The sequence below is a fragment of the Neodiprion virginianus genome, chromosome 3 (assembly GCF_021901495.1).
Source record: "Neodiprion virginianus isolate iyNeoVirg1 chromosome 3, iyNeoVirg1.1, whole genome shotgun sequence".
NCBI lineage: Eukaryota > Metazoa > Arthropoda > Insecta > Hymenoptera > Diprionidae > Neodiprion > Neodiprion virginianus.
The window spans coordinates 19,617,828-19,724,373 of record NC_060879.1 but is presented as its reverse complement, the minus strand read 5'-3'; the positions used below and the strand labels follow the sequence as shown (position 1 = coordinate 19,724,373).

The following is a 106,546-nucleotide window of genomic DNA, read 5'->3' as shown; positions in this document are numbered from 1 at the left end:
TTTTTTTCTCTTCTTCCTAATATACAAATTTTTCACATTTATTTCCTTACTTTTGTTACCTTCTTCAAAGGAAAAGCTTTCAAATTCCTTCGAAATTTTATACGATGTGTATAAAATTTTGGTTGGTGTTTTTTTTTTTTTTTTTTTTTTTTTCTGCTTACACGCCACAAATTTAAACGTATCTCTGGAAGAGATTTTCTGTAATCGGATCTGACGATGAGAAAAAAATCTCGCTTTTTACGAATGATCGTCTCGGCATTTTAGGCGATTTCTCAGATTCCGAAAAGGTGAACTTACAAGAAGTGTATCGGACTTTCAGACCACGTATTCTGCTGATATATCTAGAGGTATTTCTTTGGCTCAAGATAACCAATAGGAGCTTCTGATACGTAGCTCCACTCATTGGGCTTTCCTTCGCTCGATTTACAATATATCAGCTTGCCGGAAGTTCGGAGTTAATACTTACTATGCCTCTGAAATAATAATATATCCGTTTGCTGTTGAATATACGAGAACCTATCATCGCAACTTCAAAAGAGGGCAATGAAAATAAATATTTCAGGCAAAAATATACAACAGGCATTGTACATTAGGGCATTCCACTCATTCAAGTACTATTGTAATCAATCTTAATTGGAGCGTAAAACGGCCTAATGATTGTATCTACACATCAGAAACTCTATATTTTGGGACAACGGAACATCCCTGGCATTTTCAGTAGAATCCGTGATTCGGAGGTCTGATACTCTCCTTCTTAGTTCTCTCAAGTACAGTTCAATAGAATCAATCTGTACTGATTTTATATGAACGAATCAATTATCAATAAAACTCATCATATAGCTTCTTCCACGATCAAAAATCTGTTTAGCAACTCGCCCTGATAATGATATGAATTTTTCGAACGACAAGGGGACGGAAAAATCTCGAGTGAAAAGATTGGAATCACGATAAAGAGAAATTTTAGAGAAGACTCAAGAAAGTTTTGGGAAGATTCACGAATATTTACAAACTTTCTTTCAAAACCTATATCTGTAATTTTTTCTGTATAATTTAAATCCGCACAGTTTTCTTTCAAGATGTTTTTTCAATTTATAAAGGCAAATAGATTATTAGTTAGAGTGTTGCGGGGCTTAGCTCGCCACTCCTTTATGCTTTACACACATTTTGACACGAGAAAGCGACTGATTAGTCTGGTAATTATGCGGATCTCAAGAGATTATTACATTGCACATAGACTGACTTGAACGATTCTCGTTATATAGCTGCAAGCTGCCTTGAACGGAGCTTTACGTCTACTCGACAGCTCCAACCGCTCGTCGTAGTCTGACTGAAATGGGATTATACTACTTTGACATCTCTCTTACCGCGGTCTGGCTTAGCCGGTATTCACCACTTTGGCTGTTGAGTTCTGACTGATGATGAGCACACCGGCAAGTACGACTTGAGTGGATCTCTAGCCTGTTGGAGCAGGCTGATCTCCGACTGAGCTTTACTACTGAAGCTGGCGTGGCAATAATGGGTGAGTTTTACAAGCGCCTCCTTAGCTATAGTACTATGATTTTTCTCCATCAATTACACAACGCTATTCTGAAAAAAAACTACCACGATGTCACTAAACCTGCAACACTTCGTGTAATTTGTAAATAGTTTCTTTGTTTATTATTTGCATTCTTTTTAATCGCGGAAACGTATTCAATAGTTGTGAGTCATTCCCTATGACATAAACTTATTCCGTCTGCAACCACGAGCATTTTACCCGTCCAATTCGCTACATGATCGAATACGATGGTAAATCAATAAAAACAAGTCTGAAAAATGAACATTTACAAATTTGGATTTCATTTTCAAAGAAAACATTCATCGACGCAAAACGCACAGCCGAAAATTAGCATATCAGGAAGACAATTACAACTGTGATACGCCCCTTTCTCGACGTTGAAAGGTGAAATACGCAATATTTTCTTCGCTTCGGAAAACAAGTTGTTCCATGGTGGGAACGAAAGCGTATATTAATTTAATGCAAAACTCGTAACGCGCCCAACGATATAATTATTACCACATCCTGGTGCCTGAGGTAATATGTAATAAAACAAAAATAGCAAGGCGTTTGCTTTTTACGAATGTGTATTGTGTATGTAATGTTATTGCACATTATATCATTCGTAAAATAAATCAGAATGCGCAAGGGCCGTGTGTGTTTGGTGATAAGTTGTACGTCTTTTCCTTCATCCGTTGTGGTTTCCACTTTAATTAATTGTCCATATTTCCTCTTTCGGTTTCTTGGCAAAGAGCCTATGCGAAGTAAAATTTTTTCAAACAACATGTCCGACGACCTCAGAAAACAGTTTCCTTTGTCCTGACCGTCTGTACATCAGATTCGGGCTAATTGTGAAATTGGGGACGCCGGAAGCTTTCAAAATCACCCTCATTTCCTCCCGTGTTCGACTAACAGCGTCAACGTGCACATTCAAAGAAAACACAATTGATGGCACATCCAAAAATCTAGGATTAGCTTGTAGAATAATAGGGGGCTGTGCGATTAATCGTTTGATCGAAATGTTGGGTAATCGTTTTATCGGTTAATCGATCAGTTGGGAAATCAACACAATTATACGAAAGTCATCTACGATTATACTCCATTATTCGCACAGCTGTAGTACAGAGTTAAATAAATTGTAATACCCGTTTCTCAAATTTATTTTTCAAAAGATATTTCCTGTCCCATACAAAGTAGAATTCAATGTTTTTAATAAGCTTTACGAATGTTTATGGGAATGAATCTCTTTCGAGGGTTCTACTGGAAAGCAGACAGCGGCACAGACAACGAAATTCTTGGGCAGCTGCCGCGCCGTCAGCGCTCTTTGAAGTTTGCTCCTTTTTCTGGGAGCCCGAGTATTCTCAGTTTTCCAATATTATGCTATCTACCTCAGGAGTCTCACGAGTCGCAACCATGCCCATGTTGAAGATTAAGGTGCAGCAAACTTACTTTACCCCATTAAACCCTAAACGTGGAAAATACATCGCGTACACAGACACGAGTAAATTGCCAAAGACGACCTTACCGATAGAGTGTTTTGCGAATAGGGCGAAGACGTGAAAAACATTCAGTTTGAAATATTCAAGTGTTGGGACGAAACAAATGTGACCTCAGAGTTCAGTTTGCAGATACGATCTTTCCCAGCATTAGCTAGTTAACCGGGTCTTCTCTGTAGCGGATAAGATAACTGCAAGAATACAGTTTATCGTCAGTTATGTTTTCTTCTTCGCGAGAAGCTCAGAAGCTGAGATTTTACAAAAATCAATGGCGAGTGAATCTTCCTTACCAACTAAAGTTACCCACATCGCAGTTTATGGTTTAATCAGTTAGCGGATAAAATGACGTGTTGAGACTGGATTCGAGTAAAAACAAGCAACGTGTTTCGATGAATTGTGATATGACGGTATGGACGGTATGTAACGACTGAAACGCTTTAGTCAGGCATTTTTTTATTTAAGGGGGTATTCTAGTGTAGAAATTTGAAAAAATCGATTTTTTTTTTTTATATTCTCAAAGCTTAACCTTTCAAGAATGTGTCCTTAAAAGGACAAGTCAAAATTTCAATTATTTTCAGAGATATAGCTATTTTAGTGACACGTCTTCAATACTGGCTCGGCTGGAACGAATTTTACTCGAAATTTTAAACGCGTTTTTCTCAAAACTACATTTTTTAAAACGGTTGACATGATTTCTCAAGTTCTATTGAACCGATTTACTTGAAATTTGGTGAGAATTTTCTCAATACATGTCTCTATCGCACGAACTATTATTATAACGAAATAATAATTTTTACTATTTTTAAAAAATTCAGAAACGTCCAAAAAAGTCAAAAAAAACGTATTATTTTTTCGGACAGCCGTAATTTGGCAAAAAAAAATTTTTTTTCGACTTTTTTTTGTTAGTACGATAGCTGCATTTATGTAGATTAATAATCTTTTTTTTTTTTTCTGATTTTGAAAATGCTTGCAATCGTGACAACATTGGCGCGCCATTTTTTTTGTACCCCCCACTTCAACAACTCATAGCACTTTCAATTTTGTATTTTTTGACTTGTTTTTTTTTTTTTTTTGTAATCGTGAAATAATAATAAACGCCTGATAAAAAAATGGATGGTAAAAATATTTTTTGTTTTTTGTTTATAGCACTTCAAAAAACACCTCAAATTCATGCCTCTACACTAGAATACCCCCTTAAAATGGATATTTGACACCTTTGTCCCAGGTCACGATTTTTCAAATGAATGAGATACAAATTCAAAAGCAAATACTTTGTATTTACTGAAAGAAAGAAATGGTCTGCGCATCAAACTCTCGGCGAGCAGAATATCCCCTGATACATAAGAATGGAAATACCTATTTACATACATACAGCTCGATAAGATCGCTCTTCGTGACGCGTGCAGCTTCTGGTATTTTTTAATTATAGCATAATAAGGTTTGTGGTTACAGTGACAAGACCGCAGTGCGCATGCAAACGACTTGTTTGCGAGTGACGCTAATCTGCTAATGTGCTTGATGCGTCCGGCTTCCTCCGGACACGCTTTAGAATAAATTTCCTTTTACGGCATAGAAAAAAGAAAAACCGAACATCCTTGACACGGTGAATTTCCCGAATTTGCGTAAGCCGCGACGGTTAGTAGGATTATATAGAAACGTGAATACGCTGAATTGGTGCGAATTTTTTCACACAATTTATTGACCGTAATTAATTGAGAAATAATATAAGGTAACTTAATTTATAATACATAGAAAGCATAATATGTGTTAATAATACTACAATTAAGGAGTCTCACTAGCCAGGAAATGGAAACTATTCGCAAACACCGCACAAGACTGCTGCAAATTTTGTACAGGTCTTATTAAATTACGATTTATTACGATTATCTGTTTACAGTCTTTGTTCAACCTTCAGCTTTACAACGGGCTAATTTATTGTTGTTAATGGGATTTAGCGTTACGTTGCCCATAACAGCATACGCATAAGAAGCTGAATTAAAAATACCATATATTAAAAACGACGTACAAGAACATATTGATATTGCGAATTGTTCCCTAAAGTTACACGAACTTATCAGCAATGAGTTCTGACACGTGAAACTTCTTAAACAATGCAAAAGTACATGGAAAAATTTCCGGAACCGATCTGCATGCGGAAATATTTGCTGATTGCTCAAGATTCGTTGAATCTTCGTATCCTGTACGAAGGAATGCAGTGGAATTACGGCAGCAACGCTGATAAGGCTATTCTAAGCTGGATCGACTGCATTTCATAACAGCTCTATCGATTTGGCTAAATACTTGGATGTTCTCCGTTCACGCCAAGATAAATGGACAATCTAAATATTAACTTGAAGCGTCAATTATTTCTCTAGTTATCAAAAATTTATTGGTAAAACAAATCGAAATTCAAGCTGCAATGTGTCCAAAAATAATATATCAATAAAGTGGGGATTTTTCTTTGAAAGTATGCATCTACACAGTATACGCAACGAAATTCAAATTTCCAGGTATATGCAAGCACATGTCAAACGTACTCATATAAATAAAAAGAATGTTTTCAAGTGGAAGAATAATTTGCCGAGATGAAATTAGTGGCCTTTCAAAAAATGAACATTGTACCCCTTCTTTCGCCAGAATATCAAATATTACACTGATCTCGTGTCATTTAAGAGAAACCAGGAATCTTTACTCGATTAACACTTCCCGAAATACTGGGATTCGTTAGTTCACCACTTTATTCTTTTTTTCCAATCAATCGAACAATTAAATACCCGCAATTGAAAATGCTTATCTTGACAAAACCAAAAAACATCGATGCTAAATAAGATCGATGAAATCACCCTGACAAGCAGATGATTCGGCTAGAAATCGCTTATAATTATCGTAGCTTACGTGTAGAATATCAATTCTGGTATCTGTCCGTCCTCAACGGATGTACCGTTGTTATTACCAGCCGCGTAGCTGAATTGGAACCTTACTTTACCGTCGCCATTGCCACAGTCTACATCCACTTTTCGAAGCCCCTTACAACCGTAATGAGAATCTGGCCCCTGAAAATTTATTTCCTTAATATAATGGCCCCAACAGTCTGAGGAGAAAATTTAGCAATAGAATTTTGGTACAGTAACTGACCGGTCGCCAATCTTCTCGAAAAAAAAAATCCTTATTATCTGGGTCTTAATTTTCTCTATCACAAAGTTAAAATCAATGATTGATTGAAACTGCGTTTATTCTGACAAAGATTTGGATCTGCCAAAAAATGAACGTCTAGGTAGCAGCTGTAACAAAAGTACTTCACACGAAGATCCACTCAAAATAATGAAATTCTGAAAAAATACAATTCCTAGATAATAATAGTCAAACCTTAAACATCGCAGAGGCTGTATAAATAGTGTTGGGCAAAATTTCCGCCGGCTCTTTGAACATGAGCCTATAGGTGTACCTCGACCCGTCGCAACTGAAGCTGGTATGATTTGTCGCGATAACTTTGGTTGAAGCTGTGTGTATCAGTTCAATCTTAACATCGTATTCTGCAGGCCCGTGAATACTTCCGTAGACTCCATAACCGACTAGGAATATTCGCCTATCAACGCTGAATCTGAGAAAAAAACGTGCCATTTTCAGGTTTGTCACAAATTATCACTACTTTCACACGGTTACAGTAGAATTTTTCCGTGATTTACATACAATATAATGATAAAATGAAGAGAAGAAATGTGTGTATACATATACATACTTATATTACATTCGTACTCGACTGCAAAAGAATTATTTATATCAGTGAGTCAGAGCTCGCACGACGCCGGACTTTATTCTTACGCATCAGAACAGGATACGAATAAGTTTTGTGGAACTGAGGCGACATTCTTTGACGAGTTGGTAAATATTTCACTTTCACAGATTAAAAGTTCCGCTACTCTTCCCTGATTACTGGGTATGAAAAAATTCGTTGCAACATTGCAGTAGTGTCGATAATTTTGATAATTTAACACAGCGGAGATTTCAAAATACCAAATAAGAATCGATAATAGCACCTGACTCTGTCGCTGGTCCCACTGTATCCCCATCTTTTCTCAGTTTGTTGAAATCTGCATACCGTCTGCTCCTTTCCCATCATGCAGCAACGAGGCATGGCCTCAAATCCAACCGAAGGTTTGGGATTAACAGTAAAGTATAAAAATACCGAAACTACCTGTGGAACATGATATTGCATGGGTAAGGAATAATGAATAAAAGTATCTATCATTAATTATGTTAAGCACAGTATGTTCCTCACCTCTCGATCGGTGAGAAGACCGGACTGTGCAGGACCACCGGCAAACTCCTCCACTGACATCAAAGGAAATCGAACTAATGACAGCGCTCTGCCCAAAACAGAGCGTTGATTCTCTGGTGTGATTGGAAGCTGCTGCCGAGCACACTCTGCCTCTGACCACCTGCAAACGACACAGATGTTAGATATTAAGCCAAGATTTCTTTTAGGGCAGATGAACTAACCCCAGAAATTCGATTGTTCTACTATAATGTTGGAATAGTGTAAAATAAGAGCACACTCAACTATATGTAAATTAATTTTCATAAGTTGCCATGTTTTATCCTGTTTTTTTACACAGTATGTGGATATGCATTGAACATAAGGATTGATAGTAGTGAAAATTGAAATAATAGTTTTGGTCACATATTTGAAAAGTCATTTCTTTGAATATGTACACTAAAAACAAGTGTACAAAGGATGAAAAATTCTTTGTTCCATATAATGTAGAACTCAGAAACCACAATCTCAACTTTTAAACTATGTAGTTCTCACACTTAACTGTGAGCTGTTTTTAAAGTGTTAGGGTTCTTACTCAAGATAAAGCGAATTTATCAAAGTTTCTGATATAATTTTTTGATAACTATTCACAGCATTGCCAGCTGATTGAATACAACTTTTACAGTACACAGAAATGATACTCACCTAACAACGGCATGAAAAATCTTGGATTCCCTGATGCGAAGGGTGTCTCTTTCTAGCACAACCATGAGTGTATCAATATCGACATCAGTGAATCCATCCGCATTGAAAGCATCTGTGGTAAACTTGTCGATAGTGTCGAGGCATACTGCAGCAAGCTGAGGTTCGTCGAATAACCGAGCCTGCGTGAGTAAAAGGAAGGCATTATCACTGGTTAGATTATTCCTGAGAAAATCAACACAGTGTTTCTCTAGCGGTGAGACGGCGTATTTCTTAGCAGTGTAGAGGGTCGTCATAACAGTCTCCGGATCAATTTGTATTTCATCAGTGTATAGGAAGAGCAGAACAGCCAAAAATGCAGCTGGTTCAATATCTGGTACTTCTATCTCAGATGCAGAAGTGGCCAAGGTACCGTTGAACATTGCATCGAAGACGGCACTGCCTGCAGCTAATACCAGCTTGTGTGCAGGAATTCGTTGCTGCTGAGCCCCCCGGCCAACCAGGAAAGACACATCCGATAATATCTCATTGTTAAACAAGAAAGAAAATCGCTCGCGCATTGTGGTTTTTGTTCCCTGCCAGTTGTAAGTAGTCACAGGAGGTCGATGAAGAGAAGCTGATTCCAATACAACACTGCCTTGTGGTCGAGCTTCAAGGTGGAATGAATTCACAGAATTGCTGGGTGGTCTGCTGCAGAAATGACAAATCAAAAACAAAACAAACAGTTCATAACGATTCTCAGACACTCGGCCACGTCAAGCGACAACACTTTTCACATTTGGAATTCCTTGCAATCGATGCAGGACCCTCGTCGTTAAGCGTTGAAGGTGAAAATTGGCCAACGATCAGATGCGAATAGCGATACCGAGTAGAAAAGAACGGGGGAGACGTACCTTCGTCGAGGAACTGACCTGTCAGAGGGACCGGCGGAGGTCGAAGGCTCTGAGCACCTGACCTGAGGGATTGAGACTGAAGTAGACGGCTGGTCCTCTTCGCAAACAATCCTCGCGAGGGCCCGGCGCGTCCGCGAGTAGGCGATGCCTCCGGACGATTGCATGTTCTGAGGCGACTCAACCGCCGGCTCTGCCCCACCATCGGCGGATTGTTGTTCCTCGGCCTCTTCGCTGTCCGAGCGGATGTTAAGCCTCGTCATGGCGTTCGATGTCTCCTCGGGCGAGCTTTCCGACGACATTTTGCACCAGTTTGATCTCCGCGGGCGCAAATCAGCCGGTCAATCGATCAGTCACTGACCTTGATCGATTGATTTAATGATGATTAGCAAGGCCGTGGACCGTCCGTAGCATTTTCGGAGAACACCCGTCTACTGCCAGGTTTTGGATCTTTGGTGTCGAGCTCCGTTTCATCAGATTCAGGCCGCACTAATCATTTCGATTAGAATATTCTACGCGTAATTTATTCACGAATAACAACGCCGGTTCGAACTCTAACCTCGGACGGAATTGATGAATAGATTCAAAATTTCGCTCTAATGCACCTAGCTCATGTGACAGCGAACACCGAGTTTTGTTAGTCCAGTTTTGTCACCATACGTCACTGACAACACTATTGACAACAGTCAGACACGCGCGTTGAAATACCGCGAACCACGAAATTAAAGTGAACAAAGATATTCGACCCGCACTGACTGCGCAAACTCTGGAGTCTAGATAGTGATCTTACCCATGTCACTCCCTTTGACCAGATGACTTCCGGTTTGACACATTCCTTTAGGAATGTACAGGCGTGTAGGTCGAAATCGTACCAGGTTAATGAAAATTATACAAACTGTTCTCACTTTTATTTTAAACACCTGTGTAGAATTTGAAAGCGATTATCTCAACTATTCCGAGGCTACAGTATTTCTAATTTTTTGTGGTTTCACATTGAATCTTGCGGGAAACTATCAGCCTCAAAAGTAAAATCAGGAAGAATTAATAGTAAAATAACTCTGGCATGGTTCAGACAATAACTTTCCAGTTTTACACAAGTGTTTAAAACAGAAGTCAGAACTGTTTGTATAATTTTCATTGATCTGACACTCGTCGATGTCATCATTCCCTGGAGGGGCAGTAGGTAGTAACTACACGGGACTCGCGGAACTTATCATATCGCTCGTTGACTGAAGAACATAAAGACTGATGCCCCTAGATGAATTTTTGTGACAATTTTTCGGCGGGCAGGTGGGCCCAGGTGGACCTGGGAGCGTAAGAGGGTTCTGCTCTATCGACTCTACCTCACGAGCTCGCACTTACATTCGTAGCAGCCGAAGTAGTGAGAGTATGAAAGATTGAGATTGAGTCGGTACGAAGTGAGTAGGTAAGACTACTTGTCTAGTGCGACTTGGAAATGACGATCAACTCGATCATCCCCGTGAGATGATGCATACTATAAATTTTATAATTTTCCAGGAGACAAACTAGATTATCTATGATGATCGGCTATAACATGAAAATAGGAGAATTTTCATTTTTAAATGAGATACTATTCAATACGCGCTCGATATATTCAGTAACATTATTATTCATAGTTATTCCCACAACTTTTCATTTGCTCTCTCGATCTTCAATTTTCGTCGGCATAGAATCGAAACGCTGTTTTAACTAGTCGCCAGTGAAGTATCTGCGTTGGGTGGAGGAGCAGAATTTTTTTTCGAAAAGTATTTGGATGGTAAAAATTTCAGAGTAACTGTAATACATCACGGATGCGCTAATTTTGAACGAGATGAAATGGATGCTTCGTATATGAAACAGTATTTAACGCTGCGTAGTGATTTAAAGACCTAGAAAGGTGATAGGGAGAGGAAGAACGACGCTTCTTAACACTTCGAGTGTATTTTAACACACATTTGAAAGATACGAGCGAAATTTTTCATCATCCAACTGTCGCAGAACGGCAGCGTTATTAGCCGACCCGTTCACTGAAGAATATATCTTCAGTTAACGGCTGACCATCGAAGGGCCTGGCCGCTTGAGTCTGGAATCGGCAGGAGAGATGAAGTGTGTATTTCTTGTATGAAATGTGAAAGCTAAAATCATTATACATCATATCATATCATCATACCTTATACATCATACATCATACATCGTACATCATACATCATCATACATAGTATCAAAGTTCGAAACCATAGTTTGGATGTCGGGTGTTCAGAAAGTGACGTCACCAATTCAAAATCAGCTAGCCGAATTCCTCAGTCGGGAAACAACCGCGCAGTAGAGTGGACGGATGAGAGTCGCGCTCCGCAAATTTCGAGTACCGGGTTCTCAACCTCCCGCATCCCGCGCTTCGGGTCCGCTACGTATTTCGAGTACCGGGTTCTCAACCTCCCGGATCCCGCGCTTCGGGTTCGCTACGCGGTGAAACTCGACTTCCAGGATAAGCGCTCCGTGGTTCCTGGTTCATGTTTACAATAAATTATTCCAATTCGTTTTTCGCGCAAGCCGAAATTCAGTAGCTGTCAGTACGCTAATAAAATTTCTCGACTTCCAGGATAAGCGCTCCGTGGTTCCTGGTTCATGTTTACAATAAATGATTTCAATTCGTTTTTCGCGCAACCCCAAATTCAGTAGCTGTCAGTCCGCTAATAAAATTTCTCGACTTCCAGGATAAGCGCTCCGTGGTTCCTGGTTCATGTTTACAATAAATTATTTCAATTCGTTTTTCGCGCAAGCCCATATTCAGTAGCTGTCAGTCCGCTAATAAAATTTCTCGACTTCCAGGATAAGCGCTCCGTGGTTCCTGGTTCATGTTTACAATAAATTATTTCAATTCGTTTTTCGCGCAACCCCAAATTCAGTAGCTGTCAGTCCGCTAATAAAATTTCTCGACTTCCAGGATAAGCGCTCCGTGGTTCCTGGTTCATGTTTACAATAAATTATTTCAATTCGTTTTTCGCGCAAGCCGAAATTCAGTAGCTGTCAGTACGCTAATAAAATTTCTCGACTTCCAGGATAAGCGCTCCGTGGTTCCTGGTTCATGTTTACAATGAATTATTTCAATTCGTTTTTCGCGCAAGCCGAAATTCAGTAGCTGTCAGTACGCTAATAAAATTTCTCGACTTCCAGGATAAGCGCTCCGTGGTTCCTGGTTCATGTTTACAATAAATTATTTGAATTCGTTTTTCGCGCAAGCCCATATTCAGTAGCTGTCAGTCCGCTAATGAAATTTCTCGACTTCCAGGATAAGCGCTCCGTGGTTCCTGGTTCATGTTTACAATAAATTATTTCAATTCGTTTTTCGCGCAACCCCAAATTCAGTAGCTGTCAGTCCGCTAATAAAATTTCTCGACTTCCAGGATAAGCGCTCCGTGGTTCCTGGTTCATGTTTACAATAAATTATTTCAATTCGTTTTTCGCGCAAGCCCATATTCAGTAGCTGTCAGTACGCTAATAAAATTTCTCGACTTCCAGGATAAGCGCTCCGTGGTTCCTGGTTCATGTTTACAATAAATTATTTCAATTCGTTTTTCGCGCAAGCCGAAATTCAGTAGCTGTCAGTACGCTAATAAAATTTCTCGACTTCCAGGATAAGCGCTCCGTGGTTCCTGGTTCATGTTTACAATGAATTATTTCAATTCGTTTTTCGCGCAAGCCGAAATTCAGTAGCTGTCAGTACGCTAATAAAATTTCTCGACTTCCAGGATAAGCGCTCCGTGGTTCCTGGTTCATGTTTACAATAAATTATTTGAATTCGTTTTTCGCGCAAGCCCATATTCAGTAGCTGTCAGTCCGCTAATGAAATTTCTCGACTTCCAGGATAAGCGCTCCGTGGTTCCTGGTTCATGTTTACAATAAATTATTTCAATTCGTTTTTTGCGCAAGCCCATATTCAGTAGCTGTCAGTCCGCAAACGAAATTTCTATAACTTTATAATCTTCTCATAATCTTTTTGGTAAAATATGTCGATAAAAAAATTATATCAAACCTTACACATTATTTTTGATTTGTTCTCACGCTGAAAATATTTATTAGTATTAGAGGTATAACTCGAGGTGGTTGGCGGTTTTCGTTGGAGGTAGTAAGGGGTGGTTGCGGGTAATCTCGGTGATTCAGGAGGAGGGGGACGAGGATTTTTGCTCGGTGAGTAAAACACTTTTATAATATTTCATGGCAATTGTAATTATATTTTATTTGAAATATTACAAACTTGTCACGTTTACAATAAATTATTTCAATTCATTTTTCGTGCAAGCACATATTCAGTAGCTATGAATAATCTTATACAATTTATTATATTATTAATTAATTATTTAATCAATTACTCAATTACATTAATCCTTACACAATATTTTCGATGTGTTCTTATACTGAAAATATTTATTACTATTCAAGGTATAACCTGAGGTGGTTGAAGGTGGTCGGAAGTGGACGAGAAGGAGGACGAGGAGGACGAGGATTTGTGCTGGGTGAGTAAAACACTTTTATAATATTTCATGGCAATTGTAATTATATTTCATCTGAAATATTACAAACTTGTCACGTTTACAATAAATTATTTCAATTCATTTTTCGTGCAAGCACATATTCAGTAGCTATGAATAATCTTATACAATTTATTATATTATTAATTAATTAATTAATATTCTTATAATATTCAATGGCAATTGTAATTATATTTCATCTGAAATATTACAAACTTGTCACGTTTACAATAAATTATTTCAATTCATTTTTCGTGCAAGCACATATTCAGTAGCTATGAATAATCTTATACAATTTATTATATTATTAATTAATTAATTATTATTCTTATAATATTTAATGGCAATTGTAATTATATTTCATCTGAAATATTACAAACTTGTCACGTTTACTATAAATTATTTCAATTCATTTTTCGTGCAAGCACATATTCAGTAGCTATGAATAATCTTATACAATTTATTATATTATTAATTAATTATTTAATCAATTACTCAATTACATTAATCCTTACACGATATTTTCGATGTGTTCTTATACTGAAAATATTTATTACTATTCAAGGTATAACCTGAGGTGGTTGAAGGTGGTCGGTGGTGGACGAGGAGGAAGACGAGGAGGACGAGGATTTGTGCTGGGTGAGTAAAACACTTTTATAATATTTGATGGCAATTGTAATTATATTTCATCTGAAATATTACAAACTTGTCACGTTTACAATAAATTATTTCAATTCATTTTTCGTGCAAGCACATATTCAGTAGCTATGAATAATCTTATACAATTTATTATATTATTAATTAATTAATTATTATTCTTATAATATTTGATGGCAATTGTAATTATATTTCATCTGAAATATTACAAACTTGTCACGTTTACAATAAATTATTTCAATTCATTTTTCGTGCAAGCACATATTCAGTAGCTATGAATAATCTTGTACAATTTATTATATTATTAATTAATTATTTAATCAATTACTCAATTATATTAATCCTTACACGATATTTTCGATGTGTTCTTATACTGAAAATATTTATTACTATTCAAGGTATAACCTGAGGTGGTTGAAGGTGGTCGGTGGTGGACGAGGAGGAAGACGAGGAGGACGAGGATTTGTGCTGGGTGAGTAAAACACTTTTATAATATTTGATGGCAATTGTAATTATATTTCATCTGAAATATTACAAACTTGTCACGTTTACAATAAATTATTTCAATTCATATTTCGTGCAAGCACATATTCAGTAGCTATGAATAATCTTGTACAATTTATTATATCATTAATTAATTAATTAATATTCTTATAATATTTGATGGCAATTGTAATTATATTTCGTCTGAAATATTACAAACTTGTCACGTTTACAATAAATTATTTCAATTCATATTTCGTGCAAGCACATATTCAGTAACTATGAATAATCTTGTACAATTTATTACATTATTAATTAATTGATTAATTACATTAATCCTTACACAATATTTTTGATGTGTTCCTATACTAAAAATATTCATTACTATTCCAGGTATTACCCGAGGTGGTCGGAGGTTGACGAGGAGGAGGACGAGCTGGACGAGGAGGAGGACCAGGTGGACGAGGAGGAGGCGGGGTGGGTGGTGGGAGAGGACTTCTCCTCTCCTCAGAGGAGGGGAGGGGGAGGGGCAGGGAAGGGGGTGGGGTGGGCGGTGGGGGGGAGGTGGCCGGGGGGGGGGGGGCGAGGAGGGGAGGGGCGGGGAGGGGCGGGGGGGAGGGAGGGAGGGAGGGCGGGTGGGCGGGAGGGAGGGCGGGAGGGAGGGAGAGAGTGGAGGACGGATGTCGATGCGAGCCCGTTAGAGTTCACAGAGCAGTACACCCCCCCCTCCCGCGCCCTCCCGCCCTCCCGCCCTCCCTCCCGCCGCCCTCTGCCCCTCCCGGCCCCTCCCCTCCCCTTCCCGTCCCTTCCCCCCGCCCACCTCACCCCCTTCCCTGCCCCTCCCCCTCCCCTCCTCTGAGGAGAGGAGAAGTCCTCTCCCACGACCCACCCCGCCTCCTCCTCGTCCACCTGGTCCTCCTCCTCGTCCAGCTCGTCCTCCTCCTCGTCTACCTCCGACCACCTCGGGTAATACCTGGAATAGTAATGAATATTTTTAGTATAGGAACACATCAAAAATATTGTGTAAGGATTAATGTAATTAATCAATTAATTAATAATGTAATAAATTGTACAAGATTATTCATAGCTACTGAATATGTGCTTGCACGAAAAATGAATTGAAATAATTTATTGTAAACGTGACAAGTTTGTAATATTTCAGATGAAATATAATTACAATTGCCATTAAATATTATAAGAATATTAATTAATTAATTAATAATATAATAAATTGTATAAGATTATTCATAGCTACTGAATGTGCTTGCACGAAAAATGAATTGCAATAATTTATTGTAAACGTGACAAGTTTGTAATATTTCAGATGAAATATAATTACAATTGCCATCAAATATTATAAGAATAATAATTAATTAATTAATAATATAATAAATTGTATAAGATTATTCATAGCTACTGAATATGTGCTTGCACGAAAAATGAATTGAAATAATTTATTGTAAACGTGACAAGTTTGTAATATTTCAGATGAAATATAATTACAATTGCCATCAAATATTATAAAAGTGTTTTACTCACCCAGCACAAATCCTCGTCCTCCTCGTCCTCCTTCTCATCCACCTCCGACCACCTTCAACCACCTCAGGTTATACCTTGAATAGTAATAAATATTTTCAGTATAAGAACACATCGAAAATATTGTGTAAGGATTAATGTAATTGAGTAATTGATTAAATAATTAATTAATAATATAATAAATTGTATAAGATTATTCATAGCTACTGAATATGTGCTTGCACGAAAAATGAATTGAAATAATTTATTGTAAACGTGACAAGTTTGTAATATTTCAGATAAAATATAATTACAATTGCCATGAAATATTATAAAAGTGTTTTACTCACCGAGCACAAATCCTCGTCCCCCTCCTCCTGAATCACTGAGATTACCCGCAACCACCCCTAACTACCTCCAACGAAAACCGCCAACCACCTCGAGTTATACCTCGAATACTAATAAATATTTTCAGCGTGAGAACAAATCAAAAATAATGTGTAAGGTTTGATATAATTTTTTTATCGACATATTTTACCAAAAAGATTATGAGAAGATTATAAAGTTATAGAAATTTCATTAGCGGACTGACAGCTACCGAATATGGGCTTGCGCGAAAAACGAATTCAAATAATTTATTGTAAACATGAACCAGGAACCACGGAGCGCTTATCCTGGAAGTCGAGAAATTTCATTAGCGGACTGACAGCTACTGAGGATGGGCTTGCGCAAAAAACGAATTGAAATAATTTATTGTAAACATGAACCAGGAACCACGGAGCGCTTATCCTGGAAGTCGAGAAATTTTATTAGCGTACTGACAGCTACTGAATTTCGGCTTGCGCGAAAAACGAATTGAAATAATTCATTGTAAACATGAACCAGGAACCACGGAGCGCTTATCCTGGAAGTCGAGAAATTTTATTAGCGTACTGACAGCTACTGAATTTCGGCTTGCGCGAAAAACGAATTGAAATAATTTATTGTAAACATGAACCAGGAACCACGGAGCGCTTATCCTGGAAGTCGAGAAATTTTATTAGCGGACTGACAGCTACTGAGTATGGGCTTGCGCAAAAAACGAATTGAAATAATTTATTGTAAACATGAACCAGGAACCACGGAGCGCTTATCCTGGAAGTCGAGAAATTTTATTAGCGGACTGACAGCTACTGAGGATGGGCTTGCGCAAAAAACGAATTGAAATAATTTATTGTAAACATGAACCAGGAACCACGGAGCGCTTATCCTGGAAGTCGAGAAATTTTATTAGCGGACTGACAGCTACTGAGGATGGGCTTGCGCAAAAAACGAATTGAAATAATTTATTGTAAACATGAACCAGGAACCACGGAGCGCTTATCCTGGAAGTCGAGAAATTTTATTAGCGTACTGACAGCTACTGAATTTCGGCTTGCGCGAAAAACGAATTGAAATAATTCATTGTAAACATGAACCAGGAACCACGGAGCGCTTATCCTGGAAGTCGAGAAATTTTATTAGCGGACTGACAGCTACTGAGGATGGGCTTGCGCAAAAAACGAATTGAAATAATTTATTGTAAACATGAACCAGGAACCACGGAGCGCTTATCCTGGAAGTCGAGAAATTTCATTAGCGGACTGACAGCTACTGAGGATGGGCTTGCGCAAAAAACGAATTGAAATAATTTATTGTAAACATGAACCAGGAACCACGGAGCGCTTATCCTGGAAGTCGAGAAATTTTATTAGCGTACTGACAGCTACTGAATTTCGGCTTGCGCGAAAAACGAATTGAAATAATTCATTGTAAACATGAACCAGGAACCACGGAGCGCTTATCCTGGAAGTCGAGAAATTTTATTAGCGTACTGACAGCTACTGAATTTCGGCTTGCGCGAAAAACGAATTGAAATAATTTATTGTAAACATGAACCAGGAACCACGGAGCGCTTATCCTGGAAGTCGAGAAATTTTATTAGCGGACTGACAGCTACTGAGTATGGGCTTGCGCAAAAAACGAATTGAAATAATTTATTGTAAACATGAACCAGGAACCACGGAGCGCTTATCCTGGAAGTCGAGAAATTTTATTAGCGGACTGACAGCTACTGAGGATGGGCTTGCGCAAAAAACGAATTGAAATAATTTATTGTAAACATGAACCAGGAACCACGGAGCGCTTATCCTGGAAGTCGAGAAATTTTATTAGCGGACTGACAGCTACTGAGGATGGGCTTGCGCAAAAAACGAATTGAAATAATTTATTGTAAACATGAACCAGGAACCACGGAGCGCTTATCCTGGAAGTCGAGAAATTTTATTAGCGTACTGACAGCTACTGAATTTCGGCTTGCGCGAAAAACGAATTGAAATAATTCATTGTAAACATGAACCAGGAACCACGGAGCGCTTATCCTGGAAGTCGAGAAATTTTATTAGCGTACTGACAGCTACTGAATTTCGGCTTGCGCGAAAAACGAATTGAAATAATTTATTGTAAACATGAACCAGGAACCACGGAGCGCTTATCCTGGAAGTCGAGAAATTTTATTAGCGTACTGACAGCTACTGAATTTCGGCTTGCGCGAAAAACGAATTGAAATAATTCATTGTAAACATGAACCAGGAACCACGGAGCGCTTATCCTGGAAGTCGAGAAATTTTATTAGCGTACTGACAGCTACTGAATTTCGGCTTGCGCGAAAAACGAATTGAAATAATTTATTGTAAACATGAACCAGGAACCACGGAGCGCTTATCCTGGAAGTCGAGAAATTTTGTTAGCGTACCGACAGCAACTGAATTTCGGCTTGCGCGAAAAACGAATTGAAATAATTTATTGTAAACATGAACCAGGAACCACGGAGCGCTTATCCTGGAAGTCGAGAAATTTTATTAGCGTACTGACAGCTACTGAATTTCGGCTTGCGCGAAAAACGAATTGAAATAATTTATTGTAAACATGAACCAGGAACCACGGAGCGCTTATCCTGGAAGTCGAGAAATTTTATTAGCGTACTGACAGCTACTGAATTTCGGCTTGCGCGAAAAACGAATTGAAATAATTCATTGTAAACATGAACCAGGAACCACGGAGCGCTTATCCTGGAAGTCGAGAAATTTTATTAGCGTACTGACAGCTACTGAATTTCGGCTTGCGCGAAAAACGAATTGAAATAATTTATTGTAAACATGAACCAGGAACCACGGAGCGCTTATCCTGGAAGTCGAGAAATTTTGTTAGCGTACCGACAGCAACTGAATTTCGGCTTGCGCGAAAAACGAATTGAAATAATTTATTGTAAACATGAACCAGGAACCACGGAGCGCTTATCCTGGAAGTCGAGAAATTTTATTAGCGTACTGACAGCTACTGAATTTCGGCTTGCGCGAAAAACGAATTGAAATAATTTATTGTAAACATGAACGAGGAGCCACGGAGCGCTTATCCTGGAAGTCGAGAAATTTTATTAGCGGACTGACAGCTACTGAATTTCGGCTTGCGCGAAAAACGAATTGAAATAATTTATTGTAAACATGAACGAGGAGCCATGGAGCGCTTATCCTGGAAGTCGAGTTTCACCGCGTAGCGGACCCGAAGCGCGGGATCCGGGAGGTTGAGAACCCGTTACTCGAAATACGTAGCGGACTCGAAGCGCGAGATCCGGGAGGTTGAGAACCCGGTACTTGAAATTTGCGGAGCGCGACTCTCATCCGTCCGCTCTACTGCGCGGTTGTTTCCCGACTGAGGAATTCGGCTAGCTGATTTTGAATTGGTGACGTCACTTTCTGAACATCCGACATCCAAACTTTGGTTTCGACCTTTAATACTATGTAAGATGATGTATGATGTATGATGTATGATGTACGATGATACATGATGTATAATGATTGCAGATCTCACATTACATACAAGGAATACGAACTTCATCTTTGCTGTCGATTCCAGACTCAAGCGACCAGGCCCTTCGATAGTCAGATGTTGACTAAAGATATATTCTTCAGTTAACGGGTCAACTGATAAGGCTGCCGTTCTGCAACAGTTGGATGATAAAAAATTTTGCTCGTTCTTCTCAAATGTGTGTTAAAATGTACTAGAAGTTTAAGAAGCTTCGTTCCTTCTCTCTGTATCACCTCTTCAGGTCTTCAAACCACTACACTGCGTTAAATACTGTCTCATATACGGAGCATCCATTTCATCTTGATCAAAATTAGCGCATCCGTGATGTATTACAGTTACTCTGAATTCTCTTTCATTGGAAAAGTTTTCAAAAAACAATTCCGATTCTTTACCTAATGTAGATACTTCACTGGCGACTAGCTAAAACAGCGTTTCGATTCTATGCCGACGAAAATTGAAGATCGAGAGAGCAAATGAAAAGTTGTGGGAATAACTATGAATAATAATGTTACTGAATATATCGAGCGCGTATTGAATAGTATCTCATTTAAAAATGAAAATTCTCCTATTTTCATATTTTAGCCGATTATTGTAGATAATCTTGTTTTTCTCCGGGAAAATTATAAAATTTATAGAATGCATCACGTAATAATCGTAAATGAAGAAAATTGAGTGACAGTACCGTCAGCAATCTTTTATCTCATTTGCGCTGCCGAGTTCATGGACAGCTCTGTCTCTGTCCTAGGGAATTTTCAGTACTGGCAGTCAATTTACGAACACGGCCCAACTGAAGAAAATATGGACGAGATCATCTTTCATCTTACGGCTATCAACGCTATTTGTTTTACCTCGTATCAGCGCGTGCAATTACTTCAACTTTCAATATTTCAAATTGAATTTCTGATTTGTTGAGAAAATCTCATATCTTTGGAGTACATCGCAGAGGGTCAAATTTAACATACTAATCGGCTGGTACTTTAAAACCACTGCCCAGTACACACGACTAAAGATCCAGCTGTAACATGGATTTTGAAAATTCTAAGTTGAACTTATACTGAAATAACTTCGAAATAGATTAATGCGAATTGATAGGTGTATTGACGCAGTCGTACGTCATTGCAGGGTATTAACATCATTGTAAAACACAGATTATGCTTCGAAGCTGATATGTTTAAAGTACGAAACATTTTGAATGAACGTATGAACAAATTACTAAACAGCCGAAACTCTGTAGAAACAATAAAGTAAAATTTATAACAATGAATTGCTTTTAAAATATACAGGGAATTCGATAAGGTTTATTTGACGTACATGCGGTATGTCGAGAGATAAACAGTTTTGTCCTTTCACCGCATAGAACGATATCGTAATCACGTACGTAACCACATTGCATATGCTTATTTATAACTAATTTCTGAGTTAAGAAAAATTGCAAGAGTTAATTTCAATACTTTCAACCTTGATACATACACTCCAGCCAACAGTTCCAATGATTAACATGGATTTCTAGAATCCTCCTACCGGCTCTCTGATTGCCAAATCTGGAGGTGTCGTGAAAGCGGACGATCTTCGAAAAGGCTCGTTGAGGTTTGCAATTTCCGATCGAGCTTTAAGCGTTCCGTTATCAAGTTGCGATTTGTAATAGGACTGGACTGTTGCACCGCCGTAGAGGGGATACTTGGTGTGTTTCTGAACCAAGAAAATCGCATGAAAAATTATATTTACTATAATCATTATCAATATACCTGCATTACGTATAGGTACTGATCTATTAAATTTGTGAATTTTCCGTCTTCTAATAAGCACCAAAAATTTTGTTATATTTTATAAGATTTTTCAGAATCTCTTCAGATTTCAGAAAAAGGGTTTTTTTTCGAGATTTTACATCATAACTCAGATTCGCTGGGTCGAAAAATTCTGAAAAAATTACCGAATGAGTTTTTTGTCATGTACTTTCATACGAAAAATTATTAAAAAAATCTGAGACCTCGCCGTAGAATCTTGATCGTTTTGGTATGGAATGCCTCATATGTATAGATCAGTGTGTAATAAGTATAACTCCAGAAGAATTAGATTGAAGCTGGTAAGGAATAGTTAAACGAAATATAATTGTTTTGCAGCTTCAAAATAACTTCGATGCAGTTCACCTGCAAAATACCGAATTTCTTGATACTGTGTCGGTTTACTGAATTTCAGATAATCCTAAATTGAAATTTGCGATATAACAGTTTTACAATTTTCTTAAAAACGCATTTTTATACAATACCCTTACCAACTTCAATCTCATACTTGGGATTTTTCTGGCAATCCCGATTACCTACCCTGTTGTCGTACTCGATTCTATCCATAAAGGGAGTGAATTTTGAGTCGCAGAAACTCTCCACGTATTCAGAGGGACTGACAGGCTCAGGCGGCGGCTCGGCGATCATAGCATCGATCGCTTCTCCAAAAACTCGATTACTGATAAAATTTTTCACCAGTTCGCGTCTTCGGCCTATATAAAGATTTGTGAGATTACGAAAAAATCAGAAAACATATCGATTCTAAAATTATATTATGCGACGTCAAATTAACGTAGATCTATTGCTTAAATAATTTTCTCCGGAGTAACCCACCGAAAATGTCCTGAATTTGACTTGAAAATTCATGCCGTCTTTATGACGTCAAGAGAACATGAACATACCACAACGCAGGACATCGTTTTGACGCTGGTTGATAATATGCCTCAATTTGATCAACGTGTTCTTTTGATGCTTTTTGTACAATATTATTGCAGTCAAAACAATATCAAGAGAAAGGCAAATTATTCAACTAATTGGCATCATTTTTACCTCAGCAATGTTAGTTATACGAATAGTTTACGTTGATTTAAATGACATGCGTGTTCGCTTTTCCGTTGCTAATTCTATTTAAGGGGTGCCCTAGTTGATCTCGAAGTTGACGTATATATATCTAAATATCGAAGTCCACGTATTTAAAAAAAAGAGCTTAATAGCCTCATTCTATACGCAATTCTGAACAAAAACACTCCAACACATTTTCATTTGCGCAAAAATAAAGAAATAGCATGCATTCTACGAATTTACAATTGCGATTTCGTAGAATCCATGCTACTTCTTTATTTCTGCGTCGGATGAAAATGCATCGAAGTGTTTTTGTTTGAAATTGTGTATGGAATGGTTCTGTTAAGCCCCGTTTCGCGTTTGATATACGTGGACTTCGATATTTGAAAATATATATGACAACGTCGAAATCGACCTTAAACTGTCTTGAACTGTCTTACGAATGGAAAATAGCAACTTGAAGTGTTACCCAATGTTCGCGAAAGGTTGGGCAACGGGGCCTGATACGAATCATTCGTCACAGTCTGCCAGCGGTGCTGATCCTCGCAGCGACTTTCCGGTCGCATCTCAGCAACGCCATCCTGCTTTGAGGAACAAGTTTCATCGCATTCTTCCATTGTCCTCGATCCCTCCATCGCACATGCCGTCAAAGTCCGACGAGATACATTTGAGAGAAAAACACCGCGAATCTGTACCGAAGAAACACTAACATGACTAACAAAGCATTGTCTCCATAGCGACGCTCGACGCAATTCCACGCGACTTTTTAATTGAAAGTGTAGGAAGAAGCATATTCGATTGGGCAGCATTTAAAAAATGACAAATTCAACGTTTTTATGTATGCTTTATTTTTGAAACTTGCGGAAAGACATAATGGACACCACTCAAATATGTCGTTTCAGCTTCCTCGTTTCCAAAAGTTGGCTTATATTTCTCACGATCTTCGGATTATAAACACTGTTTAGGCACTGCTAGACAATTCAAAATATGTACTTCAATGCTCTAATCCAATCTTAAATAATTCTAGAAATGCTATTCCAATTTTTTATTTTTTAAATATGTTAGTCGTGTTATAAATTATATTTATATTTATAATATAAATTATAAAGCAGAGTTATTCACCTTCACTTGTAGACTAGTTATAGCCGAACTAAGAATCTAGAACTAAGCAGATATGACATTCAATGTGCTTATTTTCGTCAAATTTTCTAGTCTATGCCGAATTTCCACAAAATCTTGGATTTCTCAATCAAATTGACGTCAATGTTTAGCAAAAGTCATTTCACAATATATAACTACAAAAGTCTAATTGCCGACACAAATATTCCCAAATCTTAAAAATGAACAATAGTTATCAAACATGTTCGTAAGACTCTGCGTTGTTTCCATCATACACAATTTTATTTAACACATGTAAGAATTACAATCAGCACTAAAATATCATTATGTGAATCTCTCTGGAATCTACTTTGGGTTTTAAACTTAAGTCCACAATGAGATTTCAGCACGGTCCTGATAATCTTTATCTGAAGCAAAAGCGTAATACTCAAGACAGTCAGGCTCTATCAGTTTACTGCTCTTGGCCGTCTTGTAAATAGGCTCTCCATAGTACGTTCCAGTCTCCCAATTCTTAACGTTCTTCATAAGTTCCGTTTCAGAGTCACGATTCCGTCTCAGCTGCTTCAAATATCTGGAAAGTCGGAACACCGCAATCAAGATAAAAGTTTTGAAATAAGAACTTGTTCAAACCAAGTCGATTAAACTGTCATACTCTCGATCCCGTTCAGCAAGCAGTAGAGGGAACATGACCATTCTGGCGCTTCTCATTTCAACTTCATGTTTTTTTATGACTTTATAGCCCTTGAAGTAAATGTAGAATGAGACTGACGTGACAGCGAAATATCCAAGTATCATCGACCGACCTAAGGACATAAATTAGAACAACTAATCATCTGCAGGTTAAATCGAACGTCCAGTTACATAACATAACCAAGTATCGTAACAGCTGAGAAACTGTGACTCGTGACTTGAATTGATGCAAGTCGAGTGATACTGTACCGCTGAAAATGGACCGCAATTTAGTCCTTTCGGTCACAATTGGACCGTATCCGCCCTTCGGCGGCAAATCTTGCGGGGTCGTTTTGGCTGCGGTCGCCATGTCGCACTAGCAGTGGCACTCAACACGCTCAACACCAACACCGTTCTTGGACCACGGCGTACTATATAATGATAGCGAGGAAACCGGGACAAGCGTGTCGTTCCAAAATCGTGGCCTTGTTACAATTAGTGCTGCCCTCTGCAGTGATCTATCAGTGACGATGATTAAAGGCAGCAGCGATTGAGCAGACAGTATTACATACATTTCATTATACATCTTGAGTTTTCGTTATCAGAAATTCATCATCAACACAGAACCTCGATGAAATTTTTTTTTTGGTTTTTTCTTTTCAAATTCCCTTTTCGCATCGTTGCTGTCTTGCCATTCTCAATTCCCTTGAAATATGTCAAACAGCGTGTTTTCCCCGCCTCAAAAGTTCCTCTGACGTTTAAAATACCACCGACAAATTGATTGACCGGAGATTTTCATCGTTGAGGCGGATATTTTTCTCCTTTGATAGCGGCTAGCAGCTTGCTACAATGGAGAACAAAACTGGCAACAACTTTATCAGCTATGTCGGTTTCGAACAACACGAAATGCAGGTAGGCCTCTATAATTTTCATGTTTATCCCGAAAATAAGTACCGCGTTTCATATGTCAATTGGTAATTAGATGGTGCAGAATGACTATGTAAATACTTGAACTTAACCTAGAAGTACCACTAGATGTGATATTTTGCTCTGAAATTTGATCATCAAGTAATACTGTGTAAACATCCTAAACTCCTTCACGTTTTACTGTTGGTTTCAGCTGCTCGGTACAAGCCATCGGGATTCTTTGTCTGAAAATAGCATGAAGCTACTCGCTGGTGAACTTCTCATTGCAAAGGCACAAAATGTATTGATGTTTGCCCCTGTTGGCGATCTGACCCAAGGAATATCCGGAATATTGTCGGTAACAAATTTCAAGCTCAGTTTCGTCACCACTGACGATACCAATAGTGAGGTAAAAATATTCAAATTTATTTTATTCATTCAAAACTGCTAAATTATTTGCAGATGTTGCACAGACGTGGATTCTTATGGCGTTATTTTAAAGGCTGGCATTAATACAAGATATTGTCAGAATAGTTTAATGTGTACTCATGTTTTTCATGATTCATGTTTGATAAAAAGCCTCTGAATGTTAGGAATGATCAACAAATACATAAAATAATTAGCTTACAAGTTGTGATCATTTTATATCAATTAGTTGCTTAGATTTCCGTTTCAGCAGCTTTCTCGTTAGTCAGTCATAATGTCTAGTTTGGTCAAGAATGACATTGAAAGACATTCTGTATAAAATCTGTAACTAATTGTAAATTGCATGCACAGTTGAACCAATATCTTTAATTAAGTACTTCTCAGTGTAGTTTTCATGAAGCAGATGGTTTATAATATGCCATCTGTTTAAATATCTGAACAACTGACCAGATAGCTGACAAGTCTTCTTCTTCTGAGGTTAGTTTTATTAATAGTGTCAATAATGTTCTTTTCAGGATGTAACTTATCAGCAAAATAATCTATGCGGATATACAGACACATGTTTGTCAAATATACACGACATTTATATAATCATAGGTGACAAAAAGAGACGACTCTATACAGGAAGTACGATACCTTCCAAAGTAGAAGGAATCTTCATCGTCTGCAAGGTGATTTATCTCTGGTCCTTAACTTTGTCTGTGTTTGTGTGTTATATACTATGCATACACGTGTATTCTTGCTGTGTGATGAAACGTAGTAACTAATATGAGATTTCAGAATATGAGGACGTGGTCATTTTCATTTAAGTTTTCACCAGTCGGTTGCGGTAAAAATTTACTGACCACTCTACTGCATCACGCTTTCCCTAGTAGGCATCAACTTCTGTTTGCATATGATTACAAGTCAGTATAATAAGTAATGACCCATCCTATTATTACTATTACTATTACAATTACATGTAATACATAGTTGTAAAATGCCCTTTATTATGTTGCTATTGTTGTCATTGAGACAGTGTATTTTTCTATCTATAGCATTAGCTATTATTTGCGATAAAGCTGAAATTTCTGCGCTTTCAGAGAGCCTTACTACAATAGCATGGAGAGAGGGGTTCATCTATTTCGAGATCGTGCTGACTGGGAAAACGAACTCCAACGTACTACTCGAATCAGGGGAAATACAAACAAGGCATGGAGAGTGTCTACGGCAAACGTAGAATTTGAATTTTCTCTTAGGTGCGTATCCATGTCCTCAATCAAAAACCTACCAATGTCAGTCTCGACAGTTTTGAAAAAAAGTCAATGAATATCTGAAACAATACCTAATGCACTGTTCTTTATGTACCCCAAAAAATAATCAACTCGTTATCATTTACAGTTTACCGCAATATATTATAGTACCAGCATCTGTCACGGATAGTCAGCTAACCAGAGCAGCTGGACACTTTCAAGGTAGTCGGCCACCCGTTTGGTCATGGTCGAGTGAACGTGGAGCTGCATTGGTCAGAATGTCTGAACTGTTGCCCACCATTACAGAGCGAACACAGGAGAATATTATGCTAGAAAATATTCGTAAAAGTCATCCTCAAAAGCTTGAACCAATAGTTATTGAATTGAAGAAAGATGTAACTGTTAAATCCCTTGCTACTGGATATGCGAAATTCATCAGTCTCTGTTCACCAGGTATTCCACGCTCTAGTCTGTAACATTTTCACAATACTGTTGCATGAAAATTCAACTTATTATGTACCATTCCTCACAATCCTTTGTATTTGTTACAGAAAACATTCGGCAATTCTGGATGCAGGATAATAATTTTTATTCGTTACTTGAAGGGACCAAGTGGCTAAGATCAGTTTCGTACTGCCTTGAGAAATCCGTTGAAGCCAGTGACTGTTTGAGCGCGGGTACTTCAGTAATTTTGCAAGGTACGAGTTTCCGTACAAGACAATTTACTTGCACCAAAATTTGACATTTTTTTCAATGCACGGTGTCGATTGTTTTCAGAAGGGGAAAGCAGAGATCTGTGTTGCGTTATATCAAGTTTAATCCAATTATTACTTGATCCCTATTATCGAACCATAACAGGATTTGAGTCCCTTCTTCAAAAAGAATGGGTCGCCGCTGGGCATCCGTTTTGTGATCGACTCGGCCACATTATGAAATCAAGTTCAGAAAGGGTATGTTTCATTTGTATAATGTCATTTTGAAATAATTGCAAATCTAGCATCTTCATAACTCTTAGATTTCTTCAATTTTCAACAGTCCCCGCTACTTCTCCTCTATCTTGACTGTGTTTGGCAACTTTGCCGGCAATTCCCTGCTGAATTTGAATTCACGGAAACATATCTAACAACCCTATGGGACTCAGCACACATCTCAATATTTGACACGTTCATATTCAATTGTGAAAAAGATCGATACGACGCGGCTATGGTGAGTTTTCGTCGAGATTATTAAATATAAAACAGCTTCTTCTAGAGCTTCAGTGATATAAATTTCTAACTTCTTACCATACAGGATCCTGCTAGTCCTCTTATTCTACGGAGTGTATGGGATTGGCGAGAGCAGTTCAACGATTCAGATATATTGCTATTCTACAATCCTCTGTACAGTATGTCGTTATCTTCAACGGGAAAGACGTACATAAAGCCTGTGTTCAATATTCCCTGCCTAGAACTTTGGGCTCAATGTTACTTCAGGTGGATACCACCGCTTGAGATACGCAACGGAGGTAGAAATCACATTGAACTATACTCGCGTCTTATACAAAATGACATAAGTCATTTGAAAGTGAACGCAAACGGTAGTTGCGGTTCTCCTGTTGATAAAGTCACAACGTATTTGGTACAGATGAACATAGACAGCTTTTATCCATTTACCAATAAGAAATCTGGCAATGTTATCAGCACGCCTATTATGAACAACTCAACGCTACCTACCGAAAGCCTGCTGGATGTACAGTCCTTGTTGACAGCGCCCGATTAATGTTGTATAAAAAATTTCTTTGTTAGATTTTGTATTTAGTTTAATCCTTACAATATTTACCATCGCGCGCTACTTATATCATGTAATGTCTTGTTTTTCCATGAATCTTTCCGGTTTTTGGAGGGTTGAATTGTGTATATTGATTGACTTTCTCGATAGCGGTGAAATTGATTGAAGTATTCACGCGTTCAAATCCAACATCTTGTATCATCTAACGCAAACAATTCTCGAATTCCCACGATTACGATTAGTCACAGTGAAAATTTGAAGTTCTTCCAATCCCACGGTAACTCAGTTTTCGCTAAAAGACGGAACATCGCCATAAACAAAACTTAACAAGCCCCGATTTAGTCGCGTAACAGGCAGCATTTTTTTCAATCTTATTTACCTATTATACATATACATATGTCAAAGTTAAGATAAATCTTATTATTATTTCTAATTTATTTTTTATTTATAATACAAAGAGCTTACTATTAGTTATTGTATATTATATATATATAACGAGATGTACGATATTAAGTTTCTCTAAAACTAGGATTTTTTTTTGATAATAGAAAATATATCGTTCAAAGTGTATACAAACTAACACAGATAGACACACAAACTCACTGAAGACAACATAAAACGTATTTAACGTGTGTACAATATTGTTATAGTGGGTAAGGTCGTTTAAATACGGCTGTTACCCTAAATTTGACTCTGATTCAGAGGTGCGTAATGCGCATACCAAAGAATTCAATAAAATTCACAACATCAACGTATATACATTCGATTATTTTATTTACTGTGAGCCTGGTATAAAACTTTTGGTTTACATTCGTGTTCGAAATTATGTAATTTCAACTATGTAAAATCTAACAGTATAAAAGTAATCGTAAAAATATTAAAAGTAAGAATTACACGTCTGGTAGGAAACGAAAAGAAAAACCATCTCTACCTTCAAAAAGGTGGTTAATATACACGTAGTAGGTACAACTTCACGTTCCAGCAATTTAACTGTTCTTCTGGTTAAGTTTAACAATGACGCTCTTGACCTCTGTGTAAGCCTGCAGGCCGTATTCTCCCATTTCTCGTCCATGTCCGGAATTTTTGAAACCACCAAACGGTGTTTGTGTCACTAATGCGTTGTACGTGTTTACCCTGTTTGACAAAATATTAGCAAAATGTGATTCTGTTACGGAAAAAAGCAAAACTTTTAACTTGAAAAGTAGCCGTGTTCATCGCAATCAAGAGACTGTAGAGTCTCACCAAGCAAGGAGAAGCCCGCCAACGGTTTACGGTTTTAGCCTTATTTTATTTTCTTCCATAATAATAATAATACTCTGAGGATTGAAAGATGATTAATATGAAATTACCAAACAGTTCCAGCTTTAAGTGCCTGGATCATGTAGTTGGCCTTGTCAATGTCCTTAGTGAATACTGCTGCTGCTAATCCATAATCCGAATTGTTGGCACGTTCGATTAGATCATCCAAGCTACTGAACTTCAATATTTGCTGAACTGGTCCAAAGATCTGAAAGCATGGCCATGGTGTTGGTATTAATGTCTATAATTTTCTCGTACACAGATGTACATGTTACCAAGTATTTGAAAAACTGACTTCCTCCTTGGCGATGGTCATGTCGTCTTTGACGTCCGCAAATACAGTTGGCGCAATGAAACATCCTTTGTCGCCAATTCGTTCTCCTCCAGTAACAAGTTTCGCCCCTTCTTTCTTTCCGGATTCTATCAGACCTATAATTTTGTTCATTTGCTCTTCGTCCACCTGTGTAATACGGTACGATTAGCTGTACGTTGGTTTAAATCACAAAACGAAATAATCGTGGCTCAACGTTATGGTACCTGAGGGCCCTGTTCGGTTTTCGCATCGAACGGGTTTCCGATCGTTCTCCTCTTGGCGCGGGCTGCACTTTTTTCGACAAATTCGTCATAAATTGCATCCTCAACGTAAGTTCTGGATCCGGCACAGCAGCACTGGCCCTAAAACAAATGATGAAAGTGTTTTCGGACGATTGTCTCACGAATTCGGACCGTCATTCTGCTGAAACCCGATTTTCATTCCTACCGCGTTGAAAAAGAGTCCAAAGTGACCCAATTCAACGGCATGATCGAAGTCTGCATCCTTGAAGATGATGTTCGGGGACTTTCCTCCCAATTCCAAGGTGGTCCTCTTCAGATTTCCCACGCCGGATCCTTGCTGAATCAGTCGCCCCACTTCCGTGGATCCGGTGAAGGCAATTTTGTCGACATCCTTATTGGCGACGAGAGCTGCTCCCGCTTTACCGTATCCGGGAACGACGTTAATTACACCTTCAGGAAAACCAGCTTCCTTTGTAAGCTGGGCGATGTACAAAGCCGTCAGAGATGTTTGCTCCGCCGGCTTTAATACGATTACGTTTCCTGAAGTGTACAATAATATTATGTTATACTTTAGCCGTACAAAACGTCGAAAAACAATCGTACTTTTCATTTTACGCCCAGTAATCGGAGTAAAAAACAAGTAAACAGACGATGAAAATACATGAATTACCGGTGGCCAGCGCCGGTGCTAACTTCCAGGCCATCATGAGGATAGGAAAGTTCCAGGGAATAATTTGGCCGCAAACACCTACTGGCTCGTGTCTCGTGTAAGTGAAGTAATTTCCATCCGAGGGAATAACTTTTCCATGATTCTTGTCAGCCCAGCCAGCGTAATAACGAAGAACATCGATGCTGCCCTTAAGATCCATCGTGTACGAAGCGGTGTATGGTTTTCCGTTATCCAGCGTCTCCAAGGACTGTAATCATTGTCATTAGACGTGCATTACGATTATATTGCTGCGTGTTTGTCGGACACTGGTACCTGCTAGTCAACAAATGATTGGCTAATAAGGAGGGCGGATTAATATTGCAGATTACCGCGAGGTATTTGCGATCCCGTTCCAGAAGATCGGCTAAGCGGTGAAGAAGAACGCCCCGTTGAGACGCGTCCATCGTTCTCCAAGGCGAACCAATTTTGAAAGCCTTCTTAGCTGCCTGAACGGCAATGTCAATGTCCGCAGCATCACCCTCCTGAATTTCCGTGATAGTTTCTCCCGTCGCAGGGTTTATTGTCGGGAAAGTTTTCCCTGACTTGGAACGGTGCCATTCGTTGTTGATGAAAATCTACGGATGAGAAATATGTTGTTTTAAACGGTTTTTAATTTATAAAGTTAAAGCTAATCGGTTCTTTCTGATCAAAATATTTTGGATTCGAATCGATTGAAATGAGCTGATTCTTTTCAGTTCTTTTTTAATCCGATTATTAAAAATGAAAGCCTCAATTTATCATTAAAATAATTGTTAGGCTGAATTCGTAGATCTATAGGCTTTTGTGGAAGCTAAAATTCTAACTAAATTGTTTTTAGCATCGCTTCCTTCGGCGTGGTAAAGAGTAAGGTATAAGGTAAATCTACAATTAGAGTTGAGAGAAACAAATAATAAGAAATAAATGATATAAATACGATGTATTTATTTGGGTGATAAAAATAAAATTCCAGAATATTTGCTTTGCGGTTATAAACTATCAAGATTATGGAAATACGATTATTAGTATATAAGATATATTTAGTACGAGTGTTAAGGAGTATTTCTAATTTTGATGCCAAAAAAACACGTCTGTTTTCGTTCTGTTTAGAACATGGTGATTAGGATGGCAAAATTAGACTTTTACACACGGTTAGTACACAGGTAGTGTGATCGATTGCAGTTTTTTTTTTTTTTTTTTTGAGATAACAAAACATTCTTAAACAGCGGGGTGATTATTATTTAAACTAAGGGCTGCTTAGCGAACTTCTAGCACCTGTTTTGGTTTTGCCTGCACGCGACCTGCATCTGTGCATCGATTTGGTGGCACTTTGCACTTTATTCATCCGGTCCAATAGCCAGTTCCATTACATGCATCTTTAATAGGACGCTTTTGAAAATTTCATTGAATCTCCGTTGCAATTTCACTTATTACAACGATATGTTATTGTTTGTTTGTTGGAACAAAGCTCGAAATGATCGAATTGAGTCTTTCATTGATACCTTGTGTAATAAATGTTAATGGCAAGCCCTCCAATAATACATTATCTTAATTCTTGGAATAGATTTCCCTGAATAGGTTTAGTAGCATCGACTATAACATGAGGAAGACGCTTTTTGTTATGCTTATATCGATTTCGTGCGCCATTCACACGAAAAGTCTGCTTTGCTTTAGTGGGGTGAACAGCTGCAAACTACGACTACCTACCTGAGTGGACCCAAATTTATTATAATGTACCCATCAGTAAAATACGGAGAAGGTTAACGCATGCCGCGAGGCGTGCTGACCTTTTCCACTGGATTCGTCATGATTCGCTCAATTTAAAAATTTTTCTATTATCTTTGCCGTAAGTGAATATCTCAAGAATGAAAGAAGCATATGATAAATTTTTCGTAATTTTAAAAGTATGCCTGTACCTTTATAACGTAAATAAGGGTATGTGTATACAATCTTTAATGTGCTCTAAGCCTTTTGCAGACGAGCGAATAAGAAAATTCGCGAAGTATAAGTACCAGAGAAAAAAAAAGCGCTGGTACAAGCTTTGTAAATGACACGCGAATGTAAGACGCACGAATAAAACAGAGTATATTAAGACGTGTGGGTTTAGAAATGTTGTTTGAGTGCATACAGAGCTCTTTCAATATCGAGAAGACGTATTGTAAAACCTAATAGAGAGCCACCCTACAAAAAAAATCCGACAGGATTTTGTGTCCGACATTTGTAGCGGATCTGTGTCGAATCCGACAGAGATCTGTCGGATTTTTTATGTAACGGAGGTTCATTGGGACGCGGAAATAGAAACCGGACCTGTTCCGAAATAAAATTTTGATCATCAAGCCGCTAATCGAGTTCATTTACGACAGAGCCGAATAGGATCCGTTCACATTTTCTATCCTTGTCTCTCACCTGAAGGATAACTTCGGATTTTGTGTCGGATCTGTGTCGAATCCGATAGAAGTCTGATAAATTATTGTTTCGTGTTTTAAGCTGTAAACATGTGGTGTAATGAAGTCTCAATTTATTCTCCACCAATATCTCTCTTGTACGAACATGCATCAATTAATCCAATCTAGGCTCAAGAATTTCGATAAATCATAATGACGCAATAACCCGGTGTAAGAGATAAATTAATCTCGACCCGATACTGCGTTTCACGAGAGTATTACAGCCACAATTCGCCGGTTATTGTGATATCAGTTGATAAAAGCGGGCTTAAGCGATTAAATTTCTGACTATTTAACATTTTTTAATCAAGTTATGCAATGTAACGGGTCATTATGGATTGTGTAATATGTACAGTTGACCATATTGGCAAAGATTAAAAATATCAAATTGGTTGGAGGCGCCCGAAAGACTGCGTCAAGGACATGTGCTCACATATGTGTCTCACATGTACGTACGCATGAACGAGTCACGTGTGTCACACGTTGTTGGTGAAGTCACACGGTGTTTATCACGTTGAAGTAGTCTTTGATTGTCTTTGATGCACGATTTGATATAATATTACACATAGCCACGTAGGTATGTTAGCTCGATAATGGCAAATGACTATCTTAACCCGTGAATTGTTCTATGATCCAAGATGCATGTCGGTACTTACCCCGCTGTACAAGATGCTGGGATTAACTTCCGGTGCCGGAATAGCCGATGATGAAAAGGCACGAGCGGCTTTGATTCGGTTCAGTAAACGAAGCATGATTTAGTTGCAGTGCGGAATTTTATATCGAACCAAACGTCTTCTTCCTCGCAAACTCGCCTCACAACCGCCGGCCGACAAGTGAGCCGCTTCTGCTTAGGCAGAAGATGTTTATACCTCACTACTACCCGTTTATACACGGTGTTGTATGCTATCGTTCCGGGCCAAACAGCGCCGGTTAGATTATCTCAGTCGTCTCGTGCGGCCCTGCGTGAATGTGAAAATTTATAATAATATGTCTTCCTCGTAGTTTGTAATCTTATGCGATAGCAAAATTGTCATGGAATGACTGCAACGCGATACGACATGCAGAGCTCCAATGTGTCAAACTGCGATATATGATATCGATTATTATTTACCCTATATGTCAGCTTGAATATTTTTTAGAGAGTGAAATCTCATTTTGGCTGTAAGTTACGTGCGGGCAAGCAATGCGTGTATATGTGTGTATGTGTTGTATTACACACTTTTGAATATAAAGCGATAACGCCCATGCCGAGAGGATTACGCAGGGATGAGTTACAATCGGCGTTGGGCACAACTTGGGTGTGCGACACGTGAGTGTGAAATGTCCGTGATTACACTGTAAATAGCTCTGTTCGAATTGATTGTAACCCGACTTCTGCAACGAGCAGAAAGATAAACAGAGAAAACAGAGAGAGAGAAATCCATTCAAGCCAAAAAATAACTCTTTAAGTAGAATTGTTTGAAATTCAGATGCTTGTTTACATTGTTGACTGAATTCAGGCGTTTAATTGGGAACCGAAAATCCTTCGTCCATGTTAAACCATTTTACTTCACATTGGGACGTCGCCACAGGCGTTGATTGGAGAATATACTTCAGTGAATGGCCACGAGCGAGCTTCTGCCACGAATTCTGCGACTGCGTGATATTTGCTACTTTTTAACTGCGGAGGCGACTGATCGACCGACTCGACAAACTCGAGATGAGTCTCATGTGACGCTTCACATAGGTATATGCTTTGTACAATCTATGCGTGATTTTCGGAACCAGTGATCTCGAAAACCTGTGGACACCAAGTTTCAAAAAAATTCATTTCTCGGTTCAAGTTTAATAGATTTTTGACCGCAAGACTCGATTTTCTCCGACTGTGCGCCGACTCATAGTTCTTCCATAATAAACGAAAGACATTGAGATCGTTGAAAATAAACAATTACACAAATACATTTTGTAATGCCCAGAATAAGTTCAACTCTCAAGAAATTCACGAGCTGCAATAAAAGTATTAAAATTTTACTACGACTCAAATTTACAATAAAAGCTGTTATTTACAATATGATACCGTCATGTTTGTTTTTAGGAAATTTGTCGGTATGCACCGAAAATAGAGTATTTTCAATGCTCCGTGAATACACTTGACCATATCGAGATGCATTCCATAGATACTTATCATGCTGCATAATTATACCTATAGTTTTGCAATGTCTACCACAGTTTGTATGTTGACACTTGACTTTTTGAAAATTGTTGACAGTCTGTTTGTATAACGTGATAATGATCATAACCTTGGTGGAATTTTATTTACAGTATTTTTTTTTACCGGAGGTCTTTGTCAGTCTCAGTTCTGCAGCAAAGTTTCAAGACAGTGGTATAGGTAAAATAATGGAAGCAAATTCATATTTCATTGCTTCCTTAAATATCACAATGTATCCCAATTCCAGTTTTCATGAAAAATTCAGATATGCTATAACGAGCATCAATTTTGCGTCTACTTTGTTCAAAATTAATTCCAAAATTTGAATTGCGATGAAAGCCAGTCAATAAAGAGACATATAACATAACATTTGCATTGAACATTTTATGTTTCCTTCACATTTAGCCTGTTTGTGACTTACAAATTAATTTCTCACTATGTAATTATTTTGAAAGAATTTCATTGCTTCGCTAACGATCAATCGCGTCACCTCGTTGATACAAGTGTACATAAGCCTGAAACAACATGAAATATATACGTGTTAATTATGAATATCAGCTGAGCGTATAGCAGGTGTATAAGCGCACAATTTGGCCACGCTACTCCATCCGAGCATTTCGTCAACGACGCACAATCCTGCTTTCGTTAACACGAACATCAGCCCTTCAGCGTCGTTAGAATCCATTTGACCGGGGTCGTGAATAACGCGGACTTCGAATTTCATGAGACCAAGATCCTGCGCAGTGAAGTTGCCGCTTTTGAATTTACCGAAAAGGGACATGACGATATTTATCCGAGTACAGCACGCGTCTCGTTTGTTGTCCGTCAACGTCACGTTGTCATTATTTTTTCTACATTTCGTGTTACGGTTCCTTGCAGACTTCAATTTTGTAGATTGTAAAGTTATTAATCCATGATTTTACGGCCAGTCTTTTGATATTTAATCGAGTTTTCGTTCAAGTGAGTGTAAAAGACATTTCTTAGTAAATTGAAAAAGTATGAAATGCGCGGCCGGAATCGCGGAGCGCGCGACGCGAGCGCGAATGCAGCGACGATGCGCAGCAGGAGTTGCGCTGTAACTCGGCCATCTTGCAATTGCACGTTGCTTGGCGCTGCGGACTGCGGAGAGAGAGGGCTGGCAAATGTCGTCGTATTTTCATATAATGGGATCTCGCGCGAGAATCGGTTCGAAGTTTGTTGTTGAGAAATGATAGATCAGCTGAAATCCATGAAAAGATGAGTTGACACGCAATATGAAGAAGTCATTCAACCCTGTGGCGGATGCCAGAAACGACTGCCTCGATCAGACGAGGCGTCTTTACAGGTAACATATTTTTACAAAATCTCTTAATACTCTCCGATTATGAAAGCAAAAGTATTTCGTCTCTATAATGATAATAATAATACGAGCTGACCTCTCGAGTACTGATAATGCAACTTGATGTGAATCGATGCGCTGAAGTCGTCGAGTGGTTCTCAACCTAACCTCAAAAAGACAAAAAATTAATTATTTGTGGAACATGAGATTTCCAAGAATCCCCGTATGACTTGAATGCCCCAGTTTGGCTCCCGTTTCATAAGTGATATGATTGTATAATTAACAGAGGGGTAACTGATATTGCCCAGAGGCTCGACGAGCAGAGGAGCCGATCTTTGTCAGTCATTGATATCTTTACACCATCAGGAGAAACCCTCAGAGCCAAACTGAGAGATTACTGCGAGAGATTGATATTCAAAGACACCATTGGCCATGCTCGCAAGATAGAGGAACTCTTGTGGCGACGGGGCTTCTACGACGTCGTTGTCGCTGTTAAAAAACTGCGAAAGGTACTGCACGCTCATTATTTGCACCCTAAACAGACCTGATTGTTCTTAATTGTAATTTCTTCACCATTTTCAGGCTAACTCTTGGAATGAGACTGAAAAAGCATATATATTTACTCACCTAGCAGTGGGCGTGGGATTTTACCATCACTTGATCCTGAGGCTCCAGCTGGAATGCAATCTAGATTTGATGGGCGTTATAGACTTTGCTTCTCCTCAGAACAAAGAAGCATTATCCAATGTAAGTTTCCAAGTTACGAGATATTAGTTACATCAATTAAAATATAATCATCTGATTAATATCCGTAAAAATATTTATCTCATTACAGCGAAAACAAAAGTCATTGCAAAGTAAAATGCACACAGAGGAAGTAAGGCGGTGTGCCATACGATTCATTCATCGTAGTTTAATATGTTTGGGAGATCTATCAAGGTATAAACTAGACCTAGATCCATGTTGGGACCCAAAAATAGCGACTAGATATTACAAGATGGCTATTCTGATAGATCCAAATATTGGGATGCCCCATAATCAACTGGGAACTATGTCTGGAAACAAAAATTTTGGACTTGATGCTGTTTATTATTATATGAGATGGTAAGTTGTTATTGAATAGAGATATACATATTTGTAGCAAATTATGCGTCGAAAAGTCTGCATCGATAAAAATTCATGAGCCTGTGTTCAGAGGTGAAAAAGCCATGATTTGAAATTCGCAGTATTCATAAACCGTACTTTATTGATTCAAGTTTTCTTACACACAGCATGTTATGCTCGGAATCATTTGAGGGCGCAGAAGGTAATCTGAAAAGAATGATTGCAACCCATTCTTTCACGGGCAAGGAAGAAGATCAACTACATCGCTGTATTGCGCAACTCCTGTCGTTGTTACAACTTTGGAATTCCATCTCTCCAAACTCTGACAGCATAAATCAAGTTAGCCAAGTACGTATTGCAGTATAAACGCCCAGCAGCGGGGCTGAAATTTGTAACATCATTTGTATAAAGTTGCACTGCTTAGTGATAGCGAGACTATTGGAAGATGTATGCACTAAGTGCAGAATCCCTAGTTTTCAACCATTATAAATCCTATAAAACTAGGAAAAATGCAGTCACCAGACATGTTTTTGTAAGTCGAATTCGCCATATAATAGCGTTTTCAACTTGTTGCACCGAGTGCACATAGAGTGCATTTTTTCTAGTATTATGCCTTTGCTACTGTTTAAAACCTAGGAAAATTGCACCGAGCGCATACTGGATGCAGCCAGTTTAAAACTCCGTAAGCAATATATCAATTCTTTGCAGGAATTACTTGCCGAATTTGAAAATTGTCTCACACTTGAAACAACTGAATCAGACAGCAAGAAGGAAGAAGAAAGTAGCATTCAATTGTACCTACAAAGTTTTGCCGAGGATGAACCTTACCATCTAACTGACGAAATGATGTTCAAAATCATGGTTATCTGTTTTATGACAATAATGAAACTCCAGAGTAAAGATTCGCCCGAAGTTCGCGGTGTAATTGCATTCACTTTGGCTATTTTATCCCAATTGCTACAAACTACTATTGAGAGGTTACAAGAGTCAGTGATCAACATCTCTCTGCTGAACAGCGAAGAATATGTGACAAGTAATCCCCAATTTGTAAGAGAAAATGGAAATGACGAATTGAAGACTGATGATGTTCAAGAGACAAACGGAATTAATATTGAAAATAAGCAGAGTTTACTAAACTGTGATAACAACTTTCTCGATATTAATGATAATCGCAAACACTTGGACAATATCGAAGAGACTTTTATCGATGTTGATGATCTATTGAATGGAGTCAAAAAGTCGAAAGACAAATCGAAGAGTTTATTGACCAAGCTTAGGCGTCCGCGAAGGCGCAAAAATAGTTCTGACTCTGATGCGAGTGACGCCGATGGTGCAACGATCAGATCTTCCAGCGATGAATTGAACTCTGATATTTCCGAAACTGAGGAGGATGCTTTGAGTGAGGAAATTATTTTGTCAGATGACGGTGTATCTGAAGATTTGAGTGACACCGAAGTTCCTCAAGTAACAAACAAGGAACAAGATTCTATTGTTGAAGATAAAACGAATGCTATAGGTGAGAAAAACCCAACTTTGACAGAGATTAAAGAAAGTATAAATACTCTGAACGCCAACATATCATCGAACAGTGTTAACGAGACAGTTTTAAAAGACGACAGAGATTCCACCACAAATTCTGGAAGCGCATTAACTGTAATAACGAACGTTGATTCAAACAGTGCTTATGATGAAAGTAATGGCTCAAGTAATACCATTGCCTATGTAGCTCAGTTGAAGAAGCAGAGTCTGGGTACTGCTGAAATAATGAATGTTCTGATGGGCGAAGGGATTTTGACATCAATCAAAATTTGCTTCGACTGGTTGATTGGTAACCCTGACATCGTGCAGTCATGCGCCAAAAGTTCAAGTACACTACTAAAAAGGATATCGACGTTATTGAATTTGATCAATATAAATGCGGATGCTTTGTTCAAAAATCCAGAGAACATCACATTATTCCAAAATCTCAATAGCCAAAACTTGAGGAAATCTGTTGAAGTAGTACCGCTTCCCGAAGATATTGAGCTAAAAGGCCTTAAAGTTTTTGATAACACGCAGAAGACTCTTAACTGGGAAATCCTAAAGAAATTTAGAATGAACAAAAGAGAAGAAACGCTACTAAGAATAATGAAATTAATCAAATTTGGTCATTTTCTATCTACTATAGAGGAGTCTGGCATATCATATGATGAAACTACACGACTCTTCGTTACCTCACATGTCGATAATTCCACAGCATCGAACATAGATAGCAGAAAAGAGAAGAAGGAATCTGAGGCAGATCATCCCCAGGGAAAACTAATGCGGCACATGGGGAGACTGTGGCTGAAAGCAGAAGTTAGAGCATTGGAAACCCGTTTACGGTCCAGATTAATGTCGCCATATCTTGTGCCTGACCATGAGGCTCTCTCGAAGCACATGCCAGCTCTGAAGCGTCTTGTTTATGCAAAGAGATTCATTGTGGTCATACCTTCCGTGGGTAAGAATATAACAAACAATTATCTAATCCACAATATATCAACAATGCTACTTTAACTATATCTTAAAAATTGTCATGAAGATTCAAAACTTTCGTTTGTTAATTTTCAGTTGTTTCTGCGTTGGATGAGGTCAAGCGTACGAGCAGTAGAGCTAGGGAAGCAACTAGGTGGCTAGAAGCTCAATTGCGACGTGGTTCGAGATTTTTACGCGCTCAAAGACCGCACGAACGACTTCCAATTCCCCTAGTCAAAGGGCCCAGAACAAAGGATAAGGAGGCATGGCTCTATTTTCAAATAATTGAATGCTGTCACTACCTGACAAACCAGACGAAAGTTAGTCTTACGAGTGAAGGAGAAGCCCCTGTAGTTACGTTACTAACTGGATGCAGCGCAGATGAACAAAAAACTGCAAATTTCAGTCCAGTTGGACTTGCCAAAAGTGCAGGTAAGCATTTCAATTTCTGATTCGTGATTGGTGGACATTATCAAATTCACTGAACTTAGCGAATTGAATCGAGCAATATTATCTTATTATTGAAACTGGAATAATATTTTGTTTGCAGGAGTGAACCTTGAGCATATAGAATCGTTTCACACAAAATGGAAGGCGTCCAGTAAGAGTCACGGTTGAAGGCGAATGGCCGATGAGAGAACAGTGTCTGTAATTCTCGTATATCACAACGACAGCCGTGGGATTCATCCGCCAGTAATAGAACCGCGCATCAAAGGGCGAACGTATCGGCGAGTGCTAGTGGGGTTGGAAACCCGCATCGAATATCACCCACTATATTTCCTTACATTTGAAATAATGCGGATAACTTAATCATTTCGCATTGTATATTTCTAAATTCAAAAACAACCATGATATATTATTTTTCTCTTAATTAATCGCATTTTCCTAAGTTACATTATAGAAATTATATTTTCTATGTCCGTATTTCCGAATAAAAATAAATTCATATTAGTAATACCTCATGATTACATTTTGTAGAATATGAAACGGTCATCTGCATCGCAAGTTTAAATATAAGAAATCCACACTCGTTACCATATTTGGAAGCATTAAAAAGGCTACTTCCTATAGGTTTTTCATTTGTTGCTCAACTGTTAACGCTAAAAATTGTTATTTTTCATCATTTTAGTGGCCATTACTTATAAGCGTGTGAAATCAGACAACGTACTGAAAAAGTATAACAGATATTTACATGTTATTGTATATGTATTAAGACGAATGAGTAGTCTCTGATATCAAATAATTGAATAAAATCACATTATGTATCTGGCTCAGCGTTGAAATTTATGATGATCCTTCATTCAAGTTTTACGAAATAAGAAAATTTTTGCGTACCGGTTTAACTTTTAAAAAAAAATCACAAAATTGAAAGTAAAAACATTCGATTTGTAAGTCAGTTGATAGAAGATGGTTTATTTTTTTCAGATTTGTATCTGGCTCAGCTGGGAAGAATGGTGAGAATGGTGAACTGAACGCCTCCGGAGAAACACGGAGTATGTAATTGCATGAAGGGCGTTGGATCTAGGGAGTTTTTGGAACACTTGAAAGAATGTACCAGATCAACGAGTGAAGCGCCCGTCGAAGGCTGCGGCAGAGTTCCAACCCGGTCCTTTTCCCTACGTGCGAAAATCGAAAGCATCCCAAAGTAACGAGTCATCTACCACTCAAAGATGGCAGAAAGCCAGGAGAGTCAGAAGAAAATTACAATTAATATTAAAACGCCAAAGGAGAAACAGAGCGTGGAAATAGAAGAAAATGCATCAATCAAAGACGTAAGTGTTGGTCACGTGCAGCGTAGCTTGCGAACCTCGCGACCGTTGTCCGACTAGTTTACTCGCACGATGATTTTGCTTCGCTAATTCATAATATATATTCCCGAACGATGGTGATATGCAGTTCAAAGATGCGGTTTCCAAGAAATTCAATGCCCAGCCCGATCAGATCTGCCTTATATTTGCTGGGAAAATCATGAAGGACCACGAGACACTTGCCACACACAACGTCAAGGATGGTTTGACCGTCCACTTGGTCATCAAGGCTCCCCGGGCACCCGCCACCCAGACGGAAGCTCCGCCACCCCGGCCCCCCGGTAAGCAACTCGCGTGCGTCGCTGTCAATCATGAGTAGAGATCAACTCAGGGTGTGGAATCCATTAAGGTCCATATACCTAATTTATCCTCATCATTCATTCCTGGTTGACAGACTTGTCACCCACGGTGCATGTGTCCCCATAAACTGCTAGTAATCTTGTGCCATGAGTTATCAACCACAGACGTGTAGCTGTCAGCTGTTATCGCAGAATTTCCTTTCCACACCCACGGAGTTGGCGTTGTGTGCAAATCAACATGCAAAACAATCCAGTTTAAATCATCTTTTGACCTATTTTCAGCTAAATTAAGCTTTCTTATCTAAAAGAGATTGCCATAATGCAAATATTCACCAAATATTCAAATATGTTTCCTGAACAGCTGATGAAACACCAGCACCAGTTTTCTAATTTGAGATCTTCTCATTTCTTCCACTATAATTTCTAATTCATCTTCCTTTTCGTTCCTTTCTCTGTTTCTATTTTTTTTGTTCTCATAGTCCTCTCACGTACCATAAGCTTGTGCCAGTGTAATTTTTTTTAGTGATGGTGTTTCTGCTTTCCAGCCGACGTTAACGCCAGTCCCTTTGGCCTAGGAGGTCTGGGGGGACTTCCTGGCCTTGAAAGCCTTGGATTGGGCTCGGGCAATTTTATGGAATTGCAACAACGCATGCAGCGTGAATTGTTGTCTAGTCCTGATATGATGCGGCAGGTGCTTGACAATCCGTTGGTGCAAAGCTTGATGAACGATCCTGAAAACATGCGAAACTTGGTCACATCTAATCCTCAAATGCAGGAATTAATGCAGCGCAACCCGGAGATAAGCCACATGCTCAATAACCCAGAACTTTTAAGGTAAGTTGCTTACATGGTTTTATAAATTGCCATCATTGGCAAGAGGTAAATGATGCTCTCAGCTCCTTTTCGATCCCACTCTGGTTCAATTGTGATGCACAATAAATTTTCTTGTATTATATGTATTTTGTTCCATACTTTAAAGTCAATGAGTTTATGTGATACCAATAATTTCCGAATGTAATCTTTTCTAATCAAGTGGTATTTTGACACTTTTCGGTATCGAAAATCAGTGAAGATGTATATGAATCATGTTGTGACTTTGCAGCTAATCACTTAAACAAGATCTTAGTTTTCTTTCATTTTTCCAAGATATTTTGCCATCTACCAGTTTTGTACTCATATCATATTTCTCAGACAAACCATGGAATTGGCGCGAAATCCGTCAATGCTACAAGAGCTGATGCGCTCTCACGATCGAGCACTCTCCAACCTGGAAAGTATCCCTGGTGGTTACAGCGCATTACGACGAATGTATAGAGACATTCAGGAGCCCATGCTCGCTGCCGCAGCCAATGAACGCAATCCATTTGCGGCTCTAGTCGAATCCAGTCAACCCATTGATGCAGCAAATCCTCAGCAGGGGCAGGAGAATCGTGACCCCTTGCCAAACCCTTGGAGTCAGGGTCAAACGGCACCAGTGGGTCAAGAACAGGGACAGGGCCCAGGGCAGGGGACCAATCCAAATCCCATGAGAGAAGGCATTTTGGGTTCACCTGGAATGCAGAGTTTGACTGCACAGATGATGGAGAATCCGCAGTTGATGCAGAACATGTTGAATGCACCATACACTCGTGCCATGCTCGAGGCAATGAGTGCAGATCCCGCCATGGCCTCCAGAATGATATCGGCGAATCCACTGTTTCGAAGGAATCCTCAAATGCAGGAGCAGATGCGAGCTATGATGCCAGCCTTTTTGCGACAGATGCAAAACCCCCACATTCAGAGTGTTGTTGGTAATCCAGAAGCCCTTGCTGCTATTCGACAAATACAACAGGGCATGGAACAACTTCGTACTGTCGCCCCTGAACTTGTAGACAAGTGAGTGTCTTGTCCATACAGGGTTGCTGTAAGCCTAACATGTTGCTAAATTTGAAATTGTCAAAAGATTGAATTCTCAGAACTATAACTTATGACAACCCTGAGTTATCAATATTTTTCCAAATTTCCATTTAAAGACGTGCAATGTATTGTTTATTGTCCGCATAGCATGGGTCTAAGTGTTCCACCGGTACCCACCACTCCTACGTCTGGTACCACAGAACAAACCCCGACTACAGGTCCGCAAACAGACGCTGATCAACAGGGCGCAGCATTTTCCCAATTCATGGCTCGTATGGTAATTGTGAACACATTTTCTTTACTCAGTATACAAAATCTATACGGTCCGTTATGTATAATCTTGCAAATCAACCATGCATACGCACTTATACAAACATATCAAGTGTTTTCTTCGCCTTGCAAAAGCATTGATTTTATTCAGTTAGGTTACACAGTATGGAAATGAAATCGACTCGTTCCCAATGGCGTATGGATACATTATAGATGTAGTCAATTAAGCCCTAACAACCAACTGTGGTATAATTCAAATAGGTATCATCAATGGCGCTAAATCAAGGTGCGGATGGAGTTGCTGGAGGTCAGCAGCTTCCCCCTCCTGAAGAACGATATAGAGCACAGCTCGAGCAACTTACTGCAATGGGTTTTGTAAACAGGGACGCCAACCTTCAAGGTAATTAACTCGACAGAATACGTACTTATAGTTTCAAATCAGATTTGACCATGTGTAACTTGGAAGATTGAGAAAAAGAGTAGATAATTCGGGTATCATTGCAGCGCTTTTGAATGTAGTTTAAATATTAATTATTTGATTTCAGCGCTAATCGCAACATTTGGAGACATAAACGCAGCTGTTGAGAGACTACTGGCAAACGGACAACTGTCCATGAGCTAACCACCAATCTGTAACCTGAACATTTCCATTATGATACCTAGTTTACCTTCTTTACACCTGTTTGATCGCAGGCAGACACCCGGCAATTTCGACAAGAAAAATTATGAACCCTCAGTCCTGACTCTTAGCAGGATAATACACGCTCTAATGACTCATTTGATGTGCATTTTTATTATTTTAATGTCGGATCGGTGCCCGTTCGATGTGGTTTACCAAATATGTGGCCATTTGAAACAAGTTCCGCGCGACGACGACATTAGGTTTGGATCGATTCTTGTCGTCTTATTTTCTCGTTCGTGTATTATTTGATGTGCTATAAAAGCTATATAATTGTAACAATATATTTTTTCAGTGCAAAATTATTTACAATGATTTAGAAATATTATATTATATATTATTACATTATTATAATAATATGAGCTGTTCGATTTGTCTAATTGTAGCATACGAAAGGCATTAGGCATTGTGTTTTCTCAATTACAAATTCATAGATTTGTAGCAAAGTCATTGTTGGATGAAGATATAAAGGACCTATGTAATAGGCCTGAAAATAGACAACACGTGTTCGCATTGAAAAAGCCATTTACAAATTATTCCGCATTGTATGAAAAGTGGATGCATTCAAGTGAAACCTAATTATCAGCTAGTTTTTAAGTTGAAAAGGTGAAAGTTGTAAATTATCATTATCAAACGGAAAAAAAAAACCAAAAAGACGAAAAATATGATCATTTTACCTCCCATGATTGACATATTACTACCGAATGAATATGCGTACACATTTATCGTATAGGTGTTTATTAGTCTGGCTCACTCAAGTGAGACATTCTGTAAAAGCTATTATATATGAAATAAAAATGTGGTTGATTAATAATAATAATAATGATGATAACAGTGATCATATAATATTGATAGTAATAATAGGATCGATAAATTATTTAATCTCAACTATCTATTCCAATTTTCCCTCCTCAACTCTGCAATAAAGAGGGATAGCCTTTCATTATCAATGAAAGTGCAGACTGAACGAATTGATCAAGTCAACATTTTATAGATTTCGAATTGAAACATTGCAAATAACTGATTTTCTCCGGACGAATGTTTTCAATCCGAAATTGTTGAAATTTTGAATTGATAAATTTGTTTTATTTTATTGATATAAAACTGCTAATTATATCCTTGTGAAATACCAAAGCTAACGAATATTTGTTTCCTCATCCGTGTGTGCATTATTGATACAGAATTATTCAAGATGGTTATTCCGTTTTTTTTTTATAGTTCAAACTGCTGTTTATTTTCACCTCATTTTGATATTTATTGTGCATTATTAGCATGGGTTTGATACGAATAGTACTTTTCAAGTCTCGTATAAAAATTTAGCAAAAACATTTAGTCTCTGGAATTAGATTCTACGGGATTTCCGTTACAGGATTTAGTTTTACTTGACCGTTACGCTCTTACATAATCTAGATTCTCAATGGAATTAACGGGATGAAACTTTTTCGCAGTGAAGCTCGAACGCAGCTGAGAATTTGGAAGCTGGATTTGAGAACATTCGATAATTGATAACATAAACAGAATTTTTGCAGTCCCATTGAAAATTCTAGAAGAAATTTTTTTTCAAAGTTTGTGATATGACGGCTGCATTTCTAACCACAAGTCACAAAAGCTTAATTTTTATTGGATTCGTTACAACTAGTATTTTATGCTCGTCGATTATGCAAGGCTGATTCTTTCTACATACTGTAACATGTACGTTCGTAAAGGAACACGCCAGTGCCGAAGCATGTTCCCATGTTCAAAATGACTGTGGTATTTTTTTTCGAATGACTTTTTGATCGATGACTGCAAATCCATCGGAAAATTACTACTCTTGCGATCATTGCGGTAATGTGAATACTGTAGCAGCACAGTCTATCTCATCTCATCATAGCATCGGTCACTACATTGTGATAAATGATATAAGATCAGAAATGACGGTGTCTTGTTTTTCTTTGACGTACAAAAAGTAAAGTCATTGATTTTGATTGATATATAAAAACTAAATTAGCATCTAAAAACATTTGATTTGCTATTGATTACTAGTGTTCCAGTGTCTAATGCAATAATCTCAACAGAATGATATTAAGAATTGCCAATTACTCAAAACCCTGGCGAAGGGTACGACTAACCAGAATGGACAAACCGTACTACGAATCATTGAAAAATTCATTACTTCATTCTAAATTATTTTCATTAATTTCAACCAAGATCGAAGAATGGTCACATTAATCGCTTCGCTTCGGCGTGAAGTTTGTCAATTTTTTTGTGTCGCACTTCAAATGAACAGTGATCTAACGCTACTCTGAAATGCCATCGATAATTGACGCCTGAACGAAGCGAGGGATTTCGACAGAATAAAGATAGAATCGATGGAAGCCTGAATGAAACTGTGATAACGTGTGTTATATTTCCCTACAGAGGTCTATCCTTGGCTGTGAATACAGGCGGCGATAAATTACGAGCAACAAAACACAGCCGACCGACGGCTGCCCTTCCCTTCTCGTTTTGACGTACAATCAAGTCACCGATCTACAGAGATCGGTGAATCAAGTCAATGGAAATACCGATCGAGTAACGACGGTAGCGGTGCGCCAGGGGCGAAACCGTTGAAGATCGCTGATCGCGCGGCGACCGTTGGAGGATCGAAAAAGGACCAATGAGAGGTCGGGCGGTGCCGCAGCGCCTCCAGTCGTTCCTCGCGAGTGCCGCGTTACCGCAGTTGCCGCCAGTCGGGCAGTTGTAGTTGATCTTCGTTGCGTCTGCGTACCTGACTCGGTGTCCCCGTGGCTTGAAATCGGTTTTAGAATCGTGTTTAAATCTCGACGATAATCCGCCGACCGATGCGACGGACAGCGTCGCGTTAAGATTCCGGAATCAGGACCGTTTAGCGGCGAGGAGCGAGCTGACAGGGCAGGGAGAAAAGACGCGGTTAACCAGCGTCGGTGTTGACTACTATCGGGAGAATATCCGAGTTCCGTTGGGTCGCATCTCATCTCCGAGTTTAACACACGCGCGTCGAATTGCACTTTAATAATGTGCGAGGGTGAGGTTTTGACCAAGGGAATATACGTCGACGGTTGTGACACGCCGAGCTGGAGGATTCTTCCGTGTTGACGCGGCATCGCGTCGGTGTTGCGAGGGATAATATATTAACCCACGGGCAAAACAATACCCGCCGGAGCTCGAAACTGACCACCACCACTGTCTCTGCCGCCCACTCGAGATCGGAACCTCTGGAAACCAACGGAATGTAGCACGAGGTTAGTCAACGAATGCCTGCAGTTCGTTCTCTCACTTCCCCAATTTTCACTCACACAATCGCTCCACGCACACACACGCACACGCTAAAGGGAACGAAAATAACTCCCCGCAATTATCCTCGATAGTCGTCGCAGGTCGACACACGCGAGATGTTGTGTACGCCTAATTTGCATACGCATATTTACGCTCGTGGCTAGCTCCTAGCCACAGATCGAGCGCCAAGGCGCGCCGACGATTCTCTTCTGTTTCACGTCCGTTTGCCTGCAGTACCAGTTATGCTCTCACGGCGGACGCGTTCCTCAAGTCTCGAGAGCGGCGGACCGGCCAGCGAGAAGACCCGAGTCGTGACCCGAGACGGAGATTGATTCGTTCCTCGTTCACGTGTCCCGTGCCGCATGCACGCTCGTTAAATTCCACGTTTCTATAATCGGAGACGACCCTGCGGCCCGAAACATCCCTTTGCGGCCACGCGAAAAGCCTCGCTGAGAACTGAGAAGCTGTGCGCGAAAGGAGTCAGCGCGGCGGCTGCGAGGCTCGCTGGCTGTGTCCTTGACCCGCTACGGCATCCCGCTTCTGTATGTCAAACAACGAATTCCGACCAGGCCGAAGCTCGCGACGGTTGGTGGTGCAACGATTCGGTTTTCACGAAACATTATTGCACGGAACGTTAAGATTGACCGAAATTATGCTAGAACGTACCTGTATCAACGTGTCGAGGAGTGAATTAAACTTGGTAATCTATCATAAAACACGAGATAGTTGACTCGACGCTGTATGCTCTTGTCATCGATGTCTGATTTATAATCAGAACTCGGAACGGGGAACCAAAACTTGGGTTCTCGAAACTTTGGATTCTTCCTCAAAGTCATTTTGAAGTTGAAAAATATGCAATGATTTTCTCCCGATGCTTATTGTTAGTTACGTTAACGTTGTAACAAATTTTATACCACGTGAATGCGGGGAATTCCTTTCACGACGATGACAGTGTCGAGGGGATGATGATGATGAATGATTATTTGAATAGGGGATAAATCGAGAAATATCACAGTTTTCAGACTGTTTTCTCGACTAATTTCGTGAAAAAAGAAAGCTTTATATGGAGTTATAATTTTTATTATAATAATCATTAGAAAATTTATATGATTTATTTACCACCCCCGTTTCGTTTCTTGGTCAACGACGGTTAACCGATATCCGTTTATTTACGTTTTGAATTTCTCGCAAAAGCAGACGATTCTGATTTGTCACGTTTCACGTTATGAGTTATCAAAACGATTACCGAAATATCGTTGCACGCGGTGTTAAATAAAATCAGGCGGCGAAAGAGAGAAAAAATAATTACATACGCGCGCGTATAACTGTGACGAAGCCGACGGTTTCCCCGCATCTCGTTTACGACGTAACGCGTGTGTGTGTATATATATATATTATATATACATATATGTATGTAGTTATATAGGCATATACATGATATATAGCTATGTGTGTACACACGTGCGTGTTGTGTATATATAACTAGGCAGCTGAAAGACCAGTTTAAAAAAAGAATCTTATACCCACGGGCAACTCTGATCGTCTACATACGCATAACGTATTATATACACGTCGAATTATATTCTACGACCGGACTCGCGGTTCTCTGTCGTAGTAAAATAGTAGCTGGTATAGATACAATGTGGGTAGATGGGTGTACACTCCACACGAGAGCAATAGGCGTAGCATTCCAACGTACGAATTTGGGATTATGTGTACCTACAATAGAAATGGGCATTGAAACACTCTCTCTTTTTCTCTCCTTTTCATTCCGAATTCAAGCGACGCGTCATTCTTCTAAAAAAATTTTACCCTCCCCAACTCCATTTCATACCAAGCAATTGTACTCTGATAAAAAAAAAAAAAGTGTAAAAATCTATAAATATTTAGTATCACATCGATATCGTAATTATATGTTATCGGTTTTAATTACTATTCGAACAGAGGGCTCTTTCTTTAGTTGAAATCAATTTATCCACCGAGGAAATATTCACTTCATTAATACTTGTTTTATAAGTATCATAATAACAGCGACTCTTCTTATTGCCAGCACGTGCAAATACAAATGGCGAGAGGCGGTAACTGAAACAGCTGTTTTACAGCCTGACCCGGTTCTACGATAGATACGTACAATAGTGCAAACACTATGAACAGTACACACCAAGAATATGTACTGTGCAACATCCGTCACGAGACGGAGATGTTGTTAAAAGGTGAAAAGCGCAGCGTTGCCAGACCGTCGTCGTCGTCGTCCGTATGGTGTGAAGTGCTAAAATCCACACCGGTGAAATATGATTGCAGTCATTGGCACTGTTCGCGCCCGAATCGTAAAATCATAAAAACTGTTAATTTGGATGATGTTTTCGCGAATTGAAAGGAAGAAAAATAAATCATATGTAAACTTCAACTTTTGGCGGGAAAATATCGCTCATTACAGTTTCTTCGGTTTTCATACGAGAAACTGGTCGAATGTCACTTTGAAGGAAGAAAAAAAAATGTCGAAAAACTTTGTATGTATATGACATATATCAGGGTGTTTCAGGGGGAAAGAAATTTGCGATTTTTGATCATGGCAGACACTAAAAAGTTTGTCTAGGTTGAAAGAAAGATTCTGTTGAAAGATGAGCGTTTTACGTTATGTGAGAGATTGCGCTCGGTTGATTTTTGACTTTTTTACATTTTTCCGAATTGATGAACAATTTCGGATAAATATACTTTTCCATTGCTTACATCAATCATAATGTCAATTTACATCACAAACATGACCTACGCTTGTAACGTTAAATATCCAGTTGATGTTTGAGAAGCGTATCTGACGAATTTTTTTAAACTGTCAATTCAATCTCATAAAATAGTTATAATTTAATACATGAACTTTTAACTCAGGGGAATAAAATTCTCGGTTGATATATTGTTGTGTTACGGATATCGTGATCTATGGATTGAATATACATATATGTCAGGAAAGAAATAGTAATTATTCAAGTGCTGCAACGTGTTTGTTCTCAAATTTACGAAAATGTGAAAAAAGTGAAAAATAAAATGAGATGTTCCGTATAACCTGGAACGCTCATCTTTTCACTGAATCTTTCTTTTAACCTAAGCAAACTTTTTAGGGGATGCCTTGGTGAAAAATAGTAAATTATTTTTTTCTCAAACACCCTAATGTATAAGTATATTATAAGGATGAATTATACAATGATATTCTGGTAAACCTGCGTACGTGGAAAACATTCTCGTGAAATCTAAATTGAAATCTTATTTCAATGCCCTGATAGCGTTATACGAAATTCGAATATCCGTAGAAGCGCGATTATGCTAATCGAGTATACATATATATACATATATACACATATATATATATTAAAGGCGTTCTTCCTTTGGATTAATTCGTTCATTTATACAATCGCCTTTTCTCAACAGTTATTGTGTTTAAAGTAATCACTCAGCTTAATCCGGTCATTACTATAATCGCTTTTTTATCTGTTAGCAGGAGCTGCTAGGTTAATTTGTTGTTTTTTTTTTTGTTTTTTTTTCTCTCTTCAACGGTTAAAAACTAGCGGAAGGCAAACGAAAGAACTCACGCGATATTAACCTCGATATTATAACCAGAAAACTCCTCGCGATTCACTCGGAAATTCCTTCTTTGTACGTAGTTACTGTAGTTACTACATTAAGCAGTCTGAAAATAGCGCACAAAGCGAAACTTCACACGTCTGGCGATCTTCGTTTTATTGCGCAGCTCCTCGGTTTGCAGGATGAGAAGCAGCAAATAATATCTTTTCGTGAGCCATGTGCTCTCCTCGTTGGCTTCGAGGTTTGCAAACTTGAAACTTACGCTCGCCTTGGAAAAGACGGAGAAATAAAACGTGTTAGTTTCGGCTTGTAAGAGTATAAATGAATTTCATTGAGTTGATTTATTGGTGAAAAAGTCTCTCCGTGATATGGAAAAAAGAATTAAATTATACCTGTTTACTTGTTACTAAACCGTAAAGAAAGATACCGCGTTACTTTTTCAATTGGTTTATCGAGTTACCTGACGGGTCCGGGTTTAATTTTATTCTGTGATTTAATCGATTATCTAAAGATTAATTGAAATCAATTTTTAATGACGTTAATGTTTTGTAATAAAGAAAAATTTCGTTAATTATAATTTTTAAAGATTCTGCACAAGTCCTATAAAAATTTTGTTGTAATCAACTACTGAGGAACCAATGAAAAAACTTCATTTATAAAACGACTCGTAGAGAATTTACTTTGCAACGAAATACGGATAGTCACACTTTATTGTACCGAGTCAACTTTTATAACAAGATAGTATTCCACGGTTTTTCGGCGTCGCTGATTACAGATCTGAAATCAAATTTAAAAAGTTTCAAAATGTTGGCTCGAATATGCCGTAGAAAAATTTCAAATTTCATCGAATACGGTAAGAAAAACTGTATTCAAGAGTTTTCGGGGTAGCTGATTGGATTCGGCATACTGAATTTTCAAAATCTGATTTCAGATTCGTAATCAACGACCCCAAAAGCTTATGAATTATAATCTTGTCTCAACCACATGTCACTTTTTATCAATATTTCAGTCACAGCTTTTGATAGCTACTTTCTGTTTCGCAACGATAGACTGCGAATACTCGTCTGTCAGGCGTCCTTATACGAAGTCACCGTGCGAAACTCTTCGTTGGATCAACATATATCCCATCCTCAATTCCCAAGTCATTCGAGACGCAGGAATGCGCAGCCTTGCCCTTGTCTTCGACTTTTGCCTCCCCCGATTATTGGCTTACACCACTTCGCACCCTCCCCTCCTCCTTCTTCTTCTTCTTCTTCTTCTTCTTCTTCGTCTTCTGTTGCTGCCTCTACCACTGCAACGGCTAAGCTGCCCCGCGTATTTTCTTTTTCTACGTTATGTATACGGGTACTTGGACGGAAACACAAGACGACATCGAGTTGCTACAGTTACAAGTCTTGTAGTCGCGGTCAACTCTATATACGTACCTATGTGCATGGCCGGTGGCAGTTATCATCATCATCATCATCATCATCATCATCATCATTGATATCATTGTCGATAATTTACCTACATCATTTCCTTTTTTTTTGCTATTGCCATCATCGCTGTGGATAAAAATGATTACAGTGTTTTTCTCTGGTTCGTTATTATATTATATACATATGACAAATCCATTTAATATTCATACAATTTATATCGCGCGTATATTATACGTGTATGAGTCTTGATTGACCAAGCGATTAACCGCGGGAACCCGATTGAATTCTCACCGTTGGGAACCGCAAAAATTTTTCTACTTATTTTTATACCGCATTGGCGCATATGTGATAAAAACGTATGTCGATGGTCATCTGAGTTACGATCGTTCATCTGCAGGCTATACAATTAATTAAATACTTTTGTGTTATACGAGCACTTGGGCATGATGAGAGAAATAATTTTAAGCACCTAACTTTGCTCTCAAAGAATTGGATCTTTTCGCGTACCAAATAAAATAGTGAAAAAATCTATTTCAATCCATTAACAGTTACGCCCATGATGTTTGAAAGAATCTAGTTTCTTCCGGAGGTGTGAATAATGAGGCCGTTTTTTTCTTCTGTATCACATTTTGGATCGATTCAATGGAAAATACATTAAGAGTAAAAGGGAATTTTTAATTTTTATTTTCTTCAGACTCTACAATAACAATCTCGATAAAAATTGTTTCACGCAGGGAAAGGATTATTTAACTCAAGTGATATTCGTTTGAATCGAGTAAATGCTATAGTCAAATGCGACCAACACAATACTTACTTAATTCAACGAAATACTTTTGTTGGAAAAAACACGTGTGACAAATTACTATAGAACTGAATCAAGCCCTTGAATTGATCATGCAGGCTGTCAATTTATTCAAGATAACGCGGCGTGAGTGAGTTCCTTGCAAGAATGTGAATTTTGTATCTAGAAAATGTGTGATTGGAATGACTAAAAATTCGTTTGAACGCACTGTAATCGTTTTGTTTAAAAAATATAAAATTTTTGTATCCAAATAAAATTCAACTTGTTTTAATACATGTGTTTTGTTGAGTCAAGAGTTCATTGGTTGAAACAGGTAATGAAATTCGTCGTTACCAGAATTTTTTGTACTTACTGAGCATTAGAGTTATTTAAGCGCACTAAACGTATTCTACGAATCATGTCATTCATAATTCTGTTGACTCAAAAACTTTTCCGCCATCACCTGATGTTTATATACCGTCAACATCAATTTCGATGCCCCGAAACTTGGTTCTATACTTTTTTCGTTTATTAGGACTAATGACAAATCTAACTTACGTTAATCGTATCTGACCTCACAACTGATCACCCGGTGTTATAACTATCTCTGACGCCATTTCCGTAACGAGAAAGTTCACCGCCTAGTGGCAGTTTATGGTACTAGTATGCCGATGCTTACGATGAATATATTCTTACTTGTTTCAAAGCATGTGGTGTTTCTTTTACCTCGTAAACAAATTAGTGGAACTGATTCAACCAGTTACGCCGAACAAGACCCAGTTAAATCAACAAAGTATGGTATTCAATCCGTGTAAATTTTTTGTTGGCTAGATTTTGACAAGCTAACCAAGTCGAAATTGTTGAATCAAAGTCATCGCATTTGGAAAAAATAAGGGATACCGGATTGACGTGAATGGATTCCAACGAATCTATTTTGCTGGTTGGAGAATTCCTTTCCCTCTGTGCGTTACAGAATTCACATCTCGTTGTCAGCTTCGGTGGTGGTTCCTCTTTCTCTTTTTCTCTTTCTCTTCTTTGCTGCTCGTGCGGCTGCCGCTGTAAAACAAGACGGAGTAGTCTGACGCAGTCGGGCTGATGCAGGTAGGCCGACGTTAAGGAAGGCACCTGCTGGTCAACGGGATGAATTCAGATGGGCCCAAAGCGTCTTGCCGCGCACATTGCACCTTGCCCCGGGCCCCGGGGGCCCCCAACAACCCCGGGCGACTCAAGTCCTCCGATACTCACAGCTTATAGATATATACTCCTTCGGACGAAGCCACGGGATAGTCGCGGCATGAGCTGTTGAGGTACACCTGTACGTTCGTACCTACCTTACACCCAAAGCTTGGAGTATCACTCGAACTGGCTTGAAGAGACGGACGCGACTGTAATTTCATAATTACGGTAGTAGGGAATTTTTTGCGGTTGGATAATCTCTGGAGAACCTCCGCAGATAATATGAAAAATTGTTTGAAACTTAGAAAATGGCAATAAAACAAAACATAATATCATACTTCGAAATATTGGTTTCTTCAAAGTTATTGCAGAAACAAAAACATAGTTATTTTTTTCCCCAATGTTTCGTTACCGTAACGTTACTAATTTCACTCTCGTGAAAATTTCTGAGCCAGTAGTGGGACACTTTTCTCACTATTAGTCACTTTTTTTTCAATTTTTTAAAGAAATGGTATCTTAATTCAGTTTTTCGATCGTAATTCAGTTTCGGGCATAAAATATTTGGTTGCACAATTTTTTTCCCACGCAATATTTACTAGACAAGATTTTGATTGTCGGGTTTTAATTGTTTTTTTTTTTTTTAGCGAAAAAATCAGCTTCGGTTTGATTACGGAAAATCAACTGTAATCACATCGTTGAAATGTTTGTCCCGGAAGAACAATAAGTTCATAAAGTTCAGAGTTATTGTTCACTTGTAATGGATTTACTAAATATCTTGTACAGTGATATCAATTTTTATAATGTGGAAAAAAAATAAGAAAAACCTCTATACGGCGATATAATTGAAAATATGGTATTTCTGACGAGATAAATAACACTGTTGCAGCACTTTTCGTGTAATTACTGCGCAATAACTAATTCCAATCGGTAACGTTTGAGTAATTTTTTTAGTTCCGAAAGTAACTTCTCTCACTTTTCTAAGACGACTCGACTGATACCAGCCCTGATATGTCCTTCGCTTAATTATTAGACAGGAGAAATAACATTTTTCCCAATCATTTAATTATTGTCGGAGCTTCAACTTTACGTAGTATTGTTTTAAACAAACGTAAAACTGATGTCTTATCATATTCGTTAGAAAAAAATAATTCTCCTACCGGATCAATATATCTACATTTTTATTACTATTCGGGATACTTGATGTTTCGTCGTTATTACCTGCGACTGCAATACTCGAGCCGGAAGTAATTGGGTAATTTTTTTTTTACTCGCGAATACCCGGGAACGTAATTCTCCGATTTTACAGTGGTGCTCCGAGTCGTATAATGGCTTCACCATTCGGTGCTCGGAGGCAGATCTTACCTACCGCCGGCGTTCATGGAAAGAAACGAACCTTCGGATGAACTGGTTGCACGTCAGGCATGCGGGCCAACTGTATCTCGCAACTGTTATCTAACGACCTTGCGTTCCTTGAGTTCTTGCCCACGTAGAGCGACGTTATACTCACCAACCTTCGGCCATGTAGTGACAGCTGGGGAGGAACCCTTGCTTTCACCACCTTGAAGTACACAATGGGGTTGTATTCCATTGCAGAGACTTGACGAAACTGGATAAAAGAGACATGGTGTTCGAGGAGAAGTTTGAATCTGTGTTTGGAAAGTATAGGATATTTCATTCGGTGAATAGTAGAAGATATAATTGTAGTAGAGAATATGGGAAAGGGAAAAACATTTTCTCTGAAACTTGGATGCAAGTACCAGATTTAAGTTTAGTACAACTATGTAATATATTTCAGAGTCTTTTATTCCGATTGTTCGATTGCTTTAACCAACGAATCTTATTAACGGTAAATTGCATAGTTGAGTACCGGGCTTGAACGTAGAAAGTGTAACGACATTTAAGCTGCATTTCACCGAGGGGTCAACAACACTTGAATTCAGGTGTGTTTATAGTTAGCGTGATGTATTTTCAAGAGAGTATTAGTTGACGTCACTTGAAGTCATTCGCATTCACTCGAGATTATGCACAACGTGTATTGTTTTTATTATGTATTCTAAACTTTTCTATGAGTTAGAATATTGTAATGACGGTGAAAATAGGAGGTAATAAAGGCGGAAAGGTTCCAGGGAGTGACCAAACTATGAAACTTGGCAGGGTTATTCAGGGAATTCTTTCGAATACGTTCCTTGAGAGTTTATCATTTGCTCATTCCAGGAAAGCCTTCCAGACGTATTACCTGCTGAATGTTACCTGCTGGATTTTACCTGCTAGTTTTCAGCGTCATAATATTGTATACTAGTTTCGACTATAAAGTATCGAAGGTCTAGAAGTGCTTCATCTTTATAAGAGCGTTGTATAACGTTCACGATTTCCAAAATTCTACGGGTTCGGAAGTAAGGGCAGAAAAAAATTGAGCAAATCGAGTTTAGAAGTATGCAATTTTAGTTTTAATTTGAAAAAATATAAATTATTTCGTAAATCGAAAATTATGGCTGTTACGGCCACTGAAGTCACGGTGTGCAAAAAGCACCGTTGAAAACGGTAACCATGATTTCAGCCATACGGAGTGTTTGAAAAAGAAAAACGAAAGATGACTATAAAGGCTAAGTGAAATTTAGTAGAGTTATGAATTTTTTGTATTGGTAAGTCATATTTTTGAATCTTCAGCAGTGTCTTCAGCTGTATATATTGAATGGATAGACGGATACTAAATCCGTTCTACAGGACATTAGTCCATAATCATATGAAAGTCGTACATAAATTTCAAGGTGATCGGATGAACGGTTTTGATGGAATCATAGTTACCGTTATCAAAAATTTGGTTTCAAGAAAACGAGCTTTAAATTTAGTTAGTTTCAAGAACGACGTACTTAATTTTCAATGGTCAGTATAAAAACTGAGAACAGAGATAGGCTCCAATTAGAAAACGATTCAATTACTTACGTTTAAAAAATATAACCACGATTCGACAAATTGTTAAAAAATAAACAGACACCGCCTTCTCACTGAAAATGTTGTATTTTTATTACAGTGTAAGACCTAGGACCTACGAATTAGGTTGAAAAACACTGACCTAGATAGCCTACTCCCAACAATTTCATGGCAAGTACACTTCGGGAATTCACTTCGTAACGGGATACCACCAAAGGGTTAGAAGCTATCAATTTCCGCTCACAATCATCGCATACAACGTTCAGTTTAAAACCCAAACCTTGCACGGCCCTCTCTTCGAAACGTGTGTCAGAAGTACACTTTTTGCACTTGACATTTGAAGTCAAGGCACTAAATACGCTTGAAAGTGGGATTTTAAAGTCTAGTAACCGTTACTATTCTTTATCATTACGATCACTGTTGCTATATTTTCTTGCAACTGTTGCGAAAATTTAATGCTTGTGCAACGATAAGTTGACGTTAAAGCCTTGTTTAACTAAAAAAGTAGAGTAAACCTCACAAACTGATTTTGCTCTGCATTTACCAAAAAAGAATCGACGATAGCGCAAAATGTTTACGCGTACCTCGTTTTTCGCAATTCCAACAATATTCGAACACTTTTTTTAATGATACCTGTTTTACTAAATTTTTCTCAGTGTAGGAACCCCCTTTAGACAGAAGGAGCGAAGAGAATTTACCTCTACAAGTTCAAGAGCCGGTGACCAGGTGGACAGCAGGTGCTTCGAAGCTTGGAGACCTGTAGTCTGCATCCGGTCTACACACATAGATACAAATAAAGTAGATAATTCCATCGACCGGGTTGCATGTCCAAACGAAAGTCGTCAGTCTGACCTGACCTAGCTCCGCAGGTCTTTCTGTTATGTTCCCCGTTACCGTAAAAATTGTGCAACAATCGCGTACACCGCACGCCATGCAAGGCTCGAAAATCGGATTAACGGATTCATGCTACAGACATACGCGACATAAGACTTCTTAGTAGCGCGGCCAAGAAGCCATTCGGAGACTGGCTTATTAACTAATTCATATCCAACCCTTTCCGTGCCAAGAGAGAAAGAGAGAGAGAGAGTGAGATAAAGAGGAGCGGAGAGAAGGGAAAAAGGAGAGACGAGAGTGGCTGGGCGCATGGGAACTCCGTTGGCACTCGGCTAGATCCAATTAAGCTTGAGCTAGTCGTTCTTGTCCCGACTGTCGCGGTGAACCTCCGTTGAAGTACTGCTGTTGCAGGAGGAGGCAAGAGGAAAGATTCAAGAGGCAAACTTGGGTTTGCACTGCGCCCCTTCTTCTCTCTCCCTTCGCTCTGCAGTCGGGTTATTATTATACAACGAGAATGGGAAAGGAATGGTATGGTATGGTATGGTATGGTATGGTTTGGTATGGTATGGTATGAAATTCCACGCTGCTGCGCGGTGTGCTTACTTACCTGCTGCAATGGAGTTCAGGGTGCCCATTACAGTCCGCGGAACGACGCGAAGGGTCGAGGCTGCACTCGATCCAGTATTCGTTTCTATTTACTTGTTCTGAAATCAATCCGGCTGACTAACGTAACACTGCCTGCCAGCAATTCACTCCCATTTCGTTGCTGCGGGTGTCCACGCAAGCGATTTCACATGCATGATGTTTAAACGATTTCAACGATTTCTTCTGTAATGGTTTTAAATGGTTTTATGCAATCTTCTAACGTTTCGCTGGTCATTTTGTCGAGGATTTGGAACTCATCTCTCCGATCTTCTGTTTTCCCATTAACGGTTTACTAGAATCTATATGTGCCATTATACTCTAATGATTTTCGGCTGTTCCAAACGACTTAGTGTAGTTCTGTTTTTGGTATCCAGAGACAGTCAGTGTCCAGTATTATTTGATGAGGTGAATTGTCGCTTGATCAAGCATTCGTGGAACGGATATAGTGAAGCTTTGTATCGATTAAGTATTACTTAGCTAGTCGAAGATTCTGGCCGCTTGTCGAAAGGAAAACGCTCAGTCAGAATACTGAGAATCCTAGAAAGAATTAAACAATCATGCGCTGTAGTACAGAGCAATGGATGTAACGTTGTTATGTATGCATAATCGATCCAAAGTTATTTTATGTCATTGCTATAGTTTTATGAAAGATGAAAGTACCTTAAAGCAACAGAAACGGTTCTCAGCTTTCTTCATAAAATCGCTGACTATTTTGTTCAGTGGTTCATCTTGTCTTTTGATAAAGACGGAGGGCCGTACATTTTTTATTCCGTCGTATCTGGACTTAAAACATGAAAATATGATCAGAAACGTTGAAATTGAATAACAGTTTAATCAAGATCAAAAAGTTGTATGCACTGGTAGGTACGACCGTCTACTACTGATTGAACCGTAAAAACCTATGTCGATTGATTCCATAAGATCGTATCAGCCAAAAAACTTTTTCTTTTTTACTGTTTTGGATTTGAGTATGATTTTATTAACTAAAAGCAAAAGTAGGTACGACCTTTTGGTTCTAGTAAAAATTGAAAAAAATGGTCTACTGTGATAATTGCCTAAGGTCGTATCGCCGAAAATTATTATTGTTTTCCGTATCATTCCGATAATTGACGATTTGGATGATCAAAGTTCAGAAAATCGACATCCTTACTGTATAACTTTGTTAGTTTCAATTGTTTATGCGTTCCGCTAGTTTTTGGAGAGTTTGCAGAAGAGAAAAAAAAAACAAAACAAAATGGCGCTTACGACCTTCTGTTCTTACGCTCGAAATTGTTTTTTGTAAGATGTCTGAATTTTTTGCAGTTATCGATTTATCTAGGCGTTTCAATGGTTTCTAGACCGGTTGCAGAAACAAAAAAAATGGTTGCAAGACCTACTATTTTGATCTTTTTCTATTCATGTACTTATTAATGGAAAAAGGTCGTATCTGCTTTATGACCTTTTGCCTTTATATTTGCAAACGCTTGATTTCGATTGAATTATACGTTTTGATCGTTTGCGTACCAAATAGTGTAAAAAAAAAAAAAAAAAAATTCTACGCCCTTTTGTCATTAAAATCCCATTTTTGGCGGTTACGACCTTATGCCATTAGATACGCGTTATGTTCAAAGATTACATAATATTTTTGTTCTGGTCTCGACCAGTGCATGGTGCAACGTTTGGTGGAAGAGACTTTGATATTCATCTTGTTAATTAACTGCGGTGAGAATATACCGTCATCTTTTTTCATTCCTCTTTCCATCCGAAGTTTCAACGAAGAAGCCGATTTCAACATTCGTATTGAGCGATGTTTGAGTACGCAGTTTGAATTTTAATTAAAAAAAAAGAAATACGAAATTTTTATCCAGTTGTGTTTCACTATACAAGATACTGTTTAAGTACTACACGCGGACTGTTTGAATAAAAAATATACGTTAATTTCGACATTTTTCGGTGCAGGTACTCAAGAATGTATGTCAAATCGAGAGACACGTGCATACGTTTAACGGGTATAAAACCCGATTAGGATTGACACGAATTAAATCCCGAAAATACTCTCTCAGCAGATTCTTCGTCCACGCGCACGCTGTCTGCTGGCAGGCAACTCAATCTTCCCCGTCATTTTTTCACCCTTGCAAACTCGCCAAGTCTATAATAACTCGATGAACCCTGGAGACGTTACGTTCACGCCACAGGGCGATACCCGCGATATTATGAGAGGCTGCTGCTGCTGCTGCTGTCCGTACCTTTGCGCAGAAGGGCGTCGTGGTATCCGTAGCTCCGCCGGCGGCAGCCTCTGGACGTCCGGAATGCGATCGGAACCAGTTTCTATGAGTCAAGCCTCCTCCTCGGCGTATTGACAACAGAGACTCGTATAATCCCACGTATTGCACGAGCCTATTTCTTCACAACTTCACCTTGCGCTTGCTTATGTATCGTAATTATGATCGATTTGAGCTGTCGTGACCGCCAGGTATTTGCGCTCGGTTTTTCAGGAACCTTCACCCGCGGCTCTATTTGTGGAAAATTTCCTGCAACATTGTTTTTGGTAGAGATTTTCATGTGGAACCTTGTGAGCTCGTTAAATCTTGGGTGGAAATTTTTCTCCGCAGGCCTTGTCGTCCGATTTCACATGGGACAGTCAATATTTCATTTTTACCAATATTCACTGCAATAATTATCTGGAATAAGATTTTTAATTTTAAGTATTCGGCATAACTCGTCAATATACGTGCATTCTATACCGGGACGATCTCTTGAGATTTGAAAATCAACCGCGCATGCGCCAAATAATTCAATCTCATTGGTCGGCGAAATCTTCCCGCAACGATATTTTTCTCTGCGATGCAGGCGGGCCAACGTACGCAAAATGTGTACGTTCGAATTTTCAAAGAGCATAAGCATTAAATTCCGACCGTTTTTTGAAGAATCAAATGCTTCCCAAACCTTTCCGAGTCACTGCCTCAATTATTTGAGATTCTAACCTCGAAAATTCGTATCAACTACATCGCCGCCAGAAACAGTTTGACGGTTGAAAACTCGGGATGGCCAGCCTGCACGAACAGCCGATAAAACTCACGCATGCGCAGTTGATTTTCAAGTTTCAAGAGATTGTCCCGGTATATCATCCTCAAATTTAACTTTGGCTTTGACGTTTCTTGAAAGCAGAACGAAATATCTTTTTAACCCTCCGTGTGGTCATTTTCTGGATATCAATTTTTGTGGATAATTCATGAAAACTTTTGAGTTTTCAAACTTTTGGATAATGTAGTTAACTTTGAAAAAAAAACCTGAATTTTTTACCGGTTTCTTCAAAGTTTAGAATATTTGAAAAATTGTACAGACCAAAGGTGTAAAAAAGCAAATGTTCACACGGAGGGTTGAACTGTACATTGCAAAGCCTATACTCACACCGATTTCTCACAGATGCGACGGATTATTACTAAATTCTGATATACGCGTAATATACACACGTATATGTTGGTTTACGATGATAAGAATATATCCTGGAGCTCTGCCCACAATGATGGGATCCAGAGATACGGCATTAAGTTGCCTAGTATGGGAAAGCTCTTTTTATTAAGTCTTGAGAATATATACATAGGTAATAAGACGACTTTATCACAGTAACTGGTTACCTTTGGGCATATAGAGAAACATTTACAGGGAAGAACTTTGGTGTTGTAGAACGTAAAACCGATTCCTTGCCCTTACGAATGACTTTTGATTACGTAGGTAATGAAGAAAATTGATATCCGTATTTATACTCGCGTACGAGAGCGTCAATCAACTGCTGAAATTTGAAATACAGTCACTTCAGACTGTGAGCATAGGTTCGTTATTCATCATGAACTGAAAACTGCTGCAACAGTAACTCGGATTATTTTGCTTCTATATGATCTTATAGTATCTACAGGGCACAGTATTCTTTGGGCAAATGATTCTCAATGCTGAAATATATGGATATAAAGCCCTGAAGGTCAGCGTATCCAGTTAATTAGTGATACGGTTTTGGTCAAAATATCGAATAATCAACGTTCGAATTGACCATCACGTCGAATCTCATCCGTCCGTTAAGTCGAAACTCCATATATGGTTTGGAATTCCGAAAGGTCGAAGGTTTAAATGGTTAGGACATCGGGACTGTTTAGATTCTTCATTATAATGTTCCACTTGAGCTTTGACTGGGAAAAGATGCAATTGAGAAGAGAAGTGAAGAAAATGAAGTATATACCTACCTATGTATACCAACTTTTTTGACGACCGTTTTTTCCTTGCATGTGTTCCAGGGGTTAACGAAACGAGCTGGTATGCTGGCAACTGACTGGCCCAGGGCGAGGCTAGACAGGACTACGTACGCGAGGATCGCGTACCCTGGAGGATCGCTACGGGAAGGGCGAGGAAGAGGAACAGGAAGAGGAGGAGGAGGAAGCGGTGGCGGCGGCGGTGGTGGAGGAGGAAGAGGAGGAAGAGGAGGAAGGCGAAGGAGAGAAGGGGGCTCGAACGACCTTGTGCAGGCGACGAGGAAGAGGCTGCGGGGCAGAGAAGCAGGGGTAAAAGCGAGCCGGGATCTTGGAGCGTGGTGAAAAGTGACAGTGAGCCAGAGGAAGACGCCGGCCGCGGAAGAAGAAGAGAGGAATAAGAAGAAGACTAAGAAGAAGAAGAAGACGAAGAAGAAGAAGAAGAAGAAGAAGAAGAAGAAGAGCAGCGAATTAGCCGAAAGTGGTTGAGCACGCAAGGTCTGTGGCGGCCTGTCCCTTTATTGCCGCTCAGCGTTCTTCCACGCACCACGTCGGCACCGAAAACAACCGGTCGTTGCAGAGGTCTACGGCAAAGATGAAAGTAACGATCCGCAGAATTACCACCGGCGAGCAATAACTCGACAAATAACGTAACGTAAGGTAGCGTTAATTAGAGACGGAATTAACCGTCCCCCCCTCTCTCCTCGGGTGTTATGATAAACGCGATTCGCGTTGCGCATCCTTCCGCGCGATCCAGATCCCATGGATGCGCTTTACTCATATTTGATATTGAAATGATGGAGCTGATGTGCAGCAACTCTCTTAGCCCCGGCACGTAGACAACTCGTAAAAGAGTCTTCGTCGCTCCTCTCGGGTCCAAAGATACCCTGAAATAATAGGCACGATTTGGCGTTCGGTGCGGGTGGTGGGCGGTGGAGGAGGGGGGGAGGGGGAGGAGGAAGAGGAGGAAGACGAGGAGAGATTGGCAAAGCTTTAATCGCCAAGTAAACTGGTGGAAAATTCTTCTCTTCCGATCATCGTCACTGCACTGCATCCAAGCCGAAATGTGAAGAAAACCGGAGGAGCACGGCTAAAAACGAAAGGGACCAGCTCCGTAATTAGCCCAAGGTCAGAGTTGGCCAGTAATGCTGAAGCACATACTGACCGGGCAGCCGGCAACGGCCTCCAGGCACCAAACGAGCAGCAATGACCACTATTCACCGGGCGGTCTTCAGGCCCTCGCGGCGAACGGGTCAGCCATCCACCAGCATCAGCACCAGCATCAGCACCTTCACCAGGACCAGCAGCACCTCCACCATACGCATCATCAGCATCGGGTCGGAGGTACGATCGGGACGCGGGGCGGAAGCGTCGACGCTTACGACTCGATCGGCGGTAATTCGTCGTCCCTGCACAACATCCGGTCAACTGGTAATCCGGGTGCGGTGACGACGACGCCGTCCTCGAGCCATCATCATCCACTGAATCACTCACAGCTAAGCGTAAACAACTTGTCCCAGAGGCTTAACCACTCCCACGGACTGAACCTGTCCACCTTGTCGACCTCGAAGCACTCCGTGGACAGCGCGAGTCCCGTAGTTGGCGCCAACGCGTCTAACTCCCTGCACCACCAGATTCATCATCACCCCGTCGGTGGTACGGGACACCAGATATCGTCCTCGGTAGACAGGCCCGACGGCGAACCCAGGCCCAAGGTCAACGGTGGCCTCGACATCACGAGGCTTTCCCGCATACCCAGTCACGCCACCCCTTCGCCCGCCCCCGCGCCTTCATCGACATCCGGTGCTCTGCCGCCTCTCGCCAATTCCGGACCGAGCATCGTTCCCCTCAACGCCTCCATCACTTCGTCCTTCTCACAGCACAACAGGCATCATCAGGCTGCCGGGGTCAAGGAGATGCTCACGTCGCTTGGGCTACTGTGTCTCGTGTCACTTTTACTCGCCCTTCTTTCGCTCATATTTTTACTCAAGATATCACCACTCACGGAATCACCGAGCAGTCTCATCGGCCACGACGAATCCGTCGTAGTATACGAAGTCACCCTTGCTCTCTGCGCTCTGGCACTTTCCCTCAACCTTTGCTGTCTACTCGTCTGCGCCATTCAATTTCTTTTCGCTGTAAAACTCGTCAAGTCCTCGTATCAAGGGAGCCGGTAAGTTGAATTTCATGTTTTCAAATGGTCTGGTCTCTGGTTCGCATTTATACCTCCGTTTACGAAAATAACTTTGTTTCGCGTGGTGTTTCAGTTCAGATTGAGAACGACTGATCAATATGATTGGAACAAGTATGGAAGCCCCTCGTTATATCGGTTCGATCGATTACAGAAACCAGTTAATTTTCGTCTTTTTTTCTCAGCACGTGCTGCTCTACCAAGTACCGATTCAAATTAACCCTTCGAGTCACCCGTTATTCTGATCAGTCAACTTTTATAACAACGTAGTATTCTATGGTTTTTTGGGTCGCTGATTACGAATCTGAAATCAGATTTTAAACTTCAAGATGGCGGTCCAATATGGTTAACGAAAATTTCTAACTTGATCGAATATGCTTCAAAAACAGTCCAGGACAGAGTTTTTTCTTCGGATTCAATCGAATTTGAAATTTTCGTCCGCTATATTAGATCTGCAGTTTCGAATTTTTTAAATCAGATTTCAGATTCGTAATCAGCGACTCCAAAAACGAATAATTTAACTAAGACATGTATATGTGTAAAGGGGTAACTTTCTCAGACATGAATCATTCCTTCATTTTTGACAATTTCCATCAATCATTTTTTTTTTTTTTTAACAACAACAATTTATATTATATCGCAGCAATTACTCTCGAGTATTGAAAACTTAGTGGTATACTATCAGAACTAGCAAAAAAATATGTTGAAAAGTTCTCTAAATATATAAAAAAATGATGTATTCAAGGTATTTAAAAATTACCACTATGACTCAAATGTTTAAAAATACCTCAAACTTTCTTTAATAACCGAATTTTATCGGCTGCAGGCTACTTATTATTAATTTCGAATAGTTTCATTAGGAGTTGGATAAATTTCAATTAAAGTGACTAGAAGTTACTTGAAGTTGTTTAAAATCACGTCAAGTCCTAAAGTCAGGTGTACACCCAACTTCAAAAGTGGTTACTCCGATCGAATCGCTGTTATTGATTTAAAAAAATTCATGTCAATTTTGTTTTTTTTTTTGTTTTTGTCGACAAACTAGTCAAATTTCAACGATGTCACAAGATTCATTTACAAAATATCGTTGCGGTAAAAAGCATATTCACTTTATGCACCGACTTCGGCTGTCAATTTTTATACACCTACACGGAGATTAAATGCGTTTTCGCACAATATAATTAGCTGGTTGTTAATACGAGAGCTCTCAGGATCGTAATACGGGCGAATATATTGGAGTCGAGTTGAGCGGACTCTGATCCGCGTTCACTCGGGTGGACGAGACGCGAAGGTTCGCCATGACTTGCCCGGGTTGACACGCTGGAATCCGGTTCGATTATTTTTTAATTTTAATCGGGTCGGTGGCCGGCGTTGTCATCGGTAATTAATTGAAGCAACAAAAACACCCCTTATACTCTTACTCCGCTTCACGTATATAATAATGCAGTTTCCAGACGCATTGCGCTGCACGGTATCGCTTTTATTCGGATACGCGTAGTAACCGCAGCCGCGATTCCTCCGTTTTTTACAAGTTATACTCCGATCGTGTCGGATTTCTGAGGATATTATTGAAAATTTTGTAACCGATGTCATTCGGATATGGTGGGAAAAATTTGTGAAAGATTTGTGCGAGTTTTGATCTTTTTTTTTTTATTATATATACATTCTTCATTTGATACGGGTGGAGGCTCCCAAAATGACGTACCTATATAATGTGTGAAATTTTTTGTAGTTCAGGATGTCGCAAATTCTACTTCAACCAACTTACAATTAGTATAATAATTTCTTAAACATGGTAAAATACGAATCTGATTCAACGATGCTCGCATTGTACGACAAAAATCTAGTCTCCAAATTTCATAAAATTACTAAATCGTTTTTGCTAATTTTCACTCACAAATCCCCATATAATAATCGAACAACCTTGGGACGTGAAAATGCCTCAAAGATTTTCAAATCCTCCGAATGCCTTTCGAACGCAAACTCCCGGATACACCGAAATTTCAAATCTCAAGAAATGGAACCGTTCAGTCGCAAACACCTGACCTCTCAAAGGTGTCTTGAAACTTTCTCACAAAGGTTCAAAGGCCTGAATAATTTCCTTCTCTATTATACGACACGGTTTTCCGAGCTATCCATGTCCTGCGCAGTCGGATCGCGTGGGAACGAAAATCGTGCGAGCCTATAAGCATCACCCACCATGACCGTAGCTACACAATACATATGCCGATGCCGATGCCGACGCAACGGACACGCGCGCACCAAAAACTCCGAGATGCTGATTTATGCTGATGCGGTCATCTCCGAACCGGCGTATGTACTCCACCTATATCCATACACGATTATGCGCGTCGCGCGACGATCGCCTTTTTTTTTCACCGTGTCCTATTTACGCGTTTCGTGCGTGCGACGCGGTGCATGCGCAGTATAAATTTAGGCGCGTATGTATATATATATATATATATATATATAGGTGTTCCGCGAGATGACGACTTAAGTACGACGCTAAGGCGTAATAACCATAACTCTCTCCTTCTTCTTCTTCCCCGGTTTTTTTTTTTCCTTTTTTTGTTTTTTCTCCCTCTTAGGTCTTTTTATCGCTCTTTTTCCACTCTCTCCTTCTCACTCTTCGTAGATTCTCCCTCTCCGTCCCTCTCTACTCTATACTATTCACTCTTCGTATCGCATGTTATACGCGGCTCGGTGCGCCGGCAGAACTTGTTGCGCCAGTCGGCGCCCTCCTGCAGCATAAGACTTCTTCGGCCTTACCTATATAACGCCGATACTAAAGAGTTTTTGCCCACCCTTCTTATGCCTTTCGTGAATTTACAGTGAAACCGCACGTATAAACTGGGTGTGGTGATAAACGTTGGAGGAACGGAGATGATTGAAAAATTTAAGAATTACGGACCGGCTTGTTAACAGTCGCGGTCTTGAAGCATTGGTCAAGTTTTCGTTGGTTGCTGATTTTCTTTTTGGATATGTGGAAATAATTTTTGGAATTCGTATCGCGGCTCGTTGGACTTTTCACCTTGTTTCATGGAAGAAGACGTGAAAATCTCGGGATATTTTGCGGAATTTTATTTACCCAAATCTCGTGTGAATCGACTTGGATCGATGACGTTTTTGCGGATTTAAAAAAAATTGCAAAATGTTGATGTGGTAATGAAAGATCGGTCTCCAAGTAATCCACGTTTATTAATAATTGTATAAACTGTAATTTATCTGGTTTCTTAGATACACGTACGTATAACTTGATGAAGTCTAATCGAATCAATTGAAACCTGCCTAAATGCAATGTAATCACTTTATCGTACGTCTTAGATAGGCCAAAAATTCGATTAATGTGATATAAAAATGTAACGCCATGATCATAATCATTATATCGATGAATCGAGTTACTCGTTCTACGAGTATTTTTTACCATTATTACGTACTATCAAGCTTGGAAATTTTCAATATTTTTAGTATTTATATAATTATTTTGTAAACGTTGAAACCATTTAGAAAATTTTTCCACTCCTATATCGATTTCTAAATAAGATAATAAATTCACGAACAAACTGTACGTATCAAATTATGTCTGTGTCGTTTGCCTTTCACGAATCTAACCCGTTAATCGTTTCCTCTTTTCCCTACGCGTTATCATACCTGTGTGTAAATACGTTTTTCCGAAACACTTCGTATCGTTCTCGTAGCAAAATTGGGTTTTTCTTAGCAAAATAAAAAAAAAATGAACAATTCTCTATCGCACTTTTCAGTTAAATAATATAGTTATATCTAGATCCTTGTAAGATTCAAAAAAATTTCTTGTCGCGTATTCCCACCCGTTCCCATCATTTCCAAGGCATTTATAACCTTCTTCAAGAAGATCTCGCTCAACTTTAGAGATACGTAATAACGTAGAAGAGAGACGAACGTGCTTCGTGCTGCAGCGTGCACGAGGCCTTATATATATTGGATTTACGACATCGGGGTGAATGGATATGATATTTATGTCCCTCCATTATCTAATCTATATAGTATTACATACCTGGAGGAGATTGCTTCGTATCCACAACAACGCGTATCTCTCCCTCCTCGTATTCTTCTCTCTCTCTCTCCCTCCGTCCCTCTTTCCCTCTATTCCTTTCGTATTCCGCTTCGTCTCCCCGCCGTCTGTGCACACAGTGATCTTTCGCACCGTCCTGCAGCAGGTCGCCTACGTCGTCGGCTATGGTAGGTAGCCGACGACCGGATGTCGTTCACTTTTTTTTTTAATCTTTCGGATCCCCCTCCCCTTTCCGATCCTCGTATTTCTTTGATTACTCGTTATTCTATTTCATTCGTTGATTTTTTTTTCAGTTTTTTCTCTTTCCCCCATTTCTTCTCCTCTCTTTTTATTTAATCAATTCCAAAATCGGACCTAACTGTTCTCCAAGACGACCTGTTATAAATCTCTTTCTCAGGCCGCGTTCGCCAGATAGTAGAGGACGTCTACGTACACACAAGTGTATGTTACGACGAGTCAGATTCCTGCCAGCATCCTCCAGTCGCCGCGTAACCTCAGGCTCTTTTTCAATCTCATCACATGACTCTTTCTGTCGCAGTTCCTCCAAATTCCTCCCGTACCGTCGTATCCGCCTCTTTTGTAAAACATACGTACGATCATCACGGGAACGTCCTCGTCCTGCACCAGGTGACCGCAACCGATCAAATGCAGCGTTTTCCATAGTCTGGCGGAGTTTTTTTTTTTTTTTTTTTTTCTGAAAAAAGAACTTCGAGCACGATTTTTAGAATTTTTATATGCGATTAATATTTGTTATTAATAATTTTTGTAATACTTGCACGATTTTCACGTTTTTGTGTTTACCTAAAAGTAGCCGTCTTCGTAAAGTTTTCCCCTATTTTCTCTAAAATTAACTGCCTTCGGCATTGAAAGTGAAGCCTGCGATATAATATTTTGTGCACCCATTAAACTGTTATAATTACAGCGATAGACAGTTGAACTGTAACCGAAATAGCCGTCACATAATATACCAGGGACCGTAATATCAAATTATTTTCTTGCAATGCATAAGAGAAAAATACATTGAACGCACATGGAAAAAAAGATAAAAGACAAAAATTTTTATCCCAAGATTTGTTTCAATCGTTAATTTTACAGATATTTAAAATAATCTGATTGTCGCTTCGGTGTAAGAATTATAGTTGCAGTAAAATTAATCAAATAACCGACAATTCAAAGTGACTTTAAAATACAATATTTATATACGGTTTGACAGTTACTGCATTATGTCAGTCGAATATAAAATTAGGAATCCCATGTTTTTCACACCGTGATTATATATTTCTATACATTAAAGCGATATGGGTATAATGTGACTATACTGAACATATTAAATAATGAAAGGCCCCCTAAAAATAAGCCGCCGAAGTCGTATATATTATATACAAATGCCCACATTCATACTTTTCGTAGGCTACGAATTTCAGCCATATATAAACTTTTCTGCTTTTATTTATTTGTGCTTCCTTCTTTACCTCGATGCACGTGTCAGATAATTATTTGTTTAAGCATCATAAACCAAGCGATGCTACAGCGTTTAATGCTGGGAATAAGACAAGCTCGTAACCGTGAAAGAGCGGGTTTTTTTCTTCTGATCTGTCCCCGCAGAAGCCGGCTATTCGTTTTTTTATAATAAGTCGCACGACCGTACGAGTATAGTATAAGTAAAACATGTTGTCTCAGCAATATTATCCGGGCTTCGTCTACTGGACAAATAATCATTTGTTGTTGACACACGTAATAAACGTGGAGAATCGCGAAGAAAAGGATTTCGTACCGTATAGGTATTAAGTACCTACTTTTGAGAGAAGTAAACCGTGATTACGTTTATCACGACGAATTTGGATGCCCATCGTATCACATCCGCCATTTACAAATTTGAGTCTTTTTTTTCGAAACCTAGCGAAGGTACCGACTTGTGATCGACTCGCCTCAATTTCGAACCACTGTCCAGATTTGATGCGGTAAAAGTTACCACCCTGCTAGGAATTCTCCAAACATTGTTCGTGGCTTGTGACAAGTTCGCGCCTGCACGAAAAGCCGAAGAGTCAGTCATCCAAGGGTCCGTCGCTGTATCGAAAAGCTGTCTGCGACACGCGTGTAAGCGAGGAGTTGAATCGCGTTGAGTCGAGTTGACTTGGTTTGTTGTTTGTCAGTGAAAGTTGTATATCGCTGATATCCCGTGGGCGATCGAGTTTACATGTCGCGGCTTGCACACCGCCGTATAGTCGTGATCGAGTCGCGTGGATGGTGCATGTACCATATAGGTGTAGTACACCTACGTTGTGGAAGGAATATTAAACTGCGGAAATAGCGACGTGATTTGTAACCCAGGAATTCGACGCGAGTAGTCTTACACAGATGCTGTGTCTGTGAATATATACGCGTACCCGATTATAAGCTCTTTTTCACCGTGAGCATGCAAACTTAATCTTGGAATGATTCATTCAATCGTACAAGGTTGAGACGCGTTCGTGTCAAGAAACTCGCGGGAGTTCTCTCCGCCGAGTCACTATTCGGTTCTGTATATAAGTAGGTACAACATTTCGTTCTCGACACCTAACCATCCATCGCGGATCAAGGTGAGCATGAAAACTTGTAAAATGATGGGAAATCCGAATGAGACAGCCCATTTGTGTGTAGTCTGCAGTAACAGTTGGGACCGAATTTTGTACGTTGTTAGGAATATTAGATAACGTTGTAATGGAAAAAAGTGTACGCTTGACATAGATAAAAAGACATAAGGACCTTCGTAGTACTATGGAATATTTAGGGAGAAAAGTATGGGTAAGAGGAAGAGCTCGCTTTGTGAAATCATTGATCACTTTTACAAACCTGCAATTGCCATCAAAAATCACTCCAAGTTATCGAAGACACGTGAATTCCAATGTGCGAATTCGATATTGGATGAAATTAATGGGTAAATCTACATGGGATCACATCAATTTACTTTTATGATATCGTGATCAGTTGTCTGTGTTCAATCACTGTAAATTGTATACATCTCACGGGAAATAACCGGCTTACCTGATTGTAAGAAAAGAGTTAGGAACGATACCGTGCCATGCTGTGTAAAATGATCTGAAGTTCATAGGACCCCGTGTAGGCGACAGTGAGAATCGGTATCGAATGAACTTGTGTTCGAAAGTAGTTTCGAAAAAAGCGGATTTCCGGAAGGGAATAAGACTGCTGAATTTGACTGTTGCTGATTGAACGTCGTCATTCGGTATCGTGTGAAAGTGAACGTTCGAAAATTAGTAGATTTGTCAATGGAACGAAAATGGAATGGAATGACCGACAAATAGTGGTACGAAATGGAAAGGAATGGCTGTGTTAGGCCACGTTTAGACACGCAACGCGATTCTAACGGGCTAAGCTGGTCGCTTTCAGGCCGTCGGACTTTGGATTGATCCCACTCTGACTCTCCTGAACTGCGGTCCAGCACGCGTGAAAGTCGAACTTACACAGAACCTGCTGTAACGTAGGTGTTTGAAGAGAGAGGAACAGATGACACTCGTCTTCCTACGTACGCGCATACCAGCTTCATGAATGAATGAACGAAGGAAGGAAGGAAGGAAGGAAGGAAGGAAGGAAGGAAGGAAGGAAGGAAGGAAGGAAGGAAGGAAGGAAGGAAGAAAGAAAAAAAGCTAGGATAGCTGTTCTATTCTCTAGCGTTTCGATGCGTTAGGAATGGACTGGTACATGCATCCATGCCTTCCTTATTAGCTGTTTTCACCGGTGCTGTATCACCTTCCAGTGTAAAGATTTCACACCGATCATCGGACGTTTTTTGAACCCGGCGTCTCTTTCGGACTTGACACTCTTCCTGAAAACACTGGACTTTACAGATTGTGTGTTTCTCTGCAGAAACGCTCAGTTATTCGGGAACAAAATGTGGCATGTTCATTCTAGGGTGTCCGTTATTTACCAATTTGGTTTTTGACTTTGCGGCGCCCCTAAAATTTCTAGTTCGTGACCTAAAAAAAATATCAGACCCATATAAGCCCTTAATATTGATATTTAATTGTGCCACAAAGACGATACATTTCCCATTTAAATAACGTGGGGTTTTGGCACGTTTTACAATTAATTTTTTTGTCTCTGTGCCAGTTCATGTATGGCAATGGCAAACAAGTATTTTTGTAGAAAATTAAACGCTCTACAAAAACTTTCTCTCAACTTTTTTCGATAAATTTACTTGCTGAAAAGTTATTTAAGCTCAAAGCTAAACTAAAAATAATTTCTTCGTTTTTTTTTATTTGACCGAAAAATTGTCATTATTTGTGTAAAAATTAATTGTTTATTGCAAAAAATATCTCGTTTCAACTGTATTCTAAGTAAAATTAGTGTTAAATATTCCGATAACCAGAAGATTTAATTTTCAATCTGAGTTACTGTTGAATCAACACTAACTAAGCACGAAGATCAAAAACAGTATGTCATTCAAATTGTAAGTGAATATAAAAAGAAATTTCCAAATGTCACTAAGAAATGTTTAATAAAATAAATTGTGTTCGTTAATATGTTAAACATTTATAAATCCTGTCACATGTTTTCAAATAAATTGCAAAATTTTAAGAGTAACTCAGAATGTATATTAAATTTTCTGGTTATCGGAATATTTAACACTAATTTTACTTATAATACAGTTGAAATCGGATACTTTTTGCAATAAACAATTAATTTTTACATAAATAATGACATTTTTCGGTCAAAATAGAAAAAGAAAACGAAGAAATTATTTTTAGTTCAACTTTGAGCTTAAATAACTTTTCAGCAAGTAAATTTATCGAAAAAAGTTAAGAGAAAGTTTTTGTAGAGCGTTCAATTTTCTACAAAAATACTTGTTTGCCATTGCCATACATGAACTGGCATAGAAACAAAAAAATTAATTGTAAAACGTGCCAAAAACCCCATGTTATTTAAATGGGAAATGTATCGTCTTTGTGGCACAATTAAATATCAATATTAAGGGCTTATATGGGTCTGATATTTTTTTTAGGTCACGAACTAAAAATTTTAGGGGCGCTGCAAAGTCAAAAACCAAATTGGTAAACAACGGACACCCTAATGTTCACACCCAATGGCGACTTTCTACAACCAAATCCTTACGAAGCTATACAAGCAGTCTGTATTGGCACTAGGAACATGCCGATGCTGATTATGAGAATGACAAGGTACTCAGACCAAACTGTCGACATTGTCGACACTTTTACAGAATTGTCGTAGGCGTCGTCGATTCATACCGCATAATCCTATTTAAAGTAGTTTAGTGCACGTGGCTGATGACTGTGCTTACAACCCGAGCTTCGTTCTATCGCGCCAAGTCCAAACTTGAAATATCAATTGGGTATCTCAACCCGCGATAAGAATAACAGGTTCAATAATGCGAGTGCACATCGCGGATGCCCGTATGTCGCGTTAGTGTTAGGCACTTTGTATATCACGTTTCTATTCCTCTCCTCCGGGGCAGTTTCATCGTCGACACAACACGCAACTGTCTGCGGTCGTAAATTTAACCACGAGGCGTATATCTCTGCGGAACCAGCACGATGAAGCTGGGACGTCAGGCAAACTGTGCGCCGTATCGTTTGCCATGGGAATTAAGGGTGTCCCGTGGGCAGTCATGCGGTTCTGTACGGCTGCTGGATAGTTTCGTCATGCGAAGATCAACGCGCTGTCCGACCAGCCGCTGACGCTGCTCTTCGCATCGGCTAGATGAATGATGAACAGACTCTGCCTTCGACCTGGACTCGTGCACGCTTATGGTTCCTCATACATCGCTTGTGTGCACACCGCCATGCTGCACCCTGATACGATTTACGATCTTATGCATGCGCGCACGCGCATATAAACGAAACAGTTATCGCTCCCTTTTATCGCTCTTATCGCCTCACTCCGAACACCTTCTGCCGGCTGCTCTACGCCCCGCGTACAGCTGTCGGTTCTGCATTATTATGTACGTACCACACTGCGTATCTCGTTGGTATACACCGATGACTTCATCTATATTTACCGGGCATGATGCTTCGGTGATACGATACGGAATTTGGTTTGTCGGGTGCCATTGCTTAGTGGCGGACAGTCTTGGGGACTCGGCATTTGGGGTGCATGGACTCAAGCCAAGTAACACTGTCTGTATGTAATCCATCGGAGAGTGTTGGATCAATTGTTACGATGTCCAAGCAGAGAAACAGCTTGTAGGAAATAACTTTTACTTTGATTTTGTGTGGTTCCAAAGCAGGGTGTTTACAGGCTGTGTTCTAAAATGAACCTAGAATTACGCTAGGATGATTGCATTTTTTTCTAGTTCTAGTCTAAGCCTCCACGCAACTTTACTCCGCATCTTCTTCTCCCCAAATCCGTCCCTTATACCTAGAAATTTTTATACCTGCAGTTTCTCTTCCTCGCCTTCATTCTCAAGTACCTTTCCGCGAACTCCGACCTTCCACCCCCGACGTCCTTCTACCAATCAGCTCCGTACAAGCTGACTGATTCACAATCCTCTGGAAATTTTAGTACAACAGCCATCATGCGATCATCGTCGCAAATAAAATCTTACGATTTTTAATGATATCTAAGGTCTTGGTAAATTGAATAACCGATAAAAGAAGATGGGTTATATGTGATGCAAGAGAAATGTAGTTGAAGTTTTTGGTGCAAGACGTAAACAAGTCCATAAAGAACGACGAATGTTATAGACTTGTCACTTATCGTCTTAAACTTTTTCTCTCACATACTTGTAATGACGGATAAAAAGTAACCGCTGTTGGATAAAGTAGCGCAAAGAACAAGCGCGCGTGCCTTTACACACAACTTGAACGTACGATGCAACGATATGGCGAAACATCTCCTTTCCTTGCGGTGGAAAATGGAATACAAAATTTGTTACTCCGTGCACGACGCGTGATAACGGGCTTCGCAATCACTGCTGACTACTTTTCGACGACTCCAAATATACCGTACATAGAGAAAATCATTAAGCTGGACTGAAATTATCACAATGATATATTTTAATGTAACGGTATTCATCACTTGACAGTTCTCAATGTTGAAACACTATAATTCGCGTTAATGAAAGAGTTGGGCAACGTTACTTTGCACCGCGAACGGTAAAATCCAGTGCGCGGCCATCAAATGACCGAACCGTTTAACTCTGAATCCGTAACCCGCGATTAGTCGCATATGAAAATGGACTTTGTTTCCGTCCTGACGGTTTATACGCGTGGTTCGTTCGGTGAGGTCTCGTGCTTACCTTAACATTTTCACGTTCTCTGGCATATGAGTTTCAACACTGTGTGGCATTTGTTATTCAATTCGCAAACAAGTTCAGGGAAGGTAATTCGCTGTTGAGGAAACGGGAACAGCTGACGATGAGAGCTCGAGAAGAGTGCTGGACTGGTTCGGAAGGAAGAGGGAAGAATGCTGGCAAGCGGCAGGACGGACAGGAGACAAGGCATAGACTTCGGTGAACAGCTGCGTGACTACTCCCAGCAGCAACTTGAGACCATCCCGTAACTTCCTTCTTCTTGTATCCTATGTTCCGCCGGCGCTATTATGTCCTCCGTGCCCATTTATTTTTAGAGGAAACGAGATACAAGTATATAATGGTATAGTTGGTTCGTTCTTACGTGTAAATATCCCACCACCTAGGCTCTCGCTTCTTGCGCGTATACACCGCACGCTTTTACCTTACACCCACGCACTTTTGACCCAGCCACGCTGTATGACCCGCCGCCAGTCTTCGGCAGGCTTCTCCTTCTCCCATCTTCTTCTTTTTCTTCTTCTTGGTAATTATCTATAACTAGAAGAGAAATGTGAAAAGTGATCAATAAACATTTTTATCGGTGGTACAAAAAAACTCAGGCTTGTTAGACGAAGGGTATGTATAAATATATGTAAGTATATGTATGCATGAATTTTATTACCGTCATAAATTTTCTGCACAGTATCAAACATTGCTGGTAGAAGATTGACGGACGAACCGTTCTATGCTCCTTTATACAGTGTACAGCTATTAGGGAGTTCTGTGAATCTGAGAAACTACGGGGTGATCGGAATAGCCTGATGATAATATTGAGACTGACAGGGTGACGGGGGTATAATTTCTCCCGAAATTATAACAATAACGGAAAGATATATTTTATTTAAAAAGCTTACGAGTGCGAGAGCGAAAGATAAAATTTATCATTCGACTGACTGGTGGTGGAAGACTGTCTGCACTTGTATTTTGCAAGAGAAAACGCAGGCATCGCCTGGGCCGCGTACAAGAGTGGCGTGGCACCGTAGAATGCCAGATGTACGGGAGAAACCCTTAGCCTGCAAAGACTTGGCGATGCCTGACGTGGATACTAGAGTGAAGAATTTCTGCGGACCAAAAGTGAAACTTTCGTAAAAATGTAGAAAATATTTTAAAACTAGGGTTGGTGGTTAGTGGCCGAGACGCCACAATATTAAGATACAGTGAAACCATGTTTGTACTCTTGGGGACAATGAATCCAAGACGGCTAATTTTTTACACCGGACAGTTGTGTTGGCAACACGAAGAGACCTACACCGCCATAGTCGGCCGACCAACAAAAGCAATCTCAATAAACATAACGTAACCCATGACCGTCGAATCTAACCTCTAAGAATACCGCGAGGGTAATGAATTGTTGGATTGACATGTCACTGGATTAAACTTAACCCTTCGAGAACGCACCTATTTTTTCGATTATGAAAAACACTCTGGGTAAAAATGACCCAGTCCCGTTTTTGATGTGTTGCCATTTCAAATGCACGAGTCCGATCTACTTGAGAAAATTCAGGGGTATACTTACACTATCTTACAATGTGATAGTGAAGTTTAAAAGTATAATATAAGTGGAAGTTACAAATCTAAACAACAAATAAACTGGAAAAAAGTGAATTTTTTTTTAAGAATTACTGTTTTAGAAGACAAAGGTATATAGGTTTGAATGTTCTCGAAAGGTTAACTTAGCACACGCTGTAATGAAATGTTTTCATTAAGAATATTAGTCGATTTCGCTTGGAGCGAATGAAATGACAAGATGATATCAATAAAACTAGTGAAAATCGTAAACTGTTCATTTTCCAATAACAAAAGTTCGAAATATTTAGGTATTTCACTTTTACGTTATTCTCACTTCCTTCGATAAACGTCTAACTGAAGTTTTACCGTATTATCAGGGAAATAGGAAGGTTCCCTCAGAGTATCTAAAAGACTAGAACACGTTGCCACGTCACGGCTTGTGAAATGTCTCTTAGACGTACTGTGATTTCTATCTGTTCATCGATACTTCAAAGTTCATACATAGAGAAAAATAACCAGATGTGGTAACCGATTAACCAGGCAATTGTTATCCGATGCGTCGAGAATATTTGACATTAGTACAAGTCGTTAATATTGAAGTCGACATTCTTTGGCCAGAAAACAAATTCAATGGTTGACATATCCGGTATAACAACTCAGCGTTCTGCAAAATTGATACCTGGAGAATTAATGGTATGTACTTGTAATAAATGGGAAACAGAGTAAATTGGCATTGCACGGAAAAGAGGGTCCAGTGAAAGTTTAGCTGCAGAGATTTCGATTGCCAGATGAGGTTTTGTAAATCTCGCGCGTTTATATAGCGACCTATTTAAACATCGGTTGTGGTATAAAATGTATTGATAAATTTTGACACTGCTACAGAAATAACAGTCAAGTATACAAAGAAAAAACGAAAGAAAATTGTTTTCCTTTAATTAGTCTCCGTTTTAGGTGTCGCTATTTTCTTTGTCGCTGTAACTACGAATGAAAAAAAGTTGCCCGAGACGTATTCACCCGTTCGCTTCGTTGAATAAACCGATTATTTTTCCTCCCTCCGTAAATCGCGTGACAAGCGTAGTTGAGATCGATTTTAACGAACCGAAGATCACCCTCGTTTCCGGTAGTCTCGTCTTCTTTGGTCTCTTACAGATCACGCCGCTAGTTCTTTATGTTCATGTATTTATCTTCGCAGTTATTTTTGTACCGAGCACCATAAATGCATTCGCGGCGTCTCGGTGTGCCAACCATTTAGTGATACTTTCAGTCCAAGATAACATGGATTCGGTGACTGGAATAACAATTACAATGGCTAAATGCAGGCAGGCATGACGATGACAACGGTGTGTATCTAAGTAAGTAACTACGTTCAATTTACAACCATAGCTTCGGGGCGCGCTGAATGCATCAAGTATCTTATGCGAGGAACGCACGTGTCCCACTGCACGATGTACGGGCGATTCGTTCAAACGACTTTTGAACTCTCCGACGTTTCGTTAAGGCTTGGGTTATACGCAGCTTTACGTACCTACTGTGTTTTAAACCTCGTTTCCATACAGCCTACATGTTTAAATTCACATTGATACGGTGTAGAATCGGGAGTGTATGTTCATAGAATAATTGATAATTGTTTTTATACCATTTTCGGAACTGGAGTAACGAGTCAATCTTGACCGAATTTTGACACAGTTGCTGGTAAAAACGTGCTGTGGTTTTATAAAACTCTCGATTCCCGAGACTGAGGAGAAAAAAAAGAGAGACAGGGTAGCGGAATATTTCCCGAGATCAACGAAACCAATTTTGTCAATTAACACAGATCGGTGAAATCTGTTGAAATTATTTGGAAACTTGAATAATCTATGAAATTTTTTAGACGATTATAATCATTGATTATCGTAGATTTTCTCGAGTTTTGAGTCGAAACTTATTGCGTGTGTTTTGGGGAAATATTTGAAATGTCAAAAGAAAGGAAACGATTGAATAACGAAAACCCAATTCAGATCATCTTCTGAAATCTCTCGGTATTATTTTAATTCCCTAAAAATTTGAATATTACCGAGACGTCATGCGAAATCTTGTAAAATCATTTTCAGTTTTACAAAGTTATTTGCAATCCCTTTAACAAACGATCACCAACTTTTCAACCAAGCCATTTTAACAAATTGTTCATTTGCATTGCATTCGTGGCGTTTGGCAAATTGTTATGCAACATTTTCCGCGGTAGGTACATACTTCACACGCATCGACATACATCGCAGTTGTTGAAGGGCTTGAGTATGATTCAAAGCTCTTTCTTCCACACGAGCGAACCGCCCTGCGTGGGAGTAATTGAATCTGACCATAGCTGGCGTGAAGCCTCTTTCGTGCCCGCGAGTACTTCCGTTCGAGAAGAATAACCGTATAAATCACCAACCACGCAATCAATTCGTATTATACTTCCGTCGTCATTCCTGAAACTTCCATATATGTATGTCAATGTATTAAGCTCGCTTGCGCCGATTTCCGTTTCCGGATTCGTCGCCGCAGTGCGTATGAAAGCGTACAAGTGGCGCCTGGAAGTTCGAAAACATGTACTGACAACGGTAAAGTAAACTTCTTCTTCTTCTTCTTTTTTTTTTTTTATTTTTCTTTCATATCGTACGACAAGGAAGGAAAGATGGCGATTGCGACGGGTGTGAAGTTTGGCAATCACACGAGTTGCGATTGCCAAGTTTTGGCCCGAGTCACACATGATAGTTTTTACATCAACCGAATGAAAAGTGGTGGACTGCGCATGCGCGAACCTATCTTTACGACACTCATTGTGAGATGAAATTGGCTACTTTCGACCCGCTAAACTGCGGCGGAAAGCCCGGATTGTCATGCAAGTGTGATGAAAATTGTTTTACATGATTGGAAAAAAAAAAAAACACTGATCAGTTCAATGGTATCATTGTTGATTCGTGCAGAAATGCCATTTGGTATTTGATTTAACGAAAAGTGTAAAATAGTTGGAAGAGTTATTTCGCGACTTTAACTATTACAATCTAATTTCTGATCGATTCAAATAATTAGATTGAATTTTTACCCATGCTGATCTGCACAGGGAAAACAAGTCTCCGTACACTGATTGTAAGAAAAATTTCATTCGTTATGGTAACTAGAAAAATTCAGTAAGACAGGTATCGTTAGAAAAAACTGTTTGAATATTGTTGGGATTACGAAAAACGATTCGTCAGTCGCCTGCAGTCCATTTTTCAATAGTGATCTCAGAATCTCCATTTGTTGGTTTGTCTCCTCAGTGCCCAAGATCGGGAAAGAAAAATTCTAAGAACTAATTCTTCTCCGAAAGACCCGAAACATTTGATCGTTCATTCATCCGTCCCCATAACCAATTCGTGTATAAAAAAAAAAAATTCCTGTAGTCATTAGGCACGTTGTATAAAATTAGCATTTGAGAATGTTATACCTTGATTACGCATTGACGGTTACATTTGTGATTCGTCCTGAGAAATTTTTTATGAGGTTGAGATCATATATCGGTATGTGCAATGCGTCAACCCAGAGTATTGGTCATAATTATGTAAACCGGTACATTTTTTTCGATCTACAAATTAGTTGAACAACACGCTCATAGCGTGGGTAAATTTTTAGCAAAACTGGTTTTCTCGAAAACTTGCGATTCTAACGGAATATATATAAATTCATTCAATTCGACAGTTTGCGAAGAGCTTGGTCCAAACATTTCTCACTCATTATCATGTACGATTAACGATAAGAAGTGAATTCAGTATACCGCATGAATCGTACTCTGTACAAAATGTGATGTAAAAAAAATTTACTATCGTACCCTCAATTGGTAAAACTCTCAGTACTGCATCGTAATACCCTCAATGATAAGCGTGGAGATAACGTGTCCTTATTGTTTACGTAATACTTGATCAAGAGGGAGGTTGGTGTACTACGAACGATGGTTTGTGTTTCAATCGGATGGCCGATCGGTTGGAATGGTTATTTATGAACATCCAAAGGTACATATTTCGGACCGGCTGGAATCCACCACCCTTTTACCTCACCCTTCACACCCAAATTCAAGGAATGTTTCGAGCCGAATACAGGAAATAATTCTGGACGAGATTCGATCGTAGATATCGAATCGAGCTGGAAGCCGATGTTATACCGACTCGAATGGAAACCTTTCGATCAGCACATTGTCAGTCTGAATCAACGATGTTACACGTGCCAATTTCTTGGTACATGTACCATTTTTTAGGGTCTCTTACCATGCACCAAGTAAATGTTGTCACCTTTCTAACATCGCTGATCTGAATAATAACTTGTGTCTTATACCGGTAAGGTTTTCTGCTTCGCTGTATTGTCACGTCCAATCACGACTTGTTTATTTTCTGGTCAGCTAAAAACTTGTCGTATAGTTTAAGCCATGTTTTGGTCCAACTTTCTATCCTCTGTCTCTTCATCAAAGAAAATTTTCAGTCACCTGAAGTACAATTAAAGATTTCAGTCAGATGTACGATTCAATCTAAGTTAATGGTCGACTTATATACGGTCAAATTGAATTTTAGGATTAATCCAAGTTTTTGAACATCCTAAAGTTAAGCTAAAGTGTTGAGTTATATTGAGGCCGACTGCAGTTTTTAATCTAGTAAAATAAATCAAAGTTTTGAATCTTAGGCTGAAGTGAACTTAAGTCTTCGATCTTATTACAAGCGTCGCATAAAGTCACAACAAAATCTTTCAAGCCGCTCGATTTGAATTGAATTTTTAACGTCGACTAAAGTTTACCTAAAATCTTGAATAATTCTTCATTGTTCTACAATAAAAATGTAACTTTGTTCGAACAGTTAGTAAGGTTATAACTTTAACTAACAATAAGGCTGATTAAATGCCTTTTTCTGGGCTAATGTGCCGCGATTCACTAACGAGTAAACAAAGTTGATAAAAATGACGGTGACTCGTAGCCTTTTGACCCGGGGATGCGACACGCGTTCAGCGACTTGGTGTTGTTCCAAGATCATTCGCTGATACGCGGTGGTTTCTATACAGTTTATAAGATCCAAGCGATGCTTACGTTCCTTGGTAAGGATGAAACTACCGCGGTTCACAGCAATCAGCTACGCTCTTGGTTATTCATTGAAATCCACGCGCGTGTTAAACCCTTAGCCTGTTTACTGTTTCTTCGCCGCGGCTAATTATCGGGTCCTTATGGTTGCCGACGCGCGGCGAGTTTGTGGATGTGCATTCACGATCATCCGCGGTTTATTGGGAAAAAACAAAATTTATAGCTGGTTTTACTATATTTAAAACGACTATAAAATGTAGTCCTTTTGTATAATAGGCTTCTCGATTACTTTCCTTTCACTATTTGAATATAATATGTTATTATTTACAAGCAGCAATATTTCAGAATACTTAATCCTTACAATTATCACAGCAAATTTGTTTATGCTAGTATTTTTTACACCTTTATAAGTGTGGCTAATCGTTCTGAAATAAATCATTACATGTATTATATATACTGGGAACTTTTTATTTTGATTTTTTTCTTCAACACCTGCCGTATTTTCTTGTCAATTAATTACGCAGGCGTGCAACGAAATCTTCCTTCAAGAAAAAAAGATTACAAATATGAAAGTTTAATATGCCGAATTGGTGTCTGCTTTCCATTTTTTTCTGTCACGAACACGTTACATGATATGATTTTTTTTTTCTTTATGTTATTGTTCGAAATTCAGAATTTGTTGTGTTTTGTTTTTGCATGTTCGAACTCATAGAAAGAGAAAATAAGATATCGGCTAACGTGGTTTTCACACCAATGCATGCGTAAAAAGTTATCCGAGTTCAACCACACTATATCGTGACAGTTTCAGGAAATTGAACACTCAATTGCGCGTGCGCCAATATTTTCATCCGTTTAGACAGGCTGGCCAACATCGCTTGCAGGTTTGCTTCGCTACGCGAACTGTCAATACGCATGGAATCGTTTCGATGTTATAATGACCTAAATGTGGATCGGATAGTCACGTTTCGACTACCTAAAATTCTCAATGCAACGTAACTCCGAATTACGAATTTTTACAGCCGTCTCACGACGAGTTGGTCAACCTGGCAAGCAGAGGAATACCTGCGCGAATCGTTTGAATCTACCAATTGAATCGGTTGATTTGGCGCATGCGCATTCGGTTATCGAGCTCCTCCCCTAAAGAAAAATATATAAACTTGGTTGTTGCGCATTATATGCGATTACCGTTGTTGCGTTCAGCCATTATCAAGTTTTTGCACTGGTACCAGCTGTACACGCGCGGTAAAAATTGAACATAACCTCAAAGCGTTATGGAACCTCGAAGGCGCGTATATGGTGGTTTAATGAGGTAGGTTCATTTATAACACTGCCATTAAATATTCCCACGGATGCGCGGCCACTGCGGGCTGCTACCGTAGGTACCTGCGAGGTCGGCGACCCTTCATCCCACCTCCCCCTCCCCCTCGGCCCTCCTCAACCTTCTCGCTTCCTCTTCAGATCCTAGGCCGAACCAACGCGCATAGATCTTGCCGATATGCTCTCGCAGGTCGATCTGTCAGTTCGCTGCAGATTAATCGCCTCCTCTTTCCGCATCGGGACAGGAAATACAACCGTTGGTTCGTTGGTTGGTTGGTTGGTTGATTGGTGGTCTGCAGGTGTATTATACACAGAGTACGTTTCGCCGTGTCGGGAGTTTCATCGGGCCATTAATATACGGGGTATCTACCGCTTGGAATTTTATGGAATGCCACGTGGTGTGAGAGAATTGAGGAATAGATCGGCGCCTCGCTTGTGTTTCGGTATTAATTTGTCAGTTCGTGACTTCATTTTCGCAGCAATTTATTTAGCTCGTCTTTTTCTTATCTGAATGTAAAGTAAGTCGAGCGTGTAAACTGGATTACTGGAATTAAGTCCTAGCCGTGTGTGTTGTAATATATTCAATTAGCTTATCTGATTTACCGTTGGAAAGGGTGTTTTAACTTTGACGCACAACGTTTTCACGAAGTCTCAGACAAGCTATCTCAAAATTTAATGCTGATTCTATTATCGGCCAGTCTTTTAAGCTTTTTCGCTTGTGTAAGATCAATGGGATATAAATTACCAATCGCTTATCCGAATTCAAAAGTTTCTCTCGTCGTTGTGATAAACTCCAGTGATTCCAGTTTACACCAAGCGTGAATTTACTCGGCTTCGAGCGCTTTCAAATCAATTACAAGTCTGACTACGGAAAATTATCCTCGATTAATTTCAGTTCAGATTTTAAGAAAATCTCAAATTCAATTTAAAACACATTTTAATCCGTGATGTTCAAATCAATTACAAATATCAATTATTCTACCAATATTAATTTCACGGATTTTTTTCTAAATCCGATTCGAGGAACGGAGCGTGTAAAGTGTATGGCATGTATATTGTAATCTATATCTACTTACGTCAAAGAGACACGTGAGGCACGCGACGCACGGACCTCAAAGCTCTGCCGGTAAAGAAGGGATCCCGGGTGAGGTCGAGGATGAGTTGGCGCCACGGCTCCTCTTCACCCCCACCCCGAAACCCATCCTGATAATGTCAACATCGTGACATCGGCGTTGCATCTTCTGTATAATCGCACACACAGCCCCAACATGCACAAGGCGCTCTACTTTTTTTTTTTTTTTTTTTTTTACAGATAAGTAGTTCCGGAAGGTCTTGTATGCATAACGTAGGCGTAGATACGTGTAGTAACCTGTTTGACTAACAATAAGGGGGCTATAAACAGTGCACGTCTATCTTTTAATGTATCCACGTAGTTTTCACAAATTTTGGGGTTATGTATATTATGATTTTGAAATTTCACGCTATATGTGCGGTGATGATAAAATACACTTGAAGATTTCGCGGGGCGTATTTTTTATAACGCAAAACGGCATTTATCTAATCTATGGGATTTAGAATTCACACGCGGTGTCGCAATTTAGGAAAATATACGGTCATGTTGGAGATTCTGTAACATACCAAGGCGATAATTAACGTCAATTTTTGTCTCCCGAGCGAAGATCTTCGTTCGAAATCTGCTGTGTCTTCGAATTTTATGACTACAAAATGTAAATATTCATTGAAATCATTGAAATTGTCTGTTTAAATCTTGAAAAAGATTTACCGGGTAATATTTATCGAGTTGTTTATTCTCTTTCTATCCTGACAAATTATTAAAACTACGAAAAATGTTTGAGAATATTTGTTATTTTTTGAAACCATTTGATGTCCGTAAAATTAGGTGAAGCCGTTGTAACTTTGAATCTGACGAACTTTAAACAAATTCATAACGGGAGAATAACAATATTTTTTGAGAAATGAAATACGTGTAATTCGTCGTACAGGATTTGAAACTCCAATACATAATATTCATTATATTCAATTTGTTTTTTCCAGAATGGATATTTTTTTAACAGATAGTCGATTTTTCGATAGCATTAGTGTAAATATTGAAAAAGCATTATTTTTACAACTACTTTTTACTGTCGTATAATTGACAGTCCCTCATCGACGTCTTACGATAGATTGAACAAAATACTTGAACGCTTGTGATGATATAACTGAAAAATATCAATTCCTACTTGACAAAATTCGAAGCACTGAATTTATCAGCAATAATTAACTGTAAAATCACAGAGTAAAAGTAAACAAGAAAAAGGAACACGAAACTCGCAATTACGTTGAGTATAATATCATTGATAGAAAGTCACTGTATTGCAATTGAAGTTTTGCATGAAATTTATAGAAAAATTTGATAACCCATCGTATTGTTTCGCTAAAATTTAAAATAAACTTTTTTATTCCCCTTCTGATCATCGCATCAATTTTTTCCACGGTACGAAGCTCCCTTAATTGCGTGTACAAACACCTCGTTGCATTAAAGCTGCAACAATAATTCTCTCGAGATGCTCACGCACGGTTTTATTACGCCACTTACTTATTATTATACGTACTATAACGCATACCTTTAATAGCTGTACTTTCATGCGAACCGAGGGATTTTTCGCTCGCGTAAATTATCATGGAAAGTAAAAAATTTCGCCCGAGTCTGCCGATCACGGTGTGTTGCGGTGCCGCGGTTCGCCCTTCGTTAACCTTTCTGGCCCTTGAGTAGGGCCGACTGGTTCCTTCTCGTTCACCTTCAGGGCGGTCCGGACGCCCGGCAGGTCCGAAGGGTCAAATTGAAATTGGGATGTAACGTGAATTTTGTGAAAAATTATTTTCAAATATTTCATCGTACCTACCGGCATGCGTTTGAAGCCGAATTATCACATGCTTCGTATAACTTACGCTGAAAAACGAAGCGGGTACTTATTTACAATAAATAAACGACCACGAGTACGCACACTGAGAAAAATTCAGTAAAACATGTATCGTTGAAAAAAACTGTTTGAATATTGTTGGAATTGCGAAAAACGAGGTACGCGTAAACATTTTGCGCTATCGTCGATTCTTTTTTGGTAATTGCAACGCAAAATCAGTTTCTGAGGTTTACTCTACTGTTTTGATTAAACAAGGGCTTAACCGTCAATTTGTCGTTGCACAAGCATTAAATTTTCGCAACAGTTGCAAGAAAATATAGCAACAGTGATCGCAATGAGAAAGAATATTAACGGATACTAGACTTTCCGGTAATAGCTAGAAAACTAATTTTCATTTTCTGCCTAGAACTACATTTCTCGATCGTGGTAAAAAATGAAAATAGTTTATTAGATAAATCAGTTGTTTAAGTTAACAACATTGTTTGAGTCAAATTTCTTTCACTAACAACTAGAATAAATATCGTCAAACGATAAATACTATTCAAATAATTGAAAAAACCCTTTTACTTACTTCCGAGTAAAATTTACCACTATCGTAAAAACGTAAATCAAATGAGGTGAATATCTTAGGGATTGAAAACCTCTCAATTGTCAAGTACAATTCGATTGTTTCAACTCTTTCAATCCCTTTCTTCCGACAATTTTGCTTCGCGTGGACTTCACCTCTGAAATATCGGGAACACACCTGCCTCTCACCGCATAAATAACGAAGGCAGGGTCTAAGGTACACATTAAATCGAGTACCTGCAGTATAACCTGTATAAAAGAATTATAAAAAGAAAGAAAGTGAAAAAATAAATAAATAAATAAAAAAAAAAAATAATAAAAAAAAATTCACAAGCACATACGTTTACTACACAAGACCGCCGACAGGAAGAATCTCGCCGAACGTAACGTGGCGTCTGTATTGAATCGCGTTTAACAGTATATGTGCCGAAGCAGCCTACCGGAACATAGTTGCGAGATGTGATCTCGCATCGGGCTGCAGACGTGTTCGGGTAGGGTTAGGTCTCCTATATATACGTATACACGCGATACAGGCGTATATGATCTTGAACGAGAGAGGAATGGACTTACACTTGTCCCATTTACGGTTACATTTGCGTTACGCAACGGAGATGCCGCTCGGCTAAGTAACAGCGTGGTCGTTGCACCGACCGAGGTGCGTATAGAGAGATACCTGCGCACAGTTACCTCGGCCCTTCGTACATGATACGAAAAATTACGAGAAAGAATCAAAATTTTTTTAATAATTTATCAGCAATTCTTTAGTATCTAGGTTTTTTCGGGTGTATTTAATGCAATTTAAGTAGGCAGACGAGGCGAGTCTGGATCAGATTCCCATACCGATGATTTTCGATCGATCGTACTAGAAAATGATTTTCGTATTGGTAAATTTATAATTCATTTCACAATTAATTTGTCTTAAGTTCTTGAGGGGGAACTCCAGTGAAATTTTGATTATATACAGAGTTTTTCGTTTTTCAAACGACTAGAAAAGATTTATGGATTGTAAAACCTTTTTCGAAGTCATTGATATCGTACAACTATATAGATTTTAGAGCGTTATTTGAAGTTGTGGTACCTAGTAGGGATGGTTTTCTACTCTTATTTAACATCATCGGTACAATTTGCTCGACATTTTTTAAACGGATTCGTGATTTTTTCCCTCTAACTTGTGATTCAGATGGCAGGTACGGGCCATTCGCTCTTCATCTGACAAGCAGACAGATTTATTGTGATGAAAAAATGAAAAAACTTTTTTCACCTACATTTACATTTCATACTCACGATGTAAACTAATTTTATTATGTCCGTATAAAAATTAAAGTGAAACATTTCTGTCGGTAACCATAATTTCATTTCTTTCGCTTATAAAAACCATAAGGAAGAAAAAAAAATCTATGTAGCTGCTGTGCTGGATAAAGAACTAACTCCCTCAGTAAATAGTCTACAAATTCCTAGCAATCGAAAATTTTTTGTACCGATTTTTCGTTTCACCGATTAACTTTCGTAATTGCGTATAAAACTGATGCGTATTATTCTTTTTTTATTTTCCAGGACGAATAAGTACCTGCAAAAGTCCTCGATAAGCCGAGTCTGCGCTGTCGGAGGATTTTTTATCAGTATACCTGTATTTTTGACTGGTAAGTTAAGTTCGATGTATTAGATATTATCATAATCGCAGTATAATTGGATGCGGTAATTCCTATCTTCACCGTGTGTATATTTGGTAAATTGATGGGGTCATAGGTATCCAGGCATACATAAAGACCCGCAGCATAAATAATTACACTTGGTTGAATGGCGGTGTGAAGACGATATTGTATTCGTGACGCGGAACGCGTAACGCGTAACGCGTGTTCAAACGTAAACGTGACTGAAAAATGAATGGGAATTAGTTAGCATGGTTGCTGCAGTAGAAACGGGATATATGTACATTTGCTTTTCTTTCTTTTCTTTATTTGTTTTTCATTTAATTTGAAGAAGAATCGGGAACATCACCTATATTTTCCAATATTCCGGTTTATTGATTATTAGATAAAAGCTGCCCTTTTAGATTCGTTTAACCATACTGTTGATCAATCAAATTATGCAAACAGTTTCACAAGATCTCTTGGACTTCTCTCCGATCGCTATGTAAGAATTAAATATACTTGGAAATCTCCGCGAAACTTCAAGGAATTCAAAAGATTTTATCTAGATTTCAGAAAACTTGCCAAAATTTCGTAAAATTTCCACGGCGTTGGCATGATTTTAATAAGGTTTTCTAAGATTTTATGGTAGACTTCAAATATTTCCCAACGTTCGGAAAATTTAATAGGATTTTCAATGTACGTGGGTATTACGAGCATATCGTCGAAACCACTTTAAAAATTATTAATCCCTCGGTTTAAGGTATTGCACGTATAATCCGAGAGAAAAATTCCATCTTCGCAACTGTACAATATCATTTCCTCTATAATTTGCTCACTTTTCTCTATATCCATTAATAACAAATATTCATACTAAAGTGTTTAGAGAACACGTAGTTAAATTTTAATTCTAGAAGAATTCCGTATAGGTATTTCCATCGGTTAATTATGATGTCGTAAATATAAAACCGTTATATGTAACCATCGAATGATCAATTACCGTCTATTCTTTTTCTTCTCCCCATGCAGGTATGATACTGTATACGTTTGTACAGTTTCATTCGACACCAGCGATAGTAACGTCGGTGTTTATCGGTCTTGGTATAATATTCTGCGGCTGTGCAATGGTCCATAACGTCTTCGTGTGGCAGAGGGTAAGTCTTACAATAATTTATCACCAATTTACCAATATATCAGTTCCCCTATAACCCCCCACCTCCCTCTGACCCAAGGTAAAGATCATATATCCCGAAGCGTGGCAGCGTTTAATCCGCAAAACGACGCCGCCGACGACCCGCTTAATAGATCCAACTATTATATCTCTATACCAAGAGGAAACGGTGAAACTTAACAGGCCGAATGAACGACTGCGCAAGCGTGAAATAACTCAACTCTATTGGTCGGGGAGATCACGCCGTGGCAATATTTTCATCCGCAAGACAGGGGAGCCAACTTGAGATGTCAAACTCTTCCGCGTCAAGTGGCAAATTGAAATTGTATCGTTTTCAATTAAAAAGCGGTCTAACAAACCTCCTTGATTCGCTACATCAACTATTTGAGATCAGTTTAACCCAAGAAATTTCTCATCGCTTATACGATCTTCGTTTGGCAGCTGTAGCTCGATTAGGCAGGCCGCGTGAAAAGACGAGATTTTGTCCGAAAAAGCTCGCGCATGCGCGGTAAAACGTTCAATCCGCCTGTTTCACCATTTCCTCTCGGTATGTATACAGTCTGTTTACATATCGCGTACTACGGCGTCTATGGCGCCATTGACGGTTAATCATTAATCCCGATTAAACATTACAGAAGTGTAAACCGTAACCTATAATATAAACTCAATGAAAAGGTGAAAGCCATGAAAACAGATAGAAGAAAATAAAAATCAATAACAACATCCTCCCAGCAATAATATTTATTCTTCTCGCAGGAGAAGACGAACGCGATCAAAGCGTTGGCCCGCGAACAGTGTGAGGCGGCTGCACAGCTGCAGAGGCAACAAATCCAGCAGCAGCAACAGCTACAGCAGCAACATCAGCATCACCAGCATCACCAGAAGCATCATCAGCATCAGGGACAGAGTCAGCATCACAGTCAAAGGGGGACTTTGAACCAGTCGGCTTTGAGTTCGGGGAGCCGAGGGGGCCAGAAAACGGTCGCAATCCCGCAGACTCACTCGACGGCCACGCTGCCCGGCACACACGGGAGCCGAGGTCATCCCTATCACCCCCATAACCATCACCATGCCTCGGTTACGCCCGCGGGGGCGCAGAGTCACCTTCAACAGATCGTCGCCGGCTCCCACAGGAACATAGCCACGCCCCCGACCCCCGGGAACCTCTCGCCACCAAGTCCGAGCCACAAACACAACAGGTCGCACGTTCTGGCGAGGGATGTCAGCGGTAGTGTCAGCCCCGGTCTTCCTACCGCGACCCTTGACCTCAGCAGCGCGGCGAACACGAACAGTCCTCACGAGCTGTCGACTCTCGTGTAGTAACGAAATCGAACGCGCCTTGAAATTTGACAAGGTTTTTTTTTGTTTTTTTTTCTCGTTTTTGTCTGAGAACGGCGTACGGAAACGATAATACGTAATTGATTGATTCGGTCGTTGAGAACTCGGTAAATGCCATTTCGAGATACTTTTTTTTCTTTTTTTTTGTTCGTGCAGCGCAATGGTTACCGTTAGAAATTTTTTTGTTCTACTCAATACCGAGGGAAAATTTTATACAACGAATTTTAATCGAAACAAAGACAAAGAATTTCGCAAAATTGATTACGAGTCTATATTGAAATCTTACACGATGCTAGTTTGTTAACTCTAACTGAGTGGTGAAAATTGTAGTTTTTGGAAATGGAAAATTTGCTACCTAAATGTGCAAGAAGTGTGAATGAAGAATTAATGCAACCGAATTTTTATTGGTAAACAATAAACATTTTTTTTTTTTATATAATTTAGAACGAAAATCTTAACTGATTTATTTCACTGATACAGTTTTTTGGCAGCATTTATAATATTACTACGGAAGAGAGCTGATTAACCTTGACGAGTGGCTATCGTAAGAGTCGCGTTTTGGTATAGCGTTTTCCGAGTGAATATAGGTTGATTAATTATTATTTTTCAATGTACAAAACCATTTGAAAGCAAGAGTGAAAGATGAACGAAATGACAGTTTACTCATTCGTCTAGTTGAATCGATCAATTATTTTTATGTAACACTGGTATGGCTTACGCATCGTTCTTTGTCTGCGTTCCGAGCGTAAAGTAATCGTTTTAGCTACAGTACAAGACAAAGCTTTGCAGCACGTAAAAGTGCACTTTCACGTACTAGTACTTAAAAGTGCTCTTTATTGTACTCCGTTAAAGAAAAGAACTTGCAAACCACACTCTTGTTACATAAAGTATCGTAGGCACCATGGAGGCAAAGTCTTTTTCAACTTGCGTATTTGGAATATACGTCTTCGGCTTGCGAACGCGTTCGCATACGATTCATATTGCAAACTTACGCTCAGCGTAAAAAGACCTACTTTGCCTCCTTAGTGTACAATCTACTATTATCTGTGCGGGTGTCTCTCACGAGGAATTCTATTTTAGACACGCTGCAAGTACATTTCGGCTAAGTTGTTTGCCTGCGAGCTATTAAACCATGATACAGTTGAACCTCTTAAGACCAAGGAATTGTACTGTGGTTACGGGGTATTTCATGGAATCTGGTAGAATCTGAAAAACTTGTAACTATCGGGGAATTTTTCATTTTATGAAAAAATCTAGAATTGTTACATTTTTCGAACGGTAAAATATTTTTTTCTCTAAATTCCAGTAGATACCCTCAGTGAATTTCTGTATTTGTAATATCAATACACCGTTCTTGATGTTAATTTGTGATTTATGAGTGTTATATCGGAGTGTTCAGAAAATTTGAAAACCCGTTGAACTTGTGAAATACCGTGAAACTCAGTTTCGAATGGTTTTTGGATCATCGATTTAATTGGAATTGAAATGGAATATCCCTATGTAAAATATCAACAAATTCAGAAAATTCTCAACATGCTGAAAGCTTGCAATGATCATTTGGTAGTCATTTTCATAACTTGCGTTTATTTTTCAACTTTATATCTTTGCACCTCCCTGGAGTTACTAGAGAATTAATAAAGCTCAAATAAAATGCTCGCAACATAATAAATTGTATATCTAATTGCATCTATCGTTGTTGAATGTTCTTCCTGGATTTCGAGAGATTTCGATGAAGAATGTCAAGTCCTGCCAGTCTTAGGAAAATCGTTTCTACTTTGACTGCATCAATGAACAGTAGTCGCGGCGTATTACGGATTCAGACTTTCACCTAATTATACTTCGAAAGCGTTGAATGAATTGGTGCAGCCACACTGCGTACGTTATCAAAAAATTCCCGCAAGAGAAACGCCAGTGTCTTCTAAACGTCTCTCATGCACGTATTAAAGTGTATATATAACCATATTACTTGCGTACTTTAGTATTTGTAGTATAGTATACATAGATTTAGGAACTTGAGCCGTGTCTTGCGATCTATCGCGTGTCTATTTTTGTTACACGTTACTTGAATGCCATTATTGTAGATATATACATATTTAAGACAATCGTAAATAGAAATATAAATACAAACGATCATTGCCACGAATCAAAAAAAAAAAAATTATCGAAAACCTAAAAACGCGAATTGAATTATTTGCTCGCACGTTGTCGGCGTGCAGACGATATATCGAGAGACCCACAATTAAATGTGGGAAAAACAGTCAGTGCCTTAGTAATACAAGTTTGACCTAAAGTTTTGTTCGACACAAACGTTCAAATACAAGCCGTAAAATGAGCGTCAAAATCGAACGGAAGGTTATTGGGGGCATTAGAATTTTTATCTCTTTTTTTATGTATAAAAAAAGACTTTTTAATGTGCTCCATTCATGAATTAAACGTTGCCTGCTGTATAAAAAAACACTTTGAGGGTACTACGATTACCGTTTTCCTCGATAAAAGTGATCGAATACGGCAGTTTCTCTGCAATGATGTTAGCATTTCAATATAAGTAATGATTACCACTCAATGATTATACGAGAGCGAGAATCGTAGTAACAAAACTACAGGCGATACCGATCATTTCCGTGATTGAAATGAATTGCGAAATTTGTTTCGCGGGAGACTTTTATTTCCTTTGTCGAAATGACGGAGTCGCTTGTTTTATTGTTTAACTTTTTAAGATTGTTTTCAACTCTTTGCTAACCCTGCAGAACGCATTTAGAAGCAAAGAGACGAAACTGCGTCATTATATCAGTTTTCAAATTGTGTAACGAAAGTGTAAATATGAGTTTAAGTGCCTTAGGCTTAACGAAGTCCGATTTAAATAATAATTTTCTGCAAAGGATATTTTGGTTCCCATTTTTTGCTATATTTTCGTCTATTTATAGTAGTGAACTGGGCAGGGTAAAAACGAAAAACAAAACAAAAATGAAAATATGTAAATTATACGATTATAACAAATAGTAACAAACAACCGTAATAAAAATACTTATAACAGTAATAAAAATAATAATAGTAGAAATCATTAATATAGGACGTATACGTTTTGCCATTCTGTAAGTAGTGTAGTTATAATTGATCTACCTATATATTTATACATGTATGTAGAATTTATATATTATATAGTAAGGAAGGAAAACAAATAAAGAATGAAGAAATAAATTATTGGGTCCATACACACATTAATGTACGGTACAAAAGTGTTTTAGCTTTCTGTACTATATATACAAAATACATATAATATAAATGAAATACAAGTTGAATTTGTGTATGTATACTCAGCTGTATAATGTAGTTAAGAGAAAATAAATTATTCTGAAATTTTATCACGTGCTATAACTAAGAGGAGAAAAAGTATGGAGTTGAAAATAAGAAGAAATTTGCGAAGTATAAATAAAATAATAAAATCCTCAGCAGATGTACTTCAGGTAAAAGCTGAGGGCACCCTACTCGTTTACATTCAACTGTAAATATTCCGACTAATCCGTAGAGACGTTGCTGAGTCACGCGAGAAACGTCACTTGTTCAATTCAAATTTTTATTTTACCCGTAATAAATCTTGTCCAATTTAAATTCTTCCTTTATCTCTCGGCCTTGACGCTCTGCGTTCACGACTCTGTAGGACTATTACCGGAGTGCCCAAAACTAATCGTTTTAACGCTTCACCGTGTACCTAAACCTCCGGAACTTTATTCCGTGGCTAATTGTAAGGGGATGTCAGGATTTCGAATGACGAAGTCTGAAACGAAGGACAAGGTCACTTTCTTTCAGTTTTCCGAGTTATTCGAATTTAACTCGTTGTTTCACCAACAAATTTGATCATTTGCTGCGAAACATAGTCCTTTCTTACAAATATATAAACAATTCTTGAGAACTAAACAAGTGGAATGTGTCAAGTTTTTATTCCCGGAATTTTGTTTAGAATTATTAAAACTAAAGTCCACCTCATTCGATTTGTGGCGAGCTAATGTCTACATCTCCGGATGTATATTCTATTACATCGAGCTACTTTGTGTTTAAGAAAAATAACATCTTTCGTTTACTGTCGAATGCTTATCATCATTCTCAGGAGCTTATTTTTTAAACAAATAAAATAATTTTTTATTCATGCAATTGACCATTTCAAAGTTGAAGACTATCGTAAGTACAAAAAGAAAACTTATCTCGGAATCGATTTGTACGATCATTTCTAGACTAATTGGACCCTCAGGAACACAAAAAAGACATCAAAGATAGCAAAGGACCAGCAGCAAAGGAATTTGGAAGGAAATCTGTCGTTTTTCGAGTGTAACTCTTCATCCGTTGCTCACAGCTTATTCGGAATTCGCGCAATCGATTCCTCTCGCAAAATTACGTCGATATAGTGCATCAAAGAATTGTTTCAAGTATCATCCGAAATCGTCAAAATTTTCAGCAAAAATCCAAAGTGGTTAGCATTACTTCTTTCGTGATTTTCGGAGCAAAAAATTCCTAGTCTTATTAGTATTTCTTCTGTTACTACATGCGAAAAACAAATATTCGGTACCTGGGAAATCCTAATCTTAACTATTCAAAATCGGTTATAGTCGGATAATTTTTCTTTAAATATAATTATATGTTATTAATAACATGTAGGTATTTATGTGTTTCAGTGGAAAGCTACATTTTTGTTTAAGTTAACGAGTATCCGACGAAACATCATCGCGCAATTCTTCCAAAGAACGTTAGTTTAGGCTTCGTAATTTGATAAGAAAAATTAGAGACTAAGAATTGTAGAAGCTACTCAGAAAATTATACGTATTCAATCAACAAACGTATTAATTGCATCTTCCATGATTTCATTCAATCTTTGTCGAAATTTGTCCAACGCGCAGAAAATCTGATGGTACAAGGAATTCACCGAAAAATGTGACAGTGCCTAAGCTGCTAAATAAAATGCCGTACCATGTGTTCAGTTGCCCGCAGACAGGCGTTTACCATTTGTGGGTGTATGTTGGGTTGCCTATTGTAAGGCGTGTTTATAAGCTCGCCTACGAATAGGCATTCCGAGTTCACTCGAGTATGTTAAGTTGTCCTTATAAAGGCACTCATCGTCAGTACAAACTAAGCTGTACGTTTGATTCTCGACTCTTGTGCTGGAGCTGTTATTTACTTCTCTACAACTTGTAGAATTTACTACGGGATGGAAATACAAACAACGTAGCTACCATTTAAAATGCTCTTGCAAAGAACGAGGTCGGTGGTTTGTCCATAGCAGGAAGATGCGGTGGTTCTTCCTGGAGTTACAGCGGTCTGATAATCCTGAGTGCATGTACGTATGTTTCGACATGAATTGATATACAAATTGACAAACCACAAGTGAGAGAGTTTATTTCATCAATATTCGCTCTTACGCTGTGGTAAAGTTCACCTCCGCAATCCATATAAAAAGAACGAACCGTAAATGCTGCTAAATATTTATTACTACCCCAAAAATGTTCCGCGAGATGGTAAGACCAGTACACGATCGAGGTGGCGCCTTCACGGTATCGCGTTGAAAATTCAATGCACCCCTTGGGCTTCAAATGAAGCGCATTTAAAATTTGTTAGCGAGTCTTGTAGAATGATTAGCGGCGATTCATTTAGTCATTAGAGCGGTCGAATAATCAGATTAACGATTTTACAACGTGGTATGTGCATGTTACTTCGATTAACACAAATTGATGCATTTTCGGAGACAAGTCAAGAGATTGCAAACATTAACTTAGATCAGATCCACATGGAACACTCCATCTATTAGAGATCCATACAGAATCCACAGCTCCACCAAAGTTCCACATCGATGGTCGATCTCTAATAGACATCTACAATACCTATGTTCATATTAAAGCCGGTGATGGATATTCATAGGATGTCTATCAATTTCCATGCACATAAGTCGAGGTACTATAGACATTACAGACAACCGTATCTGAAAGTGAACTTGACCTCGTGGTTTGAATGTTGTGAAAGGATCTTGAATATATAGGTCTTGTATTAACAACAAATATTTTTTGTTTATACAAGATCTGTATATCTGAGATCCTTCCACAACATTATAGACAACCACCAAAGGATGTCCATTGGAGGTGCAATTTCATCTCCACAAAATTCTTGAGAACTTTAATGGAGATCCGTATAGATATCTACTAGAGTTCTACTAGATGTGTAACAAGCGGTCATTGAGATCTTTTATAGAGCTCTATTGTATGTCATTCCGGTTGAAACGAAGAGAAGAATAGAGGTATTGCATATCAATCATACGGATGCCCATGGTATGTCCATTAGACGTAAATGTTCCGTATGGGGATATGATGAATAAAAATTTCAGTTATCGTGATAATTTCATGCCAAAAACATAATTACAGGTGGGTATCAAAACATTCTGTTAAACTGAATTCTTATACCGGTTTAATCAGAAATTATTTATCCACACGAGATCTACATGAAAACCTTTACTGAAACGCGTAGGAGCCATAATTCATTCCGAGATTATCAAATGCAGTTACATGTTTCGAAAACTGGATGCCTTTATCGTGCTTATTCTTATTTACTTATTTTTTATACCGCGGTTTGCAATATGAGAAATAATGTATCGGATATAACGAAATTTTATTATACATGTGTAATGTAATGCTAATTTCTGTGACCCTCAGATGAGGACTCACCGTTGACACTTTGGCGCGATTCTCTAATTATTCTGAACTACTAAATTACAACAAAATGATATACGTTGGGAGCCAGGCGCTTCAGCGTCGAATTTCAAACAACAATACGAAATAATACGATAAATAACTTGAGAACCCGTTATACGCCTGGCTAGGCTCAAGTAATCACACGAACTGGTAGAGATGCGGTATTCAAGGCAGCTTACGATAATTAAAAAATTAAAGAAATAAAGGATAAAGTCAAGTCAGAAAAGTTAACAGGTCAATCAGTCGATTATATTGTTGACTAGGCTCACACATTCGAGTCAGTCAAGTTAGATTACAAACGATAACAAGGATCAATAAGTCAGCAAAAATGGTTCACCAGATTTTCGATGGAATAAAATCAAAACGGTAGCTTTAAACAAAAGACGATAGTTAACAGAGAGAGTTGAGCGCAGGTCGGGTGAGGCGATATGACGCAAGAATTTACTTATGACTACACGTCACTGGCGGACGAGATTTTACGCAATTTCCAAAGAATGACACTACGAGAATTATTATTTTGTTAATCTAAAGCCAGAACTTTACTGTAAATAGATAGATAACCAAGTGACGATAGCACGGAAGATAGCAACAAAAGAGTGAGACAGACTTTACCATAGATTTTAACTCATAAGAAAGATTGACGTTAATTAATAATTTACGAAATCGGTAGTTTAGACGAGAGAATAGGAATTACTGTAAATTGCGAGAGACAATTGACAAGTGCTATCACTAGATAATCAAATCCATAACTTACAATACTTGAAAGAATCGCGATTCAATTTACAGAGGGATTATAAAATATAATTTACGAAAGAACAGAAAATTGCGAGAGTGAGAAATTCAGAGAAGGGTTTGAACGATGAAGAAATACACCTTATTATGATAAAATCAGCGATGATACGCAGAACTTAAATTAACAAATAAGTACGGTATTGCAGAGAAATACAAAGAAAGAATAGCAAGTATGTAAACACAGTACAGAATTGCCAATGGCGATAGAACAAGTACGGTAGTACTTAGCGGCTTAATCTACGCTCAATAGTACACGATAGTAAATAAAATATAACAGGCTATACAAGGAATAAACTATAATGAGCACTACTAGCACAAAACGTCAAGGAGAAAGCAAAGTAAAGATAGCTCAAGATACGATGGAAATTACAGAAGCAGATTAATAGAAATTTACAGATAATCAGTGAGAAATTCACAAATACGAAAGAAATACTTATTCGGTAGTTACGAGGTCGCTCAAAGATACGGAATTAATTAATTATTGAAAGCATGCAGTCACACGACGGCTCAACGCAACTTAAATCCGTGGACCATGATTCACACCGAAACTGGCATCGCTCGATGCAACCAAGAAAAGATAAATAGGATAAGAAAGAAAATATAAATTATGAGCAACTTCGTAACTATACAATAAAAAGGCAGAGGTCTTACCTTACAATTAGCTGGTGACTCCAGACCCTCCAGGCACACAAGCACTGATTCTAATTTGAGATAAACTAATCGGTAGCAAAGAAAAGGGTAAGAAGGAAGGTAATCAAAAGAAAGGAAAGAAGCTAAACGATAGTGGAACCGCGAGAAAACGGTAGCGATAGAACAAATGACAGCGATAGGGGTAAAGGAAGAAGGAAAGGTAACCGAAGGAAATCAAAACAAGAGCAAGGTAGCAGCGAAGCTGTCTCCCGGCGGGTTGAACTTAGAATGCGCAGATTTCAGAATCCGGATCACCGATCTCGCCGGTGACGTCACGTAATTCTCCTTCTACTTGATTGGTCGTTCGTCCCCCACCACAATTGGGTCATCCCCCTTGTGGCGAGTATCGGTTACGATTACGTCGCACATTTTCGAAGATTACTGATAGATGACACGTAATGTCCTGCCCGTGATAAAAAAAAAAAATGGGTGCGTGTACTTATGTACGCGCGTGAGAAGTTATACTTCTTTGGCATCATTAAAAAACAATAAAACAAATAACGGATGTCTTACATTATATTTAAATAATCTATTAAATTTTTGTCACGAACTTTTTATTAAATGTTCTATTAAATTTATTTCTTTATTTTGTAAATATTAAAAAACCAGTAATAAATATTCAACATTGATAATTTAATAATATTTAGTATTAATTATATTAAATAATGATATTTTGATTTATATCAATAAATAATACATACGGATAATTAACCTCAATTATATTGGAGCACTTGAAAAAGTATTTTAGCACAATTTTTTCACTAATATTCACAAATTTTTCGAGACTTAATGAATTCGGTTGAGTGGGCAACTTGAATAATACATACGGATAACTAACCTCAATTATATTGGAGCACTTTAAAAAGTATTTTAGCACAATTTTTTCACTAATATTCACAAATTTTTCGAGACTTAATGAATTCGGTTGAGTGGGCAACTTGAATAATACATACGGATAACTAACCTCAATTATATTGGAGCACTTTAAAAAGTATTTTAGCACAATTTTTTCACTAATATTCACAAATTTTTCGAGACTTAATGAATTCGGTTGAGTGGGCAACTTCATCCTGTTAATTTTGTGTTACAGTGATGCGCGCGCATCTTGAAATTGAATTCGGTTGAGTGAGCAACTTCATCCTGTTAATTTTGTGTTACAATTTTGTGTTACAGTGATGCGCGCGCATCTTGAAATTTCACTCTCATCAGTTTTTCATAACGCGCCTAAAGAAGTATAACTTCAAAAATATGTGTTGGGTTTAACGGATCCAAATTTTATTCCTCGGAAATGAATTTTTTTTTTTGATACGTTTACAGGAAAAGGGTTAGCGAATTGATGAAAAGTTCAGAAATATTTCACAAGAATTCCGTGTATCTCGGTGAACCTCGATTACAGACATTGAATGAAGCGAAGGTTCGAACAGCCAAAGTTGTTATTATAGTATCAAACGTTGGTATTGGGACGATGAACAGATGAATGTTGTGGAAATATAATTGTAAACAAATTTTGAGTTTGAATGTGCGATAAGGAATACTTAATTATTGCATACAGGATGATACGAGAAGCCGACAATGACAAAGACATTACTCTGAACGACTGGTTTTGAGTATGTTATGAATCACCAATATTAGGGTTGTCACTGATCTTGTATTGTAAAATTACCTGATTTTTCAAGTTTTCCTGATTTGCCCGTGATTTACCAGGTGAAACAAGAATCTCCGACGTTTTTAAAATTTTACACGTTTTATGGAATGGCAACACTGATCATATATAATTTATACTTACTTTAGTATCTGAAGTTGTACATAAGTTGGCGTCCTCAGTATCCGATAAGTTCGTTCGATCTTTTGATCGTCATTTAAATCGTACTATTTGAAAGTTAGAAAATATATTTAGACTCAGGACGGTCAATTTTCCGCGCCAAATCGGTAAAGTGTCGAAAATCGAAGGGTATTCAACAGAAACGCATTATATAAACTTTCGTTTTACAGACGTTCTAACATCAAAGGTTTTTGAATCTTCTATTATAGTTATGTTCCGTAGCAGATGCAAATACACCAACACATCTTCGCGATGGTTTTTCTTCCTAGTTTAACGAAACTCTGCAGGATCATACCTAAGCGAAAAATATTCGTAAACCGCGATAATTAGAGTCAACTTTAGAATTTACTCTCATTTGATTCGAGTTAATTATGCACGAGTTTCACGTCGCAGAAAATGATTTCTGGAATTGCGGAAATTTTTATTAGTGTCTTAAAACAAGATGAATAGCAGAATGAAATCAGATTTCTGTATTATTGGACACCTAATATTGATTATATTTAACAAAATTGAATCTCGGAGAAAAATCAACCAAAAATGAACTCCACAAAGTTCAAACTTAAAAAAAATTCGATTAATTTGTTATTATAAAATTGCAATAGCTTTTTTTTTGAATTGAGATTTAGGGTATAGTTAATACGTTATAATCTATCAAAACTTTGGTTAATATTTCAAGCAGCTAGATAATATCCAACAACGGTTAATTCTCAACATATCGTGGTAAAATAGGATTTTACATAATTAACCTCATTACATTGGAACGCGATTATTATTATCGACCTGTGAACAACTTTCGATGGATTTTCTTATTTCGTAATGTTATAATGAGAACTCGTAGGAAATTTATGTCAACTTTTGAATGAAAGTTCAGTAAATACACATTGTGGATAAGATGAAACGGGTTTGTAGTAATAATCGAAATGAATAAGACGTTTGCTGTCCAAATATATATTATAGTGTATATTACGTATACAGTCTAACTTAACTAAAATAAAAGCGATAATATACAACGCCGATATATACAAACTAAAAGTATAAAGTAAAGACGTACTAGTATATTAGTATAACGTGTAATACCTTATAAGATAGGATTAGTAATAAAGAGATAAATGAGAAAGAAAGAGAGAGAGAGAGAGAGAGAGAGAGAGAGAGAGAGAGAGAGAGAGAGAGAGAGAGAGAGAGACAGAGAGAGAGTAAATATTAGCAAATAAAATAGAAAAAGATACACTCGTATTTAATCATATATTATAACTAATTGATTACATAGTATAGTAAATTATTAACGTAATAAAAACAAAAGAGAGCTGAAAGTTCGAGTTATGATATCATTATGTAGACACACCCCATAACCAAAACCGGACCGCCGTTAAACAATCAGCACTTTGAGAAACTCGAACAATATAATATGTATAAGTATTCCGTGTCCAATTATTCCCCAGTCGTTAAACTCATCGGACCCATAATCTTCCGCACATCGTTGCATTCACATAACACATATTTGTATAATAGTTGTTCCATTTCACAGAAATCGCACAATTTTTATTACGTTATTGTTATACCGTGCACAGTTCTTGGTGTACGTTTACTTATTCTCTCCGTCATGTACTACGCATTCATACGTAAGTGCGCATGCAAAACGCATACGTGTTTATAGGTATACATGTAAGCAGTATACTGCGATGTGAGAAACAGCGGAACACTTTAATTACAAACGAATCTCACCTCCTATAAATTTTATAATCTCGCTGCGCTATACGCTACTGTATAAAATACCCTGCAATGTGTGTGCAATTCCGGTTTACATTTTTTATATCGATGCATCACCGAATCACGTATTGAAGAATAGAATCGCGGAGCACAACCTCGCGATCTTTGAAGGAAGCCCTCTTTGTCCGAATCGTGTATATTGTCAGTGTACAGGAACCCGTTAGTTTAGGAGCAGCGAACTTGACAATTAATCATTTGTCCTCTGTATTTTTCATTGCATTATTTTTCGTATCCTACATTTTCTCATCGCCGCGAAGTTGGCATCAAGATAAACCGTCTATACGCGCAGAACCGCGTTCTGGTTCTCTCGAGCATTAATAAACCAAGAAATCGGATCAATACGTCAATTTCTATCACATTCTGGACGCGAATTGCGCTGCTCCCTGAAAACCCCGTTATATAACTAAATAAATTACGCTATACCATAAGTGCAACAATATGCAAAGTGATTTCTTAACGATCGCATGGTCCATCGTCTGCTAAAATTTAATGCGCACGCGCTGAAATTCGTGAACGGCTGTTCGCCAGGGTGACCAACCATAATAAACGTAACATCAAACGTTTTGACCATGGCCGCTGGCAGTTGTGCAAATTTTTCAGGTTACGCATGTCGCGTCGAACCGTTTAAATTTATGACGGTTGGTCACCCTGACAAACGGCCGCTCTCGGATTGTCGCGCGTGCGCAGTGCGGTAGTTGGGAATTCACTCTGTATAGGTTACACACACTATCAATTCTAAGCATAAATATACACCTACCCTACTGCACTATGTATTTATATATCATACAACGTCTCGGCGGTGCACGCATCGGCGAATCCCCGGATTTCGTTAATAAACTCTCGATATTCTACAAGCATCGAGTTTCGCACTGACGAGAAAATTTGTCCTTCG

At 38.8% G+C, this 106,546-nt stretch overlaps 8 protein-coding genes across 15 annotated transcripts; 4 read left to right on the top strand and 4 right to left on the bottom strand.

The window, feature by feature from the left end:
* Positions 1-4,695: 4,695 nt before the first annotated feature.
* On the bottom strand, positions 4,696-9,604 carry LOC124300388 (BTB/POZ domain-containing protein 1-like). Of its 5 annotated transcripts, none has more exons than XM_046754451.1 (6): positions 8,884-9,597; positions 7,994-8,680; positions 7,313-7,472; positions 7,071-7,228; positions 6,400-6,634; positions 4,696-6,086 (listed from the first exon to the last, which is right to left on the bottom strand). In XM_046754451.1, exons 1-6 carry the CDS (start codon positions 9,180-9,182, stop codon positions 5,925-5,927), a joined length of 1,701 nt encoding a protein of 566 aa, XP_046610407.1. In that variant the 5' UTR covers positions 9,183-9,597; the 3' UTR covers positions 4,696-5,924. The 5 variants fall into 5 exon arrangements, 4 of the variants coding, with proteins under 4 accessions (XP_046610407.1, XP_046610408.1, XP_046610410.1 ...); XM_046754452.1 differs by having other exon boundaries at positions 7,994-8,677; XM_046754454.1 differs by having other exon boundaries at positions 8,902-9,597.
* A 10,396-nt stretch (positions 9,605-20,000) lies between these two features.
* Positions 20,001-23,601, bottom strand: LOC124301102 (uncharacterized). 2 transcript variants are annotated; one of them, XM_046755796.1, is made up of 4 exons: positions 23,262-23,601; positions 22,271-22,443; positions 21,408-21,638; positions 20,001-20,082 (listed from the first exon to the last, which is right to left on the bottom strand). In XM_046755796.1, exons 1-3 carry the CDS (start codon positions 23,599-23,601, stop codon positions 21,456-21,458), a joined length of 696 nt encoding a protein of 231 aa, XP_046611752.1. In that variant the 3' UTR covers positions 20,001-20,082; positions 21,408-21,455. The 2 variants fall into 2 exon arrangements, with proteins under 2 accessions (XP_046611752.1, XP_046611751.1); XM_046755795.1 differs by lacking the exon at positions 20,001-20,082 and having other exon boundaries at positions 20,973-21,638.
* Positions 23,602-24,171: 570 nt separating this feature from the next.
* On the bottom strand, positions 24,172-40,077 carry LOC124301103 (NADH dehydrogenase [ubiquinone] 1 alpha subcomplex subunit 13). Of its 2 annotated transcripts, XM_046755799.1 has the most exons (4): positions 40,067-40,077; positions 24,851-24,977; positions 24,564-24,714; positions 24,172-24,482 (listed from the first exon to the last, which is right to left on the bottom strand). In XM_046755799.1, exons 2-4 carry the CDS (start codon positions 24,948-24,950, stop codon positions 24,275-24,277), a joined length of 459 nt encoding a protein of 152 aa, XP_046611755.1. In that variant the 5' UTR covers positions 24,951-24,977; positions 40,067-40,077; the 3' UTR covers positions 24,172-24,274. The 2 variants fall into 2 exon arrangements, with proteins under 2 accessions (XP_046611755.1, XP_046611753.1); XM_046755797.1 differs by lacking the exon at positions 40,067-40,077 and having other exon boundaries at positions 24,851-24,996.
* On the top strand, positions 25,208-29,666 carry LOC124301097 (myotubularin-related protein 10-B). Of its 2 annotated transcripts, none has more exons than XM_046755791.1 (10): positions 25,208-25,488; positions 25,701-25,895; positions 26,428-26,583; positions 26,693-26,817; positions 26,995-27,150; positions 27,293-27,597; positions 27,696-27,842; positions 27,922-28,094; positions 28,180-28,350; positions 28,435-29,666. In XM_046755791.1, exons 2-10 carry the CDS (start codon positions 25,743-25,745, stop codon positions 28,900-28,902), a joined length of 1,854 nt encoding a protein of 617 aa, XP_046611747.1. In that variant the 5' UTR covers positions 25,208-25,488; positions 25,701-25,742; the 3' UTR covers positions 28,903-29,666. The 2 variants fall into 2 exon arrangements, with proteins under 2 accessions (XP_046611747.1, XP_046611746.1); XM_046755790.1 differs by having other exon boundaries at positions 25,209-25,492.
* On the bottom strand, positions 29,669-34,782 carry LOC124301100 (aldehyde dehydrogenase, mitochondrial). The gene is made up of 8 exons (XM_046755794.1): positions 34,551-34,782; positions 31,804-32,049; positions 31,436-31,682; positions 30,971-31,305; positions 30,748-30,885; positions 30,506-30,670; positions 30,261-30,418; positions 29,669-30,045 (listed from the first exon to the last, which is right to left on the bottom strand). The coding sequence occupies exons 1-8, from the start codon at positions 34,644-34,646 to the stop codon at positions 29,898-29,900; spliced, it is 1,533 nt and encodes a 510-aa protein (XP_046611750.1). The 5' UTR covers positions 34,647-34,782; the 3' UTR covers positions 29,669-29,897.
* Positions 37,184-42,267, top strand: LOC124301096 (protein SMG5). Its single transcript, XM_046755789.1, has 8 exons — positions 37,184-37,406; positions 37,687-37,909; positions 37,983-38,147; positions 38,236-38,504; positions 38,672-38,852; positions 39,213-40,983; positions 41,094-41,429; positions 41,548-42,267. The coding sequence occupies exons 1-8, from the start codon at positions 37,336-37,338 to the stop codon at positions 41,613-41,615; spliced, it is 3,084 nt and encodes a 1,027-aa protein (XP_046611745.1). The 5' UTR covers positions 37,184-37,335; the 3' UTR covers positions 41,616-42,267.
* A 334-nt stretch (positions 42,268-42,601) lies between these two features.
* LOC124301099 (ubiquilin-1) lies at positions 42,602-46,778 on the top strand. The gene is made up of 7 exons (XM_046755793.1): positions 42,602-42,769; positions 42,894-43,086; positions 43,650-43,938; positions 44,296-44,979; positions 45,148-45,277; positions 45,532-45,670; positions 45,816-46,778. The coding sequence occupies exons 1-7, from the start codon at positions 42,668-42,670 to the stop codon at positions 45,890-45,892; spliced, it is 1,614 nt and encodes a 537-aa protein (XP_046611749.1). The 5' UTR covers positions 42,602-42,667; the 3' UTR covers positions 45,893-46,778.
* Positions 46,779-48,634: 1,856 nt separating this feature from the next.
* Positions 48,635-97,215, top strand: LOC124301098 (uncharacterized). The gene is made up of 5 exons (XM_046755792.1): positions 48,635-49,191; positions 64,855-66,979; positions 91,273-91,358; positions 92,376-92,500; positions 93,274-97,215. The coding sequence occupies exons 2-5, from the start codon at positions 65,952-65,954 to the stop codon at positions 93,835-93,837; spliced, it is 1,803 nt and encodes a 600-aa protein (XP_046611748.1). The 5' UTR covers positions 48,635-49,191; positions 64,855-65,951; the 3' UTR covers positions 93,838-97,215.
* Positions 97,216-106,546: the final 9,331 nt, after the last annotated feature.

Bases quoted from the DNA above. Each gene is read 5' to 3' on its own strand.
- LOC124300388 (XM_046754451.1), bottom strand. From the start codon at position 9,182: ATGTCGTCGGAAAGCTCGCCCGAGGAGACATCGAACGCCATGACGAGG. The intron at 8,681-8,883 runs GTACGTCTCCCC...TCATTTCTGCAG, and splicing joins AGGTCAGTTCCTCGACGAAG to CAGACCACCCAGCAATTCTG. The intron at 6,635-7,070 runs GTGCTATTATCG...TTTTTTTCTCAG, and splicing joins GGGACCAGCGACAGAGTCAG to ATTCAGCGTTGATAGGCGAA.
- LOC124301102 (XM_046755796.1), bottom strand. From the start codon at position 23,601: ATGCTGCCCAATCGAATATGCTTCTTCCTACACTTTCAATTAAAAAGT. The intron at 22,444-23,261 runs GTAACACTTCAA...ATCTTTATATAG, and splicing joins CAACCTTTCGCGAACATTGG to GCCGAAGACGCGAACTGGTG. The intron at 21,639-22,270 runs GTAGGTAATCGG...TTCTTGGTTCAG, and splicing joins GAATCGAGTACGACAACAGG to AAACACACCAAGTATCCCCT.
- LOC124301103 (XM_046755799.1), bottom strand. From the start codon at position 24,950: ATGGCGACCGCAGCCAAAACGACCCCGCAAGATTTGCCGCCGAAGGGC. The intron at 24,715-24,850 runs GTACAGTATCAC...TTATGTCCTTAG, and splicing joins ATTGCGGTCCATTTTCAGCG to GTCGGTCGATGATACTTGGA. The intron at 24,483-24,563 runs GTATGACAGTTT...CCGACTTTCCAG, and splicing joins CTTGCTGAACGGGATCGAGA to ATATTTGAAGCAGCTGAGAC.
- LOC124301097 (XM_046755790.1), top strand. From the start codon at position 25,430: ATGGAGAACAAAACTGGCAACAACTTTATCAGCTATGTCGGTTTCGAA. The intron at 26,584-26,692 runs GTGATTTATCTC...ATGAGATTTCAG, and splicing joins GAATCTTCATCGTCTGCAAG to AATATGAGGACGTGGTCATT. The intron at 28,095-28,179 runs GTATGTTTCATT...AATTTTCAACAG, and splicing joins TGAAATCAAGTTCAGAAAGG to TCCCCGCTACTTCTCCTCTA.
- LOC124301100 (XM_046755794.1), bottom strand. From the start codon at position 34,646: ATGCTTCGTTTACTGAACCGAATCAAAGCCGCTCGTGCCTTTTCATCA. The intron at 30,419-30,505 runs GTCAGTTTTTCA...CCATGCTTTCAG, and splicing joins TGACCATCGCCAAGGAGGAA to ATCTTTGGACCAGTTCAGCA. The intron at 30,046-30,260 runs GTAATTTCATAT...TTTGTCAAACAG, and splicing joins CTTAAAGCTGGAACTGTTTG to GGTAAACACGTACAACGCAT.
- LOC124301096 (XM_046755789.1), top strand. From the start codon at position 37,336: ATGAAGAAGTCATTCAACCCTGTGGCGGATGCCAGAAACGACTGCCTC. The intron at 38,853-39,212 runs GTACGTATTGCA...AATTCTTTGCAG, and splicing joins GCATAAATCAAGTTAGCCAA to GAATTACTTGCCGAATTTGA. The intron at 41,430-41,547 runs GTAAGCATTTCA...TTTTGTTTGCAG, and splicing joins TGGACTTGCCAAAAGTGCAG to GAGTGAACCTTGAGCATATA.
- LOC124301099 (XM_046755793.1), top strand. From the start codon at position 42,668: ATGGCAGAAAGCCAGGAGAGTCAGAAGAAAATTACAATTAATATTAAA. The intron at 42,770-42,893 runs GTAAGTGTTGGT...GGTGATATGCAG, and splicing joins AAAATGCATCAATCAAAGAC to TTCAAAGATGCGGTTTCCAA. The intron at 45,278-45,531 runs GTAATTGTGAAC...TAATTCAAATAG, and splicing joins CCCAATTCATGGCTCGTATG to GTATCATCAATGGCGCTAAA.
- LOC124301098 (XM_046755792.1), top strand. From the start codon at position 65,952: ATGCTGAAGCACATACTGACCGGGCAGCCGGCAACGGCCTCCAGGCAC. The intron at 91,359-92,375 runs GTAAGTTAAGTT...CTCCCCATGCAG, and splicing joins TATACCTGTATTTTTGACTG to GTATGATACTGTATACGTTT. The intron at 92,501-93,273 runs GTAAGTCTTACA...TTCTTCTCGCAG, and splicing joins ACGTCTTCGTGTGGCAGAGG to GAGAAGACGAACGCGATCAA.